Below are 122,879 nucleotides of genomic sequence, written 5' to 3' on the forward strand. Positions count from 1 at the left end.
TGCTATAACTAGCTCTTTTAAAATTGTTGTACCCATATTTCAGATCTAAATACAATTTCTTTTTCCTTAATATTTGGAACTTCTGTTGAATAATTTTAAGAGTCTGCTTTTGAGGAGGTGGAGGGTATCTCCTTAAAAAAAATTACAGCTTAATGCATTTGGGCAAATATGAAGACATTACTTTTAGTGCTTATGTATCTTGTCACAATTATCAGCAAGGCAGACAAGATCTAATTTTGCAACTTTCCATATTTATTATAAATATGTTTGCTTGCTGAGAAACATCCTGTGAGAACAAAGCAACAGAGAGTTGCACGAGAGCTCAAAAGATTAGGCCAATTGCAAAGCCTCTTTTCCTGTAAGAAAGTTGAGCCCAGGAAAACACTGTAGTTTGCCCCAGGCATAACTAACTAGAAGAATCAAATCTCCTGCCAGGCATCTTAGCTATGGGTTAAAGCTGTTTTACAGTAAATACCAGAGATCCACATTTACTAGTTCACTCAGCATACTCATGTTCATGCACAGAGACCAATGGTATGTGAGTGAAACCTACACTGGGTACAATGGTAGATACAGAGAAAGAGTTTGTATAATTATGTTGTAGATGTAAAAAGCTAACCAGCATTCCATGTTGTGAGGTGGAGAATGCCCCTGAGAAAATTCAGCAGTTTCCATACACATCTCTGGTTTTGTTACTCATCCTCCTACATTCTCTTTCCTTCCTCATTTCCGTCACAGCTGCACTGTAAATACTCTGAGCTGATTTTTCTTTTCCTTGCCTGTTTCGCTGCAGTCCACTGGGGATAGAGCTTGTTTTGTTTCTTTACTTTGGGTAGCAGTAAGGTTATATCCAGTGATTGGAAGGTAGAATATGAGAGACAAAATTTTGGGAAGTACACTCAGAGAAAAAAGTAGAATTAAGACTGTTCATTCATTTACGTAAGTCAGTAAGAAATGGACAAAAGATTTTTCCAGTTCCTTGTGTGAAGACTGAAACACCGACGTACAGAAGTTGTTTCCAGTTTTGTAGTGGATATGGATGAGATATCATGTGGAAAATAGTTTTTACTCCTTTGTGAGTATTTTTGCTAGGTATACTACTCTGATATTACATTGATAGGTGTTGTAGGAAAGAGTAAAGTAAATTACATCAAGTTAAAGCAAAAAATTAACATTGTGTCTATGGTATCCTGGGACATTTATATGACATTTTCTTTCCATTTTGAGTAAATAGTATCTTAAATAAACTCTAAGAAACAGAATGAATTAGACACTCAGATCTACAGCAGTCAATGCTTAACTTTAGAGCTCTTGCAATTCTAAAAAATAGTGAATCCATAATGACACACATGTAATGGAGGCAACACTAGTGCTTGTATACCTTTGTACATGCCAGATCTGGTCCAGATAACATGAGTTACCTACTGTGAAGAAGATGAGCTAAACTTAAAAAGTATGGTAATACTGACTATTGTCTATTACTGTGTGTTGCAAAAGATTCTAGTGATATCAGTTTCCATTTTTTATTTATGCCTTTACCTACCTGTTACTTCCCTACCTGGGTGAACAAACTGATAAGCAGTCTAGAATCATTGCAACTGTTTTATATTAACAGCATAAGATAAAATGGGCAACTTCAGTAATTTCAACTGATACCTAAGAACAAATGTAATGAAAAGAAAATCAGTTTTTCCCTTGAAGTAGAATTTATCTTGCTGAGAATATTATCTAAAATACTCTAAAATCTCATTGCTTGGTTGACTGCAAAAGAGATTAAGGTTGCCAGGTGCTTACAGTTTTGCTGGTACTACATAAAGAAATGCAGAACTCAGATGAAGTATGAATAGGTTTTTGTTCCTCTTCTTTCCTTCTCTGCTGATGAGCAAGCAGGGTTACAGGAGCTGAATATGTGCTGAGGAACATCAGCAGCCCTTGATCCATAGCTCTGAGGGCTTGCACAGGTAGTGACTGCTTTTACAGGCAAGCCACCAGGCATCACTGGGGAGGTAATGCAGGAAGGTGGCTGTCTTCCTTTGGGACAGAGCAGAGAAGCTTAATTGGTGATGTCTTTTGATCTTAAGGACACAGATCAAGGAAGACCTTACTGAGGAAAGAAACACATGCAGTATCTGCTTGAGAAAACACAACAGTGATACACTAATGTGACATTTATAGATACTTTTAAAATCAGTTCTCTGTTTGGTACAGTAACCCAAAGGGGAATTACCATATTAAGACATTATGTATTATTTTTCAGCTGTCCAACCTTGCTAACATTTTGGTGTCAGTGAAAACCTCGTCTCCAAGCATATAGGTGTAAGAGACTAGGTTGGCCAATTGTAATGTTTCAGAGAGTACCTCTTGTTCCTGTTCCAGGATTGCACTGGGACTACGCAACTCTGCAGGGTATTTTGGCAAAAGATCACCTGTGCTAACCTGTGCATTTCAGTCCCTTGAGAAGGTCAAGTACTGGAGGGAGAAGCCCTTTTTCCTTTTAGACTCTTTTAATGCTACTTACCAGTGATATCCAAAGCATTATGCAGCAGAGATTTTGGGAGCAGCATCCAGGTGTCCTATCAGTACACAGAAGTGCTTTTTAGTGCAGATATCACTTAACATTCATCATCTGTTCTCTAAGGAGACTGTGTCCAGATGTAGCCCTAGTTAAATATACTGTAGAGAGAAAACCAGATTCCCTGCTGTTTACCAGAAGATGGGAGCAGAAGGCTCCTTCCTCTGCAAAGAGCACTGAGACACAGTGTTTACATAACATACTTAACCATTTTTTTCAAATGTGTCATACAGAAGTTTTACAGTGCTGCTTCTCTTGAAGCTTCTTCCTTTCACGGTAAGAAAAGGGGATGCTCTTGAGTCTAATCCAAGTTATTGTTCCAACTAAAGACAGATAATGTTTCTGCACTGAGCAGAGATCTGTTTGGAGAAGAGATTTCTGGGTTGGTTTTTTTTTGTTTGTTTGTTTTTGTTTGTTTGTTTTTTGTTTTGGTTTGGTTTGTTTTTTTTTGTATTTTGAAGGCAGATACAGGTCTGATCTCATTTATTCAGGCAAAGACCAATAACTTGTATTTAATGAAAAAAAGGACTTGGATCTTTTTTTTTTTTACACTTGAGGTACCCCAAGACTGTGCAGTAAATACAGAGTTTGTATACTGTCTTTGTGCTATATATAAAATGGAAGTTCAGTCAAAATGAGACAGTGAATTAAAAACACATTGTAAAATGCTACTAAATAATTATGACAACTTGATTTTGAATAGCACATAAAGTAAATCACAGAACATATTCCTAAACTAAATCAACAAGACCTTTGAAGAGTTTTCCATTTGGCCCCCTCATTCTCAGGTTATTCAAGGAAAATACACATGGAATTAAGTGCCACTGATTCAATGTACAAAGCAGAAAAAGCCAAAAATAATGTTAGCAGGAAATCCTCCTACTTCACACACAACATTTTATACTGCCACGCTACTCTGTTTTCTTTTACATCCTGGAGATTTTAGTAAAAATGATTATATTACAATTGTCAGCTGTTGAATTTCATACTGTTCAGTCCACTCTGATGAATTTGAGATTGAATTATATAAAATAGTTCCCCAATTCACAAGCTACCCATTAGCAGTGATTTCTGATGATTCCTGATAAATACAGGACTCATTTGCCAGACTCAAACAACTTAAATATTCCACAGAAATCATGAGATCACTTCAAATAACTTGAATTAAGATGCTGGGGTAATTGCAGAAAAACGAGAACAACAAATCAGGACTGAAGGAGTCGTTGGCCAACTGGCAGTCTGGAAATAGGATATCTACATTCAAACAAGTATAGATTGTTGAGACTGCAGAATTTTGCCCTGCAATTAAGCTTGAGTGAGAATTAAATTGAAAGAAGGAAATTTGTGTGAATTAGCTTTGAAAGCAAGCATTTATTACATTATTTATTTTTAATAACATATTTAACCGTGGCAAGCTAGAAGTAGTAACAATAATTTGAAAGCTCATGTAATCTCGGAGGAAGGAAGAAAGAGGGTGAGGAGGCACATTATAGCCCTTACAGAAGTTGCTCCACTTCAGCACTTCTATCATGTTTCTTCTCTTTACATTCATTTCCAGAACAATTTCTAATTATTAAGACAAAGCATGCTGCTCATGTTAGGTTGTGGTTGGACTTGATGATCCTGAAGATCCTTTCCAACCTGAGCAATTCTATGATTCTATGATTCTATGATTCATAACTTGCTTATTTTATAAGGGCATGACAAGATAGTTACAAACAGTCCACAGGCTGAAGACAAGGATATTTACAATACTCAACTTTATACATCCATCTTGGCTAACTTAATTAAAATGCTGTTATGTCTTGAGCTCCTTAGTTGAACTGTGGTGAAAACAACTCCTTTGAGGGAGATTGAGACCAAGATTATTATTTCATGTGATCTCTGGATGGAATGGCAACAAGCAGGAGGCAATCAGCTAGAAACCAGCTGGGTCCTGGATGGCACCAATTTGACCATGAGACAATGAAGTGCCATGGTGGCAAAAGCCAGGTGCCTCCTGGGCTGCATGAGGCAGAGCATTACCAGCAGATTGAGGGAGGAGACTCTTCAACTCTACTGAGCACTACTAAGACCCATCTGGAGTGCAGTGTCCAGCTCTGGGTCCCTCAGGACAAAAGAACACCTCAGAGGAAATCTAGCAAATGAAGATGATGAGCATCTGATATATGAAGAGAAACTGAGAGGGCTGGATCTGTTCAGCCTGGAATAGAGAGGGCTCAGGAGTGCTCTATCAGTGTATATAAAAACTTTCTTACTCCTATTTGAAACTTCTTCTGGCTTCTTGAAATGTAAGTTACCACCACTATCATATCACATCAGAAAATCATTTTTAGTTATACTAATAGCATTATGTTGTGAAAAAATTTTGAGGAAAGTAAAGGAATCTGATTTACACATCACCCTAGTGCTTTTGTTCAGTCTTTTTGTTTTGTCTGTTCACGTACTACCCCTACACCAAAGAAATTTCTCATGAAGCATAGTAGTACTATTTTAAACATATATTCACAGATCGAAATGCTAGCAAGTGAGAGCCAGATCTCTGACCTGAGCTTCATGTTACATTGCTCAGTACATAACTTTGCAATTCTACTTTGTGCATGTGATTCCTACAGAGTAAGAGTTTTTACTTTTAAAAATTTTCCTTGCTATCAAAAAAATGCACCAAACAAGGCATGAAAATAACTAATGCTAACAATTGAATGCAAAAGTACTCGAGTCATAAAACAAGTTGTATATAGAAAACACATTTCAGTAAGGGTCTCAACAATAATGTTACAATTGCCTGGAAGTGGCACACATCAGTCTCATTTTACTGCCATCTTTCATACCAGTTTTGCTGTCTCTACCCCAGACAGCGGGCTAAGTATAGGTATCGCTAACACATACGAAACCAGACAGCAGCCAGTATTCTTGCATAGCTTCCAGCTCAGCTGTCATCCAGTCTGATTCTCAGTGGGCTCAAATATAATCCATTGGAGATGTTATTCCCACAGGAAGCTGGAGATCAGTTCACACAGGACTCTGTGTTTGTTTGCATATGTGTATTCACTGTAGTTAATGTCATTTTACTGACTGATCTTAAAAATTCCTCCCCCACCCCTGTACCATGTGAAACAAGATTATCCCTCAAACCATGAGACTGTTTCTGACGCAACATATGCAAGTGATACCATAGAATGTCTCCCACATTCATGAGAACTACCAGTTTCAGAAAACAAAACCAATCTCAATAGCTTCAAGTCCTGTTCTGTTTGCATTACTTCTACTAGAAATTATGGATTTGTCACCTTTTTAAGCTTATGGTCCGGAATGATTGCAAAGTGATTTAAAAAACATCTTTTAAAACTCAAGCAAATCGCTACTTTTTCATATTGATTAATATTGCGGTGTCATAATATCTTCCCAGGATGCATTCTGAAAAAAATCTGAAAATGTTTTGAATCAAACAAAATTGCTGTAAGAATTAAAATGGAAATGAAAACTGTAAAAGCAGGACTCCAAAGTAGCATTCTTATCTATTAATGAAAATATTACAATTTCTCCCATCATATGAAGAGATGTTAATAAGACAATCAAATATATTAGTTTAATAGTCACTTCATTTATAATTAGAATTAGAGGAGTTGTATGTTGGAGCATTGAGCAATGAGTGGTCAAGGACTGTTTGAAAATAACCTCAAGATCATTCTTCAAAATCGGTACAAATTTTCCCCCCATAACCATCATCTGCCAGGCTCTTTTCCACTCCAAACTCTGCAAGATCATAAAAATTGATCCTCTCCTGAGAAAACAGAAAATATTTTACATTTAGTATGATGAACTATGATAAAGAAACTGGGATTTGTACATATGTGTTTGTCTGTATACATGTCTTAACGGAGGACAAATTATAATGGAGTTACATCAAAAAACTAATTATCACCATTGAGATTAAGTTGAACCAAGATCAAAGCATATATTATAAAATTTTTTAATCCCAAACCAGTGAAATCAAAGTGCAGCTTTATTGTACATCTGCTACCAGTTTCTGCTTCCACTGGCTTTAGAAAGACTAAATAATTTAATTTTAAAGAAAAATCATAATGCAACACTTTTTAACCAGCTGAATCCATTGAAATAAATTTAGGCTCATTAATTATTATGATCAATTTGAGAGAGAATGAGGCAAAATCTTTCCTTAGAGGAGATCTCTCTAGTACTTCCATGGCAAAAAGGATCACATTTATTTGATGCCCAAAGCAAAAGAAAATAAAAAAATTACTAGAGAAGACGGTAACAAGTATATACCCATGAAGAACAGGGAATAATCATTAGATTATAAACCTATGAGGTCCCATCACTGACTAGAAATGTAGGTTTGCAAGACTGTGTGGACAACAATCATGTATTCCATGAAGCTGAGGAATTATACAAACAAGAATGAGAAAAACAGAAATCCAAATGTTGCCAGCTAAAATAATCATCATGTAGTATTTTAACTGTAGGAATGTTGATATATGTGTGTCTATCTCCGCAGTTTCTTTGTTATATTTTAAAGTCTTGCGTACCTTAGGATAAAAGCAGTGCCACAGCACTGAGCAAAGGCAGGCAACAGACACCCACTTGTATGGTGAGTTAAGTGCTATCATAGAATCATAGATTGTCTTGGGCTGGAAGAGACCTTCAATATCATCTAGTTCCAGCCCCCTGCCATGGGCTGGTTGCCACCCAACAGATGAGGTTGTTCAGGGCACTATCCAATCTGGCCTGTTCCAGCCCACTTCCGAGAACTGTGATGCTGTCTACAGCAACCACAGAACAGAAGTAAACGATAGGGTAAGTGAGAAGCAAAAATATGAGATCATGGAAGACAAGCTGGAAAAGATGAATAAGGAACTAAGTACATCTGTTTAAACAGGAAGACTGGAAACATGCTTTCTTTTCCTTTTAAGATGTCTTTCTCCCAGTCACCAGTCTTTGAAATGGTGTTTGGTACACTCCTGTGGCAATTCCCTTCAACTTCCAACCAAGGCTCTATCCAACAGGCAAACTCTTCTGATAATGGACGAGTAGTACTCTATGGCAGCAGAGTTGTGCTGCACCTAGCTTTTAAGACCTACATTCTGATGCTCTCTGAAAAAGTCTCTTAGTCAGAACCCAATATTTGTTTCAAGTTATGAGTCCAGTGTTTACTTCTCCTGGAGAATACTGTCAACTTGCTGGAAAAAAAACTTTGGTAGGTCAGATCCAAATTGATTACTGTTTCCTGTTTTGTATCTGTTTGTTGTTGTTGCTGTTTTTTTTTTAAATGTATTAGTAAGTACAAAAAATTGAACAGGTACTGACTGGAAAAAATGGACTAATATTCAGGCACAGTTTGGAGTAAAAATTTTTCCAGGGAAAGTTTCAAGTTAATATGGAAAAAAAAAAAGTCCTCTTTGGCAAGAAGTCAGTTAATAAAAGGCCTTTAGCAGTGGAAAAGCATGATAACTCCAGAACATAACATGACAAAACTCTGATAAACATCCTGGTTGCATCCTTCACAGAAAAAAATTCCCTTCTACATAATGACTACTGCTGCTGTGTGATAATCTCCTGCATGTCCCTGTGAAGGAGTACTCCTGATATTTTTGCTTTTGATCACTAATCTGCAGTCTCAGTGGGAGTTAGCCTTTGACTTCTACAGAAGCTGGGTCAAGATCCAGAACAAATAGTGACAGAGATTGCTATTTTGAGTTGCATAAATTGGGTGAAAAAAAAACAAGTATATGTGTAAGGGAAGGGAACAATTGAGTGAATCCATTTAATAGCAGGGAAGATTCTTTACCTGGCAAACCAGGCAGTACATTTTGGATCAGAACTATAGGCCCATGTTTCTTGCAGAGTATCTAAGCATAAACATACATATAAAGGTAGCCGGTCCAACTTGGCAAACTTATCTGTTGTTTTATTGGACAGGCCAAGGACTGACTAGACACTAGATCAGAGCTGGCAAAAATCCTCATGGTTGTATTAGATTAATTTATGCTGACTGAAGATTTAGCAATGCATCATCTAGGAAAGTAACCCATGCAGGAGGACGTGCTAAAACTTTTGACAGGATTGTCTACACTGGATCTATACTACTAAGAGGAGACTTCAGAATTAATTCTGGCAACATTTGAAATCATCAACTTGCAAAACATTTGGATCCAAGCCATTCTGGCAGCATATACTTGGAGCAGATTTGAAAGGTATTATCCATGGCAATCCTTTATACAGAAGAGAGATTTCTTGCCAAGAAGTCTGCACAAAAATCTTACTCTATAGACTAGCAGAAATGTAAGGTCTTTTCATGAGGTGCAAACACTATTTTAGCTATTAGATGTAAAATGAAAAGAAATTCCAGACTAGCATTACAGTAAGTGTAAAGGATTGCTACTGATTGCAGCTATGTATAATTACAGTGATGTTATTTCTAATGTGAATTGAACTTACAACTAGAGCAGATTCCAGGATATTTTAGTACTCTATCCATCATAAAAATGTTGTATTATGTCAGAGGACGTGTTGCTTCACACAGAGTTACTCTTCTGACATCTCCAAGCAGAAATGACATGCTCCTGCTTAGAACATTGTTTACAACGACACGTTGTAAATAACATTATCTTAATTGTGTTATTGTAAATCATAGAATCATAACATAAACCATAATATGTCCTCTGTGGCTACAGAATGTGTTATTATTAAAGTTTCAATAGCAATGATTCAGCCAAAAGTTTTAAACCTGAAATTAAACAGGTAGGAAGAAAAAGAACATATGATCAAGCATCTAGAAATATGCAGATATCTTCCTTCCCCAGCACTCTTTATGCTGTTGTGTTATCAGTTAGTTGTTCATTTTCACAAACGTTTAATTTGGCTTACTACAGGGTTTTTTTATTGTAAATTATTCTCTCTGTTTTGGCTCTTTTTTAAAAAAATTGGACATCTATTCTTAAATAACATTTCTTCAACATATGAAAAAAAAGCTAAATGTTTTAAATGAAATCACAGTGGAGTTGCTTATTTTTTGCTTGGTTGTTTCTACTTAACTGTATACTATATTCACATGTTGATTTACAAATAATATACCAGAAATGAGTCTGTGCAAAAATTCTGAGGTTAGCAGTCAATATTGGCTGATTAGTATTGGCCTTCCATTGGGCTAATTTCTTCTTTATTCCCAAACCAAACGTGTTTCACTGCGAAGATTACATTTCTATCATGGGAAGCGATTCTTATAATTAATGTAGCCCCTTATCCCTCACTGATTAGTCAGATTTTCTTAATGTCATGCATTGTTTGACCTGCATAGAGAAAATGTGTTTTAAAGCCCAAATGATATTTAAAATATGTTGTCCAGATCTCCAGCTGGTACAGACTTTACTTCAGTGAAAATATTAAGAACTCTTTTGCAGCGTTGCTTCTGTTCTACCGTTCTCATGACCAAGAACTAAGAAATGGCTTTCTTTGCACATTTTCCTCCCACTGAAAGATTTGCATCACAGAGACAGAAAAGTCTTCATACAAGCAGGGGCATTGCTGGATGCATCTGTTTGCACAAGCAAAACATCTGGTGCTCAATGGAGGTTATGCTATGTCTCAGATGGAATTATGGAGTTTTACCAGGTGATTGCGGTTGGACTTGATGATCTTGAAGGTCTTTTCCAACCTATGCAATTCTATGATTCTCCAGCTATTATTCCTACCTACGTTGCTACTATGCACACAGATATTTTCACTTTACCTATTTGGTTGACTCCTTGTAAGGTGCATAGACATGATCTTCCTGCCAGGCTGGACAGGGCTTTAAGCAACCTGCTCTAGAGGGAAGTGTCCCTGCCTATACAAGGGGGGTTGGAACTAGATGATCTTAAAGGTCCCTTCCAACCCAAACCGTTCTGTGATTCTGTGATTCAATGACTCTTAATCTGAGATAGATTGCACAAATCTTTCCTAGGCCACAAATGTTTGTGGATATAAAGATATCCATGATTGAATAGCAGTATGAGAGCACAGCAGTAAATGGGAAAATAATAGAAATCTGCCTGATCTGTGTTAGAATCATAGAATCATAGAATTAGCTAGGTTGGAAAAGATCTACAAGATCATCCAGTCCAACCATCCACGTATCACCAATAACCCCACTAAACTATGTCTCTCAACACTATATCTAAATGTTTCTTGAACACCTCCAGGTGACTCCACTACCTCCCTGGGCAGCCCATTCCAGTGCCTGACCACTCTTTCAGAAAAGTAGTGTTTCCTAATGTCCAGTCTACATCTATCTCCCCTGGCACAACTTGAGGCCATTCCCCCTCGTCCTGTCACCAGTTACAAGAGAGAAGGGGCTGACCCCCAGCTCACTACAGCCTCCCTTCATGTAGTTATAGAGAGCGATAAGGTCTCCCCTGAGCCTCCTCTTCTCCAGACTGAGCAATCCCAGCTCCCTCAGCTGCTCCTCATAAGGCCTGTGCTCCAGACCCCTCACCAGCTTCGTCGCCCTCCTCTGAACATGCTTCATGGCCTCAATGTTTTTCTTGCAGTGAGGGGCCCAAAACTGGACACAGTACTCAAGGTGGGGCCTCACCAGGGCTGAGTACAGAGGGACAATGACTTCCCTACTCCTACTGGCAGCACGATTTCTGATAGAAGCCAGGATGCCATTGGCCTTCTTGGCCACCTGGGCACACTGCTGGCTCATGCTCAGCCGAGCGTTGACCAACACACCCAGGTCTGTTTCCTCTACACAGTCTTCCAGCCACTCTGCCCCAAGCCTGTAGCGTTGCCTAGGGTTCTTGTGGCCAAAGTGCAGGACTGGCACTTGGTCTTGTTGAACCTCATCCCATTGGCTTCAGCCCAGAGATCCAGCCTGTCCAGATCTCTCTGTGGGGCCTTGCTACTCCCAGGCAGATTGACACTTCCTGCCGGCTTGGTGTTGTCTGCAAACTTACTGAGGATGCTCTCAATGCCCTCATCCAGGTCATCAATAAAGATATTGAAAAGGACAGGCCCCAGCACCGACCCCTGGGGAATATCACTTGTGACCCTCGCCAGCTGGATTTAACTCCATTCACCACCACTCTCTGGGCCTGGCCCTCCAGGCCTTCCTTACCCAGCAAAGAGTGTGCCTGTCCAAGCCATGGGCTGCCAGTTTCTCCATGAGAATACTGTGGGAGACAGTGTCAAAGGCTTTGCTGAAGTCTAGGTAGACCACATCAACAGCCTTTCCCTCATCCACCAGACGGGTCACTCGATCATAGAAGGAGATCAGGTTGGTCAAGCAGGACCTGCTCTTCACAAACCCATGCTGGCTGGGCCTGATCCCCAGGTTGTCCTGCAAATGCTGTGTGATCTCCCTCAGGACAATCTGCTCCATAACCTTCCCTGGCACCGAGGTCAGGCTGACAGGCCTGTAGTTCCCCGGATCCTCCTTACAACCCTTCTTGTAGATGGGAGTCACACTGGCAAGTCTTCAGTCTTCTGGGACCTCTCCAGTTGACCAGTTAGCCACCATATATCATAAATATTCAGTGCTTAGAAAGGAGTTTAAAACATTTTTTACAACAAAACTAGTACAAAACATTCACAGGAAAAGCCAGACCCTCATGTATGAATATCTTGGGCTGATATGCTCGTAAATGCCCCTCAATATTCAGTCTCATCTTTGGTTTAGAGTGTTTACAGGGACTACCACTCTTTCAGTCTGAGGCCAAGCACGACTGCGCTGGAAACATTTAGTTGCCAGATTAACAGAGTTCCAGAAATTTCAAAAATTTCTCTTACATCCTTCTTCAGTAAAATGATTTCCAATGTTAACCGTCACATATTTGGAAGGAGCAGTAAATCTCACAATGTGAAAGGTATTTCCCATTGTTTAGTCAAGAAAAAAAAAGGAACATCCAATTGGAATATATGTGAGAGGGAAAGAGAAGTTGTGCTTTGAAGTCTAAGCCTTTTTTGAGACTGATCATGTTGAGACTTTGCTCTAAAAAACATTTGCAAAGAATTAATACATGAATGGGAGCTAGCTAGCAACCCAGCAGCCATTATGAGGTGAATTACAGATTGCAGTCTGAGACTTTCCAGGACACAGTTAGATAGAGAGAGAGAGAGAGAGTAAAAATCTATTAGCTTAATTATCCCCATCTGTTTATCATTATAGCTCACTATTGTTTTACATTTTCTTCTGGATATTTTTGATTTTTCTAAATATCTAAATAAAGTTCCATCAAGATTTTTTTTTTGGCCAGCATCACTCCTGTTCTTGTACATGGAGCACTTCCAAAGTGGATCACTTATGATATTTTCTTATTGCAAACTAGAATCACTCAGAAACACCTGCATTTTTTGTATTTTTTGAACATCTTGGTATTTATAGGGCAGGGTCTGATATTTACATTGAAAAAAGCAGTAATTCTGCTGGTCTGCTCGTTCTGCTGAAGAAGAAAATAAAATGCAACAAAAAATGTAGGCAGTACCCTTTTTAGACAAGATAATAATGTAATTAAAAAAAATCTCTAGGATTATGATACCACCAGAGGAAAAAAAAAAAAACACCACAAAACAAATTTAAAAAAACAGGAAAACAGGAAATGTTTTTTTCTGCGCATCCCTTGTTTCCTCACCTAACCGATAGGATGTAATTTCCCATTCGCTTCCAGCTCTGATGGAGCTGTCAGAATTTTCTTCTTCTTGCCTTCTTTTGGCACATTTCCCAGACAGAATTTTACTTTCTTCCCACTAAACTATTTCAAATTTTATATAGCCAGTGATTCCTGCCCTAGGTTAGAAAACATCCATGTTATCTGAACTTTCTTAGGTAATAGCTATGGTGATAGACAGTGCACATGTTCATACTCATCTTCCTATTACTTGTTGCAGTATCAAATCGTGCATTAGATTTCATTCAAATTCCTTTCTGTTTAGTCAGCTATAACTTACAGGTACAAGAAAAAGCTTTCTTCATCTCTATTTTCACTTATTTTATAGGCTATAAATAGTAGAACTGAGAAAAAACAAGTATAAATATTTCCTCATCAGTAGCACTTAACAGCAATACTCATGGATCAAAAATACTGAAGCACAAAAAAAAAGAAAAAATTACATATTATGTGGAAATAAAATTGTTATGAAGTCAACAGAAAGTTCAAAGATTTGACATTGATGGCAACAGGGCTGAGTTCTATATTGAACATTAAGCAAGTCAAAATAATTAAGCAGATATATTCAGCTTCCCTAAATATGTAAACTGGAAAAAAATTTTCTTTCGAAAGTCAACCTCATGATAAATATCAGTGAAACATCAACTTTGATCTAGGCTCTTTTATGCCTTACCTGCAGCCAGAAGACACATCTTGGTTATGAAATGAAGTCAGTCATGCAATGAAATCAACCTAATCAATGATTAGAATATCAAAATTTATGTTATATAACATATGTAGGAAACATTGTAAAAGTAACTCTTTTCACCAGAAATAAGCTTAAAAGTTTAAGGATCTCTGACTTAGAATATAAAGAACAAGCCTGAGTATTACTTGTGTTTTGAAAATTTCCGACTTTATAAAATAAAGTGAGCAGTTCTGTAAATATCTGCCTAATGACTAAGGAAAAGAAATCCATTGTATGAGGAAACCAGTAGGAATTACATTACTCCCCTGATTTTGTCAGTTACCACCACTGAAAAACAAATCTAGCAACTTCCTAAAGGAGAGCATGGAAAAACCTTGAAATGTGTCTTTTCTGTATTGCCTTTTGAGCTTAGACTGTTGTTAACTGCTGTCATTTTCCTGATGATGGTTCCTATTTAATGACACTAGTGTAGGTATGAAATGAGCATTTCAGGAACAGAGGCACAGCCTACTTGAATAGCACGTCAAGTATATTTGTGAAGCTGAAGACTGTCTGCCTAAGCTCCTTGCTTAGTGGTTGGAGAGACTTTCCCACACCAGTAAAGAAGAACCTTTCTGCCCAGCAAAAGCACCATCTGCAGCTCCATCCTCAAAGGCCACCTGCCTCCTAAGACAGTAATTCAGAAGTCTACATCAGCCTTTAAAAGTATAGAGAACAAGAAAGTGTTCTGTACCGTGTAGTTGGGTTTTTTTTATATGGCCATGCAACTGTATTCAGTGGACACTTATCTTTGGTTTAACAGATTAAGGACTGGGGCACTCAAGCACAAAAGAAGAAATCTGAGTTCTTGGGTCAATTTTGTTCAAAAGAGAAACTTTTAAACACACAAATACGGAGTAATTGGGCAGAAGCTCCTTGCCTATCATTCTCTGCCGAGGGCAAAATGCTGAACACAGAAGCATGCCAGAGTTTCTGCTGGAGCTCATGGCAGAGATGAGTGAGTTGGCACCGCTTTCCTATGCTGTTGCTCAGGTAGTTAGGTGAGACAAAGCAGAGAGATCTGGTGCCTGCTTGCAAGAAAGTTTCATTTACTTCAATAATAGTCTAAAATAAAACACAAAAAACTTCTGAGAAATCAATCTTGAAACACTAAATCATCTGACCACTGACCACTCAGCAACATTTAGATACTTCTTCCCTACTCTTATCCACACAATGCAGCTTGTATACTTAAGTGTGCAGTAGGCTTTGGGTGAAAGGAGTGAAGTTTTCCTCCACACTCATAAATTGAGGAACCATCCAGTGAGGAAAGTTCAATATCTTTACACTGAAACCTGTTCATCTCACTTTCAGAATTAATGCTTTAATGATGAGGGTATCATGCATTTAAAAAGTGCTATTGAGGGCTGCTGAAACAGAAAAAAATCTCTGCAGAACAGGTCCTCTGCACATGAATGTAAGATACTTCAAAAATGCCATGTGAACTTCCAAGGTAAATTAAGATGCACCAAATTAACATTGATGCCTGGAACTTTAGGACATCTTGAAGTTAAAACTGATAGAATTCCTGTATGATACTTAGAGGAGTTTTAGGATCTCAAATTCTAATTTGTGAATGAAGAGAGACTTTAGGACTGCAACTGTGCTACTAGGATAAGATTGTCCAGGAGCTGTCTCTGGCACTGAGGCAACCTGGCATGAAGCAGCCCATGTCGTTAATAACAGATGGTCTTACCCCTCCAAAGCAGTGTAGCTTCATCCAAACTGCTTTTCTGGAATGATTCTAGCCATGTTTAATTTACTGCTATAGATGTCTAAGGTGGAATGGATATCATCCAAAATTATCAAAATTCCATATCTGAAATAAACTTCAGCAAAATTTTTTATTTTACCAACTGTTTTTCTTCTGTTCTCCTCCACACTTCTGATATTTTTATTAGTTGAGCCTGTGCTCCTAAACCAGTTCTAAGATTATATGATCAACATAGTTCAAGGTAAAATGATTTATATTACTCACTGCCCTTTCTTTTCCAGTGTTTCTTCTACAGAAGCTGTGCTCTTAACACACATACAATCCTATTCTACTTTGGATCTCCATTTGCAGCTGTTATTACTATATGTGGGAGTTCGATATGGAGATTAAAAATGAGCTATTTCCTTTGGGGACTGATACTAATACTTCTGTTTAACAACACTGTGAGCACATTTGCTCCAACGCTGTTTACTTACATTCTGCTAAACAGAGATATCCAGATCTTCCACCATTTTAGTAAAATTGCTCTCTGTTCTAAACACTGCTTTTTCTTTTGTCCACCATGAAATTTGTAAACTTGAATTTACTCTGTCATGTGAGATATTCCCATATTTTGAAAGGCTATATTTTGACAAGATTCATACATATTACTGAAGCCAAATCATTTAACTGTTTTCCAAAAAGTACTGGACATATTTGTATGAATAATGGAATTAACCAGAGGACATGAAACATTCAGAGAAGTTTTCTTTGATACATATGTCCTCAGGTTTTAAGGCACGAACCAGCACCTAACTGCTGAAGGAGAACAAACCTCCTATAGGCAATATGGGCCACAGTAGCCTCTTACCCACTTGCCTACATAATACACACCGATTATTACTGTCTTTCATCATACGTGTTCACAAAAAATGAATAAACGTAAAAAAAATGGTGAGAAACAAGTTGCAAGTATGCAACCAAGTCAGGAGAATGATTACGAGAAGTACATTCATTCAATGGGGGAAAAAAGTCCAAAAAAAGTCATGCAAACTTTACAAGTCAAACAACAGCAGCTGATTTGGGGATTCTCTTTTTGACAACAGAATGAAGAAACAAAGACTTAAATAGTAAGATATCCAGTCCTGTCTGTGTGTTATTCATCTAATATTTAAAAACATTTTTACTACTTTCCTCAGAACTCACTATTTCCTCAGTTCTGTAAATATTATTCTTTGTATTTTTTCAGTTGAACAGACTATGCTTATTCATAGAATCTCATGTGATTCTGATTGCGACAGAATCTGTGTTGTAATCTTCCCTTACAACACTATTCAGCACAAAGCTCTCAATGCTAAATTTAATATGCATAAAAAATTAAGTTTTTGAAGTGAGAGAAAAGTCAGCCTTTCACTTGAATGAGAAATAGAAAAAAAATGAATGGAAATTTTAACTTAAAATATAAATAAATGTGAAGGAAAGTAACAAATCCCCTTTGGGTATGGACTTAATCATGTGTGATCAGTCAAAACTTACAGAGAATCCACTGAAGCTCAAATAGTAAAAAATTCCAGGAAAACTAGAATTCTACTGTATGTTCCCACAGAGATCTTACAGCAAAGCAGATTGGACTCATGCACATGATTAATGACAATGAACTGCCAAGAGAACCTACATTGCCATGATCCAAAAATGCAAGCAGAAAGGATAGCAGAGCTACAAAACAGGCTGTGAAAAAAGTCTGAAGGAAGGGAGAAATGAATAGGGAGCCAGTAAATTAGCTGTCAGGCTGCAGAAAACAAGACAGGAAAAGGAGTAGCTCAACAGGAGACAGAACGTTCAAGGGCTCAAGCTGTCATAATAGTACAGCTGGAACAGAAGAACCTTTTCCTATGGTGTCTGTTTCTTCATATTTCTATTTTATGCTGGGATATTGGGAGAAAAAAATAGACTCCATTTGTGTCTTCCTTTTTCTTTGTTCAGAAATTTACTGGAATATAGGAACTCGGTGTAAAAGCATGTAAGACGAAGAAATTAGAAGTAACTTCAGAAGAGAGCTTTCCAATATGACAGAGCAAGCTGACCATGTTTTGTCTGAGAGTAAATATGGACAGTGTTCACCAATTTTGAATATCTATTAAAACAGAGCAGTTAAAACAGGAGGTCTTCTGACAGGAAACAAGAAAAACTGTCCAAAGCTTTGAACACTGCTCTGGGAGGAACATATTTTGTTCTCAGTTCTGCAAGTGAACTAATGCTCTTTCTCCATTTCTGTCAAGTTTTTCAATTTATCGTTGACAATAATAAAGTGTCATATAAAAAATAAATATACTGTCAGTTTTATAAGCAGCCTTGATTTAAAAAGGACATTTATTTTATTTAAAAGTCTTTCAATTAAGTGCATTTCAGTTGTTGACATGGACTTTTGTATTTTTCTCCATTAAAAATGTAAATAGCTTCAGTTACTGATGTCTCCTACATGCTTGTTGTTCTTCTGTCCCTCTGTGCCTTAATTAAGTCATGTGAAAGCAATATTAAAGAAATGGAAAATTAACATTGCTTTGATTTGAGAGCATGCATGTTTTTTACAATCAAATACTTTTAGTTGGAAGGTATATCTGGAGAACACCCTGTACAACACACTTCTCAGAGCAGCATGAGCTTCCAAGCCAGATCAGTTTGCTTAAGACTTGACTTTTGATAGTCTCAAGAATAAAGATCCCACAGACTTTCTGGGCAATTCCTATGGTGCTTCCTATGTGCCTCTGTCACAGTAAAAGTTTTATACTCAAATCCAGCCACCTTCTTCCACTGACTGTATCTAAAAGGAGTTTAAACCTCTCCCTCCTATGTAGTTGAAAATCACAACTGGATAGCTACCCTTTTCCTATTCTTCACTGGAATCAACAAGCCCAACACTCTTAGCCTCTTATAATTCATGCGCTCCAGACAACTTTCTGTCTTAGGTGAATGCCTGTTAGACTTGCTCCGGGTTTTTAATATTTCTTTTTTCATTGGAGTCCCAAAACTGGTCCCAGTATTCCCCATGTAATTTTAGTAAATGCAAGGTAGAAGGAAATAATCATTTCCTTTGACGTGCCAGTTATACTCTGGCTAACACAGCCCAGCATGTAGTGTCCATGCACTACAAGCATGCAAAGGTGACTCGTACAACAAGAGTCCTAAGTCCTTTCTTACAGAACTGGTCAGTCCCCAGTCTATACCATTGCCCAGTTCTGTCCTGTCCTAGGAGAAGGATTTGTTTTTGTCTTTACTGGACCTCAAGAGGCTCATTGCTCTAATTTGTCAATATATAGCATATTGGCTGCTTGCCTTAATTTTATGAATTTGGTGAATCTGTACTATTGTCCAAGTTGCTGCTGAAGACAGTTAACAGCACTGACCTTGGTATCAGCCCCACAGGAACAAAATTTGTGATCACCCACAAGTGATAACCACTTTCCATTAAGACCAAGAAGATACATCTATTCAGCCTGCACAACAACAATTTCACAGGAATTATATGGAAGTTTGAATTAAAGCCTTGCTAAAATCAGTTGAAACAACATCTACTGCAGTAAAGAGCAGTAATTTTAGTTTCAGATGAATCTCATCAATTTTTCTGCAGTGTCCTGGATCCAAGAATCTCTCAGGCAGTGAAATTCCCAAGACGGCAGGCCTGGTCAGCAGACAGGTGCTGCCACTCCCTTCAGAAGGCAGTTTTTGACTGCTGATCCCTGTCACCTCCTCTTGAAGCACAGGTTCTACCCCTAGAAGAGACATGACCATCCTCTCCCAGATAATCTGAAACATTTCTTAAGAGAGGTGAATTCTTACGGACCTGGAATAAAATATTGTTTCTATGGGCTCCATGCTTTGCCTTGGAAAAAAAAGTACTTTTCCTTCAGTGTGACAAACAGGTTTGAAAACTGGAGAAATTAATTTATTTTTGGGCAGAGAAATATAAAAGAAAGTACAGAGTGATCAGCTAAGCTTTAAATTAATCTCTTTAAATGTTTTTTTGCACAAGCCAGGCATTTAATACTATTGTCCATTCTGAGGATGTTCTGAAGCTAGAGATCAGGAGTAAAAGACTTCCATAATAAGTACAAAGGATTGGGTGAATAGTTACATAAAAGAGACTTCCTGAAAGTAATTATTGGGTGACCTCATGGTGGTCTGCAGCTGATCACAAGGAGTGGAGACACAGTGCTGGTCTCTGCTCTGGTGACAGCAACAGGACCTGAGGGAACAGCATGGAGCTGCACCAGGGGAGGGTCAGGTTGGGTGTTAGGAATGAGTTCTTCACCAGAGGCTGGTTGGACCCTGGAATAGGCTGCTCAGGGCAGCGGGCATGGCCACAAGCTGCCAAAGTTCAAGGAGCGTTTGGCCAACTCTCTCAGATATAGGGTTTGATTTTTATGTAGACCTGTCTGAAACCATGAGCTGGACTCAATGATCTTTGTTCCTTGCTTCCAACTTGGGATATTCTATGATGCCACAATTATAATACTCAGAAAAGTATGGAGTTTAAAACAATCATCCCTGAAACTGAAATAGTGTAGGAACTTTTAAAGAGATATTGGTGATCTGCAAATAGATTCCAAACACCTGTCTCATTTAAAATGAAATATAACCTGAAGGAATAAATTGTGTGAGTACAACAGTTCTATTCCCATGTGATGAATGGAAATTCTATTTTTTCCTTCAACTGTATGTCAAAATGTTTCTCTGAATAAAAATAACAAAAAGTTCAGTAAATTCAAATCAGAAATTATTAAAATATATGATATTAGGATTCCTGGAGAATTCTAGAGTTCTCTACCAAGTGAAGACCTCCTTAATCACAGATTGTACAGGATCATTGCATTTGAAGAAAAATTCCCAGTCATTGTTTAAACTTTGGCAAGTAACTCAACTGAGCTAAGGTGAAATTGTTTATCCCTCAGTAAATATATGCAATAATCTTACACTTTTAAATGTGACTTGCAAGGTAATTCAAGTTACTACTCATCACGGATTTTTATTTTTCTCCATAACAAGGAGAAAGGCCATCACCTAAAACAAGATGTCCTAGGATCTTTGTGAAATCCCCACCTTTTCCCTCCTAATCCCAGTGTCCTATTTTCTTTTTTCTGAGGAGTGCATATAGTATGTGTAGTCTTTAGCCTGGATAGTACTTCAAACCCCCTCCATTAATTGAGGAGGGTTTGATTCAGTTTATAGGAAGGATCTAATGCCATTTGAAAGGTCCTAGGATCTCCTGTTTGGCATCCTGCTTCCATCCAGAAAGGCACAGACCACCTTGAGGTCCTGTACCCCCTCTGTCATTCTGCTGTGCAGTCTGGGTCAGCCTAAGGCATCTCAGATGACCCTCTGGAACCACTGTGCTGATGGGTTGGTTTAACAAATAATCCTCAAACAACCAGAAGTCACACTGAAGCAAATTTTCATTGCATGCAGTGGAATTTTAGACACTTAACAAGCTGATAGATATCTGTTCCCAAGCATCTAAATGGAAGTGTCTTTGGTGCCATCAGCATCTGGGCTAATGCAGAGTGACAGAAATGACACTGCAAACATTACCTGTGGTAATGAGGCATCACTGACAGTGCCTTTGGCCATTATCTGCTAACAAGAGTGGCTCTAAAAATAGTCTTACAGCAGAATCACCGAGGAATTTTATAGAAATTGTCTAGGAAAGAATACAATGCAATTCAGCCAGAATGAATATCAAGTTCTGCATATAAGAGCAATCAGCTGTATTGGACAGGATGAATAATTATTACCTCTGGTGAAACAAAAAAGGGTCTGCAAACTACACTGAGTCACAAGTAGAAAATTATTTAGTGCTACGCTGCTGCTGAAAAAAAAAACAGAACATACCGTACCAGGATAGATAAACAATAGTTTTGTCTGCAAAACACGTGAAGTAACTACTTCATTTTACTTGTTGGTGGGAGCTGGAGCACTGTGTCCATTTTTGGGCACTGCAGATCAAGAAGAATGTGGGTTAGTCCGGACAAGCGACCAGAATGACTGAAGGTCTTAAAAATTTGGCCCATAAAAAAAGAAATTAAGGAATTAGTATTGGGTAATCTATGTAGGGCCGAGGAGAGAAAACAAATGGTAACTATGTATATAAAACTTAGCCACAGAAAGGAAGAAAATAAATTCTTCTGTATGCCCGCTATTCATTGAATAATGCTGGAACTGATGCCTGGATAATGATAAATCTTGTTTTAGTCATCAGTTCAGATTAACAACAGGTCACGTTAGCACAAGCAGGAATCAATCTGAAAAGCTTCTGAAGCGATACTGTTCTAGCCCTATCTCTTATTACATTTTGTTTGCATACAATTCTAAATTGCATGGAGGATTGTATAGACAAGGATAATATTTATCCATACTAGCTAAAGAATAAATCCAAAGGACAGTTCTGGAGTGCATAAATGAATTATCCAGCATGTTTAACATTTTCATCGTGGAGTAAAAGGAACCTTTGGCGTAACATGGTCTACATCTGACTTCTAAGTCTGAGACTACTCGGATACTTGATTACACATGGTTTGGCTAAAAATAAAGGAGAGGACAGGTCTTTTTCTACAAGCACCTGTGTAGCAATTTTTCCTATTCCCTTTAAGTTCTTTGAAACTGGAAAGAAGACAGATGACTTAGGTCCTGAATTTCATACAGTCAAGCAATACTCAAGCAAAACTCAAGGAGGAAAAGGAGACAGTGCCAGAGAAATGGCTGCAAACAGACAGCAATAGCTGCAAAACAGTTTGGGTAAAGTTCCAGGCTAAGCTAAAGACAGAGTCCTGGCCCCATGCACAGGGATCAGGAGAAGCCCATGGAGAGGCTGGACAGTGTCAATAAGCCCCACTAGACCTTCTGTAGCCTCGACACCTGGAAAATTTTGAAGAAATATAAAAATTACATTCTCTCAATTTAACACACAACTGGCTGATTATAAGGATATTCTTATTTAAAAATAGTTTACTCCACACAGCACTTATAAGTTCTATAGATAAAATAATAAATAAATAAATAAATAAATAAATGCAATGGCTTATCCACAGTATTGGATTCAAATATAGTCAATTCCAACAACGGTAAAATATCAGAGGTATTTGCTAGTAAAGATGGGCTGAGGGGCAAGGATTTTGGTCTTGGCTGAAGCTTGAAGGTTTAAGATTACCAGAAAGAATGGTACAGTCTGCAGTCCGGGTTGGTGACAGAGCCATGCCAACATCTTTTTTAGCAGTTACCTGAGTTTTGGCAGAAATCTCATGAACTCTCCTGAGAACTGTTGTTTTTTGACAATACGGTTGCATCTTAAATGGAAACAGTTTCCTCCAGCTTTGGGACCTTTACTGGAAGCAGTAAGTATGATGCTGAAACTGAGAATTCAAATGTTCCCCTGCCCTTCTTGGCCATGGATGAGTTGCATGTGACAACCTCACTTCAATCTATCTGGTCTTTCAGGCACTATCAGATGTGTATTATTTCCATTCTGTGATAGCCTCTCTGATGTCTCCTCATTTCCCACTACACCCACAGACAGAGAAGTAGCTATTCATCATGTATTCCTTACCTCATCACACTATGCGACATCTGTGCTCTCATGGACTGCTTTAGACCACTTGGCGGCAAAAAGCTGGCTGGCAATCCTGTACAGCTGTAACCTTGGCTCATTGACTTTTTAATGAAGACCATGCCACTGTGGGTACCAAAGGAAAAAAAATATGCTTTTGTCCATGGAAAGTCTGGCAGTGAAGTAGATTTTGTTTCAATAGCAAATTTTCTTTGATTGGCAGCCCTTCCTCCAATACTCCCTTGATTTTTTTCACCATTAGTCAAGTTCACTGGATAGTTAAGGGCAGGAGAAGATCCATAGCATTTCAGGGTACAGCTGCCATTTGAAACAAAGAATCTATGAGCAATTGGCACTTAGCAAAGAAACTCTACTAAAAGAATTCTTAGAATACTACCTTACTGGGTGGTGGTTTCATTCCTCGAACTGGTTTCTTTTTCATACTCACACACATTCAACAGAAAAGCCTTGAGCAGTGAGGAATGTCTGGCATTTCTGCTGTCAGTGTGCATGTACACTGGAGTGCGATATTTTTAGAAGCCCATCACATCCAAGTATGCATGAATTCTCACGTAACCTCATAGTGCAAACAGCTCACAGAGTCAGGGCCTTGAGGGTTTATCAAATGAAGCACATAACTTGGTTCCCGCTGAGTGTCCAGCAAATACTGAAAATGTGAAGCTCTCCACACAAATGCACGCTGCATATTCCAGTCCAGAGGCAAAATATGTCATAATAGAGAAGACAAACAGGAAAGGCTGTGGGTATGGCATAGCTCTGCAGCACAGAGAAAACATGTGTTAGACTGCATGAGGAGGCCTGAATGTTCAGTGCACAGTTAGACAGAGCCACATGCCTTCTGTAAGTGTTTCTAAGAAGGTTCTCCTTTCACAGGGAAATTTTCTGTAAATAGATGTCTGCTGGGTCTACTGCAGTCTTCCAACCCATGCCTAGAAACGAAACCTTATTTGTCTCTGAGCCTGGCCATTTGACAAATGGCAGTGAAGTGCCTTGACAGCAGAAAATAACAGAGGGTCAGCTTTACATAGAATACCCAGGGAAAGTCAGCTTCAGCAAATGTCTAGTTTGAGACCTAGTTATTCACATAAGAATGTGAACTTTAAAGAAAGGGACAAATTTTGGAACCTTTCTGGAGATTTTTCAATTCCACTTTATTTCCAAAAAAAATAAGAATTACATTTATTACAATACTAATCTCAATGCTAGGAGCAGAGGTTTTACTAGTTCATCCACAGAATGATTTTACAACTATTTTCCACGTAAAGAGGGCACCGTTCTGAAGATAAGGGAAGAGTCTCCAACCTGCTGAGTGCTTTTAGATCCCCGGAATTCTGTAGGCCAAGCAGAGGACAGTTTAAAGACCCTTACATCTTAGCCCTAGCACTGAAATATCCCCAGTCACTTGACACACTGAAGGTGTGTTTCAGGTGCACTGAAAAATAAACAAGATCATAATCCACCAGGGCACTTTTCAAAAAAATATTTTCCAGAAAACCAGGGCAGAAATAAATCAAGATTTTTTTTTTTCATTACCGTTTAATCAGACTTTAAGTACCTAATTTAATCTCTGAATATTGAGCCTGAAGCCCTTTGCTGAGTGAAATTTAGGTTTTGGACATAAATACCTGCATTGCAGATTTGTCTTGCTCTGTTACTCCTAGAACACAAATGAAATAGCCCTTGTGTTAACTTCCTGCAATCTTTGCATCTGTATGTCTCATAGACGTAAGAGGGCAAGACAAAAGTAACTACAAATCTGTTTGTTAGCTTAAGGGTAATCTTTCCTTTTGGATACAGAGATTTTAAAAAGGTTTGAAGTGATTTTTTTTGAGGTTTCATTAAAAAAAAAAAATGGAATGAAGAAATGGAAAAGAAAAGGAACTGATAAGATGGTTAATGCTGCTTGTTAATTCTAGTTAACTTGTTCAGAAATCAGAATGTTGTCCTTAAGAGATAACATCTTAAATAAATAAATATAACATGGTGTCATGCTCCTGGAATTGTGCAGGCTCACAGAGCAGCCTGCAGAAATTCTGTGGAAGAATACGCTGAAAGTCTTTCTGGTCCCCATGGTAACCACTGGAGCAATAAGTTGTTCTCAGGACAAGTGGAAAATAATGTTATGAGAAAAACAGACCCTTCCTGACTACAGCAAGGAAAAGGCATGATCTCTGCAGCCTCCTACCAGTAATGTACAGGGTGATTATAACTTTAAGTATGCAAACAGAGATCCAAGTGTCACAAAGGAGATGAAAAATAGAGAGCTGGCCCAAGGCTCTGTGGTTTTATGATGGAACTTGAGGTACTGAGGTAATTCTCAGCCCGTAATTAATATTTTCCTGCTACTGCCAAGGTTTTCCCAGACTATTCTCTCCTCTTTCAGTGTTCCTAATTGGATATCCTCTGAACAAAGTCCCATGGCTACAAGTAATACAATGATCACAATAAAATTACCATGGAGTAGCAGTTCTCCAAATACTTCCTAAGCACTGTAGGTGGCTTTGCTGTTGTTCCTTCATTTCCTAAATTCTCACTCTCCCTTGACCATCTCCTCCAGCTCAGCACTCAGTATCACTCATCTTCAGAGGTGCAGCCAAACCACCACCAGGCATGATTGGGATTTCCTTAGTCCAGGGCAGCATTACCTATCATGATAAGTGAAATATAATTCCAGCATTCCTACCAGAGATCACTAAGCTGAATCTCTTGTCACAGCAGTATCTTATGCGAATTTCCACAGCTGAAAAATGGGAATGTATAAAAGATTAGCTTGATATCCTGAAGCTGCGGAATCATGTTGTTTCTGATGTAGAGAGCAAAGAGAGCAGGAAGGAAATGTTCCAAAGGAACACAGAGTAAAGGAAGAGGATCTGGAGCATGTATTTTCAGCAGAGAATTGGAGGAACTAGCCAGGGAAGATGAACACCTGGCATTGTAATTGGAGTTCATAACATGATTTTACATTTGAACAATGTATCTGTACCAAACAGTTAAAACTACATATATTGAATGCCATTTCTAAGAACATACAGCTATATTCCAAAACTTACAAAAATATCACTAGCATCTAGCAATAAAATAGTAACTGCAATAATGAACAGTTTTTCAGGAAACTAAAACACAGCAATCATGATTTCCGACTGTAAAGCAACTAATAAAGCAAAGCACTATGAAGGAAAATTCCTGCAATTCATAGCTAGATAAATATTATCTATTATTAATTGTCCAAATAACTAATTGAACACTCCCATGATGCTCAAAGTAGCAAAATATTCTTTCTTACCCAGTACGTAATTGCTTAAAGATAATATCTTGCATCTTACTCTAATAGTCAGAGCTCTCTCCTCCAGCTCCCCAGACTGACACTGAGAGAAATTCTTCATGCAAGCCTAGAAAAACACTTTTTTAAATGCACACTTTTAAATTCTTCACCTCATTGTTCTCAGCAACCATTGTTCCTTGAAATATTTCTCCCTCATTGCTTGAAAAGGAAGAAAAAAAAAATCCAACACATTAATTTTGTTAAATAAAATATATCTTCCTCCCTTGTACCACTTCCAAAATATCTGCAACAGTTGTAACTCAACTACCAAAGCTTCTAAGACCAGAAGGGTTGCTAACTCACTTCCTCCTGTATCCTAGCCTGTATTGCAGTGGCTAAAGTTAGTGGCTAACACAATACAAATCCTTTTCTCAAATTCCCATAATCCTCATACTTCATTCAGACAAAATTTTCAGATGAAAAAGAGGACAAGCTCATGTCCATCCAGTTAAGAACTCTACTTCTAGGGAATACGTACATCATATACCGATTTGCTCTTCAAATCCAGAATTTTTTTCATCTCTTAGGAACACGTGCACACACCCTATCCTACATATCACAAGACAGAATTTTTTAGTTATTTTTATTACTGTCACTCTTATCTTAGTGCAGGTAACCCAGATTCCCCATAGAATCACAAAATCACAGCATTGTAGAATGCCTAAGGTTGGCAAGGACCTCTGGGTCCATTTGGTCCAACCCTGCTCCAGCAGGGATACCCAGAGCAGGGTGCACAAGACCACGTTCAGATGGCTTTTGAAAATCTCCAAGGAACAGAATCCACAGCCTCTGGGCAGCCTGTGCTAGTGCTCTGTCACCTGCACAGCACAGAAGTGTTTCCTAGTGCTCAGAGAGAACATCCTGTGTGCCAGTTGGTACCCATTGACTCTTCCCCTATCACTAGGCACCACTGAACAGAGCCTAGCTCCATCTTCTTTTCACTCTCCCTTCAGGTATTTACAGACACTGACAAGATCCCCCCTGAGCCCTATCCAGGCTAAACAGTCCCAGCTGTATCAAACACCCCTCAGAAGAGGTGCTCTACTCCCCTTGACCATCTTGATAGCCTTCCATTGGATTCTTTCCAGTAAGTCTATGTCTCTTTTACTGGAGGGCCCAGAGCTGGACTCAGCACTCCAGGCGCACCCTTATCAATGCTAAGAAGAGGCGAAAGATCACCTCTCATGATCTGTAATTTAGCCATCACTGACTCATGTTCACCTTGGTTTCTACTAGGGCCCCCAGGTCTTTTTTTGCAGAGCTGCTTTTCAGTTGAGCGCCCTCATCATGCCCTGGTGCCTGGAGTTGTTCCTTTTCAAGTGGAAGAGTTTGCACTTCTTGCTGAGCTTCATGAGATTCTTGTCAGCCCACCATGCTTAATTTCACTGCATTTATATATTTGCCAGTGCCACTTCTCTCTCAGAAAGGAGGATTCAAGTCTCAGAAAGATCACTGCCATGAAATAATGCTGTAAACAACAGCAGGAAAAAGATGAATGGAAGATCCATTTTTGACAAAACTTCAAAGCAAGGATGTATGCGCTGTTGTCAGCCTTCCATCTCCTTTCCTCTTTACCAAAGCTCTCCTCTCAGCACGTTGCTCTAAGCCATCCCCAATGGCATGAAGTTTGTCAGTGTACATTACAAAATCAGTAGAAGTCAGTAGTTCTGCAGAATCATAAGGAAATGAATCGTGCCATTTTACTCACATGACCACATAATTAACTGAAGAATAAAAAAGTGCTGGACTCACAGATTTTTACTGTTTCTGGAGCTACACGTTATCACTCCCACCAAACAATTGGGGGATCATGACAAAAGAAGAGAAAGGGCAAGGTCTCTGGAATAAATGATCTCACTATTAAATGGTATGAGGTCTGCAAAAATACAGAACATCCAGGGATAGGGTCTCAGTTCAGGTACTCAAGAGAAGGGCTGCTTTTCACTCCTCTGTGTGCTGAGGGTGAGCCTTAAGGAGGTTGTTCAAAGGTAGAATGAAGACCATTGCTCTCCCCTGCCACACACTTCATGGCGAAAGATAGGAGAGGAACTAATGAAGAATAGAAATATAGTCACAATAAAAAAAAAAAAAGAAGCTGGAAACAGATGCAAGTTATAAACTAAAAACAGTCTAAATAGGGACAGGCTGGCATCAGTTCAAGCTGTGGGACTTAAAATAGAATCACCTTTAAAAAGAATAAAAAAGCCTTGTCTGCATCAATAACTAAAGCCCTACTATACAGTAAAACTTTTGTTTCTCTTCATTTCTTTTCTGTTTCCTCTGTTTTCTCATGCATGTTGTCATTTCCCTTAGGTCCTATCTTTTGTAGATAATTTTCCTCGTGCTCAGAAAGGTATTACTCAGATTTCTTAAGAAAAACTTTCAAATTATACTAATGATGAATGGTGTCATTCTGGATCTTTGACAAGAGGTCCAATTTTTAAATACTAGATGAATGCAAAATAATTGTTTGATATAATCATTTCACAGTACTACAGATGAAAATAATAAGGCAATTAAAAGCATAGAAACTTTGAAAGAGATAAAAATGCCTGAACACTGGCATTTATAAGGGTGAAGAAAAAGAAATATACAAAAATGTTGTTACCACTATAAAATAGCCTAGTATCTCTAAGGGGAATATTTTTTGCTATTTAAATGGGGATAAAACGTTGCTGAAAATTCATTTTTTTTTTATAAAATTCCCTGCCAAAGAAAACATGAATGATGTTTGCTATGATCCAGGTAGAAAAAAAAAGCTAAAATATCCTCACGAGATCACAGTGATTTCCCAGGACCTCCTTGAAAATATGAAGTATGCCACAAGGGAATTTTCCTGATGAAATAATGTATAAATAGATTCAATAACGTAAGCAAGGGACTTACCTCTCGCAGAGGGGATCTGCTTTGACTTATTGAGAGCTTACTCTCTCCTCATGTATTTTTTGCTGACAAGTTAAATCAATGGGTACTACAACTCAAATCACCAGAGAAGAGTAAAACCTGGGACTGGTAAGTCATTACCTCATTTGCAGTCATAGATCTGGGGCTGCCAGAAACCACCTCTGTCCCTTCTTGGCTCAGGACAGGACATTGTGCAACCTATCTGTCCACCCTGTTGCCTTCTTACCTCTTTACACATATACATACACATACAGAAAATCCAGCTACAACTAGCTAGTTCAGAGAAGGTAATTTGTTCCAAGCTGTTACATTTCTCAAGTGAATATCAGGTGAATTCATAATTGTGGGAACTCTTGAAACACTTCCAGCTTTATACAACGTGTTTGTTTTAGGACTCTGGTGACATCTGTAATGTGTGGGTCTGCTGAGATTTGGAACAGACACATTATTTTCCTCAGCCACCTGGAAGAGAGTAAAATATTGAGAAAAGCTGGTTTTTAAGGACTCCCTGGTGTACACAAACTGGTCTAGTATATAAGAGAAAATATATCTGATTTTTTTTTTCAACTGTAAAACAAACAGTTAAACATATAATTTCTGCTTTCTCTCGAGGAAATAAAAATGTCAGGAGACTTGCAAGGCTTAAAATTAACACACAGTAGCTTGCTCAGTGTTCTGTTTTGGAGGTACATTAATGATTTGGGAATGTGTTTTTCAGACCTACTCTGCAATAGAGAAACTGAAGAGAGCAAAACCTCAAACCTGTATGAAATTCAGTGTAAACTGAACAGCTTTAGCAGGAGTTAGAGGAAATTCAGGAGGCTATTTAAGTCCTTAAATAATTTTACAGGGGAAAAGATACACTTGAAGTATACGCTTGAGGCTGAGAGCAAAATATCCCTGTAAATTTTGCCAGTGACAACCCAGAGAATGGATTTTATCCACTCAGAGGGATGCCCAGCAAAAAGAGACAAACTATATCATATATACAAAGAACGCCAGCCATATCATTTGCTGAAGTCTTCCTTTGCTTCCCCTCTATATAGTTGAATGTGGCCAAATAGTTTACATTCCCCATTTCCTTTTGAAAGACTTGCATCTGTAAACATGTGTCCAGGACCCCTGAGCCTGTGAGCAGACTGAGTGGACTTCTCCTACCCTGGGAGAACTGGAGCTGCAGGAGGTTCACAGCTCAATGTGCTGCTCTGCTCAGACAGAGCTATAGGGCCTCCGAGGATCAGTGGTGGCCTCCACGAGAAGTGCCAAAGTTGCCTCAAGATGGAGATTCTCAAGTGTAGCTGTCATTTAGCAGTGACTGAGCACAATGAGTCCTCCTAAGTGCAGAAGCCATGAGCTGTTACAGGCCAAGTTACAGAATGCGTTTATTCAGTTCAAGCCTTTAAAGAACCCTTTTGATGTCTCTCTATTCTGCCCATGCTGTAGCATATATTAAAGACATGCCTAATTCCTTTGTTTCTTTCCTTTTATTCCTCTGTCTTGGAGTAAATCTTCATGATTAAAGAACAGGACTTTTGTGGGACTTTCAGTCTCATGAACACAACCCCAGAGAAGTGGAGACATACGCACCAATAACTTTTTTATTGTTCAAGAAAATTGTCCCACTCTATTGAATTTGAGACTACAAGAATTGAGCCTGCAGGCTAACCTAACTTTTCCTTTTGCATTAACAAGCTATTAAAAGCCAAGAATCCCCAGAATAAAAGATTAACAATGAGATTAGAAGAGCTGTTTGAGCAAATGACTGCTCTTGGCTTTCTATTCTGTTACTGAAAACAAAAAACACAATCTTTTCACTTTTTTTCTAGGTGACTTAAGGATTTCCCAGGTGGTCAAGGAGGTCATATTTATTCTTAGGTTATATTTATTCTTAGGTTTTTAAAATGCCTTCAAAGCTGACCAGATCTTTCCCACATTAAGAAATAAAAGGTATTGCTTTGAACTTACTTCATGAGCTGACCTGAAATGTCATCACTGTTAGGTGAATGAGATAAGGTGTTTGTGAAATACTGTTGGGAATAGGGAAGAGTAGTATGTGCAGAAAAAAAGCACAGGTCAAAGGCAAAAGATTTTGACCAAGTTACACATATTTCATCATCAAATGTAAAAACTACTTGCCTCATCAAACATCTTGAAAATTATGTATTTGGATAGATAACGTTCCAAAAGAGAGAACCATCTGACCAGTTGTTCTTGTGGGCTTTACAATCCTGAATCACAGCACTTCTTTATACACTGTATCTCAGCTCCAAGGCATATACACAGGGATTTTCAGAGAATTAAGCTGTAGTAATATGCCTTCCACTGAAATTATTTTTTTGCATTCTTTGGAACTATGAAATCTCAGAGAAAACAGTCTGCCTCTGTTTTCAAGGGAATATAAAATTTAGCTGAAGTTTTCTCTTGTATCTGCATATTAAAGCCCAAAATGTAATGATTAAAATACAATTTTGTAACAAAGTTTTATGTGTCACTACTAAAATCTGTGCATTGTTCCTGCATGTTTCCATTGCATAAGACCAACTCTTTGCCACAGTCAGTTCATCTCTGAAATACTGTGACATTTATGTGACAAGTGTGGTGTAAAGGGATCAGTGTAAGACATGCAGCTGCTAATTCTTAGAAAAGAATTAAACTGAATTAAATGTTTTGTTTTCAAGCCTACCCTCTGAAAAATAAGCTAGAAATCCTAAGAAAATAAAATATGGAATATAATCCCTTCTTGACCCTCAAAATCAAATTTTCATTATCTACCAGCGTATAATTAGCTACATCTGCAAAACTGCATTGCTGCATTTGAAAACCCCAAAGGTCCCAGTACAACTTCTAACAGATGTATTGCAGCTCTTACACAAAGAGGTACAATGGTTCGATCAGCTCTTCAGCCCGCTAACCACAAGAAATACATCGTTATACAACCAACATCTGGTGATGATATCATGTCCCAGATTGTTTTTCAGCATCTTACACGAACCTAGGACTAGGTCTGGCTGTGAAGCTCAGCAGAGAATTGTGCTACAGTTCACTTCTTTTGCCTTTTCAGAAATGCTATGAAACATTTCACTGAAATGATAATGTATTTACGAAGTCTGTTATTTAGTGACCCATTTGTCATTCTTGTAACATGGAAATAATCCAGGTGTCAGGTTTACAGGAAATGTCTGCTTATGTTAGACTCAAAATTGCTCTGCTGGGGCTTGTTGACATGCTTGATTCTTCCAACTAAATCCAACGTGGAGCCAAAGTGGGAGTGATGTGAGCAGACTGGGATAAAAGCTAACAGGAATAGGAGGATTAAGATGAGAAGGATGCAAGGAGGGGGAAAAGAACAAGCAACCAAGGTGGCTGTGTAGATAAGGTTGCACTGGAGAAGTGTCAGCAGAGCATAGGAACCTGCAGGGTTTGTAGCTGTTTGAAAAAAATTTCACTTGAATTTTGATGGCAGTTCATATACCAAGCACCTCTTAATCATTAGCGATTAATAGGTGGTTCTGGAGAAAAGGGATTAGTATGGTAGGAATTAAGTCATAACATTTATTTAAAACTATCTCTTCATTAGAATATGTTGAATTTTCCTTTTATATTTTTCCTTGTAACAGTGATATGAGTAGATCACCCTCCATTTCACACGCTACATACAAACAGAGATAGCTGAAGTAGAAGTTACATAGAACTGGGGTCTTCAAGTGGCTCGGGTAATTGCCAGTTATTGCTAGAGCTGAGAGCATGCAGGATCTTTTCAAACAATGCACAACGGTTTGCAGGCATGGAGGTTGACATTCATCATTGTGACACCATTGCAATCCCTTGGAATCAGCTGCATGGCAGCATCACTGCGTACAATCAGCTGCTCACAATCAGCTGCTAGCGTAGCCTAACTTTGGTATCAAGACATTATGAAGACATAGCAGGATCTTGCCATTATTTTTTTCTGTGTTCATTCCCTGAGCATTTAATGTTAGACAACACCTGGTTCTCAGCCTGTTAAGTACTCCTCTGCTACTTTACAAGTAATCAAATTACTATAATAGCACTAAAAAAAATAAAGCCTCAGCAGAGTTTTAAATTAAGTGTTAGCAAGTAGCTGAAAATTAGCAGTAGTGTGTCTTTTCTCAGTTATGTATGAAGGAAAAGGTGAATTCACAGAAGTGATGGTTTTAAAAGGGTGACAAAAGTGCGTGCTCACTGTCGGTCCTTGGAACAAGGAATGGTACTTTGGATTCTGTTGCAAATGTAATATAAATCCGTGCAGGGGTGATATTTAATAAAAAATCTTATCCTTGGTGTGTCTCTTCAGGTTAGTGTAGGTTGCTAATTGTTCAGCATATTGTTTTTCATACATCTCATCTTCAGTTTCTTAGTTCTCATTATGAATGATATCAAGCTTAACATCCAACACTTATATTTCAGATATTTTTTGCTTAACTTTTGTACCTGAAAGATCAATATTTTTAAGGTAGTTCTTTTACTTTAAGAGCCTTATTTTTGAACATTATCAAGAAAATTAATCATCCGGTGTAATTATTTCTTCAGTGTCCCAGAACCTTCACACTTGCAGTTTGGACCACTAATTTACCCACAGGCCAAAAAGTCAGAGAACACTATGACTCTTTAAACTGAGCATAAACGAGTGTAACTATACCACAGATGATTCTATTCAACATCATTAGCAATCTAGACGGTTGGACAGAGAGCAACCTCAGCAAGTTTGTAGATGACACAGGGCAGGAAGGAGTGGCAAACTCACCAGAGGGCTGTGCTGCCATCCAGGGGGACCTTGACAGACAGGAGAGGTGGGCTCTTGAGAATCTCATGAAGTTCAGCAAGGGGAAGTGCAGAGTCCTGAACTTGGGGAGGAAAAAATTCAGGCACCAGGACATGATGGGGGCACCCAGATGAAAAGCAGCTCTGCAAAAAAAGGACCTGGGGACCTTGGTGGACACCAAGCTGAAAATGGTTTTCTTGTCGCTAAGAAAGTTAACAGTACTTGTGGCTGCATTAGGAATAAGTATTGCCATCTGATTGAGGGAAGTGATCCTTCCCCTCTGATAAGTATTGGTGAGGCCACACCTGGAGTGCTGAGTCCAGTTCTAGGCTCCTCAGAATAAGAGAGACATGGAGCTGTGGAGGGCCACAAAGATGATGAAGGGCCTGGAGCATCTATCTTATGAGGAATGGCTGCAAGAGCTGGGACTGCTCATTCTGGAGAAGAGAAGGCTGATAAACTAATAAAGTTGAACTGATAAAGCTCAACTGCTTTGTTATATCTTTGCTAAACTTTTAATAGGGAAATCTCTAATTCTCTCTCTTGAACAGAATTAAAGCTATTAAACTTCTGGGAGAAAAAAAAATGTAGTTCATTCCTATGAAGATATATTTATCTTCACTCAAAAGTATTTTAATTCAGCAACAAAATGATTTATAATGTCTCTCATCTAGCTCTTTATCTGATGCATGTATAAGGGAGGGCATCTCTGTGACTTTACGATGATACTCGTAATGCAGAGTTTAGGAAAAATAAACTCTGCTGGGAAAGATTGGACGCTGCATAACTCCAGAAGTTCTATTGTATTGAGAAAGTGAAAGCATGTCTGTTCTGATTACATACCTGCCTGGGAAAACCTAAGGATGAAAACAGGCTGCTAAGTTAACGTAATGGTTTTGTGATTTTTTGTTGTCAGTATTCCACATCATAACACCATGTAAAGCACTGGCAGTTAAAGAGTTAATGTCCTGGTTTCTGCGGACTGCCTTTTTTCGGTGTTTTGGCTCTCCGAGGGGGAGGGGAGGAACTGCACTCCCCAGGGGTCTTTGCATCTGGAGGGGCTAGTGCAGCCGCTTGGTAGACCTGGGGTTTGCTCTCTTCGTATGCAGCGGTGAAGCACATGGTCACCTTGCAGCTTATGGAATAAGAATCTCAGCTTTGAACTCTCTGATTTAATGGCCTCAATTTTGAAATCATATTTAGTAAATTAACGTTCCTCCTCAGATGGTCGCCACTGTTTTATTTTAGACCCATCTACGGTTTTCCTACCCTTCCCCTTTTCCCTTTGTTTTCCCCAGGGCGTGTGTCCGCGGGTCTCCTGCCGCATTAGCCACCGGACCGCTCCGGGCTGGCCCCTAAACCGCTGACACTTTTTTTTTTTCCCTCCTTTCTCGCATTTCCGGGCCTGTGGGCCTGCAGTCCCCCTGTCACGGACACAGATCCATAGATAACGCCATGACAGTTAGGCCAGATGAATTCAGGCCTAAGGTTGTCTTAAAAAAAAAAAAAAAAGTACTTCTGGTGAAAGTTGAAGATTCATCCAACACCTCAGAAAGTTAAACTGATGAAAACTTAGCTCCATCTGCTAACAGTGCCAATGTGCTAAGCACATTTTGTCAGAAAACAATTTTAATTTCACTAGGGCTCAGGGAGATTATGGGATGTTCTGTGATTATTTTCAAGTTATATTAATCTTTGTTTTTCATTTTAATTTGGGTGAATAACATGAGATTCAAGTGATTTGAAGATTTTAAGGGTCTAGGCTATCTGACAGGAATGAGACATGCATGAATATATATGATCGCACTGCTACTAATTCTCCATGTGCCTCATTCTGTGTACTTGAAGGAAAAAAAGGAGTCAGTATCACTTGTAACCCTCAATATCCCCTGCAGAGCAGCTGGTGGGAAATTACAGGCACCACAGTGGCATTATCAGCCACTGTTAGACCTGGAAAAATTCTGATAGGAAATCTCAGACTCAGCTTCCGCTTTTGGTTGTCAGGTTCACTAAAGCATTGTCTTCGTTTGGTCAACCAAATTCATGTTCAAAACGAAGACAATGACAGTAAAAAGGAAAAGCAAACTGGAAACGGAAATAATGCAGAAGGAATCACAGCAGGTTTTCTCTGAAACAAAAAAGATCGTTGGTGAGTTTCAGTAGGCTCTAAAAGATTCCAGAGGCCTCCATTAGGTTTTTTTTTTTTTTTAAACAGATGAGAGACTTAAACATTGAGAGATTAAATGATTTGCCCAGGCATGCTGAAATCTAATCCAAGAATAAAACCATCCTGTTTCTTATCTTGAAGGCCATCCTGGCTTCAATTAAACATTTAAGGCAGACAATATTTAAGAGATGTTTTTCCCTCTTTATGGCTTGGTCTAGAATGATTTTTAGGATCAAGATGACAAAACTATCAATGTAGAATCCAGCATTGCTGGACACAGGAGGGCCAGCAGTTCTGTTAGCCACGTGTCCTCACTATTCATCTAGCAGTCCAGATGGTTTATTTAGAGTCCTTTAGATAAACAGTATTTACAAGTATGTTGCAGCCAAATCCTTTTAAATTCTTCATTTAAAACACCACCCATTTTGATGTGTTTAACAGCAAAAACTCCCCCTCTAAATTCCATTTAACTTCTTGGGCTAACTCAGCCCAAGAAAGAAGAGCCAGATAATTAGAAGAGCTGAAAACCACTCTCTCTTAATCTAGTTTGGATAATTAAATCTACCTCTGACATTTACTTTAAAAATAATTTTAATCTTTGTTACATCATATAGATAAACACAGAAAGTACAGGATATTCTATACAGATTGTAGAGTACTCTTAACAGCTCATTCCAACTTCTCAGTACACAAGTCTGTGCTTCCTTCAGGTCAGATAAACAGAATTTTAATAGAGGAGAGAAAAGCCAATTAGTAAATAAGCAACTAAGATTTGGATCGATATGTAAAGTATTTAGTATCAGATACTGGGAACAACACTCCTAATCAGGATAATGCTGTCATGTTAATATAATTAGTAAAGGAGCACACAATTTAGTAGCACAATAGTAGCAAGTTGTCAGCAAAGCGAAACCCAACCAAACCAATAAAGAAAAAATAAACACAAAATACTCACAATTTTTCAGATATTGAATATCTTATACCATGGTATTCCTTTCAAATAGACTTGATCCTTCTAGCTATTCATCAAATCAGCGTAAATATAAAAGGTGTTATGTGGTCAGATATGCTTCAGTTCTTGATAATAAATAATTTTTTATCCAATTTACTATTTTTGTGCCCTCTGCACTTAATATTCTGTGAAATTTTTATTGAGAACTAAACAGACGAAACTCTGAAGATCACTGTTTTAGGTACAGGGTCACCTGTGTCATGTAAGAGGATGGTATGTGGGCTGTAGTGTCACTGGATAGTGATATATGCATCACTGGAGGAAGTACTTCTTATCCATTGCCAATACCACTGCAAAAGACTACCTCATACAAAAAAACCCAAAATATTTCATAAAAAAAACACGTAATAAAGAAGTATTATATTCAGTAAAAGTTACCTTCCCTCTTACAGATGGAAATCCACATATTCCGTAGAGATGCTTTAACTAATTGGCTCTCAAGTTCACAAGACAAATGGGAAGTATAGCTTCTCTGTCTGATTGCCAGAATTTTTCTCCAATGCCTGAGAGAAAAATGTGTTAATAAAGTAGTGATTCTGTGCATTCTTCCTTGGGGGCCTGTGCCAAGACTGATGTAACAAACTTTGAGAATCTTCACTGAAGTCCAAAACAGGCTGAGATCTGAGATTGTACCTGTTATCTTGACACTGCCAATCTGCCTAGGATGATTTGGTGTCTCTGCTAGGAGGGTGGTGGGTAGTTGTAGAGATCAGAAGGACCAGTGTGATGGAAAAGGTGTTACAAAGAGGTGGAAGGACTGACACAATAGCAAGGCGCAACAAGGGAAGGAAAATAGATTGCTCACCAGGATCAGAAGATTTCGGGTTTGCAAGGAAAGGCTCCCACCAAAGAGGGATCTCCAGAAAGAGATCCTTCCTCAGGGGCAGTCAGCCTTTAAATGAGGCCTAAGAGGGGTGGAGCCAGGCTGGTCACACAGGTGAATTGCCTTCACCTGTGCTCCCAGAGCTGACTGGGTCTTTCATCCAGGTGCTCAGTCAGTGGTTCAGGCCATGACTCAGCAGTTCCCATACAGTAGTTAAAATCCAAATGATTTCCTGAAATCTGGTCTAAACCTCATTAGTTACTTTTAACAGGTACAGAATAGAGTACAGTATACAGACTTGCAGTGTTTCTCATGAAGAAGAAAAACTATTGAGAGTTAACTAACTCCCTTCATTTCCCGTGCAAACAAGCAATTCTCACAAACCCACCAAGACTAGTTCTTACTTACAGTACAAGTCTCAGTGGAGAAACCAAGGCCTGAAAGAACTCAGGTCTTTCTCCACATCTGAACAACTTTCCAGAGCTGCGGTGAAATTCACTGGCACTAGGAAGTTCTCACATCTGTGAACCACAGCTGATCAGTAGGTGAACAAAGAGTTTTATTTTCCAGTGATGCAAATCCAACACTAAAATATGCAAAATTCCTGACCACAGCTATAACTTAATGTAGCCCAAACTCTCAAAATTGTAATATAAACATTGTCCTGTCATATTTTTCTGCTCTTTCACAAGGGCTATTCTTGTTTAAATTTAATTTAAATTAAAAACAGAGCTGCAGGCCATAATATAGACAAGATTTTGGCCTGAAATGGAAAGGAGAAACAAGACTATCTCTAAGAGCACCCAAACTCCACAGCGTGTTTTGGCACTTTGAATCCTGATGCTTGTATCAAAACCTCTCTCTCAAACAATCGCACTTTTAAATGCATTGCAAATAAAGTAAACAGCAGCAGATAGGGAAAAAACAAGAGTGGCTGTGAACAACATCTTTCTCTTGTGAACAATTTCTCACAATAAAAAGAAACAGGATCTCTCTTTTACTTATTCTTCCTTTATTTTCTTTGTCTCTCAACTGTGATCAGTCATAATTGACTGATTATAGTGCAAGGAATGCAAGAGAGGGCTTCACCTGAAGCTGCATCAGAATTACTATAACAGATTAAAAATTATAGATATCCAGACTGTTTTCTAGACTGAGCTCATCCAATCAGTATTACGCAGTTAAATGCAAGATCGTGCACATGGAAATAAAGAATGTGGCTCCTACTTTCAAAATTGCGGCTAGTCTAGTGTGGAAGTCTAGTACTTGGTCACATATGTGGTCAAATTGATTTCAAGTGCCTGGGGATTCTCTATTGTAATCTCACACAGGTGCAGCTTTGATAGATTTTATAGCTGTTCCTATATTCCTAATGAACCATCAGATTCTGCCTGAAAAAAAAAAGAGTACTAGCTGAAATATTTTTTTTTTCTCCCCACTAGAATAAAGTATTATTTCCTTTTCCTTTCTCAGAACTATTTCTGATTACTTTTTGCTTCCTCTGGGTACTTTTTTCATACTTATCTCTATAAAAAGAGACAAAAACCATTTAGTGTGCTCATCCTAGGAATGGCTGAGAGCCAGGTTAACAGCAGACAACATCTCATAAAGATATCAGCAGGTAATGTGATTTACTTTGGCAAAGCAACAACATTTTTAAAACATGCAACCTGTGGGATTGTAAAGCTGTATTACTGAGGGAGGCATCAAAAAGACACAAACACCCTTACTTAATGCAACAACTAGGTTTATTCCTTTATCACAGGAACTTCTGTTATGCTCCATCACTGAGTGTAAAGAAGGATGTTCAGTTCGGAGCTTTTCAGCTAAATACAGCTGTTGAGATTCTTTTGTTACTTGATATATCTGATCCGTACTCAGCTGTGTGTTACCAGGCTGGAAGGCCAAAGCAGAATGAAAGGACCATTCATAACACTGCGGGTGGATAGCAAATATGCTGGGCAGAAAACAAACAGAAAATTATATTGGAGGTGTAGAAGTTTTCCTTGATTTGGCACAGCAGGCTAAGTGTGAAAAAGTGCAAAGAAGAGGAATTACTGCACGAAACGCAGCAGTCAGGATAACTGCAGAAGAACAGCCTGATATCACTAGGAAGTCTGCTTTGAAATACGGTATTAGCAGACAAAAATGCTGCTTTTAGACAACTCAGCATAACCTCCTGCTTAGGTAAGTCATAATGCATAACTGATTACAACATTATTAGTAAATAGTAATTTATAAAACTTTATTAACTTTTTGTTTCCATTCCTCATACTAAGCATTAAGTTTGTTTCCACTGGGAGTCTAATACAAACTGTGTTCAGAGATATGTGTACATGGTCATACTGCTATCTGTTGTTGACATACATATTCCATCTAACAAGCTTTTTGTCACATATCAAATCTCATTTTTTTCTTGTACATAATAAAAATCACAGTAGCGAATTCAGAAACATGCATACAGCTGAACCCCATATGGTAGGTGTGATAAACCATCAAAAGGCAGTAATGTCTTTCCTCTTGATGGTGATTTTATAATTGTATTATCCTGTATGTGTATCATATTCAATCAGTTTCCAGAAGAGTACAACAGAATAATGAATATGCTTAGATACAACTACTCAAGCATATCAGTTTTCGATACCTGATTTTAATTTCCAACACAAAGCTGTCAAACAGTCCCAACACGTATAAACTCTCTCAGTGAAGATTAGTGATTTGGCAAATGCTACAGGAAAAAAATATGAAACTTGTACGGGATTAAAAAGAAAATACAAGGAAAAGGATTTTAGATCATATAATGTCATGCACTATGGCAGCAAAATATTATTTTACAAAACTAAGTTACAGAGTATGGGAGGTCATTCTCTGCAAAGACAACTTTAATCATACTATGGCCAAATGATTCTTAGCTGTAATCAACTAAAAGGAATAACATGGATTTACGTAGAGTATGGCAAGTATATCTGAATCTTTCTCAAAATATATCAGCAGTAGACCAAGAATTTTATTATAACTAACTTAGTTTCTGTTTCTTTGTTTTTTTATTTTTTATTTTTATTTTTTTTTACAATTATTAACAAATATTTTGGCAATTAACTGTTGAACCCTGGAATTTGCCTTATCTAGACAAAACTGTATTTTAAAATCCCAGATGACATAGCCACAAAAGAGTTGTTGGAATTTCTATATTTGAGAACTGTTATGCTTAGAAACTGACTATTTCTGTTAAAAGAAGTATGCATTACCCATGTAAGGTATTAGAAAAATGGAGAAAAAAATAATCTGATTGCCCTAATTTTATTTCTAGGATAGCAACTGAATATTACTTGCCAACTTTCTGGAAGAGCAGCATTCTGGAAAATGCGCAGATGAATTGACTGCAGTTCTGTTTTTCTAGATTTGCCTTATGTAATACTCAAACTATACTGACGCGTAGTCATAGAATCATAGAACATCCTGAGTTGGAATGGGCCCACAAGGACTGAGTCCAGCTCCTGGCTCCACACAGGACCACCCAAAATTCAAACTCTATGACTGAGAGTGTTGTCTAAACACTCTTTGAACTCCAGCAGCCTGGGGCCACGACCTGGGGAGCCTGTTCCATGCCCACCACTCTGGTGAAGAACATTTTCCTAATACCCAACCTGACCCTTCCCTGATGCAGCTCCATGGCAGTCCAGAAGAACTCTTAACTGTACATCTGGGACTCCATCTTTAAGTTCTCCCATTTCACTGTGAGGCTACTATATTAACTGCAATGATACTGTGTCATAAAATCTTTTTACTATATGATGTCCTGAAGACACAGATGAATCTCTGACAAAGGAACCAACCCAGCACCCCAGAGATCCTAATACCTCACCAAAGTATGAGAGTAACTGTTCCTGATTTCAGCAGTAACTTGCATCCTGTGATGGAGTAACAAGATGAGAATAGGAGAATCTCTTGCACAAGATGAGAATAGGAGGCTCCTTTCAGAGCTGCACCAAGCATATGTGGTTTGTGACTTTCCTTACCCTCTCAGCATCCTAATCCCATTCAGTCATTACTTTCACTGAATTACCACCAGGGAGGTGACTTGGAAATGTGGCCCATTTTATTTTAACTGAAAAGCATTCATTATACAGTGCAAACAGTTCTTTGGTAAATTTACTGATTAAAATAAAAACAACAAAGACTTTGTTTAGGTAACATTAAAAAAGAAAATAAATACGTAAAATTTGCAACATATTACAGCAATATTCTCACAGTGGATACTGAGGAAATGGTCATCTAGGCGTTGGCCATTGTTTCAGAAACGTTAAAATCAATGCTGATTCTGCAGAAACTGCAATAAAACTTAATTACTACAATTCATGACTGATTACACTTTAAACTGTGGATAAAGACCTGTTTTTCCTGAATAGTTTATCATTAAATGGATATTGGAAAATAACTCAATATTACACTTAAGCATATCCAGACTCCTAAATCCATTTTATATAGCATATGAATAAACAGTGAACAATGAAGAAAACCTCCCTCTTTATTCTGGAAGCTGGAGAAAACAAACAATCAGATATATGGTACTATTTTATATTGTATAAATGGAAACTCTCTTTTCCTATAAGCAGAAACTTAGAGAAAGTTTATTTAATATAAAACTGGAATAAAAGAAAGTAACTAGTAACCAGCTGAATGTATTACCGATTTGTACAACTGTTTAGACAGTTAAATTATATTTGGGTCAGCTCTGCAATCCTTCCTCTTTGAGGAATTCCTGCTATAGGTCAATGGGAGTTCCATCCAAGTTGAACTTAGAAGATGAGACACGTGGTTTGGACTTCCAACAAAATACCAGAGTATCAAAGAAATACAAGAATGACAGCCTCTAGAAACCATATGATACTCAAACATGCTTGCCACACACAATTTCTATAAGTATTAAAATAGAAAATTACGTAAATCAAAATACCGTATATAAAATCAATTAAAATATTCTCAAAAATATAAATTGCAGTTCCATGTGTACCCTCTACCACGCATCTTTAACACACCACTCATGTACATATTGCTCTTACTTATAGTTTCAAATGAGTTTCTGTAGCAAGCTTCAAAGCTACACCAAAGTTTGAGAGTGCGTTATGGTATCTGATTATCATACTAGAAATTATTAATGCTAGTAATCAGAGAAATTATGTGCCAAAATATTATAGTGGAACTCATATTGCTGTGTTAGGTTACTTATTACACAGGTATTTGATTTACCATGCAGTAATTAACAATTCAGTTTGTTTGCATAATCTGAAACGTTACGATGAGAATGTTTAATTTTGTGCAGTTTTTTTGATTCCCAAAAGTCTGCTCTCTGAATTTGAGCAACAAATTCATAAGTCAGTGAAATGCATAGCAAAAGAATAATTCCATTCTAAAATATTAATCAGTTAGGGAGATAATCAATTGTGAATAAACAAACAAACAAACAAAAAAACCTGTAAAATGAGGTATGATAGTTGTCCTTCACTGAATATAATATATAACTCCTGGTCAAAAATATGCAGTTTGTATTCTAAAAAGTATACGACTTTGAAATGCTAGTGTAGACATATACTCTATAATGTTAAACATTTATTAAATGGGAAATAAAGTCCATTGGCAGACCATTTTAACATGAATAATAAAAATACTGAGGTAAAAATATATATGCATTAGATGAAATTGGAAAAAGAAAAAAAAAACTAAAAAAATCAAATACCGTGTCAGAAAAAGTAGTCAATCCACAATTAATCATGATGCTTGATTTTGATGGTTCTTTTTTTCAACAAACAGTGCCACAATATAATCAGGAACATATGTCTATTGACAATATGTGCAGTGAGTCAGTAGGTATCCTCGTATACAAAATGGCATGTGACATGGTTTCACATTCTTAAAATGGGGCCATGTGTTTTGGTGAACTGATCCAAGATCAAGAGAAGCATGCTTAAAAACTGGACTGGATGGTCATGTTACAATGATTTAAAATAAATGAAACAAAAAAAAAAGTTGCCAAGCAATTACATATGTTTCGACAAAAAGTGATTATGTTCATGTTAAGATCAAATGCTACTGTGTCATGTATGCTTTGCTAAAATGAGGAACACTGTCAATTACACCTGTAATATACATTCAGTTGCTTTTTCTATCTTCCAATTACATTTATCCACATTTCCCTCATATTTCTCGACTAATTTTAGCCTTTTTAGTTTGCAAATACCAATTAATTTTGCTCCTTGAATTAACAAGAGGATGTTGAAAGGTGCACTCTGGTTTTCTTTACTTCATTGGTAGTCCATGCACAGAAGTGACTCAATAGCATGCATACATGTGATGCAGAAATGGATCCTCTAGAGCACTGATGGGTACAGTGAGTGACCTTTTGTTTTCCCATCATTTACGAAGTAATAACAAAGAGCTAAATTTCAAGTCAGACAGGGACTGAAAATGGAGAGTAAACTGTCAACACTGCTAACCACAGATGGGAAAGAAAAGTGCTCATTCTGGAGTAAGTCTGAAGCCCAGTCATTTTGGATACCTAAACTGCCTGACAGTGTTCTTTTTAAAGTAGCACCAGTTTGAATTTGACTAACCTGAGAAGTTTAACACACAATTAAGTCTGACCTGTTTGCTAGTTTCCCTTTCATTAATTTTGCATTGTGATTACCTTCATGGGCAGAAAATACGACGATACATTATGTTATACTGTTAGAGCACCATTAGAATGTTGTAAGTCTTGATTTCTTGCTGTTTTAAGCCTGTAGTTACCTGTTTTTGCCATCAGCAGGCATTGATATGATTTGAAGAGTATGCACCCTAAAATCTATAAAAGAAGATTTATGGCTTCTTTTTATTAATACTTTCTTTGACGCAGACTGGACAGCAATCTCCTTTAGCCTTCACAGGGGCTTCACAGTCAACTGGTGGGCATGACTCCACAAAACAGGTAATCTGACCAATCTGCATCAGGAAAAAAGGAACAAAGCCAGACCATATTAAGCTATGTTTTCCAGACAAGAAATATTGTTTTCACATTATTGATAATAGTGTTCTCATTCATTCTAAGATCTCAGCTGTTACAATTAATTTCATCTAGTTTATAATTGATATTGAGAAGGCTCTTCCTTAATGCAGTATATCATTTTATCTAATGTTCAGGCATGAAACTGGAATGCCAAGCACCTACATATTTCTTCGACTGTAATTCTATAAATTCTCTGTCATGATAAAAGAAAACGAAAATAAGCTATATGAGCTTTTGATTTTCAATGTCCTTAATGGAATTTTTCAAAAGGTCTCTCATTTTTCAGTTAATTGTCAGGGGTAGGGAAATGGAAACAGAATCACATTTTGCACCAAATAATTGAATACCTATAAAAAAAAAAAAGAAGCTATTACCCAGTAATTACCAAGCATAAAACTGGAAATGCTGACTTAGAAGCAGAACTGAATATATTTGCTATCTCAAAATGGATTTCCAAGTACTTACTTTGCATTCACACACAGTACATGGGTCCTTTTTCCAGGTTTCATTGCTGGAATATGATTTACCCTTTTCGTCAGTGCAATCAGTTTTACTGAGGCGTGATTCAAGTTTTTTTATCTGAAAACATTTAAAAAGTTAATAATTCAATAAAAGTAAAGTTTTTCCACATAAGGTATTCTTTCTTTTTTCTTATGCCATGCAGTTCATGATAAATACTTGTCTGGATTTAATTCTGGCTACCTAGTTTTCATAATGCTTAAAAAAATGGAAATATGTAATGCATACTGCCAGCCATTCAAAAAATAAAAATCAAATAATAAATTTGATCTTTCCTACAACTGGAATATACATCTTACAGAGAAGCAAACTATATCTAACATATATATGGAAAGACAAATACAAACTTTCCAAAATGTCTGAGTAAGAAAGAGATAAAAAAAATACCAAAATCTCAATTAAATATGTTAACTTGGATCTTTTACTACTTTATCCATATTTTTTCCTTAATTATGAAAAAAACATTATATATCATAAGTGTTATCTTTCTGGATGTGTGTCTCTTGGGAACAGTAATTAGAAATGCACCATCTTTTGAGAATTTTTATATCCAAAAAAGACAGTAATGCAACAAACTCTTAGCTTGGACTACCATAGTATTCCCATTTTCAAATTAGCAGCATTAGTGAGTGCAACAATGATTAAATTATACCATAAATGATGGAACTAAACTACAGTGTAAATAAATATATGATGCATATTTATAGATTACATAGAAAAGTTGCTCTAGAGGAAATTTCTAGGCAAAATCTTTGGTTTATTTTGGATTTATCTGTTATACATAGTATGTATTTTTGAAACTGAATTTCATTATGGCTAAATTTTTCTGAATAATGTCACACTGTAAAAGTCTGCTTTCAGTAATCCTACTTTTTACTTAGATTCTATATATTTTAGATAGGAAAAAAAGATTTTTTAGCTCCACAGACAAATTTTTAGAGAAAGACTAATCATAGTTTGAAAAGTCAAGAAGATCTAATTTTAGAATATTTCAATATGATTTCAAAAGAACATAGAAATAAAGAATAATAACACACCATGTTCTGTGTTGTTTTTTGTTTGAGATACTATGTGGTGGTTTTTTTTGCTGCAGTGAATGTCTAAATATTAAAAACATAAGAGGAGTGATGTTAGGAAGAATATTATAAATTAAATCTGCAATTAGAAACTATCCATTGTAGGACCTTACCTGGCTTCTCAGGCTTGAAATAGTTTTCTGCATTTCCAAAACAAATTCTTTGAAGTCATTCACTATGGGCATGTTTGCATTTTCATCAGATGCTGAGGTGGCATTACGAAAATATTTACTCTGTTTCACGGAACTGCAATAAATGAACGTCATGTCAGGACATTCATCTAGCTCTTTTATTTAGCTAGATGTTTAGAACACTTAGCAAAAATGTAAAAGAACACCAACCAACAAGTGTGGGCAGTTGGCCATATGAACCTCAACAGTACACCAGACCATCTGGTGCAGAAGACAGCCTCAGGTCAGGTGAGTTATGGATTACTGCTGTCACTAGTGACAGTGAATTCATTCCACTGAGAAGAATAATGTGTGTATTTCATGCAGAGGGAAACACAAAATTTTCATCAGTGACAGTATAGAGCATCACCTTGAATTGATCAGGAAAAGAACCAGGGAAACTCTTGAGCCTAAACATGAAAGCCGACAAAGCTAAAAAAAAAAAGCCTTAAAAACTGTAATTGAAAACATATTCACCTTTCATATTCAGATTCGTAGCTTTTTCCTCTACAGACTTATTAGCAAACAATCTATTTAAAGAAATTTCTTTAAAAAGGAAGAAGCTTCATAAATGAGAATAAATGCTTTTATATATAGACATAGTCTTCTGTCCAATTTAATTTACATTTTAGGTCAATGCTATTTATCATACACAATATCTGGAGTCTTTGTCTATGGCCCTTTCCAGATGATATACACTAAGAGTCACACAACACTAAGTTGTGTTAATCAGCTCCCTTTGTTGATGGGAAAATTGTACATAGTTATCAAAGGAATTGTCTGTAATATATAAGATACTGTTTAGCAAGACTTAAAAAGCAATATACTCAAAACTAGAAAAACACAAATTATTTAGTCACTTATTACATAAATATTTTTCAGTCCATACAAGCCTCCCTATTCTGTTACCATGTCTTCTTCAGAGCTAAGGAATACACAGAAAATGAATAGGCAAAGTACTCTCTTCAGTATTAGGACTCACAATTTATAATCTTTCTGTGTAAATTAAAACAGTATTTATTGGTAAGTGTTCAAGCTACTTAGTTTCCCATACTTTTTAATCTAAATTAAAGAAGAAGAACTCAAAACAACATAGTATGCCAAAATTCAAGTAAACCAGCTGTTATTTTGTAAATGTTTAATTTTCCCCACCTGCTTCTTATAGAAAATGAGAAGAAGAAAAAAAAAAAGAGACAAATATCTTTTCACCATTTAAATTAATTTAAATGTAATTGAAATAAAACAATGAGCACGAGAATTGATAGGAATGATGAAAGAATCTTGTTGCTTTGGTTCTACTGATGCTCTAACTAAAGTATTGTAAATTTACTACATATATTGTAGTTCTAATTAGTACTTGACTACTGCAGATCTTTGAATTTCATCTCTGAAACAGTGAAACAGCTTATTAACAAGAACAAGATGCTTCTCAGATATGTGTTTATCTTTCCTTGCTTTCCTTGCCTTGAGTGGGTAGACTCCGGAACAATATGAACCAATGTTCTTTTAAGTCAAGCAGATAATTTTATTTGCTAAAAGAACACACTATATGGAAACAGCAAAGGATGTTTAGTTAAGGAAGAGAGAGAGTGTGAAGGATCTGCAGTTATATTCTTTACAAAATATCACAAAAAAAAGGTTGCTCTGAGCAGAATTCATTTCCTTGCACTAATTCATAGATAAGTTTTGATTGCCTGGAAACTGTAGGGACACGTGAAGATTATTTCTTACTGACATTGAGACCTACTTCCTTTCTGAAGTATTTTGAGGATTATGGGGTTATACACAACACTGTCTCTCTGTAAAACCTCTGTCCTCCCATGCCCTGCTCTACCATTGCCACACATATTTTTGTGTTATCAGCACTTGGTTTCTTCCTATTTCTACAGGCGAACCTGGCAGCTCTGAGAAGGAAGTCATTTAGTTTGGTTCCTGCGGGCACAGCAGGGCTGTGGGATTCCAAATCCCCCAAATTGCCCTTCATTACTGACTAATTTTCCTGAAAAGCAGAGGAAGAACAGAAGTACTATACTGTGTTGCACACAAAGGGTCTTACACAAATTTGAGTGTGAAAAGAAGTGATTTACTGTTATGGCTACGCAGAAGTGTCAGAATGAAATATATCAGTGAAAAACTTGAGAAAGCAGAGACTGGAAAAAAGGGTGGTATGCACTTAGAAAGGAATCCTTCAGTTTCATTCTCTTTTGAAAATGCTTTTTCATACCTCTTTAAAAGAAAAAAATCTCACCTTGCTGTTTTGGACATCTTCATTTTCTTCAAAGGCTTGTCCTCCTGAAAGCTGTAATCAAGAGAACGTCTTCCCCGAAAGTGATATGAAAATGCATTAAACTGTCCTCTAGTTCTACAGTCTGAAATTAGACAAGAAATTATCCATTACAAACTACACTATCAGCAGTTGTAATATTAATACATTTTCACAGTATCTTCTGAATCATATACACTGACCCTTGTGGAATCAGCTTGAATGCAGCTGAATACCTCTGAGGGATACAGTACTTAAGTCAGCTGGATGCAGAGAATTTGATTATTCACAGACCAGCTTTTTGGTCTGAAATAAATAAATAAATGCATAAATATTTTCTTTGCAAGTATATCAGTACTGCTTTAAATACCCTCTTCATATCCAAAAATTCCACTCTTTGGCTTTTAACTGTTTTCTTATTGGAATGAGGTAGTTACATATGGAGGAAGCAGTAACAGAAAAAGAAAAGCGATGTTTCCTCATCTATTCTAAGTTTGTTATTTTTGGCATTTGAAAGATGCTAAATCCTGGAGAACATTTGTGGACTCCTTACTGGTCAAACAGTTGTATGTTTGGACAGAGGGCTTTCTTAAGGGATTTGAAAGTATCACCAGTCACTCGGACACTAAGACATTTTCTATGCTATAGTAGAAGTGTCAAGCCTGAGAACAATCATAAAAGAAATCTTCTCATAAGATCCAGAGAGGATGACTTCACAGGATGAAGAATGTCTTTCCAATTCACATTGCTTAGCCTTCCAAAAACTGTGAATATTTGGAAAGAGTCCCATACAGAAAAGAAAAAGAAAACAAAACAAAACTGGAAAAGAATTAGAAAATGAAGTTTTCTCATTTCTGTTCACAGAAGTTTTAAAAATAAACAGTTGTCATGGGTCAGGCTGTTGCACAAACCAAAAGCATGTTCAACTCTTAGAAGAAGAGAGTTTGCTAAGAAGAGCTGAAAAATGGGATCCATGGATCTATTATCCCAGTTAAGTCTGGTATTAGCAGAATGAACCATGACAGCAACTGAACAGGGGAAGAAGTCATTTTCCTTGATATTTCTCTTAACTTGCACCACAACAACTCTATTAAAAGGGTAGTAACATTTTAGAAATATTTGTTTTAGATTTTGCAGTACCTAGAGAACAAATACCTAAAGCATTAACACAAATTATTGCACAAGTTCCAAGTTAAGAGTCAAAAAAAACAACCATAAAAAACAATGTTCAACTAAGCAACCTGAGAAACAAATGGAATGTTCTCGCTCCCTGTAAACTGAGTAAATAATATACTGATTGCTCTGTGTTTATACAATAAGTATCTTGGATTATTTTTATTTGTATTGGACCTTAAGTAAGACTATTATTATTATCGCGTTACAAATAATAATAAAAAATTATCCGTGGTTTAATATCAATTAAGACAGAGAAAAACAATTGACAAAAAGAAATCCTGATAAATAATTAATTCAATGAGTAATAAATAATTTAATATTTAAATATAATTCTAGGATCTTTTCAATTTTCAATTTGAAAGCAATACCTACAGATCATTCTCGAACCGTTTTCCACTCAGTTCTACTTCCCTTTTCCTTCCTTGCAGCTTGTCCCCCTTTTTGAGTAAATTTATTCCCTTTCTCCTATAATTACAGCAGCACCAAAGAACTAGATGATATCTACTGCCAACATATTGTTCATTCTTCTTGTGTGTTCTGTTGTTTCTCACGCCATCTTCTTGCTGCTCACTCAGAAACTAAGCTCTTTCAGATGGGAACAGAGTGCTGTGTCTGTAAGATGCTGGGAATGAAGGCATATTTGATCACCCTTAGATACTTCTATATTTAGTATGGTCAGAAAAGAAGTCTCATGTTGAAGGGTCACTGGACAAAGGATTAGTTTTTGTCAGAGGAAACTTTTCCTTAAAGCAATCTTTTGCTTAAAGTTTTTCTGCATCCCATGGAAATGTTAGTTTCTCTTGAAAACAATTTCTGAAAGGATTTTCTACTCTTCTTCTCTTTCAGTACTAACAGCTAAAGTCATCTTCTGTACTACAGAGTTTTCTTCAGCTTAACAGCACAATGGCCCATTGTGTTTTTTTAACCCTATGCTGGTGCTTCAAATCAAAGCACTGAAATCCTGGGAAGGTTTTTATAACCTTAGACTGGTAAATATAAGAACCATATGTTAGTGGCAGCTTCAAGTACACAGACCTTACATTTCTGTAGTTTTTAAAGGTGCCAGCTTTTCAAAGGAATGACTCTACTTCCTAGTTCCAGTTTCAGCCATAAGGGAGAAGACTATCAGTGCTGAGAATTGCAGGACAGAATGCTCTCGCTTTCAGAAAGCTCTAACCAAGAGGCTTGTATATATACCTGTATATACATGTGTTTGTATAGATGTATATCTATATATAAAGAATATGAATGAAGAATACCTTGCAAATAATAGCACATGAGAATAATCAGCCTAAACTTCTGCTTTTTTTTTTTTTACATTCTACTTGAACTTTCCCCAAATTAGCTATACCTATTTGAATTCATTTTCTGTGAAAAAAGCTGAATGTTTAAAAGCAACCGAATACTCTTTTTCTCTTCAGATAACATTTTCTTCCAGAAGCTGGTTATTATCATATGGCAAATGTCAAGATAATTCATCAGTACGTGATAGCCACATACGTATCTTCAGAAAGTGCCCTGCTTCCCACAAGGTTATAAAATTGCACCTACAACATAAATTGCATAGGAGGAAGAGAAGACATTTAGAAGTATTGAGCCCTCTTAATTCTTAGCAAATCACATTTCAAGATCTGAGTCAAGGTGAATTAATCTGACAATAGATTAAAAACAACCTTTAAGATTAAGGAAATGTGAAGAAAACGAACATCTAATGCAACTATTGCTTCTATTTGATTATACTTCAATTCTCTGAGATTTAAAGGGATGAATTATATTGTCGTTATTATAAGCATTTGTATAAATGTAAGAACTCCCAGTCATGCTAGTGGGACTAGTAAAAAGGATGGAGAAACACTGGAAATGGCCAAAATGGAGTTATATCAGACTGGTGGCCCTAGTGGCTCCATTTTAGGGCCAGTTCTCTTCAACGTTTTCATAAACAACTTGGATGTAGGACTAAGAGGTATTTTGAGTAAGTTTGCTGACAATACTAAGTTGGGAGGAGCTGGCTGTTGTCTCCATTGAGGGTGGAGAGGCTGTGCAGGGAGATGTAGACAAATTAGAGCTGGGCAATCACCAAACACATGAATTTTAACAAGAATAAGTGCTAGATTCTGCACCTGGGAAGGGCCAACCCTGTCTTTACATACAGACTGGTGGGTGAGGTGCTGGAAAGCAGCTCTGCTGAAAGAGATTTGGGGGTCTTGGTCAACAGCAAGCTGAACGTGAGTCAACAGTGTGTCCAGGCAGACAAGAAGACCAACTGTACCTGGAGTGCATCAGGCCCAGCACTGCCAGCCGGGCAACGGGATGGATTGTCCTGCTCTACACAGCACTGATGTGGCCTCACCTTGAGTACAGCGTGCAGTTTTGGGCACCACAGTACAGAAAGGACATAAAACTCTTAAGAGAGTGTCCAGAAGAGGGCTTCAAAGATAGTGAAGAGTCTAGAGGGGAAAATGTATGAGGAGCAGCTGAAGTCCAGCCTAGAGAAGAGGAGACTGAGGGGAGATCACATCTCCATACTTGACCTTGAAGCTCACAGACTAACTCTATTAAAGCCAGAAGCTCGAGACATTGTTGGGAAAACAAATAATGTACAGAACACATGTTAGTATACAACTAATGATAGCCTGAAGACATTCAACAGCATATTCTGTTTTTGTTAACTAAACAGCTTTTGGATGGCCAACAGGTAGCTGAAGGAGAACCATTACGTTCTTGAGGTGGAACAAATCACCAAAGCAAGGCAAATTCTCCCAAGCAGAAAACAGGATTATTTTGAAAGTTATGAAAATTAAAACTATGTACCTGTGGACTACAAATATCAAAGAACAGTCAGAAAAGGCAGTTGGAGACAAAAATTCCAAGGACTAAATGAAAATTTGCAAACTAAGGACCCTAAGAACTGATCAGCCCATTAGACTGTGAAGGTATGAGTGTCTGAGAAAGGTACTAACAATCCACAATTAATTAAAGACTGTGATTATCTCATTATGCACAGAATCACCAAGACACTTACATTAGGATGTTTTTCTATTTATGCTGTTAAAGTAAAAGGGCAGAGACATAGGCAAATTAAAAAAGCAATTGCAGCCTGAATTGTCCTGCAGAAGCGTCTCCTCCCCTACTGTCTGCAGTAGGACTTGAAAAGCTCTATGGGTCTTAGCTCTGGGCACTCTGACAGGAGTTTAGGCTTAAATACAATAAATCTCATTCTATTGCTTTCCCCTAGTCTTTAGTAGCTATGGAAACTAATGGCATGAGACCCCTGCTAGTAAAGATGCAGCAATGTCAGAGATTAACATCTCCTGATTTTCAGTTTATGAATTAGAATTTTATGTTACTGACCACAGGTAGAGAAAATGAAACTTTTCTTGTTTGGATGAAATATTTTTAAAATATATCGATTCTCTCAATAATATTTGTTATCATACAGATATGCAGGACTATGATAAATGCATTTCAATTCAAACTAATAAGAAGTTCTTAAAATGATCATTAAGAGAAGGTCTTAAAATCTGAGAACGTGGTGTTTTATTTAGTAGTCTGGTACAGTTTGAATCTTTATTAAGCTGATAGACACTGTCCTTAAACATAAATTTAAATGTTGAAGGATACATTTGAATGTAGAATGCAAACATAAATATGACATGATATAAGCAAACCCCAAGATCCATGTGAAGAGAAAACATGGCCAGGCATGAATTATGTCATTTTGATACTTTGAAGACCTCTTACAATTTTCATTGTCATGTTACAGTCTCATCCCAAGACTACTGTTCATATTTTGAAACGTGTGAAGTCTTGCAGAGCATTTAGTGCCTAGGCTTGTATTACTTGTTATTTTCATTGAAGATGTTAGGCATAATAAGAGCACAATAAAAAAAGCTAGAATAAAAAGCCAGACAAGCTCTAATTTGGGAATAAAGCACAATAGTTAAACAGCCAGTGTCTTTGTGAAAGCAATGCTTACAGCAATTCTTAAATCAAAGAGATTAATGTGGTTGATACAGACATAACAGATGACATAATTGGTAGTATGGTCTTAAAATACAGGATGTAGGTCTATCCTACTGGAAGACCAAGACCTTCAGAGGAAATAAGTGTCTTAACCCTTCTAATGAATCCAGTGAGATTTAATCCAAATTTATATCAGGGTGTTTTTCTGAATTAATCCAAAAAGAACATTATTTGATTCAGTGGATAAGTCTGTTGTTAACTGACAACCAGTTGAGAAAAATTGCCTTCCTAAATCAGTTTTTGCTTACAGGAATGACTTGTTGTCTTGTCTGAATCACTTCCAATTGGGTTATTGTTTGACATAAAACATATGATTAAAGATATTTTTCATTATGATTTATAAAAAATGAGCATAACTTTTAAAGAAATGGAAAACATTTCCACTTTACGTATTTGGAGTAAAACTATGCTTCCTTCTGCTTTCAAGTAGTCTTTTTATTTTTCATATAACTCACTTCATAAACCTTTATCACATTCAGAAAAATATGCTCACCTTCAAGGGAAGAGAAGTTTATCATTTTTGTGTTTGTATTCAGAACTGTCAACAACAGTAATCACAGAAACTATACTCAGTGCTTTCAAAAAAAAAAAAAAAAAAAAAAAAGTAGTTCTTTTTGTACTTGAGAACCTGAAAAACACCAAAAGTGCTTGTTTGGGAAATCTGAATCTTCTTTGCTAAAACAAAGAGCTGCAATAATTCTGCACAAATTGCCTCTATCTCCAACACTAAAAGAAAGATAGAAAGTAAAGGAAATCAAAGAAAATCTTGTGTACTTCAGTGGAATGCAGGTTTTTTCCCACCACTACAAGCTAGTAATTCTGTCGTATGATTTGTTAACTGAAATCTAGAGGCAATCTGCTATTGTTATTAACAAAGGTAGAAATGCTTTTCTTTATAAGAAACAAATACTGGCTTTACTAAAGAAATCTAAGAAATAACTCTTTGTAACTAAGAAGTTTTTCTATTCTTCATGTGGAAAAGTATTTTGACTTGAACAAAGAAGTAAGGATAACAAAAACAGATGTGTTTATTAACCAAAGTTAAACAGCTGAATATATGGGTCACTTATTAAATATACATAAAGTCCAATGACATGGGAGTCTGTATTCTAATATTTAACTTAGTACAGTTCAGGATAATTTTATTTATAAAATGATGAGAAATATTTTAAACGTGGAGAAGTAATATTGTTTAAATACTTTTATTCTAAAAAAAGTAATAAATTCAAATAAACAGAATTTATTTAACTTGAATGCTTCTTCTGAATGTACATTGTGTATGTACTTCACCTCAGACTAGTGCTGAGCCTCCAGTTCCACAGACTGAAATATTAAAACTGGACTGCCTAACACTGGATTCCTGTAGAAAACATTACACCCATTCATCCACACAAGAAAGGAGTTCAAGCCATGAATACTTCATTTTTTCTTCATTAACCTCTGCACAGACTTCAGAAAGTTCAAAAGAAGGGAATACAAATAAGCAATTTTTTAAAGACAGTTAGTAATTTACCTTCTCTTTTGCCTGGCAGTTGTGAAACTGTACTGAGTCCAATATTACTCTCTGGTAGTAACATTCTTGAATGAAAATACAAGCTAAGCTGTTAAATGGCTCTACAATCTTAAGACTGTCCAAAGATAACAACTGCTCTACCAGGCTCAGTGATAACATAACATTTAGAGAATCAACACATAATTACTCAGCTTTACAAGTTTTCCAAATTGATGTAATTGATGTATTTGTGAAACTGTCTGCCAAATTGCATGAACCCTGGCAAAGTGAACTTATTCTGAACTGGTAGAACATAATTTATTTGCTTATGGTAAAGCATTTGAAGAGTGACAATTGATTTTTTCTTTATGCCTTTGGTATATATGAGGATTATTTGAAGTGATGCTGAACGATTTGGAATTAAATCAGTAAAATGACAACCTCAACAATAACTAGTGGTTTATAAGCTATTATCATCAATATGTGAGGGGCAAATGTAGTAAATGAATTGCTTAAAAAATTGAATAACTTTGTAAGAACTAGGACAAGACCTGGATGAAATGATACCTTGTGAAAAATACACATTATTTCACTGAAATCTAAAGTATCTTATTCTTCCAGTCTCACACAGATAAGCAGCATTTTGGACTAAATCTTCCAGCAAAGAATTTTCTTATCTAGGAATCTACTTTTCAGAGTTGTTTACTGGACAAGACAAAACAATTACCAGTTTAAAAGCTAAATTTTGCAACATCTTTCAATAGCTTTTTTTTTTTTTTTTGTCCTCAATTCTAATGACACTTGAGTTTGTTCTCATGGTAAAGTCATACTAGGTAGAACCCTTCTTTACATGCTGCCTTAAATTCTGAGGTATTTCACAGAGGACTCTGTCCCTGGGGATAATTACATTTTACCAAAGGAGTTAAAAAGACGCTACTGACCTTCACAGCAATCTTGCCACATCCTGAGATCCAGTTTAGGAATATCTTCACAGCTACTATATCCATAAGGGAATTCAGCCACCTTAAAGACATCATGTTGTACCCTGGTTATGTTGTCACCATTGTCACACAGAACTCTGGCAAGAGATGTCTGCTTGATCTGAGTGAGCTGAGCAGGTGTGAACACACCTGGGTTCTCATACCATAACCTGTAATCTCACAGAAAAGACAGGTTTGCTAGTGAAAAACCAAAACACATACTTTAGCAGAAAATTTGCAATACCGTATTCAGAATTAAATTAGCTATTTTATAGATCCTATTCTCAGACATCCTTAATATAGAATAGAATAGTTCAGTTGGAAGGGACCTAACAAAGATCATCGCCATCATCTGCCTGACCTGCCTGACCACTCCAGGGCTAACAAAAAGTTAAAGCATATTAATTGAGGGCATTGTCCAAATGCCTCTTGAACTCTAACAGGCATGGGGCATCAACCAGTTCTCTAGGAAGCTTGGTCCAATGTTTGACCACCTTCAGAGTAAAAAAATTTTTCCTAATATCCAGTGTGACCCTCCCCTGGTGCAGCTCTGTGCTGTTCCCATCCTGCCATCAGTTCCCAGGAGTGGAGCCCGGCACCTCCCTCTGCTTCCCCCTCCTCAGGGAGCTGCAGGGAGCAGTGAGGTCGTCTCTTGGCCTCTTCTCCAGACTGGGAAACTGAGTGTCCTCAGCCTCTCCTCACAGGGCATATATCCAGGCCTGTTGCATCCTTTGTTGCCCTCCTCTGACTGCTTTCAAATACTTGAATATCCTTTTCATATTGAGAAGCCCAGACTCTTTGTGTCAGAGGGTGTGATCCAGATGACTAAAGTAATCCCTTCCACCCCACATAATGTTGGGCTGAAACTCTGAAAGGGTCCAAGTCATTAACAACACCTTTGACATAGCTTCTTGTGGCATTTTGATGCCTTGAGTACCTTAGGGCATAAAAAATGGCATTCGAGTACCAAAATTAAGGTTCTTTAAAGGTAGAGCTTTAAACTACTGTCTATTTCTTTCTCCAGACAACTTTCCTATGGATATGAAAATAATTTGATAGAATTGGTGAAAAGATTAGAGAACAGCTTTTATGTAATTTTGTACATATTTTATGATTAAGATAACAGATTATTAATTTTGGTATAGATTTTTTTTCTTTGAATTCATTCAAATGACCACATTAATTTAGGGACTTATTAATATATGCGCAGGTAATTCATGAGATTCAAGAAGGAAAGATGGTGGCTTAGAATAATATATTTTGATTTTCATTCATAAAGGGCCAAAAGCATTTTAAGAATACAAACCATAAATAATATATTAGTATGAGAAACAAGCCAGCCTTCTGAAAGTAAACATTTTAAGTCACTGTTCAGAATTTGGAAAGATTTGACACTACTTTAACATATAAGAATCACTCACTGTGATTTTGTTTACATCTCACAAAACTGTGAAGTTACCATTCTAAATTGGTACTTTTTTCATCAATTGTCATCAAAAACAAGTAGGAGGCTCATTAAGCTTGATGTAAAATTCAACATAATTTTATACTAAACCTAGAAGAATGGTCAACAAATTTCATTTTACCTACTTATTTTATCATTTTCATAAGGCATTGGACAGTCGCCAATGTAATTCCAAGCACTAGGATCAGCAAAACACATTATGAAATTTCCATCTTGATATGAAGTTAGGCTCACTTCAAACATCACTCCCTTTCCCTGCAGAGGCATTTTTATTTTGCATGGTGCTGACAGCTTTGATCCTCTGCCCATTGTAAATGCTTTTCAGGGAAGGGAGAGTTGCTTTCATTATGTCTAATAATATTTTACTATTTTCTGGCATGCTGCTTCAAAACATTTATACTCTTTGGATAGCAGAACCCCATTTCCAAAATATTCAGTGTTCTCCTCTAATTCCTAAATGTTTCTTTTTCTGGGGGGAAAAAAAAAAAAGTATTTTGCTGAAAAAAATGCACACAGTCGCACAAAAAAAAAAAGCAATACCATTATCCTATGTGACACATATAGGAACTTGTCACCAGCTATCTGGAATACATACTACACATATATCTGCTTTTACTCTCTTTGCCTCCAGGCATGAGATTCACAGCTTAATGTTCAAACAGATTTGATGTAAGAACGTTGTTTTACAAAAAATGTATACAAAAAAACTTGTATTATTTTCTATAGAAATAAGAAAGCCTGTATACTACCCTAAGTAACAATTTCATAACCTGTACAAATCAATTAACATCAGAAAAAGCAAATCAAATCTAATTCCCTACATTCTTCCTCTATGTCTCTTTCACTAGGATGGAACTAACCAGCACAAGTCTTTTGACCTTCATGACATCTAAAAGCAGGATTCTAGGTCACAATGTTAAAATGAAGAAAATGTTGACTTTCAAATTCCAAACTTGTGCACTGAGAACTCTGGCTGTTGTAACATTAGCAATTTTTTTTTTTTTTTTTTTTTTTTTTTACTCTTGGCACTGTAGAAACAGAGAATGAGAAACTGCTCATCATATGCATGTAAAGTAATTTAAGAAAAATTATCGAATTGTGCTCCTAGGGATAACCCATCTGTTTTAAATGCACTTCAGTTGCACAGACCACCTCTATTGAAATATGCATTGGGGTTGTATACACAGAGCAGTACTTTTTCAACCCAAGCTTAATCGCAAAGATAGTGGAAGTGTCTTAATTATTGCAATTTCTTTGTCAATAAAATAATTAAATACCAATGAAAGGAGATGAATAACATCCTCTTTGCAGAAAGGTAAGTGACTTGAGTAAATGGTAAAACGAAGCTCATGAATGACCCATGATTAATCAGTGTTTGTTAGCAGTGGTACTTTTTGAAACTCAGTATGACCGTATTCACCATATAAAGTAACGGATGTAAAAAGCAAATTCATCACAGCTTTTAAGAATATTTTGAACCTGTATTCTACATCTTTCAAATGAAAATAATAAACGCAGTTTGATCTTGAAACAAGACATTGCAACTGCTTTTAAGCATTCTCAATTTAAAATTACTTTTGGTTTCCGCAGTATTTCAATTTACCTGTCTCCATCCCTAATACGCCTAAACTGGGTGCTTAGCAGACACATCAAAGTTGGTCCCAGTCGGCTTCCTGGAACTAAATCTTCTACCATTAAAGCAGGAAATAGGTCTATGTTCAGGGGGGAGCCATACAACCTATAGAAAGAAAAATACAAATATTTCTCATTAAATATTATCCTTTTACCAAAACCAAACCAAAACAAACAGACAAAAAAGAAACACAACAAACTTCCACACACAAAAACAGTATGCCATAAAACCAAGGCAAAAATATATGGGTAACATGAATTAAAAAATGACCGTGTTGGTGCTACATCCTTTGTGAAGAACTAGTGGCGTACCTACAAGAAATCCTGCAATGTAGGTTGTGTATATGAGCGAAAGCATGGGGATCTGGAAGTCTAGCCCACAATTTCCTTTCTTCTAGTAGCTTTCTTTTGATTCCTAATAAATGTTTCTTGCCCTTCTGTATGCTTTTACCCTAGCCAAAACTCACTCTCTGGTTTTGTGTAGATAAGGTAGGGATGGAAGATAGCTGAAGAGTTATTTTCAGATGCTGATACAGCTAAAGGATCACAGATTACTTGTGATGAAGAATGTACACATGAAAAGACAAATACAATTAATTTATATTCCTGTTTTAGATTAGTTCTGTTTAGTATAGAACTGAATATGTAAATCTGTGTATGAACTTGCATTAAAACAACATTCATATTTAGCAACATTTATAAAAACAGATGTTTCAAATTAATACTTTCATGAATGCATGCAACTTCATATTGCTCATCGAGATCTAGAAGTGGAGAATTTAACTACACGTGGGAATTTTCCCCATTTATTTCTTGATACAGATTGAAGTTTCTTAAAAAATCTCTTTACACCTTTCATAACAAATATTTGCTTCCAGATAAGACATTTAGCTATTAATTTCACATGCACATTTAGATAATTGATTGTTTTTCTTCACCTCAGGCTCACCTGCTAAGTTTTTCCCTGATTTCAGGATTCTTAATTTCATTTTTCAGATCTTCAAAAGTCTGAGCTGAAGAAAGATTACAGTAAACTCTAAAATCATGGTAGGGAGGAATTCCATGATCTCTGCCTCTCTGAATATTCATAGCTGCCAGATCTAAAGCCACAGTACGTGCCATGGAGAAGAGTCTTTCTGTTAACTCTGTATTGAGTAATTGTGATGGGACACGCATCTTACCAGCAACACCAAACAATCCCCTTAGAAGTGGATCAATGCCTCCTTCATTTACAATCCGAAATGGAGAGAAGAATGCCTTATGAAGAGGTAGATGGCCTTGTGGAATAGGTTCAAAGTTTTCATCCAGTCGATACAGAAAAGGATTAATAAGTGTGTGACCAAACCTAAAAGCGGCAGTTGCAAACTCATTAGTTATGCCAGAATTAACACTGGGATCATAACCTTTATATTCGCCAAGCATCTTCATGCCTACCTCTCCAAAGATCTTAGGTAGCCAGTGGCTAAATGTTATGTGTTGCATTTCTGCACCAACAATTTTGCGTGTTTCATGATATATTGTGTCACCATCCCAGTGTGGATTGAGTTTCAGTAGCTCTGTGGCAATTCTGTTGTGTTCTCTAAACCACAGTGTGTGGATACTGGTAAGACCCAGCTGTTCATTAGAACGCTGATCACCAGCTAAAAAGCAGGGAATGGGGCTCTCATTTTCATCCCTCATACATTCTGTTGGTGGGCCAGTAGCGAATGGAAGAAGGGGCTTGCCAGATCTTTGTACAATGCCCTGTCTCAGAAGACCCCTTTGACTTGCCAAGTCTCTGATTTCCAGTGCTTCATGATCGGAACTGCCATACACATTGGATGCATCAATATATGAAGTCAGCTGGTTAATCTGTTCTCGTGGGTACACAGAATTCATCAGGAGAGATGTCATGCCACTTCCACAAACTGGGCTGGAGCGTACAAAAAACATGCAGCGTGCACCGTTTCTGACTCTGGGATCGTTTGGTGGTATCATGATTGAAAAGCATGGAGGATCATTCGTGCAAACTGAACTGCAATGCTGACCATCTGAAAATCTCGCCTCACTTAAGGCAGCAACGGTGAGATCAAGGTCATGGTCGAGAAACTGACCCCACTGCATGAGCATGTGAGTGTATTGCTCATCTGGGGTTATCGTTTCAGTTCCAATCAGAGTAGTTGAAACCAAGCGAGGCATTGGGAGTGCAAATCCATTAGAGAGTCTCTTGGGTTCAATTCCCCGAGGCAAATTAAATCCATTTTCATAGACTGACTTTAACAGACGTTCAAAGGCTGTCAGAGAAGCACCCCACATGGGATGCTGCAGATTGTTGCACGTTCCATCATGTGTCCTGTACTTCTGGTGAAAGCACATATCTGAGCAATTGTTCACTCGCCGATGGGCTGTACAGCCTGAGAGATTAGCTATCAGATTCAAGTACTGTGGGGATACAAGGTCATTATAGTGATAACCTGAAACCAGAAGGGAGAAGAAAGAAAATCAAAGACTTTGTAGACTCGTGGTTCCCAAAGATCATGCATTTATTTGGAATGTTATTTTGTTATACTGTATTTTTCCCATGATTATCATTTAAAAAAGAATAGTGATCACATATGCTTATTGCAACATTCACTCATTTGAGGAACAACTACTATTAGATCAGGAGAGAATTATGTAAAAGGACGATTCAAGTAGAACTTTCACAAAAAGAGTTCATTTCTTATTCGGTCACCTAAGAAAGTATAGACATTTTCAGAAATAACAGTCCCATACAGAGAATGGAAAAAAATTCCTCATGTTAGTAAAAACTCAGCAACTTATTTAGATTTTGAAATTTTCTCTTTTAAGACTTGATAAATCAGTGAACATATTACTACTTTGTTATGCTTTATCACAGAAAAACAAAGAATAAAAAGCACAGAGGAAAATCACCACAAGCAATTTAGCTAAACAGAAGAGTGATCTGTAAGATAAGTGGTGTGGAGTAATCTGCATTCACATTACTCACAGCAGTTCACTGCAAAGAAAAATTAGTGTTTGTATAACACTTGGCACAGGTTTCCTCTGGGATCCACACCACTCACGTCTGGAACCTTGACTCTGCTTCACTTTCCAGTGGGTGGCGACATTTCAACTAGGGGTTATATTCAATGGCTCCTGCTTGAAGCAAGGAAGTCTCCAGGACTGAATCAGCTCAGCTGTACCCCTGTCCAGCTATCTTGAACTCTCCACCGACTGAGACTCCTCAGCCTTTCTGGATAAGTTGTTCCAGTGCTGCGCTGGCCTCCTGGTGAGAAAGTTTCCTAACATCCAATCTGAACTTCCAGAGCAGCAATTTGTGGCCATACCCCTTGTTACACTGTCTGGCACTGAGGAAGAGAATTTGGCTCCACCAACTTTCCTAGGTATATTCCAAGATTTTACAAAAAAGTCTCTGAATACAAAATTGTCAAGTTTCTCAACAGTTCCCCATGTAAAAGGGCTAAATAACACCTTTCATTGGGCTCTGCATTTAGAAATAAAACCAATTAGAGACAAATTTGTGTATTAGGATCTGAGCATTAGCCTGTTTAAATGAAAACAGATTTATTCAAATATTTAGGCTTCCCTATGAGCGAGATTCCTATAAATGTTGTTTGGCTGAAAAATAAGCTCTGACTGTGAACAGAATTTGCAGTATCACAGAAAGTTGCCTGATTCTGTGTTAACTTGTGTTTACATGTTTTAATGCTAATTTTTTATAAGGCTTAGGTGATTGATTTCCTCTATTACAAATTCTAACGAAAAGCAGCTAAGATATTCTCACGCATTAGATTTCAAATATCCTTACTGTTATACTGCACTGTGTGAGTTTTGTATATGATATGTTTGCATATGCATCTAATCAGAGAAGCAAATTAAATCGTGTTGCTCTTATAAAACACAAGCCTTCAAATAAATTTGTGTAAGTTTTTGTGGTTAACTTTATCACAAATTATTTATTCAGCTCTAATAACGAGTAAAAAGCTTCTTTTACTATCAAATTTACAGTACTACACAAAGCCTGCAGTCTTTGGTCTTATAAATACTTGCATAGTTCAGGGTCAGTCAGAGTTAAAGTTTTCGGAAGTTACAATAAATACTCAATTATAAACATCAAAAGAAATATAATAAGTAAAAATATTTCCTCTAGATTTTCAGTGTAGCTTTTGGCTATGTCTCAAGTCTCAAAAGCTCTCCTAAAACTCCATCATTATTTCCAAATGCTTCAGTCCTGTGTCTTAAGCCTTTCCACACACATATTTACATGCATTAGTTGTATGTGCTTCAGCTGTACTTCATGAATTTCGACTTGGAGTTCAATATCTAAAAAGCAGAAATATTATGCACCAAATTTTTCTGATGTTTATAAAAAGCAGCAAAAATGTATTTTTCACTATCTGAGATCAGAGTTGAACAGCTTAGTTTGACACAGGACTTAAAGAATGAGTAGCAGATAATTATTTGAATACTACTGTGGTACAATTAGAAACCTAGTTTTGGAGAGAATATAGACTCTTTTTGTTGTAGCCTCTTTTCTCTGCATGATGACACCAAATGCATCTACTTAAGGAAATAGTAATAAATTACTGATTCTTTTCAATACATAACAGATAAACCAGTTTTGCAATGAAATAATGATCCTCATGAATTAACACACAAGCAGTTAGCAAACAGGATGCATTAGGTACTTCCCTAATATCAAATAGGATTAGGAGGATTAGGAGAAGAATCTGAACATTTTTCCCTAAGATGTCAACATGAGGAAAAGTAGAAACATTCTAATAGGAGAGCTTAATCAAATCAATCAAATTGAGTTTCACCATAACGTAGCAGTGTGCAAATCAAGGACTGAATAGATAAATGTATTTCTAGTAAAGTTTTGTGAAGTCAGGGATTTCAATGTAAGGGTTCTGCAACTGGGACCCAGACTCTGACAATCTCTCGTGGAAGTATCAATGACTTAAGAAGGGAAATACACTGCATCACAGAAAAATAAGGAAAGAATACTGACTTGTTCCATTCAGGTCAACCATTAGACCATCCTGTACATGATCTTGAATAAGCTGTAATGTTCTTTCAAATATTTCCCCAGCTCTTGCTTGCTCAACAGTGTATGGATCCCTTGGATATCGAAATAAGGCTAGCAAATCATTTGGAGATCGAGGACGACTAATAGATAATTTGAAAAAAAGTGGTAAGTGCACAAAGGAGTTGTAAAGTAACATTACATACAGTAAAATTTCAACATGATTAAAACATACCTTGGTTACTCATCTCAAAATGGAAGGCAAACAAAAACAAATATACACATTTAATAAAAGAATATGGAAATAAAGAGTTACTAGCCTATTATAACACACCGTCTCCCTAGAAGAACTACTGCATTGAAAAATGAGATCAACAGACAAAAATTTGGTCTCTGCTACTTAGTATTTCAGTAGTAGGAATCCTTCCATGCTGAACTGCTACTATTCCCAGAACAAATCCAACATTAACATTCATTAAAATAATAATAAAATGGCTTCTTGCTTACTAAATGTTCCATTTCTTCTAGTATATACTTTAATTTGATTTATCGGTTAAAAAAGAAGGGGATACCTGTCAAACAGATGTGTACGCGTTGAATTTATTGCTCTGTCAACAGTTGCAATTGCTTCCACAATTGATGTTTGTACAAAAGGATCTCCATTTCGGCTGACATTAGGGACTACAGAAAGAGGAATTCACATGTTATTGCAAAAATGACCACACACAAAAAGATACTTCTATAAAACAGAGTCTAGACACGACATCATTTCGGTTGTACAAAGTAAACCACTGTTCTTTAAGCATTAGTTTGTCCAAATATAAAATTCTTAACCACTTTGGAATTCTAACAAAACATATTACAGCAGAGAAAAATTAAGCTAAAATAATACAGTTTAAAAATAATCTTTCTTATAATTCTAAAACTAATGTAAGGATAAATGTGCAAGGGCTTTAATTGCTCATTATTAAGTCCTACTATTGTAAGTAAAAGCGAATAAAAAGTTCCTTTTCATTGTTGTGTATTATCAGCTTTCAAGTGTTGATATGAAGAATGTGATCTATATCTAATGAAATAATATCAAATTTTCCCTTTGAATCCAATTAGTACTGAATAAATGGCAGAATTCAATGCAAGAATTTAAGGAGCTAAAAGGAATGTTACAACAAGAAGAAAATAATTAATAGACTTAGTTTTTGCCTTTTAATTATATAAACCACATAAATACAAAGAGATTTCATGAAAACAAAACATAAAATCAAATTGGAAAAAAATTAAAAGGAAAAATACAGATTTGTGTACTTTCACAAACAGCTACACTAAGCTAACACTGCTATTTACTCCTGAATTTACTCTGGTAAGCAACACATATTCCTTTTATTTATTTTCATTACTACTTTGTTTTCCACCTTTAAATTACCTAGCATAATAATACTATGTTAAAAATCACACACTCCAGGGCTTTTACAACTCTTCATAGTACCAGAACACTAAAGCATAGGCCTTTTCATGCCATGCTCAATTGCCACTGAATGTTTGTACAACAACTAAGGCCAATAACCTTCCTTTCAGCCTAACCCAATAACTACCAGATCCAGGGGCAACAGCTAACAATTTCCAGAGTATGTTTAGATTGGAAAAGCCACACAGGAAGAAGGGTAGAGTAGGGGAAAAGTCCAAAGCAAAAACACTGGAATAAAAATCAGCAGATGTACAAAAGCAGCTGATATAAAAACTGTTGTTTACAAGCTTTCGTGACTTTTTTTCTTTTTTTCTGGGCAATATTTCATTATTCCTTCATTACTGGCAGCTTAGGTTGTGTCCACATGAGCATCAGAGCCTGGATAAGGGCAATCAAATTCAACCACCTATACAGTCAAATAAAAGGTACCTGGCTCTGTATTAGTGTATTACTGGAGCCCCTTGATCTGCCCTCAGGCCAGTTGCCTCGGGCTGGTAACATACTCTGTGCTCTCAAAATGGGCTGACCACAATGCCTAATTGGAATAAACCTTGATCCATGCTAATTATCAACTGCTGTAGCAGCTATAGAGATATATGATCATTGTTAATAATGATGTAATATCATTTACAGCTTTGCTACCCTTGTTTGAGTTGTTTTGGAGAGTGTTTGTGTGGCCTGAACCATCTTAGGACTTCACCACTATAGATACAAAAAAAAAAGTAGCTGGCTATCTCCTCTAGGTTGGCTACAATAGAAGTAATCTCAGTGTTCAACCTAGATATGTGCTCTGCAGAGCTATCTTTCTGATTAATGGTACATGTGGGCTGAATCATAAACCTTAGTCAGATGTTAACTATACAGTACTTTATTTTTGCTTGAACTTTCTGTTGACAGTAGTTTGCTTTTTAGGCCAATAAATATTAAAAGTCAAAGCTCCATACAAGCTTTTCAAGTTATATTTTTCTGAGAGGAAGAGAAAAATGGCAATTTGCCTGTTAAAAACCTATCTTGCCTTAAACTTAATCAAGAAATTTGCCATTATTACTTTCCAAAAATTAGAATAAAATCATATTTTCTGCATTTCTGTTTTCTCCTTTTCATTCTTAAGAGTATTACAACTTTACTACTTTACGGAATTATTTCACAGTGGTTGCAGCCCTGTTTTTTTGAAATAATAGCTTTAAGTGCCTCTTGAAAAATGCCACAGGAGTTTTTGTCAAGTTATCTCAAAAGATTAGACTGTGTATTCAACCAGAAAATTTTAACAGGTCCAAATCATAACTCAAGGGGAAAGAAACATGATTAACTGGAGCCCAAAACATTGTTTGTTCTGAAGCTTAAGTCCCAGAGACATTTTGGCTGACATGTTCCTATCTTACTCAAATCTGTGCAGATAGGGGAAAAAAATGAGAACATTACAGGAGAACTAAAAAAAAAAATACATGGAGAAAAGAAAGAATTCAGCATTTAATGATCTTTTTGCATCTTACAAATTAGATAATTATTATAAAAGTAATTATCTAGTCCATACCACTGACCAACTCATAAACCTTACCGTTAACACTAAGTACCATACTAACAGAGGAGTATCCTATGGTATTCCGGGCAACACATTCATATCGACCTTCATCAGCAGTTCCAACATCACGAATGGTAAGATATCCCTCCGGACTAACATGAAATTTTCCACTCTCAGTTACCTGTACTCCATCCTGCAGCAAAGCACAGTGTTTTGTTATTCTGGTATATCCATTCCTTGTTTTCAAAGCTGAATTTTTTATTATTTATTTCTTTTCTTTCCTCAAAGTGATGGGCTGCCAAAGAGTTACCAAAACATATCTTGGCTCAAGACTTAACAGTGCCAAAGGACTCAGCATTACAGAGTTTTATTACTTTAATGCTTTCATTGCTATGTCATTGAAAGTGGGAATATTAATTGGATATTCACAAAGAACTCTTATTGAAATATATAGGTCTATCAAAACTTATATTACTGATGCTCTATTACCTTATTCCATGTAATTACTGGCTCTGGCTCTCCTTGAGCGCTGCATGGGATCTGCACGTTTGTGCCAACTTCTACTGTCATGTCACTAGGAACACTGGCAAATACAGGAGTCACTAGAAAAGCAAAAGACACATTGGTAAGTTATGAAATACTACTTGTACAAAAGATGATCTGAAAAAAGTCAATGTTTGCTTGTTTCAGTTACCCAATATTTCTTAACCTATAATCCTATTCAGTTAACAACTTTTAGTTGCTTCTAACTATGCCTTAAAGATAATATTCCTTGTTTTTAGTATTTCCTTAGGCTGATGTTTCATGTACACTTAACTACTTACCAAACAGGCAAATATGCCAAAAACACTAAGATCCTTAAGTTAATAGCTCTGAAAAAATATCTGTGAATAGCTAACTTAGAACAAAATCAGCAGAATGATGTGGAATTTGCCATCAACTTCTGTCAAAATTTTTAAAGTTTCAAATTTTAAATAGCAGCAACAGAGATTTTGTAAACAAAAAAAAATAAAAATTTTCAGAGCTCACTCAACTCTGACTGCCCCAACCAAAACTCTTGAGCATCCAAACCCAATAAGCCCTTGGACTTCAACATCAAATGACCTTCAATTTTTAGGGCACAGCAACCAAGGAAGGAGTGGGACTGTGGTTTTAGAGAGAAGTATTTGGCCATGCAGCATACAATCATATACACTGGAGAGTGTATATCTGTAAATGTGAGCAATGTCTTGTCAAGGACCATGAAACAGACCTTGATCATTAATACGAAATTAGCCACGGTGACCACTGACTAGACATTCTGAAGATGAAAAGCCCCTTTACTAAAAGCCTGGAAAAAAAAGGTTTTCTCTTATTGCACAATTAAAAATATCATTGCAACTAATGTATGGAGAGCTTAAATTTCAGGATGTAGCCTTCAGTATCTACTATCTTTTCTTATCTACTTCAGATCTACTATCTTTTGACTATAAATATTAATACGATCCTAATAAATTATGGAAGTAGCTGACAAAAAAGCATAAGAAAATGGTGGATTTTTTTCTATGTTAACATTTTGGGTATAAGAGTGGCGTTTCATTGTAAAGTTCATTCTGGTCTTTTAAAATAATGTTTTCATTATTTAGCATAGTTAACATTATTTATTAAGCAGCAGAGAGCATTGAAGAAATTAGTCTAACATGCTCACAGAAAACATTTTCAAAACAAAATACTTTCACAAGCCATCTACAAAATAAACCTCCATTCTTTTCATTAAAAAAAAGCGTAAATCCTTTCACAGACAACAGAATGTTCAAAAGGAACAACATTCCTTTCAGATCCTATAAAGCCTCCCTATATGTCATTTATTAAAAGCTACCTGCAAGCTAAAGATAGATGTGCTCAGAAATAATGATGAGAAATGTGAATTATGGGCAACAACCAGAATGGCAGGTTTTCTAAATAACAAAAGATACAGTCCCATTCTAACAAGCTCTTATCAAAAAAGGCCATGATTAATTGTAAGGTTATGTATTCTCCAGGTGACTTTATTTAAAGTCCATCCGGGCACAATGACCCACACACTGAATTTATAAAAGCTAGTAAGACACCTTACAATTCAAACCCAGCAACCTAAATTCATTGTAATATTCAGCAAAAGTTCTGAAGAAACCCCAAGTCTCATTTAAGATCTGCTACAAAAACTTTATTTCCAACCTAAGATAAATTTAGCGTATATCATATTCACATATATGACATATTGTGCCATCATTTTAGGAAAAGAAAAGAATAATAGAAGCACAATGTATTTTTATGTGGACAACATACCTCTAGGCTGTACAGTCAGGTATACAACAATCCTTTGAGATCCAATGATATTGACAGCTTGGCATTCATACTGTCCCTGGTCATGCAGGGCAACCCTGGAAATCCTCAGGGTACCAGAAGATAGGACTAAATGTCTTCTGTCAACAGACAACTGGCCTCCTGAAATACAGAGCAATAGCATTTGCTATTTATAGAGAACAAAGTCTCTTTGTTCTAGTAAAGGGGAAATCTGGACGATTTTAAATTTGATAAAACACTGGAAACAAATAGAAGTCTTTTAAAAAGAAGCAACTTCTGAAAGCTTTAAATCACGGAGTATGAGCACACTAATATATAAATACAGTCATAATCCTGATCTCTCCTCCATCTCCTTTTGTGATAGAAGCATTTTCATTCAAGGAACATAAAAAAAGATCCTAACGAGGGCATCAGAAGACATATGCCATTTGGTATGAATGATATTTTCATATTAATTATTGTATGTAAGACCATCACAATTCATCTCATCTGCTTAGGACATCCAGAGAACCAATAACCACAGGTCTGAAAAAATGGAATATAATGCAATACAATACAAAAGAAATGAAAGGCACAACAGTGTCTGTACCCTCTTTTTCCTTTCTGGACATCTCATTTGATTGGAGCAACTTTGACAGAGGGAGAAACAGGGACATTATCAGAATCAAAACACTCAAGTGTTTGTTAGAAATCTGCTTTATCTATCATAATTCAAAATTCCTTAGGGGTTGCTTTTCCTGCTAGAGCCACTTCATTTAATTGAACTGGCATATCTGCTTCTACTTGCAACATCCACTACAGTATTTCTTCCCATTGTACTGGGCTTAGTGCCTTTACAGTTCCTGACAAAGCAGTCAGCAGAGTGGATCCCAGCATTCCTGTTGATCCACTTACTCTGACAGAAACGTGGTGGACAGAAATTGTACTGATGGCAGCCTGGACTGGTCTGCCTTGTGAAGAGAGCACATCCCAACATACTGAAGTATCTCCAGTCAATGATAGACATCTTGATTTCTTCTGTTGTAAATTGGCAATAATAGATATTGCTGCATGTGTTTTGTCTCACACTTCTTAAACATATTCTTGTAGGAATCTGTTATGAAGGCATATATTTCAGGGAGTCCTTTTTACTGAAGAACTCTTGGGAAGCTAGCTTCTGCTGCATATTTTGCCTTTTCTAGCTCAAGAAGGGAGAACTCTGTTTCCTTCAGAGACTGATGCATCTGAACAAATACACACATTTCCTTTCCATTCATTAGTGATTCCAAATTCTATTCCAGCAGATTAAAAGTAAAACCAGAACAAACTTACCTCCTTTAGTCCAAGCAATAACAGGCTGCGGATAGCCCTGTGCTTCACAAGGGAAGTCAACTGTTTGCCCTTCAATCACTGTTTTGTCTTGAGGAGTGACAGTAAATTGAGGCAGAGCTACAGAAGAGAAAAAAACAAGAGCTTAAAAATGCATGACTGTCTGAAATGATGTACAATTTCCTGTGTGACAGAAAAAGCTCATAAAGGTGGGAAATGGGTTGCCAATGGGACACTTTCACATTGTAAGCACTTTAGGGATGAAAGTTAAGGGCAATGTCTTATGCAACAGGAACATCCCAACACGCCGTGCCCTGGCATCAATGAAGATCTCTGGGAGCTACTGCCACAGATCAAAAATAAGATCTACAGTAGGTTTAAAGAATCAAAGTATTCCTGGGTTAAAAATACCTTCTTTTACTGTCTTGCAAAAACTGCTCTGATAAACTATGGAGAAAATGGAATGTGGTCAAAACTCTCCTTAGCTGTTTTTGCTTTCCTTTACTCAGAAGGAAAATAGTGAGTGGAGTGCAGGCCAGTTTCTGCAGTAATATCATGGCATTATCAGTGCGAGAAGGAATTTGTTCAGCTCTCAAAACACAATCATCCACTGGTGAACAATAAATGAACAAACAACGTGGACAGATACTTTAGTATAGCTTTAAAAACTGAACTCATTAACAAAGCATGTGCAACCTGAACTGTTTGTCAAACAGAGATCTTAACCTGAGGATAGAAACAAATTTGTTAATCAGAACATTTTGTAAATAAAGGTTTCAGCATTAAAACTTCTGCAAAAATATATTCTCCACTTGTATGTACAGAAGAAAGTTTTCTAATGTTCTGTTCTTGAATAGAAAAGCATTGCCCATGCCTCAGCTGGAAGAGTGGTTGTTTCCATGAAACTCAGTGGAATGTACCCACATTCACTCAGGGGTCTACAGAAGAAAGTGACACGGATCTATACTTGAAACTCTATTTCTAGTGCTCCAGATGCAAAAAAAACCAAAACAAAACAAACAAACTGTAACCAACCAAACTATAAACATTTCAAAACACAAATGTTAACTTCTGTGAATATCCAATGAAACTTAACTTCCAGAGTTTCAGTGTATATCTTCATCTTGATGAAACATGCAATGATATTCCTATAGACTAGTGTAATTGAAAGAAAAAACCCTTATGGTATTAGCTTCGTTCTAGTCATTCAGGAAAAAAAAAAGAAAAAGAAACAAGAAAACTATGCCATTTGATGTAACATACTCTTCATAATATGTTTTACAGCATGTCACTCCAAGTTTAATTTTACTCACCTTGGACTATGATATATGCAGTCGCATGGATGTTACCTACACTGTTAGTTGCAAAACAGGTGTACTCGCCACTGTCTTCCTGCTTGACATTTTGTATGTAAAGTCCTCCTGATGGAGTTATTGTGATGCGAGGGTCACTGGGTAAAGGTGTTCTGTCACCTTTGGTCCATGTAATTTGTGGCTGAGGGTGCCCAGTTGCACTGCACTCCAAAGTGACACTTTCTCCAACTAAAACCTCTGTGTTCTGCGGGTGAATCACAAAACTTGGCCTGGCTGTGTGAAAAGAACAATGTCTAAATATGATTTTTTGCTGAGATAATTAATTTGTCCAAATATTACAATAGTTTGGAGAATTCAGGTTTTTTCTTGTTAATGCCTCTGTTCCAATGTACTACTAAACTTGGTGCAAACACTGGATGGTTTAATCCTAATCTTTCTGTTTTGTTTTTTTGTTTTTGTTTTTGTTTTTCCTTAAATCCCCTTGAAACAATTATCAATCAGTGCAGTTCCAGACATTAATTTGACACTTGCAAACATAAAGCAGTGGCTAAATGAGATGTGGTGTAAAAAGTTCCAGAGATATACCAGTAGAAGAAATCTGCATGTCAAGAATATACAAGAAGCAATGCATCCTATTTTAGCAATCTTATGATTTTATTTTTAGCAGTCCTATAATCAAAACAATTATCTATTTAAATGTTTACCTGGTGACCCAAAATATCTGAGAGTAACTTCCTGAGTTTTCACTTCTCCAGCTACGTTTTTTGCCATGCACTGGTAAATGCCCTGGTCAGTTTCTTGAGTATTTTGAATCATTAATGTGCCGTCATCTAACAAGTTTAGACGAGAATCTTCTTTCATAATGAGCTCATTACTGTGAAGAAAAGAATCTGCTGGAGTTAAACCTTTAAATCAGAAGCACAGAAAACTGTCAAATAATAAAAAACTAAATTAACCAAAATAACTCGGAAAAAAGTTTTTTTAGTGTTAAGTAAAGAGCTTTTAGCTTTCTCCTAAAGAGAAGAAGCAGAGGGAAAATGAAAAAAACCTATTTTATTTATGCAAGCATTAGATCTTCAAAGTGAAAAGCCAAAATATTTTTATGAGTAAAAGCTTATGGGGAAAAAAAAAAGAGGACAAAAAACATAACTTGTCTCATTCTCTTTTGAGGATACAAGCTGTTCTAAGTGGCAAAACAATTTCAAATGTTTCCTCTGGAAGTACACTAGATAAATTCAGTACTCAAAATATGTCCTAATAGGAGGAGGGCTAGTTATATAAAACTATCTTGGTGCCAACCTGCCTCTGGATTGTTCAAGGAGCACTTATGAACCTGACTGTAATTTGCACTGGCTTGAAATCTAAGTCAAGATCAGCTCATCGGGCTGTCACGGTTGCAACATTTCGTGGTATGATCTTAGTACAGTAAGGGCATTTTACTGAAGGAACTGTTTCTCACTCCATCCCTCACTACATGATGAAGAGCTCATCCCTTGTGTACATAACTGAGACCAATTGCTGATCTACGCAACATTCAACAACTGCTCAACAGGTTAATGCCTTTTGACTGAAATCTTGCCATATTCAACTACCTTGCAGAAAGCTTTGCTCTCATTCATGCTGCCAGGAAACAAGCCAGAGTCAATAATCCCACGCCCCAAGCTCAAATTTCTTCTTAAAACTCTTTCATATGTGTATTCCGAATACATGTTTTCTTTGTTTATTATAAAAAGTTCATGAGCCAAAGAAAATTTTAATGAAATAATTATACTATCCAAGTTTAAGGCTCTGTTCTTTACATACTCCATAAATGCTGTACCCTTGTCTCATGCGGAGTCCTCACTGAAATCAGCACAAAGTTGCAGAACCAGGACTCTACCTCGTTCCATTTTATCAGAAACTAACAAACTAAAATGGTTCACTTATTAATATGAAATGTGAAGGAATTTGTTTTCCAGATCAAGTTCTCCATTTGTTTAAGAGAGTTAATAAGCCAAAGTCTGATTAAGCCAGTGGTAATCTCATAAATCATGCGTCTGCTGTAAATTCTCATAGGTTTAGGGCAGGTGAAATGCTGCCATGTGGCTGTTTTCGCACTGCTGTGCCCAGCTCTGATGAAACATGGCAGGGCCTTGGCAGAGCTTGAGCAGATGAGATGACCCATGGGTCCCCAAGGGATGCACACACTTTTATAGACCCTACGCTCTCAAGCAGCAAGGGGAAACATTCAAGCAGGTTGTCCAGAGAGCCTGTGCCATCTTCATCCTTGGAGGATTTTAAGATCCAGCTGCATAAAGCCCTGAGCAACCTGAGGTGTTTCCATAGCTGACCTTGCCTGGAGCAGGAGGCTGCACTAGAGACCTGCTAAGGTTCCCTCCCACAAGAATTACCCTACAATCCTAAGATATATACATGTGCCAGCCCTCCATGTATTGGCCTGGGGAAACTGATATACCATCTTCCCTCTTCTGAAATGAAGCTACACCTCAGAGGAAATCTTCCAGCTTTGGAGCTGGTGTTCAAAGACCATCTCTTCTGAAACCCAACTCTTGTCTAGCTGGATCTCTGTATTAAAGCAACTATTGTTCTGCCTCCAAATGTGATGTAAACAGACCTAAGCTTCACATGCAAACACTAGCTAAGCTTACCAACTGCATGTGCAATGTGTCCATGTTGGATTGCCTGGTACTTACATTCGAGTGATTTAAAGTTTTACAGTTGAGAGCAACTGTATAACTACAGTTGAAAAGTTTACTTATTATAGGCACTTTCTAAAATTATCAGCTCTTAAGAGTTTAGAATTACTAATAAAACAGATCCAGCCCATTATTGCTCCATATACTTCTATTTATTATGTTTCTGCTGTTACAATTCCAAATGTTAGAAGTAATGTGTTTGGTCATGCACCCAGCAATGTACACACACAAACATACTTACATCAAGTTTCTCTCTTCCTTTTTTCAACTTACTTGTTTCGAAGCCAAATAATTTCTGGTTTCGGATTGCCTTCAGCTCTACAAGTGAAGTACACTGTATTCCCTGAGGTAACGTCCACATCCTGAGGCTCTGATGTAATTCTTGGCCTCTCTGTATCAAAAATAAAATGCATAAGGATCCTTTACTTGTTTCAAAACTACTAAAGAATGGTAAATAAACACTTTTCCATGTATCTTATTGAAAAATGCTTTTCAGAAATGTTTCAAGATAAAACATTTATAAGCTTAATCAGGATTAAAGTCATTTTTACCTATCTAATATTGACTGCTGCCTTCCTGACCTCCATTGTTTCTTAAGAACTTTAATCAGACTGGAAATGGATTGTGCAAATTTGTATCAGGTTCTAAACTAGCAGTTCTATTTATTTGAACAAAGGCTGAATTTGTTTATGAAGAACAAACTTTAAAGCAGCAAGTACAAGTGCCATTTAAAATAACTTCCTTTAGATAAGTATCAGCACCTAACCTACCTCCTACAGAATAATTTGTCCAGCTTGTTTCCTGCAGTTTCCCTATTCTGGCTCCTTAGATGTGCAGAGAGCAGGGAGGATGCCATGTGAATTATTCTCACATTAAATCCCTTTTTGCTATCTTATTCAAAAACCTTGCAGACACTTATGGTCACAGTTCTTCCCATCAGAACTGTACCCAACATACAAACAAAAGGGCAATTCAGTTATTTTGTATCTTCACAGGCAAATGCTGATCACATGGCAAGAAACCTGCATTTTGGTTTCAGAAAAGGGGCCTGAGGCCTGAGTGTGCAGTAATCCTGTAGTGACAGAGTTTCAGTGCCTGTGTACAACCTATGCATACAGAAGAGTGGAAAGGAAATCCAGTGACTTAACGCAACACAGTTAACAGGAGTTTTAACAAAAAATTCTGTGAAATCAGGAGCAATTATATTTGTTCTCTTTCTTTATTCTCTCCCGTACAAAAGGGAACATATGACACCAGGTGCATTAAAAGTCCCTAGTTGATAATTAAATCTGAATTATAAAAATGAAAAATAATTTCCTTCTGAATAATCACACTTAATTTCTCAGTACCAAATTTCAAATGTGAATGTACTTGTTTCAATAAAGGTAGTCTCAGGGTAAAAATGATCAATTCTGCTAGAAGCAGATGAAAAACAGTGAAGGGACACAGAGGGATTTCTGGAAATAGGCACTGTTAACTCGAAGTGGTCAGCACTACTGAAAGGAACAAATTCTAACTAACAAAACACAGTCTGGGTATGTTCAACACAGTGAAGAAGTCAGCATGAAGCAGCAAACCCACCACAGTTCAGTTCCTCTGGTGTTATGGTGGCCACTGACCGCCCCTGGATCCTGCGTGGGTACTCGCAGGTAGCGGCAGCCTGGGCATTGCCTGACTCCACGTATGTCTTCAGCAGCTCTGCCAGCCACAGGATTTCACAGTCACAGTGAAGAGCGTTTGAATCCAAACGCCTGCATGGAACAACTCCTGTTAGCAAGCTCAAACTATTTACAGACAAAGGGCAATCTCGGATACAGATGGTTGTCACTTTGCTTATATGCATTCTGGCAGTCTTTCTTACAAAAACATGTATTATTTCTACCACATGGGTAGGCCTCTGTTCAACCTAGCAAGCATATACACACCACCTCTCTTCTAACTCCAACATTCAATGCAAAAATCTGAATTCATTTAGAAGTTATGCAAACTTTGCTTACATAAGGAACATATACAATTCTCCCCACGTTTTTTCTGTTTAATACTTGTTACTGCAGTAACCTCACAGTTAACCTGACAGTTTTACAACTTCCCATTTTGCTGATCAGGCAACTGAGACAAAGACCCACAGTTTTATTTAAGGGCTAAGCTCTCACTGAGTTCAGTGGGTCAGTAACCTCCTAAACACACCTGCCTATAATGAGAACCCATAAATTTGGTTGATTTTCTTTCCAGTTACTATGTGGAACACTGCACTTTCTAGTGGAGAGCCCTGAAGGAAAAAGAAGCATTAAGTACAGAAATCTGTAGCATTAAATTTTTCTATATATTAATCAGAAAAAAAGTTGCATGGCAAAATAACTTCAGTTTGGTGTGGCTTTGGGGGACATTTTCTCTTCTTTTCTTTTTTTTTTTTTAACCTGTACAAATGACCAGATACTCTGTATTCCTTGCTGCTCTGTGATAAACAGGCAAGAACAAAGAAAACCATTGTACAAGCCGGCATACAAATGCCTTTAGGGATTAGCTGTATCAGCTCAGTAGACAGCAGGTCAGTCCAGCCCACTGTACCATCCAGGTACTGGCCACTATCAAAACTTAAAAAACTATTTACTTAAGCATTATACAAAGAAGCATCTCTTTTTTGTTTGCTTGAGCTCCTTGGGACCTCAGGCACTGTATGAGTAAAACAGCTACTCCAGGAAGGGGCATACATCATCAAAATTTACTTTATTCCGCCTTTCCTCTGCAGTTAAAAGTATGGTTTCAGAACTGTCTCAATGGCCCTAAAGCAGGAGTGCTACAGTAACATCATCCTATTATTTCCCTTGTGATCTCTTTTGGCAGATGAGTTCGTGTGGCACAGCCCAAACTCAGTGGTCCTCCCATCAAGAAGTTATGTCTTTTTCAAAATGGCAGCCCTAGGTGATTCTAGAAATAGCTTCACTGTGGCACTCTGTCAAGATCAAGCCAAAATTTGAAGTGCTCCTGAGGGACTAAGATGCCTCTAATTTTCCATCTGAATGGCATTTCAAGAGGAACTGGCTTTTGGAGTTGCTTTTCGAAGTGATAATTACGTTCTTGCATTTCTGAGCATCTTTCAACAGACATTTTTTATAACCAGATTAGAAGAACAATTAAACAAAATAGTTCAAATAGTCTAATAGTGAAGTATAACATACAAGGATCACCTAGTAAGACATAAATAGGGAAGAAAAAAAGGAGCTGTGTATATTATTTAGTCTACATGACAAAGGGCTGATGGTGAACATGACCATGTGACTACAAATAACTTCAAGACAAGAAACAAACAAAAAGATTTAGTCAGTCATTAAAGATGGCAGGATATGAAACAATTGTCTCACTCTGTGTAAGTAAGTAACTGGAGCACAGTTAGAAAAAAAAATTAATATTTAAAATAATTACACATTGAAAAGCCTTGTCAAGGAAGACAAACATTGCAAGATGAGATACAGTGTAATAGTTTAATTTACTTACAGTCTCTTCATAGATTCTAAGTGACTAAATGTTCCAGGAATCAAATGAGCTATTCTGTTGTTATGTAAAAATCTGTTAAAAAGCACAGAAATATGCATGTAATATTTCAGATTTTGACATGTATGCATTTTCTTTACATTCTTCTGAAAGTAGTTTAAGAGAAAGCAATCTTACAATTTATTTTTTTTCAAGTAATCTTTTTCATTAATTCATTGGCTACTAATTTTTGGATAGCTTCTAAGGTGTATTTGGTGTGTCCATAAGGGAAAAAAAAAAAGAAGCAACATAATAGTAAATCAATCAAAAAAGAAGGGAGTTCAAAATATAAATTTTCCTCATTCACAACATTTATTTAGGCCAAATATCAATCACAACTATTTGGCAAATCGTTTTGCAACAGAAAAATATAACACAAGTGATGCCCCTAAGGTCTGCCTGAACAAGGTGTTCTTGGCAAAACTACTTAGCAGTTAAAATTAAAATTAAAAGAAAAAAAAAAGACTAAAACATCTGATTTAATTCAAAGAAAGAAGCAAGCTGACTCTTCTGTATCTTACCCCAAGATAAACAAACTTACAGCCTTTCAAGTTTTGGAAGATGGGTAAAGGACTCAGGATCCAATGTTTCTATTTGATTAAAGTGCAGATACCTGAAAATATGTTAAACAAAAAGAAAAATGCTGAAACAGTGTACTTAATGAAACTGAAATATTATAAAATATTTTGTTTCTACTTACACTTGGTTTACACATCTAAATAATGGTCATTATGTAGTGGCTTAACTTCCTTCTGAAATCTGGATCCTGTACTTGATTCTGAGAAATATGGGATGTGACAAACAAGAAGGATCTACAGACCACTATACATCATGTTCAGATATATGTGCAAAAAAATTGTTCAGATATTTACTTCAGGAGATTTTGGAGACACTACTTTGAGAACTCTTTTGCCAAGTCCAGCTTTCATTAGTGTGCATCCTTGAATAAGTATACATGTAAAAAAGAAAATAATCATCTTTAAAATGATGCATGTTATTTTGAAAATATTTATTTTCCTGTAGAATAACATTTCTGGCAGGCAACTGTTTTCACTTTTATCACATTAAGTGAAAACTTCAAAAGATGCTAAGAAAAAACCTGCTCTAGTCCAAGAGTCCTGCCATTTAAAGCTATTAGGTCTCTCTCAGTCTCGAAAGACAAAAGAATTGTAACAAAAAAAAAATTATTTTGACTGAATCATTCCTAGACAAAGGGTTTCCCAGCAACTGGTGTACAGTCAACTAACACAGCTGTGCTGTTTGATGCACTGCTGATACTCATGTAAGATATTAATACTATACAGCCAGAAATACCATACAGTTTTTAACCCTGCAACTCTGAAGGAGTCTAACGGAATAGGGTAATTAACCAGATTATTAATCTGCAACTGGTATAACAATGCGCTATTCATGAGCCCAAACAGCAGGCTTGTGCCAGCCCTGACTGTGCATTGTAGGTATCCCACTGCTTTGCAGAGGAGAGAACAAACAGGAATTGAAGGAATTGTGAAAGCTGTGAAAATGTTTTATAGACTCTGGATCCTGATTATATCCAAATGTATCCTCTCAAAGTTTCCTGCTACCCCTGACAAACTCAGGAACATCACCATGGGCTGAAGAATGAAAAAAACTCATCATTTCAAAACAGAGAGAAAATCTCAGACCACCAAATCTGCTGAAAAAAAATAAAATCAATCCCATGGTATGAATAGTAGGAAGAAGGCCATGGGAGCTCCCTGCAGGGCCTGCAGGCCCCAGCGGAGGTGGCTGCGGGTGCTGGATCTGCAAGCGCAGGAGGACGCATGGGGCACAGACGCCAGGCGCGTGGCTGGCAGCCGCCCAGCTCCCCAGAGTACAGCCAGAGCGTGAGCAATGCCAGGCAGCAATGAATGGAGACCACGGGAAAAAGAAAGAAAAAAAAAATCAATAAACGGCATGGACGTGATCAGGCACATCGCAGTATCAAGCGTGCCTGCAGCCACACACAGATCATCAAGAGAACAGATTTTGATCCTGTTTGCATTAGGAAGCATAAAATGCATAAATAAGCTTCTGCCTACCAGTCTTCAGACCATTTTTGAAAATACTGGCCAGCGTCCTCTAACTTACACAGACAGACATCTCAAAGGCATTTCATCCGATTCCACAGTGAGTAGCAGAGAGCTCTCAGCAAGGCCCAGCCCTGAGGAAGGGCTGGTGAAGTGGGGTCAGTGTTTAACCCTCCCCAGGCATTGCCCTCCACACATGAGCAGCTCACAGGTAGACAGTAACAGGGGGTAAGCCTTCTTCCAAAGCAGCTTTTATTTTGGATTAAAAAAAAATAATAATAAAAAATTACATGCATCATTCCATCTTGTGCAGCCAGCAGGGATTTTTTTTTATTTTTAGCATAGTTAACTCTCTTTGCATTTTGATTGCTCATGAGTCCCTTGCAAACATACCTCCTTACCTACTCAATAAAATAACCTTTCTACATACTAATTGTATTTCTTTGGCACTGACAAGGCAAGATTTGTATGTTCAGGTAATACCTCGTATTACAACAAATAGGGTTGGGGGAAAAAGGCACAGTGAAGCACACAGTCCCTTTCCCAGGTCCATTGATTAGAGATGATTTAAGCAAATATAGTAAAAGAAAGGGCACTTCTCTCAGATGATTAAAATGATGCATATTTCATTAAATCCAAAGCAACAGCTCCTAGCTGCTGTTCAGTGTTTCAGTTTCCAATAATTTAAGCTTTTGTGCCTGAAAAGTCATCTATTTCTTCAAATAAAATGAATCAATTTAACTAAAATAATAATTATTTTGTAAACCTTGCCTTATTTATACCCTCAGATATTGCAGGTACAACTGCAGTGATCCAGGCACTGAAGTACTTTGTAACAGTCAACTTTACGCCATCAGGAACCATGCTGACTGCAGGAGCACAAAATAAAATCAAAAAAAAAAAATAATAACAATAATAATAAAAAAAAAATGATAGCCAGCTAGGAAATGCTCTGAGGTGTTTCACATAACAAGGTAGCTGGGTTTTGCAGCTTCTGAAACTGTGACCTCAAAAAAAAATCCTGACCAAATTCTCAGGCTATTTACCAACAGAATCAGATGCATCGCATTTTCACAGAATCATAGAATCATAATGGTTGGAAAAGACCTCTAAGATCATCTAGTCCAACCATGCACCTACCACCAATGTTGCCCCACTAAACCACATCCGTTAGTAGGTCACCTACACGTTTCTTCAACACCTCTGGAGACATTGACTCACTCACTTCCCTGGGCAGCCCATTCCAGTGTCTAACCACTCTTTCAGAAAAGCAGCTTTTCCTAATATTCAACCTGAACCTTCCCTGGTGCAACCTGGGGCTACTGCCTCTCATCCTATTGCTGTTAACCAGAAAAGGCTAACCCCCACCTCACCACAACCTCCCTTCAGGTAGTTGTAGAATGCAATAAGGTCTCCCCTGAGCTTTCTCTTCTCCAGATTAAACAACCTTAGTTCCCTCAGCCTTTCCTCATAAGACTTGTGCTCCAGACCTCTCACCAGCCTTTCTCTAACCATGCTCCAGGGCTTCAATGTCTTTTCTGTAGTAAGAGGCCCAAAACTGAACACAGTACTCAAGGTGTCGCCTCTCCAGAGCTCAGCACAGAAAGATGACCATCTCTTTACCTCTGCTGGCAACACTACTTCTGATACAAGCCAAGATGCCATTGGCCTTCTTGGCCACCTGGGCACTCTGCTGGCAAACATGTTCCAGCACCTCACCACTCAGTGAAAAACTTCCCCCTGACATCTGATCTAAACCTTCCCTCTTCCAGAAAACCTTCCCCTTTAGTTTAAAACCATCTACCCTTGTCCTATCACTACCTACCCTTGTAAAAAGTTGATTCCCCTCATGCTCCTTTAGCCTGTCTTCACAGGAGAGGTGCTCCAGACCTCTGATCATTCTCATGGCCCTCCTCTAAACCCTCTCCAGCAGCGCCACATCATTCCTGTTTAGGGGTCCCAGACCTGGACGATGGGGCCTAATGAGGACAAAGTAGAGAGGGACAATCCCCTCTGACACACCTGGCGAGCAGACCTACCCAGCATGGGTTCATGAAGGGCTGGTCCTGCTTGACCAACATGATCTCCTTCTATGATCAAGTGACTCGCCTGGTGGATGAGGGAAAGGCTGTAACGTGGTCTACCTTGACTTCAGCAAAGCCTTTGACACTGTCTCCCACAGTATTCTCCCGGAGAAGCTGGCAGCCCATGGCTTGGACAGGCACATTCTTTGCTGGGTAAAGAACTGTCTGGAAGGCCGGGCCAAGAGAGTGGTGGTGAACAGAATTAAGCTGGTGACCGGTCATGAGTGGTGCTCCCCAGGGTTCAGTACTGGGGCCTGACCTGGATGAGGGCATTGAGTGCATCCTCAGTAAGTTTGCAGATGACACCAAGTTGGCAGGAAGTGTCAATCTGCCTGAGGGTAGCAAGGCCCTACAGAGGGATCCGGACAGGCTAGATTGCTGGACTGAAGCAAATGGGAGGAAGTTCGACAAGACCAAGTGCCGGGTCCTGCACTTTTTTCCACAACAACCCCAGGCAATGTTATAGACTTGGGGTAGAGTGGCTGGAAGACTGCGTAGAGGAAACAGACCTGGGAGTACTGGTTTATGATCAGCTGAACATAAGGCAGCAGTGTGCCCAGGTGGCCAAGAAGGCCAATGGCATCCTGGCTTCTTTCAGAAATAGTGTTGCCAGCAGGAGCAGAGAAGTAATTGTCCCTCTGTACTCAGCACTGGTGAGGCTGCACCTCGGGTACTGTGTTCAGTTTTGGGCCCCTCACTGCAAGAAAGACAGAGGCCCTGGAGTATGTCCAGAGAAGGGCAACGAAGCTGGTAAGGGGTCTGGAGCACAGGCCTTATGAGGAGCGGCTGAGGGAGCTGGGATTGTTCAGTCTGGAGAAGAGGAGGCTCAGGGGAGACCTTATCGCTCTCTATAACTACATGAAGGGAGGTTGTAGTGAGCTGGGGGTCAGCCCCTTCTCTCTTGTAACTAGTGATAGGACTAGAGGGAATGGCCTCAAGTTGCACCAGGGGAAATTCAGGCTGGACATTAGGAAATACTACTTTTCTGAAAGAGTAGTCAGGTCCTGGAATGGTCCACCCAGGGAGTTGGAGGGTCCACCTAGGGTTGGAGTCACCAAACCTGGAGGTGTCCAAGGAACATTTAGACATTGTGTTGAGGGACATGGTCTAGAGAGAACTATTGGTGATAGGTGGACGGTTGGATTGGATGATCCTGTAGGTTTTTTCCAACCTTGATGATTCTACGAAAGTCAAAGGAAAAATGGGTAATTAGTACTCCACTAAGAAAAAGCAGACTTAAACAATACCACCATACTTGGGTGACTCCCACTAGTTATGGACTACAGTGAAAGCATTTTGTCCCTAATACATGCAAAGCTTTTAACTGAGAACTCAAAAATACAGCAGAAAATCCACCTACCAACAGGTGCATGCATCTGGGAATGGACTGAACATAGAGCTCAAACTTGAGATCCAGTTGCCAAAAAACTCGTAACCCCCACAGTCAGGTATCTGTGACATTTTAGTGGAGTTCAGTGTTTTCCACAGTGGCATATAGAGGCATATCAGAGCTGTGCAAACACAAGCACACACAGGCAGCTCTGGCTGCCTTTCGAGTGCCTTGGATGTTTTCCAGCTGCTGCTTCAAAAAATGCACATTTCCTGAAGGTTTGTGTCATATTTGCCAGACCCAAACACACATCTTGCAGATTCAGCAAGGTCTAAACTGGTCCTGTCTGCTTTTAGTGTGATGGCTTTTTCCCTTCATGTCCTGCCTGGCTGAAGAGTTATGTGATGAAATACGTATGACTCAAGTTCTCACTGTGTTCAGGCACTTAAAACTGCCAAGTGTTCTTAGAATTTACTCTAGCACAAGTGAGTTTTGAGGTCTGATTCAAAGATCTTATTGTCTTGGCAGAAATTTCAAAAAAAAAAAAAGAAAAAAAAAGGTATTTCTTCTACATCAGCAGCAAAGAATCTGTTGCAGAGGTTTTAGTCAGATACTGCTAGGAGCAGCATTTGCAGCTGCTGTTCTTTTTCTCCCCTTACATACATGCAATGGTCCATTTAAACTAAACTCTACTTACAACTTCTCCCCACTATTGCTGCAGAATGAGAGCAAAGTATATTTTAAACATATAAAGTTTTTTTTTTAAGTTTTTTTTTAAAAGCAAGAAAAATATTTAGAGTGTAGTTCAATTAAAATAAATAAAAAACAAAATTAAAAAATCAACTATCAGTTTCATTCTCTTTCACTGGAGTACATGATATGACTGTAAAACAAGTATTCTCCTGAGGTGTTGACCCACAACCTCTGCCCCAAGATCTCTGCTGAGCAAGGAAAAGACTATTTGGCCAAGTCAGTGCATCCAGGTCACAAAATGTTTTTAACAATCAAGGCCACAGAGACCTGTAAATTGAAAATATCATACAGAGCAATTAACCCTGTCGCAAGGTAAAGCTGGAGGATTTGGGAACACGTTCACAAAGTTTTGCTTTGTGAACACAGTCCTTCCTCAAAGATAATGGGGTAAAGTAGACCTTAAACAGCCAGAATCAAGTTATGGGGCTGACTTTGTTAAAAACTTGATTTTATAGAGAATAATACTGATGGCACAGTGTGATATCGCTGCAGGCTCAGAGGCTTAAGTGTGGCCTAGTGGAAAAGTCCACTGAGAATATGCTAATAACCCACTGTGATATGTGTTTTTTTTAGCCTTAACAGAGATGAACAGGAAACAGAGAAAAAGAAGAACGTACCGCTGTTGCCACTTGCAGCATATCAGGCTTGTGGCATATTTTGGAATCATCAGAGATTCAATAAATGGATCTCAAAGTTTAAAATTCTACACAGAAAACAAGACTTGCCACCAGCATGCAAGTAAGCCCTACCAGTTGTGGTCAATATGCTGCAGTAATCATTTCTAGAGCAATCTAGAGCAAGAGGAAGAGGAAGAGAAACATTTTAAGGAAACAGATGACTTCTACTGCCCTCTAACATGATCTTGAATAATTCTGTACACACTCTGAAGTACCATTTTATTTCACATACACACTTTGTCCACTAATGTTCACTAGATATTTATACTAAAAAGGAAACTGGTATACATCATAGTAGAATAGAGTTTTTCAGCCCCCACAATTCATATGCTACAAGACTTAATGGTCTAGTGTTGTTATATGCCAGTTAGACTGTTAAATAGCTCTGCATTTTATGCCTCTGTTTTTCTAAACACTGCTATACTGACTGCATAGTAGTGCTTTCTGTTCATAAAAACAAACAAACCACATACTTAAACCTAAGAGAACCAATACAGTTAGTTTTTGTCATGCTACTGATGGCATTTTCATTTTCAACAGAGATTCATCTTCAGTCACTATACAGGAAAAAGAGTAAGATTTTAATCAACATTTCTAGAACACAAAGAACATCTACATTACAAGCAGTGAATGGCCTTACTTTTAAGTCTGTACACAGCAATGATTAGCATGTATAAATAACAGTAAGATCTTAATTTTAAAATCTATTTTTGTTTTAAAGTATAGCAATACCAAGTTAAACTTCAATATACTAGTTCAGCTGTAGTTACACTGGCATAAAACAACATAACTGCTGCAGTCAAAGGAATCACAGTATCGTAAAATCTACAGAAATGAAATCGAAAATCTCTCCCTAAGCAATACACACTAGTTTTCAACATTTTCCATGATTATGCTGCCTCTTCATCAAAGCTCTTTCACATCATCTAGCAACATGGGGAATGCAAATAAGAAATTAAAAAAAAAAAAAAAGACAAACACAGAAATGAGGAATTTGACACAGAGATCAATTTTGTTTTTCCACATGCAGATGATTACGGGGCTCTCTGACTAACAACCCACTGAGGGCAGACATGCAAAGCATGCAGGCAGGATGTATGGATCAGGGTGTGCACTTTTCCTCTGCAGGGGAACCATGGAGATGACAGCACAGAAGAGAAAAGGCACTTACAGTTGTTCTAGAGAGGCAAGTCCTTTAAATGCTTGCCTGTCAATTGACTGGATTTCATTCTTGTACAAATAGCTGAAACAAGAAACAATCAGTAATATTAGTACACAAACAGGAGCTACATGAAGGTGGAAAAGAAGAATTAAGTTGACACATGAAGACAGTTTTTTCACTACATATTAGGAAAAAAATACAAACAAAAACTAAACACATACACATAAAAATGCTTTGTCTTCGAGAATTCATCCCAAATGTTTGCCAAGAAAAACAAAATTATGGGCCTTGTAGGCTATCATCTGGTTGGTCTTTGGCTTCCCAGTTCTCACTGTTATGACTTATTTCTTCTTTGCCCCTCATTTTCTTGATGGGCTTGTCAAAAGTCAAAATAAATTCATCTTAATGGGACAGGATTGCATCAGTTGCCATTTCAGGAATACACCAAGCCTCTTATTTTGTTAAAATATCTCATGTGAATACTGGCACAAATATTCATATTGTGACAGAATTTGTCTTTTGAATGGACTTAGAGAACAAATAGTGAGATAAATCTGTGACACCTTTTGAATATTTACCAAAAAAATGTACAAGTCAGAGTATTGATATTGCATCAATAAAACAGCATTGCTTATTTGTTTTATCCCTTACAGAAGATGGCCATTAGGTCCCTATCAATAATACAAACAGAATAAACATATGCAGAGTACCAGTATGTTCACAAGTGCTTTCTCTAACTTTTCCACAGAATTAAAATATAGCTGGTACTGGATGGATTGGTGTATGTGCTCAAGCCTTTTACCATCAAGCTTTTAACATTTAGGATGTTTTAGTGAGAGAGTGTTTGAGAAAAATCACGCAGTTTAGCTGATATCTGTAGTTTATGAGTTCAACATCAGCCACTCTCTTTTTAGAATGGGTTAGGAACAGATTCACAGTAAGAACTGTCTCATAATTATTTGACAAATGCTTTGAAACTGAGTTAATCAGGCATGGATATCTATGAAAAAAGGATGAAGAGATTTGGAACCACAAATGGCTTTATTAGCTTTATTAGTAGTGTGCTTGACTTTTCTGTTGTTACAGCTTTCATTAAATTACTGGAAAAACTGCAAAGATCTTCTGAGGCAACAGATAAAATACTTGCCCTGCTGGAGCTAGTGGCAGCTTTTAAACAGACTTGGCAAAGCCCAACGCTTTACAATAGGCCTTAAGAGGAGAAGCTGTAGGCATCTGATGGTACCTCATGACAACTTTGGGAACAATATGGAGTAGAGTCTTTTCCTTGAGTCTAAAGTTTTCCAATATATTATTTGCCATGATCTGAACACAATAATATATATAGACTTCATTAACAAAAACGTGCATCCAAACAAGATGTACAGCTCCTCCAATGACAGAATAACTAAAAAGCAGAAAAGTTGTGACGTTTTTAAAATGTTCAAGAGTCTGAATAAATTAAACCATAAAAAATAATACAGTCATCTGAAATATCTATAAAAACTTAGAAATTCATATAAAAATAGAGAGAATAGGTGTATTACGCTTATTTTGCATAATACTGAATAGTGTTTATGATTTTGCCTCCTTAGTTTTTCTGTCTGTGTGATATAAACTCCCACCTTTTTCTACAGTGCAAATTTTAAATACATAATTTCTTCTTACTCCTTAGAAAATTCGTAAAACTGAACAGTCAAGGTGCTGTTTTCCTTTCTTAACATACTCTGCTTAGCAGTTTGGAAATTTCTCTTATTCCCCTGAGTGCTAACCCCTGAGTGCTATTCTCCAGGAATGAGAGTAGTATCAGATACCCTTAATAATCAGCTTCAGCTAAGAAGAAAGAATTTCTATGAGAATCCTTGCTAAATTTATTTATTTTCCTGGAGACCAAATAAAGCAGAGTGAAGAACACAAGTTGACTGAGAAAATGACTGTGGTTTTTCAGACATTTACTACCACACTGCCAGGAATGGAGTAACCTTTTTTTGTCTATGTTCAGCTTTAAACTACATTTTTGTCCACGTTGATCAGAAAACTTTCAGATGCAGGACAGTGAACTGATGTCAGTCCATTATATCCCCCATCCAGAGAGAAACTTCAGCAAACTCAAAGTTACAAAAAGGTATGTATGTAGTATGACAGACATGACAACCACACTTTCGCTAACCATGTTGATGTTTCCCTAAGGTTATTAACAGAAAGACAAAAAAAATACTCACCTAATGAGGAGAGAACAGAAAATACAACTAAGTAGCACTTACAAAAAATGTTTGTGTTTCTAAAAGGCTACTTTGCCTTTTAGAAAGGTACTTTGCAAACACTGCACTAACCTTTAATATCTCTCTATCACCCAGTCACATTAACAGAAAAGTGATTTAAAGTAAAATTATGGAAAAAGTAATTTATCACTTTACCTTAAAGCTCTATTAACACAACTAAATCACTGGAATTCTTCAAAGGATGAATAAATAGTGGATTAAGATGACAAGGTGATATATTCTATTCAGATAATAGGTTATTACTTCTGGAATACTACTGTTTTCAGAACAGTTCACAAAAACAACATTTTCCAGAAATGCAAGTAAGGCTATTGATGTTACTGGTCATACACTTGGGAAATTAACAAACAAATAGGTAATCAGTTATCTGAAAATTAGAAAGAAATAGTTTCAAATCAAAGACTCTGTTACACTCCCTATTGAATTGTGTTTTGTTTTGTTTTTATGAACTGTATACGAAGTCATGTGATATAATGAAATTCAGATCCACATATATTTCTTTGCAACCGGAGGAAAAAGAAAAGGTATTGACAATATCAGACACTGTGGAGTAAAACCTGAGAAGCAAATACAAATAGCAGAGAGATTAATATAGAAATGTAAAGAAGGTTGATCATAGAATGGCCTGGGTTGAAAAGGACCACAAAGATCATCAAGTTTCAATCCCCTGATGAGTGCAGGTTTGCCAACCACTAGACCAGGCTGATGGTGCAATTAGCAACGTGACATGCAGAGAAATGAGATCAGGAATCACTGGAGGTATTCAAAGGAAAAGGTAATATGACCATGATAGCAACAGTGGCAGAAGGCACGGAAGAAAATATGACAAAATCTGATTTTGGGAAGGGTGAGGTCAGCAACTCTGCAGTTTGGCAAACCTACAACACATCTTCTACCGCTCTGGCTTCATTCATCCATTGCAAAGCAAATCTTGAACGTTCCCTCTAAGCATTTCCAAAACTGATACATTCCATACAGTCTCAAATCCCAAGTATCACTTTCTTAGCGCAACTTTGTCGTGTCTGATTCCTGACCTTTCCATTTCTCATTAAGTGAACGTGCTTCAATGTTTTACCATTTTTTTCCATTTTAAATTACATAGTTTCCTTCACACTAGCTTCTACCTTACTGCTTTGTAAAAATAGAGTACCTTCTCTTTTTCTGAAAAGCTCTTTGCAATTGCTAGACTATATTTTATATTTTTCCAAATATCCTCTCCAAATTCTTTCTCTTTTTACCTTAACCTCACTTTCAACACTGCTGATTTCACATCCTACAACATCAAAGTGCAGTAAGTCTCCATCTTCAGTTCACAATTATTTTCTATCTTGGAGAATCAACTGCTGACATTCAGGATCAAGAGCAATCCCACAGTTTCCACAAGATATCCCACCCACAGATATATTTTAAGACTGAGAAGCTTTTCTGTCTCCTCTTTAAGGAGACTGAATAAGCAAGAAGTAAATTGAATACCTCCCGAATGTCAATTAAATATATTCAGTGTACCATACATATCATGTATGAGCAGCAACAAATTTCAAAAATATTATCAATTATTTTGCTCATATTAATACAACTTTCTAAAAGCAGTAGCCAGCAGTGTTCCCCCTTTTCAGATGGGGGAACATAAGACCAAAACACTATACATAATCACTTAAGTGCACAAATAAACTGTATTACGGATGAGGTCCTATCTACTAATGCTTTTTTCAGCCTAAAGAATCAGATTGCCAGTACTAAGGTACAAGAAATAAGAAAGGCGAAAAAGCAGAAATAAGATGTATCCTTTTGGTTTCTTAGCAAAAAATTGATGAAAACATCTATTACCTTCTGATTTGATATATGGATTCAGACCAATTATTACCACAAGGAGCATAAGATCATGTAAAATTTATGCTTACAGAACTGCAAAAGATGTTTATAGAACTGTCATAATTTCAATTACAGAATGAACAAAAAAAAACCTAAAACATAAGCTTCCAAAACCATATGTGCAATTTTTTAATTTAGGGATAAGCTTTTACAATGATTAATATTTTTAATGCATTGAAAGCTGAGAAAATGCCATTAGTCTGTTAAAATGTTTTCCTCCTGACAGATAATTCTGAAAACAGGTGCACCTCATAAAACTATAACCTCAATTTCATAAATGAATATTGCAAAAAGGCATTTCAAAATGCAGGGGCTTCTTTGAGAATTCTCTGAAGAAGTTTTGTCTGAAACCAGAAAAACTGATCTGCAGAGATACGCAGGAGTGAACCTTCCCTCTCTCTGACACTGGCTTTTTGTTTTTTTTAAATATGTATACTGTATTATGTTTTATACTTGCATATTTTGTATACAAGTATACATTTGCAAATATTTATATATACATACTTATATATTTATATTTGTTGATGTTTATATATACTTATAGTTCACTAAATCAAAGCCAATGAGAAACGACAAACTTTCTAATATCTGTGAAGCCTAAATTTTCAAAACTATCCATCACCTAGTATTTCCGTTCTCATAAAAGCACAACACACTGGGCTAATAACCTGTTTTATCAAATAGGAAAAGTTACATTCACATTACCCACAGGATCAGACCATCAAAGACCCATTCATTCTGGATTATTTTACTATATGATACTAGATTCTGAACAATATTTTTAACTTTTTAGAGGCATTGTAGTCTCTCCCCCTAATTTCTACTCCAGTACATTCCATTGTGAAAAAAATTGTTTCCTTTGTTCCATAGAATACACTTTGAATGTGCTTACTGAACGGAACTTTTCACAATTAAACTGTTTTTACTTGGTACATTTGAGCTTTCTTGTGCATTTGACCATTTTTTAATGTTAGGGCTGTACAGTTCTGTAGAATATTCATATCAAATCATCAAAATAGGCAAAAAACCTTCTTACATAACATTTTAGCAAAATGGACAACAGTTTTAAAGAATTGAATGAACTATCACTTTTAACTTAATATTCAGATTTTAAAGGGAAGAAGAAAAGGTCTCCATTTAAAAATACAGATATCGTATTAATAGACATTAATACATGTATATGAAAATAAATATACAACAATTCAATTAACTCTGTTCAGTCTTTTATATCAGTTTTATCTCAGATTTATTACAGCTTTGCAAAAGCAAGCATGTGTAAATAAATAACTAATTAGAACTGAGTAATATTTCTGCACAGCTTGTGACAACCGAAACAAACATCTTGAATTAAGAGACCTTAAGTACTCCACTACTATTTTGTATCTCAGGTCACAAAGCATCAGATCCACCATACAAACATGTCCTGTAAAAAAAAAATTGCCAACAAATCATCATGGACTTTAATAATTTATTGAGACAGTCTGTTCAATATTATTTTTTCCTCTATTTCTATAAAGAGTAAACAATTTTATTACAGAAAGACAAGGCATGAAAAATGAGACCAAGAAATGTGACCAAATGCAGCTTTGAAAACCAAATAATGTGTCTGCACAAATTTATGTGATTTTCATTTTTCTGCCTTCTCCCAATTCCTTAGGTTGCGCTCTTGATAACTAGATGAAAAATTAAATTCCTGCATTGTTTCCAAAATACTGAAACTCAAAGCAACCAGCACTGTAATAATGACCATAACCCAAGACAATGGAGTGAGACTTTTCCACATGACACTACATAAGTTGCACATAGTAAACAGTAACTAGAAAATCCTTCAAAATCCACTAGCTAAAAACATATACTGAAGTATTGTATTAGCAAATCTCAAACCACCAACTTACAGAAATAGATTCACAGCTGTCTCCAATCCACAAATTAATTTCACTCATTTTCAGAGTAGTTTATCACTTGAGATAGTGAGTCAGATGAAAACTCAATCTCAGATTAAAACACTTTCTCACTGAAGGCATTCAGTTATATATTGACAAAAAATTCATTTCACTTACAGATATTTCAGATTTTCAAGGTCTTCAAATGCCCCACTAGGTATTCTTTTAATTTGATTGTTGTTTAGAAGCCTATAAAAATAAACAAACATATGTTTATTTTAATATACAAGAACAGTAGGAAAAAATGTATAATAGTAGGTGTAAATGTAGCACAAAAAGTTAAAAAGCAAAACAAAAGTCTTCTTTGATACCAGTAACTTAGAAGAAAAAAAACTGCTTTGAACTGCCACTGCCTTGCAAGAGGAATGTCTGGAAAAATTTAACAGAATTTAAAAAAATAAAATCTAAACGCTGAAACAACCTTTCTTTTTGTAGATGAAGGAAAAATTCCTGGCACCACAATTAAACAGAGGGTCTTACACAGAGTGGAAACATTTTGGTAGAACTGCTTTGGGGGAAATTCTATTTTTTTTCTGGTGTGAATATACAATGCAATGCATTTATTGATAACATGCCTTCAGAACAAATAGAAAGTAACAACCCAGAGCTAACTGATTCCACTGTATTCTATTTGAGATCACACATTTCCATAAAATAATTTGAATTTGTAATTATAAATGACATACACTGTCTATCTCAGTTCCACCTCTTGGCTGCTAATATATATATTAGAGAACAGAAACTGTTTGTATTACAGGTGTGTAAAAAAATGGCTTTTACAATACATGTAACATACACTTTACATGGCATATGTGGTAACAGAGATATCAATTAAAGGAAGCTCAGTAGGAACAAAATTTTCCAAATTCTGCCTTCCAGGCTACATTTAAAGAGGACTGTTCAAAACATTTGAAATAGAGATTGTCAAATATTTTTAACCGAAACACATTTGAACATCTGAACATTTGAACAGGTTTGTTGTGACTACATAATTTAATATGCGATATTACACTTAAATCATTTAGCAAAATTTGGAAAAAAAAAAAAAAGATAAAGCAAACTTCTGCATTTTTCATAGCTGCAATTAAATAAAGTTGAGAAAACATTAGGATGTCGATAATTTCCTTTTTTGTTGTTGTTTTTGGTTTTATTTCGGTAGACAAATACCTGGTTTCACTTTCATATACTTTGGACCTAAACCTTGCTTCCTTCACCTGTGAAAATACGGAAATTTATGAGACTACTTATCTGAGAAAAGTGAACAAATCTGGCACACTACTGAGTTAATCACATTAAATCAAAAGAGGAAGGTTGAAAAATAACTTACAATGTGTTCAAATTTTTAAGCCGTCTAAATTCTCCAGGCTGGATTTCTTTAATCCTATTAAATCTTAGATCTCTGTAGGAAAAAAAATAAATAAATAAGCATGTCATTAGGAACAAAACAAATACAGATGATGTATTTTTTCATATGAAAGGCTGAACTAAACACAGGTTTTTGAGACCTCTGTGACCAGCCTCCATCTATAAACCATACCTTTGGAGAAAGAGAAAAGCAAAACAATTCCACAGTTAGGAAGAGGATTCTCCAAAGATAGCCTTGGTTGAAGGCTGCACCTGGGCTCAACACACGTTCATGAAGTATGTTCCCTTCTACAATGAAGGACCTTGTAGTGGGATGTTGAATTGTATTACAGTCAGTTGAATTGTCTTCATATTCTGAAAATTTCTAGTAAATAATAGAGTAAAATTCTAGAAAAATTGGGATCAGAGAAAAGCTCTGGAACAAGAGACGGCTTTCAAGATTTTCAAGGTATTCCACTCTTCTGTTCTGGGTGTGGAGTCTTAGAACCGTTTATAAAACCTGTAAAGCATGCTGCTCGAAGAAATTTGTTTTCCTGTTTAACTACACTTTCTCTCAAATTTTAATGTTTTCACCAGCTTCAGCTCCTTGTTATATCCATAGCTTAATAAAAATTTCTCCAAGAAGAAAACTGCAATTTCTCAAGTGAGATGCTGAAAAGCGAGCAGTGACACAGAACAACAGCTTCCCAGAAACAGATTCAACCAACTCATTTGGACAAGCAATAAAACTGTGCAAAGGGAAAAAGAAAAAAAAAAAGAGGGAGGAGGGGGAAAAAAAAAAAAGAAAAAAGGCAAAAAAAAGAAAAAAGTAGGAAATAATTTTCTGCTTGATTAGCAACTTGAATTGAATACATGGGACGTCACACAGGTGAGAGAGAAACTTCAAGAAGAGATGAGGTTTGGAGGAAAGGGGATGGCAGCCAATCTGCTCCTTGACCTATCATTATGCTCCCTAATAAAGAGTCCCTGCTCATCTTTCTTGCTTCAGATGAACTTTTTGATTTTTGAGTAAAATAATCAAAAGTGCAAAAATCCAATATTTCGGAATTGCATGTTGAAAACTGAGTATTTTTCAAAAGACTCAAAACAAGTAAGATCTAGCTCCTATACAAGAGGGAACTTAACAATTTGTTATATTTCTTAAAAAAGGTCCATAATTAAAAACCAATCTTTACCCAAACTAAGCCCAGTTAGCATGCAGAATGTCTTTTTAGACATAATAGAATATACATTCATCCATACGGAAAGCAAGTCTACTCCCTACGGTGTAGGGAATAGCCCTATAAATAAGCACTTAACTTCCATGAATGCAACAGACCCCATCCTCCAAGGCAGCGTTAAAACAAGTACCATTTTGATGTGTCAAATCCATTCTACAGTATTTCACTATGATATCTCTGGATTAGCAACATAGATCAAAATAATTTATATACTGCGCATCCCAAATCCTGACAATATTTGCCTTCTCATATAAACCTGTTGAGGTTAATTAATAAATAATGTTTGAAATCAGAACCATTTGCTTTCGTTCTGCATAAAGGTATTCATCCAGTCGCAACAAAACACTGCACCCAAATTTTCACTAGAGTCCAATGAATTTGGAATCGGGAACTATCTGTAAGTAAAACTCTTCACAGAAAACTATGATGACAAAAATACATTCTTATAAAGATTAATTATGTTTTGTTTAAAGTTAATACTACAGCTACACTAAAATTGGGGAAAAAAATCCAACAAATCAAAGTTAATCTGACTAAATTTGAGAATTAAGATTTTGGTACATTCCTCCAAGAGAGATCTTCTGCCAGAGGAAGTAACACTTCTTATCGCTGAGTTTTTTCATTAAGTTTTCAGCACAAAATTCTCTACAATAAAGAATGAAGCAGATGACAAATGCTGCTCAAAATAAAGAACATACTCCCTTTTTTGTTCTCTGAATTGCTATGATTACTCTTCATGAAATAGTCTTTGTGCACAGAGGAAAAAAAAAAAACATTAATTCCCAACCACTGTAGATTTCTCAAGAATATATTCTTTCCAACTGTCTCAATTTCCTTATATAACAGCATAGTAAACCATGAATGCGGCAAATAGAGGATATATTATGCAGATTAGTTCAGGTGTTTGATGTGGATCATTTACTAAGGCAAAAGAAATATGCTTTAGAGGATAGTTCTGTAAAACAAGTGTTCAATTAGTAGGAGGTAAGATAGCAAATGAGATTAGTTACTGAACTGGAAATTTGCATGAAGCAGAACTCTGTAGAAATCTGCCATAAGGTATTAAATATTTCAGGACAGTGATGGTAGGAAGAAAAAAGCAGGTTTATTAAGTACAAAGGTGCTGGTAAGTTTGGAGTGGCTACAAATGTTCTGGAGAATGTCTGAGATGAGAAACAATCCCTGGGAAGTGGAAATAGTAAATTGAAAAGCAATGAGACAGGGAACAACCAGAACCATCAGTGCTTCAAAGACATTTTGTGCTGCTGAAGTTGTACAGTTAATCAGCAGGATGACATTCTTCTTCCCTTAATTTCCAGTTTAGCTCCTGCTCAACCATGCCGTCACCTTTCTTGTTAGTCCCAAAAGCTTGCTCCCTGTCTGCTCACTTCTCTTTCACCCTCATTCTGTTTTTACAAACCATCCGTATCCCTGCTGTATGCTGTCCTCCAAGGCTCAGCAATCCTGACGTTTACCGACCCGCCACGTGGCATCAGCAGGTGGAAGCCGCAGCCCCAAGCAGCCACCTCCATTTTTAATGTCATTTTTTCACCTTCCTCATCAGTAACCATTTATCAGTGAAAGAAAAAAACAAAATCAATAAATGAAACAACCAATACAAATTATGCCCTTGTGATGGCAGCATGGGATTTTAGGATACTGTAATAGTTTTTGGATAAAAATCCAAAAGTGACTGTCATGCTTTCAGTTCTTCAGACAAATCTAGTATACCTAGCTCCTAGTTCACATTATGTCCTTAACTATATAGTTCACAGTGAAAACATTTACTCCTTTCAAATTTGACCTAGATTTGATACAGAAGTACATTTAGGGAAAAGCCTGCTACTGCAGCTTTCTGTATGGAATTCTCTGGGATTGTGATCCCATACCTAAGCAACCTTCTTCAGACTAATTCTCCCTAAATGCTTTGCTAATATTATCTCTCAGCTCTCAGTCACAAACAGCATCTCAGCTACACGTGGTAAGCCGCCTCCTCCCAGGATTACTTTCCTGGCCCTGTATCAACTGCTCCGTGCTAACTCGTGGAGCACGAGCAGGAAACGTTTGGTTGAGCAAGAGGTCGTGGGGCCAAGAACGTGCCATGGAGCACGCTGCCGTCTGGCACTGGGACGCCCTGGAGGCACACTCCTGTGCACTGCCTCAGGCACCCGGCAGTGTGCAGCAAAGGTGGTGCATGGGTTTTGTCGTGCAGGTCTGTGACATCTGGTTGTACAGCATATAAACAACCGCAAAATAAGTAGCCCTAACTAAATCGTCTGTTTCATGTGACACAAAATGGTGAATACTCAGCATCTAATTTGTTGAACTATCTGAAATGATGCCTCTCATTCACGCTTTCTTTGCGATACAGAAAATTTTAACACAAAGTTTCTGTTTTCCTTTTTGTGGCAAAGAGCTCATGTTAACAAGCTGGGCTGCAGACCTTTTTGTCTGGATGGAAATTAACCCTGCTCCTCATAAATCACCTATCTGAACTAAATGCCTCCATTAGTCTCTTCCCTTAAAATAAGTCCATTCTTAACAATAAACTAGTAAAATTTCCAAATTAGCAATCTAGAATAACTTTTAACAATATATCTAATTCAACAAAGAGAAATCTTCTAAATTTATAAATGTTAAAAAACATTATGCAGCTCTTACTGTCATATATAATCTAATTTTCCCATGGCAGCACTCAGCACTCCACAATGCCCTATTTTAGTTTGTCCTGGCAGTGCACAGCAATAAAAACTATGAGATCTCAGTTAACATGCTCTGATGTGCAAGGCAACAGTTGGGCACATAAATGCAATATAAGTTTACAAAAACATTTTATAAAGTAAATAAAGCAATATATACCAAAAAAGCATGAATGAATATTTAGAGTATGAATATCACACAGTGAGATATGCAGTGAGCTATACGGCTTTCAAATATATAGAACCTGAATATCCAGCAACTTACTAGCACAGGCTGCCCAGTGAGGTTGTGGATGCTCCCACCCTGGAAGCATTCAAGGCCAGGCTGGATGGGGCTTTGAGCAACCTGGTCTGGAGGGAGGTGTCCCTGCCTATAGCAGGGGGTTGGAACTAGATGATCTTACAGGTCCCTTCCAACCCAAACCATTCTGTGATCCCTTCAATCACTTACAGTATACATCATTTTGCATATTTTTTTATTGTCCAAAAATGAAAAAAAACCTACTTTTCTACTTAATACTACTGGATGCAATCAACAGTACAAACTAAATGCTGTTTTACACTAACATTTGTTAATCTTGCTCTGGAGGACTATTCTCCAGTGTACCACTCTCATATATAATGGAGGATAAATCAGATTCATACTACGAAACATTACGTGGTAATTAGAGTAAGTGAAACAAAGAAATAGCAACAACAAAAAAAATCCCCCCAAAATATGACTACCAAATTTCTCAAAAAACAGTACCCATCAAAACAGAATAAACCAATTCATCAAATCTAGCACTGAGAAAATAGAAGAGCACACTTAAATTCAGGTTTGGATCAGCATTTATATTGGCCTGTCATACTGAAAGCATCTGATTTCAGAGCTTAATTTGTAAATATTCGAATATTTGGAAAACAAAAATGCAGTTTGGATGAAATAGTCATATCATACGCTGATGTTTGAAATGTGCTGCTCACATATTAAAGACTTCATTATACTGATTAAAAAGAAAATACTGCAACGTTTCCAAATGAAATCAAACCCTGAAACTTCATTAGCAATGAAGGTAAGTGCCATTTCATGGGCTAACTATAGCACTTTAGCATTGACTAAGGACACAAAAGTTCTTAAATTGAATTATCTCTTAAATAAGAGAGATTTCCTCAGTTCATAAGAAGCAAAATAACCACAGCAGCAAGCTAGAAATACGTGGAATGATGCTAATATCCTAAGTATCTTAAAAACTGTCAGCTCTCAAGTATGAAATTTGGACCATAAAAGTACAAGCCCTATACTAAAACCCTACCACAAAGGTAGACACTTATAATCTCCAGTGAAAACTACTTAAATCTAAACCTCTTCCTCTAAAAGAGACTGCAAACTGTATGGTAATATAATGTTTATCACTTTAATATGGTGAACTAAAAGGAGACAATGGCTCTGGTTTGATAAGAATCAGCAGGAAAAATGCAAAATGCTTCCACAGGATGATGTCCTTGGTGTAATATCAGTAAAACTCAGAGATATAAAAAGTCTGAGGGAGATCGAGATGTCAAAGACATTGTATTGTTTTACTCATCTGCATGATATACACTGAATCAAGAAAAAAGTACAAGCCTATTAGTTTATTTTCTCTTTAAATAAAGAGAAATTTAAGAAATGAAATATAATAATAAATATCAGTAAATCTATTGGATTTAATAGGTTTCATTAATAATTTAAAGAATGACCATTGCATTGATCATTTGTTTACTTCTCTTCAGATGTTCTAAAAAACTATGAATCATCATATGTGTATCAGTTTGACATCAGCACATTCAAAAGAATGAAATAAGAGAAACACATTAATTTTTTCCAATGGCTGAAGATTAATTACAACCCAGCAGAAATAACCTATACCATAAATGCCAAACTACTATGTTTCTCGACACAGAACAAAAGAACTGCAAATGCCAGCAAGACTATATTGCTTATGTCTACTTTATTCTTATTCTTTTTTTATTCAAGGTCATCCCAGCAGGAAATGAAAAACAGCCATCAGCATAGTAAAAACATTCAAACAGAGCAGAGCATGAAAATTGCACAAAAGAGGTTATATAATCAAGTCAGGGCAGTAACTGGATGATGTCAATGGCACTTTAATGCTGCTTTAACTACTGCCCTGTAAAAAAATGTGTCACTTTGTTGAACAAACAAAGTCCACCACTTAAAAAAAATAAAACTAAAACCCACTATCAGCTATTGCACCACTTATATTAATCCTCACTGCTGGCAGCATGACATTTTCTAGAATACGAAGACATTTTTTTTTTGCCTGATTTTAAGATTTAACCTTATTGATTCTTCCACAAACAAAATTATATCATCATCCTTTCCTTGGCGATTCATTTTCTGGATGCATTCTACCCTAGCCTAATTACTACATACAATGTGCAATTTTCTCTCATTTGGATTGAGAGATTTTTTTTGTACGTGCATCAATATTCAGTACATACAATAAAGCCACCATGCCTTTAAACTCTTGCATTGTAAGTGGCTATTATAGTCAATAATATTTAGTATGCTATAATTTTAGTAAGAAAAGTATCAGGATCATCAATATATTGAACTCAGTAGAATTTGATGCGGAACATTTGGTAGTACTCATTTTGATCACAAAACCACGCTTACAAAAATATCAAAAATTAAATCTGGATGATTTTTTGTTATTATTTAAATAACGTTTGATTGGTACAAATAGGTAAGACTTGTTGAAATTCTCTCTGAGTTTATGTCTTCAAAATATATACATCTTTATCAGGTGCAGTTTTGGTGAATGGAAAGCTCATGATCTAGCCTTCTCCAAGAGCTGAGGATTTGTTTTAACTAACAATTATTTTGCCATTAGAGTTGAAAGGAAAACATTTAAATGTGAACTCAATGAAACGCAATACAGTATTGTCTTACTAAGTCTGTAGATCCCTCTGCTGTCCTTGTTGCCAATTTTTCGAACCAGCTATGCAGTGCTTTTAATAAGACTCAAGCAGGATTTGCTGGATGAAAGTTTTGGGCATGTAGGCTTAATTGGCGAAAATTACACATGGAAATTTTACTTTAGCGTGATCTTGGCTCACTGTCTTATCTACCCTCAGAGTTTTCCAAAAATCATCCACTCCAGAAAAACTTTATTTAGAAATGTGAAGTTTTGTAATCGTTTCTAGTTCTAATGCTACATTTAAGGGGAAAAAAAGTTCTATTATTGGTAGATGTAACACTATTTGTGCATCTTGAAGAAATAACATGGAAAGGTGAAATCTGCCTTTATTCCCCTCAGGGTACCTAATTTATTTCTAAAATGAAATCATAAAAAAGATTGGCGTCATAGTCGTGACTCACAGCTGATTATTATTGACATAAATATCCCTAGCAAAGGGCTGCTTTCTTGCCCCTTGCTCGTACCATGCTCAATAAAATAGAGCAGGACAGGTGTGCATGATGCTATTAACAACAGCACTTGAGGGACTTGGATCAAGCAAAGAGTGAATTGATGGCTGGCTTTTTTTTTTTTTTTTTTTTAATTTAAAAGTAGAATTTCTCTTCTGCAATACACTACAGAAGACACCAAAAAAGGGAAAGTGACAAGTGCATGGCATACCAAAAACCACTGCAACAGACACTGTGATATTTAATTTTGAAGTTAATAATCATCTAAACGACCATAGCAAAAATCCCCACAAAAGTACTGCTTTTATGTTATGATCGTAACTTAGTCTTTCGTTTTCTTACCGACCATTTCGCAAAATGTTTTTGCACTTTTCTGTCTCAGAAGGATTCCTAAGTCTAAATTCTCTCTCCGTGATATACTGATATACTCAGAGGAAAGAACTGAAAGCCAGAAAGAAACATTATCACCCTCTGACCACCCACACAGGATGCGTCCCAGAGGAGTTCCTGTCTTAAGATGATTATTTCTGACAGAGCTGAACCACAAGTTTGAGAAAAATATAAATCTGGGATCCAAAATACCATGCATTAGGTTTTTGCTTGATTGAAGTAATTCTGGTAGTTAACTTAGTTCACTAATAAAAAAATGGGTCAGTCTAACTTTCCTTCCAGTTTTACTGATTTATCTTCCTCCTTTATCAGATTCCATTTGATGGAAATAAATAGCTTTAAGTGAGAAGCAGTATTGGCTCTTTTTCTTAAAGTAGGTCCAGAAGAGTTAATTACTCAAGTTCATATATGAATATATATATTTTTGCAGTAATTATTAAAGGTAAATAAAAATAAATAAGTTAAAAAGAATAAAAAAAATCCTAAAACACATACAAAAAAATGTTGGGAAAATATACATCTAACCCTTTGTAACAAGGGTTTTTCTGATTTTGCTCAGTGGAGGATCACTTCTTTCTTTTCTGTTAGGAAAATGGATGCAGGTGCCCTACAAGCTAATGACTGTGCATATTGAAAGAAGAAAACACACACTGCTACAGAAGTCACCTGTGTTTTACCTAAGCCTCCTTGAAGCTCTGCCATTCCAGCCCCTCTCTTACAAGAGTATTCAGGCCATGAGGCTGAGGGCACTGAGCTCTGAGCTGGCATTTACAGATCCTACAACTGAAAACCTGAGCACGAGTGAGGGCTGAGGAAGAAGTAACAAATGCAGGAAAAGTAAGAAATAAGAGCAGAAAGTGTGATTTTTCCTATCAGTGCATTTTATGACTTGTCTTTCAACAAGGAAGGCAGCTTCACTGATGCGGGGCTTGTGATCTCACATTATATTCATTATACCAGTGAATAACATTCAGTACCTACAATGCCAACGACCTTGTTAAAGAATGTCTCTTTTGCTTCCTTCAATTCAAAATGTCTTGTGATACAAGATCAGTGTCAATCCAAACGATGTGGAAAACTGAAGGAATCACTGCAATGAAAAATAATATCTAAATTTAAATCAAAAGCCTCTATTCATCATAAATCTGTATGTCACCCCTCCTTCTCTACTCGGCAGATTTTATCAGAATATATTTCCAATCATTAAGTACTTTCCAATAATTCATTAATGACTATACTGCATTCAAACATACTCAGGGACGTTGTTAGAATTTATTTGAATGTTTGCTTTTATGGAATCCAAGGACATTTTATCAGTCATACCTAAAGCACTATTGGCTGGCACAAACAGTAGAAACAAAAACAGAGGTACAGACACTCAGCTGCAGCCTGCTGGTGTCAGACAAAGCGACAGCTCTTCCTTCAGCTTTAGGGAAAATCCCAGGTCACCTCGCTGCAAAAGCTGCAGCTCTTGGGACTGGATTTTCTGCTTCCTGAGGCTAAGGACAGGCTGCCAGAGTAGATAAATTTGCAGTTTTCTTGTTCTGCCTCCAGCTCCTCCTGCTCCTGGCAAAGCAAGCTCAGAGCAAGAATGGGGAGTGACAGGGTTGCTTTAGAATGCTGCCGATATTTGTCTCCTCATTCTTCATCAGCGCAGACAATCTCAGCACAAGCATCTCTGCATTCCTCCATCGGAGGGGGGAGAGGAGCTGTCTTCTGCTTATGAAGAGCACTATAAGCTACCCTTTCAAGATGGGTTATTACCCAGTGCAATGGCACTCTGGAAATAATGATCATTCCTTTCTTTCTTTTTTCCTCTTGGTATGTCCATCCTAGCATCAGCATCAAAATCATCATAAAAAAAATTAAGACAAGTTTAGAGCGACTTGCCATATCCCCCTACTATTTATTTCCCACTCCTGCTTCCTAATCATTAGGGAAAACTTTGTGTTACAGAACTTATAAAGAGAATAAATAAAATATTAATACGAATTATTACATTTTACACACGTAGAATCAATCAACACCCGCCACGTTTTACCTCTGACAGTAGAATCCAACTAAGTAAAAGAAACTAAAACTTCTTTTCCTTTACATTTCCACTTTCTCAACCAAAAGTAAACTAGATTGACTAGTTAAAGAAATGTTGGAGACCGGATACCTGCAAATTATAGATATGTCTGAAATTTCCAAATCAGTTTTTCTAGCTTTGTTTATGTTTCTTGTTATTTTAAATTCCAGTGGCCTCAAGAGATCACATTTACTTGTCATAAGTCATGCACCCTGTTTCTTGCAGTTCTAATATTGCCAGTACTAAGTCAACAACTAATTAAAAGGCATTTTTTAACGTTTCTGTAATTATTTCATCACCTTAACAATGTCCAAAAAACACAGAGTCATGAAACAGATAAAAATGTTTTTTACACATTATTCCTAAGGCAAAGAAGTTCATTTCTGAGTAAAAGTGAAGTCAACACATAGAATATGTTCTGTTCTACAGCCACCTTCACAGTTTAATGCCATTTTAAGGTTACAATTCAAGCTGATGTTTCTATTTTGAATATATTTCAACTTACATCCTGGTTTTCATTGCCCCTTCCCAGTTACAAACAAGCTATCGCCTCTTCAAGAAGGCCTCTGCAGTGCCACTGGAGGGACTTTCTTTGCCCAAATATGTCCCTTCAAAGCTTTACAGAGCTGTCTTATTAAGGTTTTCCCTGAGGTCATGTCTATTTTGGTGACAAAGAGAGCAGCCTCAGGGACCAGTTACCAGCTTCCCTCAGTGGCAGCAGTGGCTGAAGTTGTTCCTTCCCTCCTGCTCCTTTCCAGGCCATCCCCCTCCACTGGGGCTAGTACCATTGTTTGCAGCTATCAGGGCACACAGAAGTCAGGGAAATGATTCAGAGTGAAGCCACATGTTTTTTTCCCCTTATTTTCCAGCTAATTTCACAAAGTGACAGAGAAGACAAAGGACAAAAACGAGAAACTATAGCTGGCAGCCAGCACCCAAAAGAAACGTAAGAACCTCTCACAGGGTGTTTCTGTGGTGGTGGTGTGTATTCTTTTTCTTCTTGATTTTGTTTATGGTTTGGTTTTGCTTCTAACCATATAACAGTATAACCCCTATTTTATAAATTAATAACAATGCAAAAGTTCCCCAACCACCCAAAGAGAAAAGTGAAATAAGTCACACAGGTACATACCAGCATTAATAGATTAAATAGAAGTGCTACTTAAATACATTAGATTTATAATTTTCCTTTAATATTCACTATAAATATCCATCTCAAAATATATATACACGTATGCTCATGAGTATTATCTGCTGACAAACACTAAAAAGAAATCATAGTTTCAGTAATAATATATACTCACTAATCACTTCTCACCTACAAATCATAGATCCTTAAAATGTTGTTACCATTCAAAACTGTATTTTTACATATCTTGGTAATGTAAAATTGGCCAGTATTCCCACTAGTACTACGAACACCACCATAAAGATCAGTGAAAAAAAATCTTTCCTGTAAGGATTATTTGCCAAATAATAATAAATAATTATTTACCTGAAAAAAAATCCTCTAGACCCATGCTGAAATATAATTTCAGAAAGACCAGACCAGTCAGAACAACAAATACATTCTTTAAGCCAGAGGCACACAGCTGCCAATTTAAGGCTGGAATTTCTGAAGCTCTTAGAGTGTCTAAGTGGAATCTAAGATTCTGAAGAGTCCAAGCCACAAACCCAGCACTCAACCTCTCAAGAGCACAAACTTCTCCTGGCGAAGGTTTCCTCAGGCACCAGACGTGCTACTACAGTGGTGCTGTGGCTGTAGTCTCTCATCCTCAGGCACTGCCTGCTCATACCCTTGCTCTGATCTCCAGAGGGGCGGATCCTTCCCATGTCCAGTCCATAGATCTAAAGATAACACTATGCTGAACAGACATTTGATGTCCCACCTACTGAAGAGTTGCTGCTCTGCAGTTAAAAACAGCAGACTTATGGGACCAACCAAAAGAAAAGAAAGCACTCTTTAAAATCCAAGAAGGCATTTAACAAGTTTTTAAATTCATTGGGAATTTCTCACATGTGGACTCAGATCTTAAAAATAATGTATTTTATGGGCATCTAACATCAAGTTCAATTATCTCCAAAGTTCAAAAATAAAAGAAAGAAATTCCACCACAATCACTTGCATATTTTTTATTTTGCATTTAGTTCTCACTGCTCTAGTCTGTGCGTATTATTACCTCTAGGCTGAGTCTGTTCGGCCTGTGACAGTAACTAGTGAGCAATATCTCTGTCCTTATCTCAACACTTACGCTCTTTTCCATAGTATTTTCTGATATTCTTCCTTAGAGGAAGGGGAGAACATGGAATGGGGGAGCTGAGCTGCATGTCAAGGTGAAACCACCACAATATAATGCAAATCTTATGTCAGTTAAGAGATAAAAATGCATTTATTATTATGTACTAATGCTACAAGCTTATTCTTTGTCTGATTTTCAAGAAGAGCATTTGTGAAGGCAGTTATGAAAAAAAAAAAAAGGACGCTAATTCTATCAAAAACAATAACAAAAAAGGTACGCGCTTGCTCTATGCTAGTGCTATTAAAAACAAGTATTCATGGACATCCACAGAAAAAAGGTAAATGAGAAGTAAGTGAAAATAGTCATATGAAGGATCTGGGTAGTACAGATATTACCAGTTTCATATACTTTGGGAATTCAAAATTTTAAGAGGATTGAAAAGACAAAGCTGATTTGAAGATAAAATGCCTTGAAACTAACCTCAACATAATTCAGCGTTGAGTTTCAGACCACAGCTAATTCTTACCTCTTTCTCTCATGTGCAAGGCATTTATAAACATACACCACATGGTTAAAAAATGACCCCCCTCATAAACCTGAGTACCTGAGTACCTGGGCTGTATGTAAATTACATAGGTTGCTCTGAAAGTAATGTCTCCTATTTATTTCCATGGAAGAATGCAACAGATATAAAAAGCATAATAACAGTGTTTGAGGAACTTCTCAGTTACAAAACACAATTTTTCAACATAGTCATCACCATTAGTTATGCATTTTTGCCAGCCATGAACAAGATGGCCTGCATGCCACGCTTGTAAAAATCTGCACAGCCACCCAGAACACGGCTTATCTTTCTCATCACCGACACCACTGCTGAAACACACCACTCACTGCCTCAGTGTGCTCACATCCACTGTTTGCTCTCTATAAACATTCAACAAGCATCAGTGGACATCAGTGGGTGCCATTTTTTCCACGTGGAGGAATTCAGTGCCACACCTTTGCTTCACGTACACTTCTACTTCGGACAGCACTTTGTCAGAGTGCCCCTCTGCTGCCATCTGTCACATGGCAACAAAATGTAATGAAATATTGGTGAGAAGCTTCAGCCTCTTCTGCCATCCCACCAACATCCACCTCTGATGTCGTGGGCCAACATCATAAAATAGCAGGCATTATTTCAGTGCAACTGTCATATTTGCCTATCTCTTTTATCTATTCTCTGAGCATTGTTCACATTGTTAAGTTCATTGAAAATGGAAAACTTCCCCTCTGCTGTCAGGAAAGTGCTTGGCCCACTCACAAATTCTTTCAAAATATGCTTATACCTTACATATTTTCATGGATATATATGTTTTAGACAATTCTGACGAGTGTAAAGACTGACACGGAATGCTGGCATTATTATTATTATAAACCCTGCTTTCTGCCATTTATTACTTTGCCAGCCTGTTCAGCTGGAAATCTGCAATGAACACTCCATCTCAGACATTTTAGACAAAATTTCTTCAGTTTCTGCTAATTTTTGTGCAATTCCTCACATTCTAGATGTACCCAAAACATATAAAGAAAACAGAAGGTATGAAAAAGAAACGTCTGCTCCAGAAAGAATACAAATTTCACACAGTGCAGCACACCTCATTGTAATGGAGGTCTAGAAGATTTTCCAGCTATGCTTTCAAAACTGTCTTTTACTTAGTCAAGAAAAATGTTCCAACGTTTATTAAAATTTTAGAAATTTCAGGTGATTTCACTTACTGGTGGAGCACTCAGGAAGCAGAGTAATCTGAGTTTTAGAACAATGCTTTAAAGAAAGCATAGGGGATGTCTGTATGAAAAAGGTCTTCACAGAAAGCCTGAGAGTAATCAGCTATGCCTTCAATTCATACATAAAGCTAGCATTAGCTATCAACTAAAGTCTAATGAGCGAACATTTTAATTGATTTGCTTCAGCTGAGTGCCCTATGTAGTTGCTCTTACATTTACTTAAGCTTCACCTAGGCCAATAAAATTAAATCGGCAAGTTAATGACTTCAATCTGGCCAGAGCAAATCAGCTTCTCCCGTAACCACACTGCTCCCACTGCTCTTGAGGCCCTGTCACAGCTCTACATTTCTCGAAACCAAACATCTGGGTCTTCTCATATGGAAACGGAGAATGTCACCTAGGTCAAAGAAATGTATTTTATGTTTCAGTTCACATCTTGAAAAAATACCCTAAGATACTCCTATCTCTCAAGTTTCTCAGAGAACATTTATCAAAATGACAAACAAAAACCTTTCTTCTTTAAGTCAAATTATTATCCCCAAACTAAACAGTGACAAAATGCCCCTTAAAATGCAGCCTCCAAGCAGCAAGTAGTCACTGTGTGTTTTTCATACCCACAATGCCATACCACCACACTGCTGCTCCACCTTTTTACATTATCTGAGCAGTGTACACAGGAGACACAAAGTATTCATTTTGCTTTTTGACTGGCTCTCTAGAGTTACCACTGCACCAGAGCACACATTGTCAAAAATATTTTTGAAAATGTGAGAAAAAAAATGTTTTCTTACCCACTTTCGAAACATTACAAGACTGATCAAGACGCACTTTAAAGGTTAGAATACTGATGACAGATTTATTGAATTGGTCATTAAATAGAATGCAACATCCAACATCAAAAAGTGAGACTTTACATTCAAGTGGCCAATCAAAATCATGGAAAGACACAATATTTACCATCTGTAGAACGTGGTGGACCCGGGACAGAGGCTGTAAGCTTCTGAATTTAACTGTGTTGAGAAGTGAAAACCTGCACTGCATTTCATGCAGCCATAGCTACAATACTTGCACTTGCCTGCAGATACGTCAAAGCAAGCATGGACCCAGTCATGCTATATTTTATCTCCTATAAGGGAAACCTGTAGCCAAATAGCTAATAAGAGGGTACTGAATCCATCAGTCTGGCTAACACAATGATGACATTCAGCAGTCACCATTCTGCTTGCCAAAAGCAGTTATTACTCTTAAGGTAATGCTGTGCACAAAGTATTATTGTTTTCATTTTTCAGAGCAGCCAGGCAATGAGCAGTGTTGTAATAGGTGATGTAAGGGGAAAGAACGCTGAAACAAAAATTTTCAGAAAGATCCGGGGAGTGGTATTTGGAAAGAGAACAGAAGACTTGAAAGTCTGAACAACAACAGGTCACATCAGAAAAGGGAGCCATGTCATGGCCATTGCAACAAATTTTGGAGTTAAATCAATACACTTGTTGTTTTACTTAGGAAAACTCAGGAGAAAACCAAAACAGAACTCTACGCTGTTCCAAACTTTACTGCATTCATTCTAGAAGCTTTCACAAGATGTAAGAAGCCATGCCAATTGCTGCACAAACCCATAAATATCCTAATCATTGCTACAAGTAACTTGTACACACAAATACAGATTAAACAAAAGGAGGTGAAGCTGAGATCCCACACCAATCTCTCCCTGTCTTTCTCAAGAGATCTGGCAATCCTTGTTATTTGCAATAAATCAAACTTTCATTCAGTTTTATTTTTAAAAGACTCAATTGACTCTCATTAGCAACAGTAATAACTCCATACCAAAAATAAAAGGAAAAAAAATGTCAAATCTGGCAGCCAGATAAGCGAAGGAAGCAAAAGGAGATATTTGAGTTATTCTATTCCAGCTCGGCCAGCTCTCATTGCACCATCTCTTTGGATTGCCTTGAAACTCTGCCCATGTTTGCAGTAATAAAGTGAAGTTATTTTTGTTTTGTTTTCATCAAATCCAAACGGAACAAATGATTGACAATTTGGCTCAGTAACTTTCATTTTACTATATGTGCATACATACAGATACACATTATATGTGTAGCATGTATAAGCACATATAAAACACATGCAAACAAGTTTTTAAAGTATTAACTAACTTTTTATACATAAAATTATCTTACCTTGTGTGATACAGCTTTTAAATGTCATCTTTCTATATGGAGACCTTTTCTGTAAGGCCTATGAGCCTTAGAGAAAAGCCTATGAGACTGTACACACATAGTTTGACTTGCTGGAAAGAGACTCAGTAAATGCACTGCTCAGGAATACGAAGCTTAACATAAGATCACATTTGCAAGCTGAGAGCTACAGTGTTCAAAATATTTGATCACAACATCCTATATGAAGTGGGAAATAATACTGTAAACAAAGTACAGTAAGCCTTAAAAGACTCAGAAATACGAAGCCAACAAGAAGTAATTGAAAAAATACCATTCTGAGAGATGAATCAAGATAAGTGAAAATTTGCAGTTCATTTTTCTATTGTTCAAAATAAGATTGGGGCCTGACAACATTAATTGAACATTTTAATTTTACCCACTATACAGAAAAAAATATTCCTGTAAACAGATATTTGTAATTCAAAAAATAAAAAAAATATGCAATTTTGCACATCGCACACTATTTCTCTTCTTTGTTATTTTTTGAATAATTGTTGTCTGCTATTTTTCATAATAGCAAGGGCAATTTCTCCTATTATACTATGTTGTGTCTCTTTCCACAGCTTCTTTCTATCTTTATCTCTTCTTTATCAGCTATACTTTCTGCTTTATTTTCTGCTAGACTTCTGACCTTTTAAATTAAACTTAGTTTCTTTACAAGCCAATCCACCAGCACACACAGCATAACTTTTATCTAAAATACAAATGATGAAGTTACATATTTCAAACGATGAAGTATCATCAGGGAGGGTCAGGCTGGGCATTAGGAAATATTTCTTTACTCTGAGGGTGGTTAAACACTGGACCAGGGTTCTAGAGAGGTGGTTGATGCCCCATGCCTGTCAGTACTCAAGAGGCATTTAGACAATGCCCTCAACAGTAAGCTTTAACTTTTGGGTTGCCCTGGAGTGGTCAGGCAGCTGGACTTGATGACCTTTGAAGGTCCCATCCAACTGAATTATTCTACCCTATAGTTTTCTGCTGGCTAATGACATTCTCATCTCTTCTCTTAACAAGCACTGACATCACCTGGGAGAGAAGTCAGTAAGGGCCACTCAGAAAAATGGAGGAGGTTGGAATATTTATTTATTGTATGTGTTAGGCATGTGTTTACCAGAGTGTTAAATGAAACTCACTCCTATCCTTGTGTCTCAGATACAGACACTCCTGATGATACAAGAGATAGGCATCTCCCTGTTGTTTTTCCACCAGTCTTCTTTGGGAATTAGGGCAGAAAGAGTATATTCACTCATGTCCAAGCATTCATTTCTTACGCCTTCCAGTGAGTAACTAATCCCATGTTTATCCCTGCTACTCATAAATTTCTTATTCTTTTCAATGTCCCTCGTGCCTATAAATTCCCCAAAGCAATGATGAAAAATAATATAATTCATCTCTTTTAATTTTGTTGTTTGGAAAAACCGAGTAGCAACAGAAACACTGAAGCCATCCATCAGCAGAACTGGGAAAACAAAAACATTTAAAACCATGATTTCCAGCTGTGGGTTTAGATCACAGCAACAGTGAGCCACAGATCTAGACCATCTTCATGCCTTTCTAAAAAGTTTTGGTAGAACAAATGAAAAAGCTTTAGGCTGACCACAGTCCAAATTCTCAATGAAAATTTTTTGAAGCAGCTATTTAAAGCGAATATTTTACATGGTCTGGATAATCGTATAAAAAGATATTGACAGTGAATGGTATATTTTCATAGTAAAAGGAAGTTACCCGTAGAGTTTCAGGTATCTGGAGTGGGTTCTGCATTGTTCAATATATTCACAAGTGAAAGTGGAGTGAACAATAAGACGACAAAGTTCTCCTTATGATATTTGTTTATTTTCACAAAGTCTGACTAGAAAGAGCCTGCCATTAGTCCAGAAATGGCTATTAAAATGTAGACCTAATACACATAAATACAAACTAATGTAGATGGAGAAAACAATGTGAGCTTGGTAAATAGAATGGTAGACTAAAATTAATCATTGCTAATTATTGACAAGATCTTAAGCTACGCTTGATGATTCCATGAAAACAACAATTCAAGAAAAGGATACAGGATGCTGTGAAATATTAGGAAAGGAACAGAAAATAAAAACAGACCTTACAAAGCTGCTCTATAATCCCCATTAACTCTCATACCAGATATGTCCATGCAAATACAGTGGAAAGTTATGATTTCATCACCTCAAAACACAGTGGAGTGGGAAGGGGGAAATTCAGATGATGAAAGCTTGGGAACACTGACCTTTCAGTAACAAGACTTTTCTATTTTGAAAACAGGCTGGCACTGAGACAATGGAAAGGGATTGAATATTCATTGTCTCTTCCAACAGAAAAAAAATCATAGAATCATGCAAGTTGGAAAAGATCTTCAGGATAAACAAGTCCAAACATTAACCTGACTGACTGAGACACATTACCAGCCATGTCCTGTAGTGCCATGTCCACACATCTGTTAAATAAATACCTCCAGGGTGACTCTACCACTTCCCTGGGCAGCCTGCTCCAATGCATAACCACACTCTCCATGAAGAAATTCTTCATGATGTCCAATCTAAATCTCCCCTGGCACAACTTGACATCATTTCCTTGTGTCCTATCACTTGTCACCTGAGGAAAGAGACCAACACCAACCTCACTGCAACCTCCTTTCAGTAGTTGCAGATGGCAATGAGGTCCCCCCTCAGCCTAATTTTCTCCAGACTAAACAACCTCAATTCCCCCAGCTATTCCTTCCAAGCCTTGTTTTGTAGTCCGTTTATCAGCTTTGTTGCTCTTCTCTGCACATGCTTGAGCAACACAATGTTCTTCTTGTATTTAGTGTCCCCTAGTCCAGCTGGCTAAGCTATTTCTGATGCAGGCCAGGATGCCAATGGCTGTCTTGGCCACCTAGGCACACTGTTGGTTCATGATCAAAGCTGAGAGACACCAAGTGAAGCAAGCAACCTGGAGGCTTCACACATTAGAAGACAACAGTTTACACTATGTAGTTTGTACAGCATTCCTTGACACCAAAAGTGATGACCGTAAGTAACAGTTTAATTAGTTGAAAAAAGAGGCTAAACAATTTGTGGAGGAGAAATCCATCAAGATTTACACCTACTACTGAAATTGTCTTTTGCTGAGAAATCCATTACCTGCAAATAAACTATTATAGGGGTGAACCACTACATGCTTTCTGTATGCTGCCTACCCTTTTATAAGCTGCACTTTCAGTAACTCTAAAAGAATAGGCATTAGGTCAAATGGATCATTTGTTTTACCCACTCTGAGCACCTCTCCATAACAAAAATACATATGTTTAGCATTTTAATAGTCAAGTGTTATATATTTACTGGTAAAAAGTACATCACAGTAAAAAAGAAGGAAACCAAAAATTATATTTATTAACTGTAATATAATACAATGTATTCCTCTCGTGACAGTTCATGACATTAAGTATACAGTAAGATACTTGCAGGAAATGATAGACATGATTGTACCCCATATTTTCTTCCCCAATCTTAAACAAAGAATTTGACAAAGGTTTACTCTCTGCTGAGATGACAGAACTACTTTCCCACTAGTTCATCTACTGATTTGCAGACATGTTCTCAAAACGAAGACTCATTTGGGTCTTCTGCTGCATCCTTCAGCAGATTTCTACAATGTCTCCTAGTAAATACCAAACACTGTATAAATATTGTTCCTTTCTCCCTCACTAAAAGCCAAGCACATTCTGCAAGCTCTGTACATATCTCAGTACATTCACACCATGATCCTGGCTTATTCCATCAGCAGAACAGACAGACTGCCCAGGAATGGCTTTAGCAGGATTCACATCCTACACACTCTCTGAAGTTGCTTTGCTGGGGAGATTCAGTATCCTTTCTAGCTTCAATTTGACTTGCTGGTACTCAGAGGATAGAGCTTAATGGGCATGCCAGTAGAAATACTCCCCTTTTAGGAACCTTGAAAGTAAATTACTTTCTGCATTGTGTATTCCTTAGCCTTTGATTTTTGTAAGCAGTCTCTTTCTGCTGAAAATATTAAGAAAATATCTTCTGAAAACATTTTAAACTCTTGTTTAGACAAATAAATACAAATGTCTACATACAAATGTTTAAACCCCCATTGTTGTCAACAGAAGACTAGTCAGCGCAATTAACATAAGCTGGAGAATGACTAAACTGCCCAGATAGAAGCAGCTTGATTCGGTTCTCCAAACAGTCATATCTGCTGTTGTTTCAGTTGTCCTGGGCTGAAACAACTGCTGGGAGCAAGTAGGTACGACACAGGCCCAATGTGTAGGCCCAACCTACATTCCTTTTGGAGAAGCAGCTGGATGCTAGAAAGGATTCCCTTAAGGGAATTCAAATGGTGCTAGATACTTACAGTTAGCAAATGAATCGAGTCCTAGATGTTCCCTTTGGAGCGATCTGAATCTTGCTCCAGGGTCAACTGACTGCCCTGGGTAAACTGCTACCCAACACAGGGAAAGCTCGGACACCTAATATGGCTGTGGATCCGTAAGTACAGACATATAAATGTAGATGTTCTAATCTTAAATTGAATCTCCAGTTGGTAAGAAAATTCCTATGAAGGAATACCTAAAATAATTTTATTGAAATAATCTTATACCACTCCATTGCTTTGAGTAATTCAAGGAAATTGTTGGCATCTAATGCAGCTCATGGCCTGATTAAGAGTCCGACAAGATCAATGTCTGCATTCAGCTATTCTCAAACATTTCAAGGAAATCTCCAGTATCTGTTCTTTTCAAATTTTTTAAACACTAATTATACATAGATCTCCATGTTTTAACTGAAATCTGAAACTGGTGGCGTACCTCTCCTCTGCATCCTACCCATAAATTGATACTCAGTAGCCAAGTGATCCATCTTGCACACAGCCCAGATTTGAGACTACAATCCTTTGTCCTCCACAGTGTCAAGGTATAATTATTTGCTCTCTTAATTCCTTTATCTACGGGAATTTTTCTAAAAGGTTCTCAAAGATCTGATTGGAAACAAGGATCTTGCATTTCTGAGAATCTTGCATTGTGTCATGAGAATGACACAATGCTTTGACTGATAATACACCACTTGCAAAAAGCAAAGCTGCAAGTAGCACACATCATTCTGCTGTAATAGCTCAGAGACTCCTGCACTGACAGAAATCATACATATTGCTTACTTCTTTTCCCTAAATGCCTCTGTTAGGAGGCATAATCTTGTCAACAAATCAATATCAAAATGCAAAATGCCAGTAAGTTTAGATTCCTCCTATCTCTTTGGTAATTCATTTACGTTCCAGATATGAGCGATTTGTGAAATATAGCCTTTTTTTTTTTCAATTGTATTAAGACAGATATTCTTGAAAAGAATGGTTTTCACTAGCATTCTGAAAACACAGGACCTGATTCCACAGAAATTATCACAGAACTGTGAAGCAAATGTAAGTACTTCTTAATCTACTATCCAGAATCTCTGGATGGAATTTAAGAAGTAATTACCCCTACATGATTTGGATGAATCCTTGACATTTACACTACAAGACAAAAGTTAAGAAAAGGAAAAAGTTTCCAGTTTATATGTAGGTGACTCCTAAAGTAATGCCGCCCATTTATTTCCATGGAAACTACAACAGATACAAAGAGTACCACTTAACACCTCACTGTGCTCACATCCACCATTTGCTGTAAAGGTACAGCAAGCTTCAATGAATGTCAGTGAGTGCCATTTTTTTCCACATGGATGAATCCAGTTCCACACCTCTGCTTCGTAGGGACTTTCATGTCAGATGCCATTTTGTCAGACCTCCCCCAGGCTGCTGTCTGTTACATGGCAACAAAACGTGAAAATTGGTGAGAAAGTTCAACCTCTACTGCCATACCACCAACATACACTTCTGATGTCATGCACCAACATCATAAAATAGGAGGCATTACTTTCAGAGCAGTCCTCATAGAACATGTGAACTATCCAATTTGTAGAATATGTTGGAACTGAGTAACAAAAAGCACTAACAAGTGTCACTGAGTTTGCTGCCTTCAACTTAACTTCACTGACTCCCTTTAGTAGCAACTCAGCCAGAATGATTACAATTAAAGTCCAACAAAACTCTTATCACTTAAAATTGTACTCACTTACTCAAAAGTGAGTTATTCTGTTAAGCTATTCATAACAGACAAGCAAGAGATTCAAAGCAGTAATTATATCTAGCAAACACTATTACAAGTGACTTGTTTTGAATTGTGTTTTTCTCCTCAATAATTTGTATGTCATTCTTAGTGCAGATCAAATTCACTTCCTTTTGTTACAAATATTTTTTGGTTAATTTTTACCTGCTTACTACAGAAGTTCTATTCTTGTTCAGTCTTTGAGCCCCAACTAGAGGGAATTCAATCATGCTCATAAAGCTAGCAAAAAATGAATGAGAGAGAATCCAGGTGCTGCCAAGAAAAACTTTGGACAAATTTCAGTACTGGTCTGAGTGTGTGTACCCAGGCTTGTAGACAGGTTTGGGTTTTGGTCCCATTGAGACAAGATGCAAATACTAACATACTGCTTCAACACTCAAAGGCCCCCTGTCAGAATTACAAATACCATGAAGAAGAAATGGCTGTTGAACACAGAAATCCCTTCTAAAATATCTTCTAAACAAAAGTAGGATAAGGTACAATCAAGGAGGAGAAGACAGCAGCAGTTCCACATCCAGAATTGTACATTCCTCAACCATTTAAATGGTCTGATACAAACATGTTTCAGCAATTTCTGTGGGTACACCAGCACTCTATTTTCAGTTAGAGATTGAAGGAACCTTCCAGGACAGCACTGAAGGCATGAAGCATTCTGCAATTGACTCTGGAGATGAGGCTCCACTCTCCAGGAGAGGTCGGCTTAGGACCAGGCTGGATGGGGCCATGGGCACTCTGATCTACAGTCTGCAACCCTGCCCGCAGCAGTGAGTTGGAACTAGACGATCTTTGAGGTCCCTTCCAACCCAATCCATTCTATGATTGTATGACTGGGATACTAGACCTCCTGCTACAAAGAGGACCTCACCTTCTATGTATAGGAGGGCGATCCTCTCATCCTAGGTGAAATCATGTGCTCACACAAACTCCATAAGCACTTTTGAAGCTGCCAGAAGCCCATGCACAGAAGAAATCTAAGCCATGGATCCCAGCCTGCAGCAGGGAAGGGGAAGTGCCAAAAAGTGGGGGAAGCAGGAAGAGTGAGAAAATGTACAGCCAGGAGTAACACTGGCAAGGTCAGCAACCAGCAATGTTACAAGCAGTTTTCAAAAGCGAGCCTGGGATTACGAGTAGACATTTTTGATATGTGGAGAAAAAACATTTGGCTGCACTGTTGTTCTGGCTCCATGCTGTTTTAATCCATAGAAAAAATTATATGTGAAGTAGACCAAAGTCAACTCTGCTTCCAAAATGAGACAGCTTTCAGAACCAGTGCTTGGCAAAACACAAAATAAATATATGTTTATAAACAAGAAAACACAGGAATGTCATCACAACATTACCTCATAGGTAACCTGTGTCTTAAGAAATAAATAAAGCAGACATGAACGTGGAATTTACAAACGTCAGTAAAACGGGCTTAACCCATTAGCAACATGATTTGCAGGATTTCATAAGTCCATGTTTTAAAAGGGAAGGTGTTCTATTGAAGTTACTTCATTATTTCTAATTACCTAGTTATCATTACCACCACTTAAAAGAGAGCACTGAACATAGAGCCTCCAAACAGAAGACACACTGACAGTCAAACTGGCATTGAAATAAAGGCTTTTGATTTCATGCTTAAAAAAAGAAACCGCAGTCCCGCAAAGCAGTAAGGTGAAAATGGTCATTACACCACCTGGTAACTCGACGGAGCACTTCAGACAGATGACATACTTCCTAGAACCAAAAGTAAGCAGTTCATAGGGTGGGCAAGCATGTCTACATACAGTGATAGAATCATAACACAGAATGGCTTGAGTTGGAAGGAACCTTAAAGCCCACCCAGTTCTAACCCCCCGTCCTGGGTAGGGTTGCCATCCACTAGATCAGGTTGCCAAGGGCTGCATCCAACCCGGCCTTGCTGATTGCTAAACAAGTTGTGTCAGTGTTCTTTGCCCTAGAGATACGTATTGCCTGATTATCTTCCATTTCATCTCCTCCCCATTCCCTGCCATTCAGTAGAACCCTAGCAGAAAGAGTAACCGTGTGTTTATAAAAGTTGTACTACTGAAGATCTTAGCTTATTTATAGCTGTCCCTAGTCAGCTGCTGAAAAAAGAATACCGATACCGAGATGAAAAGTAAGGCCACGAATATGTTTTGAAGAACAGTGGTCATCCAGAGGCAATTTTGTGAATCACTGTTCTTTATCAAGCTGAAAAATAACCCCACAACTTCTTTTTAATTACTCCTGTGGCACTGCAGGTTGCATTATGCCAGAATGACCACTCTGATTTGGGACACCAGACAATCTGATATATTAGTGGGGTTAGAGGAGTATAATGCTCACATTGTTCATACGTTCTGCTCTGAGTCACTGCAAGATTATAAATACCCATCGTAAGGGGAGCTCTGCCCTGGCCAGGGCCATCAAACACTTCGTGCCACCACAGCTCTTCTACCTCTCCCTATCTCTAACATGAAATGAAAGATTTCCCTCCATACTCTAAAGTTCACAATTTTCATTATTTTTTTTTTTATCTTTTTACATTTAAGACGATGGGGACAACTAGTTTTACATGGTTTCCTGTAATCTCCAGGCAGAAGGTGTTCTGTGAATGTACTTTATTTCAAATGTAAGAAACATTAACCACCCACTTCCTGAATTGTTCCCTAAAAGGCTTACAAGTGCTGCCGGACCGACCCGGCTCTGCCAAAAGGACAAGCTTCTTGCCAAGGAGGAACTCAGTTAATGTTAAATGACTGCACTCCTCACATTAAACAACACTTGGAAGCTGAAACACACCAAGGCTTTATAGATCCTCTTTGAAAATACCTGACAAAGTCACAACTCCATTTATTACAGGAGGCCCAGCAAGAAGATTCCCAGGGCCAAGCACAGCTCAGCTTCCATGAGTGCATGAGTGCAGAGATGGACAGGGCCGGCGCTAGGAGCTCTGATCCCAGCAGCACACGCATGGGTCAGCAGAACAAACCCTTCCTTTGACAGGAACCTGTACACGATGCTTCCACAGAACTCTGCATTTATTGTCTGGGAAAAAAATGGCCGGGAAGGTGACCGCCTCAGTAAGACCAGTGCGAGTGCTGAGCTTCTGCAGTGCCAAATTTTACTGCCAACACAACCACAGCCATAGAATACCTTGGGTTGGAAGGGACCTCAAAGATCATCTAGTTCCAATTTCCTGCCGCAATCCTGCTCCCAAGAGCCGATCCCTGACCCTGCAGAGGACCGGACGGGCAGTTCAGCTGACAGTTCAGTCCCGCTAGCTTTCAGGACAGGACCGCACGGTCCGTAGGGTTGCACGTCCTCAAGTTCTGCAGCGACTCGAAGTGGTTAAGGCCAACATTTGAATCCCGGTTTGCTCCTACATGGACACCACGCTTCCGCAGCGAGCGGAGTGCCCTCATCCACCCGTCCCGTCGGTCCTCCTCTTGCCAACCCCTCCGCAGCGCCCAACCGCGGCTCTCCGCACCCCGCAGTCTCCGGGAGCCCCGGGCGGGGGGCGCCGCAGCGGGGCCGAGCCCCCTCCCCCGGCTGCAAACAAAGGGCCGAGGCCCCACAGCCGCCCCGAAGTGTCTCCCTCCCCGCAGGTATCCCCTCCCGCTGCCCTCCCCCCGCTCCCGGCCACTCACAGGATGGTGGTCTGCGGCGACACGGCGGGCACGCTCTCCAGCATCAGATGCATGCAGCGCACCGTGCTGCGGAAGCAGAGGCAGCGGCTGGGGCACCACACGCTCCCGCGCTGCGGCGGGGGCTGCGCGGAGGCGGGGGGTGCGAGCCCCGTGCTGCTCAGGAGCAAGAGCAGCAGGCAGAGCCCGGGGGGGGCCATGCTGCGCGGCCGGGGGAGGAGGAAGAGGAGGAAGAGGAGGAGGAAGGGGTCCGGCAGCAGCTCCGCGCCGCGGCTGCCGCTGTGCTCGGCGGTGGCGGGGCGCTCCCCTGCCCCGCGCAGGAGGAGGAGGGGACGGCGGTGGGACCGCCCCGGCCGGCTCCGGGCTGGGAGCCGCCCCGCAGCTCCGCGCTGGGAGCGGAGCCGAGCACCCCGCTCTGCTGTGTGCACGGGGAGGTGGCCCTGGGGGCGTAAGAAGGGAGTGGGAGGGGAGGAGGGAAAGGGGAGGGAGGAGGGAGAAAATGGGAAGGGGAAAGGAAGAGAAAGCGAGAAGGCAAATGAGAAAAAAAGACAAGGGGGAGAAAGGGAACAAGAAACACAGTGCTCATTCCCAATACCCCTTTCTGACCACCGCTCGCAGCCATTCCTCCGTCCCCTTTGCTCCCTGTCCCCTGCAGCAAAGAGGACAGCACTGGACCTCACGTTGCCCTCGAGGGAAGATGCAAGTTCCACGCATCTAATCCCGTTCCTCCCATCTACACAACCCTGGACTGTCCCCTTTCAGAGCTGGACCATGAAAGGCTGTGGGATTTCCCCGGAACTGCCCTCAGCTGCTGTGTTCAGATGGGTGCACACACAGCCCAGGAGGTGTAATACCACCAGGACACATCTAAGCTTACAGGAACTGTCATCTGCCACGATCTCAACACTTCCTCAAAATATAAGACTACAAAACTAGATTCCCTTTGAGGTTTCTCGACTTAATAGTGTCATTCTTCAATGAAGTCAGGTCCAAAGCAGGTGAACACCTCTGCTCCAACACTCTCTTGGCTTCGGCTCTCCCAAGTGAAGTCAATGACATGTCCTTTCTCTGGCCACAGCTCACCTATTGAGTATATAACAACACACTCTTACAAATGAGGTCATGACTTCCAGTCCCACCACAAAAATAACCCAGGGCACTTATGTAGGGTTGCCTGAGCTCCTTTTTCTTAACTGAAATAAAATACAATAAAATAATTTTAAAAATAGACATAATTCTTGGCTAAAACAGCTGTACTGATTCTTCTTACTCCAAACCTCACTGTGAGAACTTGGTTTTAGCATGAGTCAGATAATGAATCCACTTTTTTCTTTTTTCCTGCATTAAACTGAACACGAAATGTAAGAAATCAGAGCCCAAGGAGCACTGTGAGTGTTGGAACTCAGTTCTGGGCCTCCTCTGGTGACTAAAACATGCTTCTATTTTGAGATGTTACAGCTCTCTTCCCTAAAGTGAGACATGACTCCCTGTCTCTTAAAAAGGAGTTAGCTGATACGGGTTTTATTTGTTCTAGAGAGCCCCAAGCCCATTAAAGCAGCCCAAATCTGTCTGAGATAGGGGATGCTCAATGCTGATCATAGGAGAGTCAAAGGCTCCTGGACGGCTCCTACCACTCTGACACTGAATTTGGTACATTTCTAAATGTTGATGTAGAGCTGGATTTAATCTGTTACTTCAACAGAGAAACTCGGATACATGTCAGTTGTATTGTGCAGTAAAGGATGGCAGGCTGAAGCAGAAGAGAGGCTGTGAGAGCTCGCTGGAGCAGCAGTTAGAATGTGCATCACCTCCATGTGGATTCAGCAAGAATCACCTCTGCATTTGTAGTCGGTGCTGGGACATGTATACAATCTGAAAATCACACTTGTTTCCTGGTCCAGAAAAAGCTCGGACACTTTTGACCTACACGGTGCAAGTATTGGCAAAGTTAGTTTTTGCTCCCGGAAATGCCACTCATATGAGAACACTGTGGCTGCTGTAAATCTGTCGTTCCTCAGTGCCTATATGAAAAGCTGCAGAACCTCTGAACTTAGATAATCAAACAGTAATACAGAGCTACTGCTAAGTCAGGATCTAGCTGTAGGTCCTTGTTCATTGCAGGGGAGTTGGACTAGATGACCTTTAAGCATCCCTTCCAACTCAAACAATTCTATGATTCTATTCTGTGATTCTGTGTTTCATAACATTTAAGAAACTATGACATTA

At 37.5% G+C, this 122,879-nt stretch overlaps 1 protein-coding gene across 2 annotated transcripts; it reads right to left on the minus strand.

Annotated features, from left to right (window-relative positions):
- Positions 40,517 to 120,988, minus strand: PXDN (peroxidasin). 2 transcript variants are annotated; one of them, XM_021391538.1, is made up of 23 exons: positions 120,657 to 120,988; positions 94,788 to 94,859; positions 93,578 to 93,649; positions 87,376 to 87,447; positions 79,854 to 79,925; positions 79,277 to 79,348; positions 77,363 to 77,532; positions 76,055 to 76,172; positions 73,790 to 73,959; positions 73,086 to 73,358; positions 71,776 to 71,892; positions 70,447 to 70,605; positions 68,629 to 68,741; positions 68,176 to 68,332; positions 65,728 to 65,836; positions 65,141 to 65,298; positions 61,076 to 62,579; positions 60,098 to 60,232; positions 56,991 to 57,199; positions 49,344 to 49,464; positions 47,039 to 47,171; positions 45,796 to 45,909; positions 40,517 to 45,266 (listed from the first exon to the last, which is right to left on the minus strand). In XM_021391538.1, the coding sequence occupies exons 1-23, from the start codon at positions 120,851 to 120,853 to the stop codon at positions 45,144 to 45,146; spliced, it is 4,440 nt and encodes a 1,479-aa protein (XP_021247213.1). In that variant the 5' UTR covers positions 120,854 to 120,988; the 3' UTR covers positions 40,517 to 45,143. The 2 variants fall into 2 exon arrangements, with proteins under 2 accessions (XP_021247213.1, XP_021247215.1); XM_021391540.1 differs by lacking the exon at positions 87,376 to 87,447.

This window comes from Numida meleagris, chromosome 3 (genome assembly GCF_002078875.1).
Source record: "Numida meleagris isolate 19003 breed g44 Domestic line chromosome 3, NumMel1.0, whole genome shotgun sequence".
In the NCBI taxonomy this organism is placed as follows: Eukaryota; Metazoa; Chordata; class Aves; order Galliformes; family Numididae; genus Numida; species Numida meleagris.

Bases quoted from the DNA above. Each gene is read 5' to 3' on its own strand.
- PXDN (XM_021391538.1), bottom strand. From the start codon at position 120,853: ATGGCCCCCCCCGGGCTCTGCCTGCTGCTCTTGCTCCTGAGCAGCACG. The intron at 77,533-79,276 runs GTAAGTAAATTA...TGTTCCATGCAG, and splicing joins TTAGAATCTATGAAGAGACT to GCGTTTGGATTCAAACGCTC. The intron at 62,580-65,140 runs GTCAGTATTCTT...TTCTGGTTTCAG, and splicing joins GGTTGACCTGAATGGAACAA to GTTATCACTATAATGACCTT.